Genomic DNA, 134366 nt, shown 5'->3' on the forward strand with positions numbered 1-134366 from the left:
GAGAGAAAAGACAAAAGAAGGGAGAAAACAAGTGGCTGAATGATGGGAGAGCTCTGTTTTAACCAGACTGGGTTACCAGACAGGTCATCTGAAAGCTGAATAGTATATTGAACTATGAGCATTATTATGAAACAACTTGATGTCTTATCTATTTGAAGAAATGTTGACATCTTATATAAGATAAGATAAGATCACTTTATTGGCCGTATACAATTTCTTGCATTAGGAATTTGTCTTAAAATTGCTCTCCATGAGACACACAGGCAGGGAGAGAGAAGCTTGGGGTCAGAGTGCAGGGTCAGTCATTTATATGGCACCCCTGGAGCCATTGGAGTTAAGAGCCTTACTCAGGGGCCCAACAGAGTAGAATTCCTCTGCCAGCCGCAGGCTTTGAACCAGCAACCTTCCAGCCACAGGCACAGATCCTTAGCCACAGTGCCACTGCTCCACTAAATTATGGAATCCTCTGGCTAAAAATGTTCTCTCCTATTTTAATGATACATTGTTAGAAAGGGGAAATTGGTTTTGGTCTGCCATCCAATAAATGACCATGTGCTGCTAAATGTTTGCTTATTTCCTGTTTGGTATTTTGGTTATAATACACTGATTTGAATTCGTGAGTTTTTCAAGATATTTGAAAAAATGCACATATTACACCAAACATGAATATGAAATTAATATGAAATTTTAAATGTACATTTTATACAAATTTATTTTAAAAATGCTCAAATTCTAAAAATATCCCAAATATTAAAATTACCAATGACAAAAATTGTATTAGATCCAATTCTTCATTCAGTAAAATTGCTTTGTGAACCTTTTCACAAAGCAATTTACTTTATGAAGTCCAGAAAGTACTTGACGGGATGTTTTTCTGAATCCAAATCAAGAATTTTGGAAGCAGCAATGAGCCTGTGGAAGGCCTCGTCTTTGTTGGGACTGAAGCTGGTAATGTTGAAGGAGGAAAAGTCAAAGTCAATTTTATTTTTCATGTCTCCAACCTTGATAGAATTGATAATCCCATTTTCCTCCAAAGCCTTTAATATTACAGGAAAAGAAGGGTTTTCCAGGGCCTGAACATGCTGAAAAACAGGGCTAGATATACCTACAACATAGCCTCTGGGTTCAGGGGTCCAGATGTGTGGATGGACATCACAGGCTATCAGAAAGGTGCACAGAATAATGTCAGTGCCATAGACCGTCTTGATCCAGCTAGGCAGATAACCTCCACCCGGTCGGGGGTTGATCTCGATGAGCTTGGGGCCTGTTTCAGTCAATTTCATATCGAGATTGTAGACCCCATTCTTCAGGCCACAGTGGAGGCAACACTGGTATGCAGCAATGGCTAACTGGGTCTCTTTTTCAGGGCAGAGGCAGGTGGGCATGATGTGTGATGTGTTGAAAAAGTAAGAGAGTCCGGGAGGCCCACAATCAGAGACAAATGCTGCCAAGAGCTTCCCCTGAAAGATTACCAGGTCTACGACATACCTTGGGCCGCTAATGAACTCCATCAGAAATGGTTCATTTTTGAATCCCTTGTTTATCATGTGATAAGTTGTTCCTTTTAAGTCCCACTTTAGGCTCTTGAAGTGCTGCTGGCACTGCAGGGAGTTCTCCACTATTTTGACACCCATTCCACCACTGCCTTTCTCCAGCTTTACTGCTGCAGGGAAGCCCACCTGTGCCATGGCCTCTTCGAGCTCCTGTTCACTGTCCACGGGTAGGCAGGGCACTACGTAGAGTGAGGGATTGGGGAGATGCTGCAGGCCGTGGTGAATTCCCCCCAAGTGCCGATGAGAATGACTCTTCTTTTTGGCAGTAACGAGCGCTTCAAAGCCATCACTGGGAAGACCTAGTTCTTTGCACACGAGGGACGTCAGTATAACTGTATCGCAATTAAAAGTTGTGCAGCCATCGACAATCACGTTCAAATCCCGGACCATCTTGGATATGATATGGGCATGAGACTCATCTTGCGTGTGATCGCTGAAATCGTGATGAAGGGTTTTCCACGCCAGCGCAAAACCAGGATGGGATGAATTGCAATCTACCAAGATTATCTAAAAAAAACAGAAATTAACACACTGGAATCTTACCATTCTTGTTTGGCCATGGGTTTCAAACTGAGAAGAACAGCATGTGTTGATGTCTATTTACATTCAGATGCTGTAGGATATTGTTCTGTATTTGAATAATCCTGTCATACTCTGAAATCATAGTTTCGGGGTGGCAGTGGATGGATTTGGGAGCAGAAACTCGTCAACTAGGACATAACTGAAACCTTTTAAGATCCTTAAAGGGGAAAAATAATGCCAAAATGTGACAGGAGTCACTTGGGAAACTAGCTCTTGATATAAGTCACGAGACAACGGCATATACCCAAATTAAATCTAGGTCTTTATTGGCCACCGTTTCCTTTTTTTCTTTCTAGTTTCCTAGTTTTACTTACAAAAGTTCAGGATTTGATTTCTTTTAAAAAGGAGGCTTGGGAGATGAGCAATGGTTAAAATGTTTTTCCAGGCATGCTAAAGATAAAAATGCTTCGTAATGATGAAAATCCATTTCAAGATGTATATTATGCTACAGATATACAGTAAGCTTCAGATGTAAACCATTATTAAATGTTCAAATAAATACCAGCAGGGATTGACTGGTAAACGGATGAAGAAGGATACTAAACCATTTGAATTCAGTTTTGTCAATATTGATGGGGTAAAGTGAGAATGTAGAACATATCACATATTACGAATTGTTATTTTCTATTTTTTAAAAACATGGAAGTTAACATAACTGATTTATCTCCTATTGTAGAACAGCCCAGGCTGTTCACTAGCATTTTGAAATTATGTGTTCTTCTTCAGGTAGAAAAATTAACATGCTCTGCTTATTATTTGCACCTCTGATCTCATCGAATGAAACTAGAAACTGAGACTTTTACTCAAAACAGTGCACATGTGTTTTTCTTAAAAATAGGAAACACCAGCCTAAATATCACTTATGTATGCCCTGGATACAGCAATAAGTATCTTTAATGATTTCAACTTTTTGTGCATCAGAATTTGGATTTTTTAGCTGAGGCGAGAAACCTTACCTTGATGTGATATTTCTTGGCTGACTGAAACACTATCAGCTTATTTACATTTCCTGCTCCTATGTACAGGATGGTCTTGTCAGCAATGAAAGAGCAGTGGGCTCTGTGGCACATGGCCTGTACGAGAGGCCCGACAGTGCTGCCCTGTTGGTGGGGCTGCAGGAGCTGAGTGGCAGTGCTCTGAATTCCACTGTGGTGAGAAGTCAGGCTCAGGAGGAAAGGGTGCAGTCTGTCCTTGTGCTGTGTCAGAACAAACTCCACACCTGAAGAGAGGCATATTTACACAGAAAAGTTCAAATATCTTCACACAAAAACTTATAATGAACTATAGACCATGAAAAAGGATATGTTTTGCGATGGTCATTTTCTCATTTGCTAGTATTGATTCTAACTGAATTCTTAATGAATTTATTTAACTAATTATTTGCTTTGTTTGATTAATTTGTAATGCTTCCTAGTTCTTAAATATAATAATAATAATAATAATAATAATAATAATAATAATATTTGCTTAGACTTATATAGCGCTTTTCTGGACACTCCACTCAAAGCACTTAACAGGTAATGGGAAACTCCCCTCCACCACCACCAATGTGCAGCATCCACCTGGATGATGTGACAGCAGCCATAGTGCGCCAGAATGCTCACTACACATCACCTATCAGTGGGGAGGAAAACAGGGTGATGAAGCCAATTCATAGATGGGGATTATTAGGAGGCCATGATTGGTAAGAGCCAATGGGAAATTTGGCCAGGTCGCCGGTGTTACACTCCTAACTGTATACATATTGAATATTTATTGAATTTTTAAACCATGTTTTAAAGTTAGCTGAATGTGTATTTTCTAAATTTACTACCGGAATATTCATACAATATCTCATTTAAACTAAATAAAATATTTTCTGATATCGAGGTTTGGGTGAAATCTGTGAAAAGCAATTGCTTAATTGGCCAAAAAATACAAAAATAGATTTTTGTATTCAATATGTAATCGAGTTAATGACAGATATATTTTAGGCCTTTTAAAGTACTTAACTAAGATTTTATGACAATTAAAGAAAATAAGTGTAATCTTCCAGTACTTAACAAAAGATAGAAAAAACAAAGTTTTCAGTACTTTGCTAGACACAATAGCCTATGTTTTTATTTATTTATATGCATCATAATAAAATATTTCTTAATGTACCCAAATATTGTTGGTTCGATTTTGAACCAGTACCACTAAAGGCATTAATCTTTTAATTTGTCCAGTTGGTCAGCATGAATCTGATACTGGAAAATCATAAATGATGGTACTGGGACTACTTCAGTTAGCATGTGTTAACCACCACCAAGCTGCCCAGCTAAGAGAAGACTCCTGAGTTAAAACTGAGAATTTTTCAGAAAGATAGGTAGCTAGATAATCACAGATGAACTGGTGATTCTGGACTACAGTATATACTGTATCAATAATATCCTACAAACTACAGAACTGAAGTTAATCTACTGGACAATAAAACAATTCTAAGGTCTTAACAGTACTGTAGGTACATTGAGATGTTTTGTGAATTTTTAGGCTAAAAAATAATGTAAAACTGCTTTGCACATGTAAGGTAAAAGTTAAAAAAGAAAGAGTTGAACTGCCAAGTGGCATAAAAAAATTCACCCCATTTAATATTGTATTTGTAAAAAAGAGTAAGAAATTCAACCAACTCTAAAATACTAGAGAGGTAACAAGATACACCAGCCAAAGGTAGAAAATATTGGTAGCATACAGTGAGATGTATACCATAAATGTTAATCAGTAAAATTGAAGTATTCCACCACACATCTGGTACAAAAGGTTTCAAAGAGAGAGCAAAGAGCAGAGGACTAAGAGAGCAGTCTTGTCTGGTTCCTCAAATCAAATGAATTTGAGTAGGTATCACTGACCCCATTAACAAGCAGAAGCATTAGGCTGGATGCACTTTACAGAGTACAGATCAAATTGATAAATTATCTTTCTTTCATCAACCCTCTCTGAGGGTGAATGAAGGAGAGAATACATGCATCAAGCAAATGGACTAGATAAGTTACATACAATTTTATCTGTGTTTAGAAGAGATAACGGGCGATAGCTAGAGTATTTTATTTACTCTTTACTTTACTTTTTTTTCAGAAGGAGAGAAATCAAAGCAGATTTCTGATCTCAGTGAAAAACATGGAATAATTAGCTGGGGAAGTTATGCTTAAGATTTACAATGCGCTAGTAAGACCTCACTTAAAACTCATGTTCTGTTTTCCTCACTATATCACATTATAAAAAGTATGTTTTATATCTTTGTCTCAGGAGATTATCAGACAGTTTAGGATAAAGGGGGGTTAATGTTTCAGTTAGGGAAAGAACTAAATCAGGAGCTGAAGATATCTGCAAACCTCAGGCTTTCCAGCCAAATACTTGAGGCCCAGGATCTGAGCTCTTTTAAGAAATGGCTGGAAACGTTTTAGTCTCATTAGGTACTAAATTACTAAATCAGAAAATCTGGCATGCATCATTTCTTATGTTCCTGTGTTCTGCCTATCCCTAGCGTATAAGGTCACTAAAGAGCAGTACCTATGAAATCAATCTGAGCAGTAGCCCCTCCCCTCTCTTCACTGGAGAGCTGGGACTGGTAGTCCATGATGCCTTGCATGGCTGCCTCGGCCCACTGCTTCAGGAGCTGCTGAAGTTCTGTGAGGTAGTCCTGCTTTGTGAAGCCCCAGTCCTGAAGTGTCACTTCCAGAGACTGCAACACTGTGGGGCAGCTTCTAATCAGAGCTTCTGTCCTGTTCACCCAGCACACTACCTGAAATGCAGACAAGCAACATTAGCACTGATGTCCAGAGCAGTGGTACTTCCCCAGAGATCCTGCAGGATTTAAATTTTAAGATAAATATCTTCAAAAGATAATGGCGTGGAAACATTATTACTTCTCTTCAGATAAGGTAGGAAACTGGATGCTGGTGTTTTTTTCCAGATGTACTTTGATACAGATCATCTGAACAGTTTTTCATGGGGAGAAATTATACAGTTATCTTTACACACATATGGGGAACTTATTTGTTAAAATAACAGACCCCATAATTTGATAATTATCTAATATTATTCTACTTGGGTTCAACATCTACTGACAACCACATGACTACAATATATTTTATTTGCACTGTACCTGCATCAACTGAGGCTGATCATCAGCAGAACGGCAAACTGTGGCTCTGATGTGGAGATCAAGCTTTCTTCTTGAAACCTCTGGCTCTGAATAAATGTACAGTATACAGGCAGTTATAATAAATGTTTAAAACATATTCATTCATATCCATGTAGTTTCACTACCCTATGCTTTACTTTTCATCATAACTTAATCAGAGAATGTCTGATTTCATTATCAACACTAGAAAACCAGCCCGAGGTGTAAGAAGAATGTCAACCTTCATTTTTTAAAGTGAAAATTTTGACTGAATAGGAAATAATTATCATTATTTCCCTTAACCGTGTGACCCTTAACCATGTGGGTCATCAAACAAAATGTGAGTTTACATGTTTCAGTTCTAAATAGTGGAAACAATATCTTGATTTTCAGTGAAATTGTGTATATACCTATGTTTCATGTTAGTCCCCGTACATTAACTTTAAATAGTAGCAGGAAATGGTAAGTCTTAAATACATTCAGTCATTTATTTATTTATTGCATTATTAATGTGCTAATAGGCATTCCATTGTCTGTCCTTCCTCATTGTATCGTTTTCATACAATGGCACAAAACATTCTTGTGAACACAATACCCTGTGTCTTCCCTTATGCACTGTGGTACTAGAATTCTCTTGACGCGCATTTTATGTGTAAACTTGTGTCACTAACATTGTGCAGTAAAAGACAAAGGAATGTTTCACTAGGAATGACAATGCCCAAGATCGAAGTGTAATGAACTATTATGGAGCTGATATTTGGCTTAACCTGCTTGGCTGAGGGCTGACCTCCTGGCCATAGGACGAGGAGGCCAGAACTCCCAAAAAGAACCAAGCGGGACCCCAAGCCACCAATGCAGAATTTGGAGGTGTGGTCTGTGATGCACGGATTGTTGCAGCAGTAGGGTGGTCGGAGTGCCTGTCTGCGTTCTGTATAGGTTTACTGTCGAGAAGTCGGCTTCTGTTCGCATAGGCGAGTTGCTTATTATAGGTACGTGTTGAGGTGTTGACGGAAGGGAATTCAAATGAACACGGGGTGTAAATGATGAGAAACCATGTAGGCTCTTTGTAGACGGGAAAGGAAATTGCTGCTATTATTAGATTGGGTTAGTGGTGGTGATGTTATCTGGATGGATATGGGCCCATGTTTGCAATTGTGTCCCCCAAAAGCAGCAATGGAAATTGGAGACTCCTGCGCTTGATTCACACAGTGATCAGGAGGAGAGATGGAGGTAGACAGTAGCAGCTTGGCCTTTTATAGCTGTTATAAGTTTGATGAGGGTTTCCTAGACGGACGGAGTAGCCGGCTCGAAGGAAATGCGGAGGCTTGTAGACCTTATGGCAAGTAACACCTTTGCTATCTGACGATAAATTAAGTGTAAGGAACTAACTGCTGCAGCTCTTGTGGACTCTGGAACTGGATAGCGAGCACTGATGGCCTAATGACAGATCCATGTGGGCACTGTGGAGAGGAAAACAAAAACTCCCGTTGGGAGAAAATCAACCTCTGGGGGTCCCGGCCCAATGGATGCCCCCCTTCCGGGCAGCTAGGCATTTTTTGGATAGCTCCAGACTCCGGCTGTATATCCAGCTGTAAAATTCCACTGTAGCTCATGGAATTTACATGTGTGGATATTACGTGAAGTGAGAGCAGTATTGGATCCAAGGAGTAGCGGTGCGGAGTGGGAGAAATGATCCTGGTGCAGATTTGGATGTCGGGGATAGGGACTTGTGTCAAGGGGTGATTATTGAGTAGGCAGAGGTAGGAGGCTGGGCGGACCCAGAAACGAGAGGCAGCGACAGCAGCCACGGAGGATGAGAGGGAGAGAAATGGGCCCGGGGCCAGATCGGATGCTGGGGATAAAAACATGCATAGGACAGGGGAATGAGGTGAGGGACTTACTGTACCTGTTCGGAAGTCGAGGGGGGTGGCTTTGGTAGCTACAGAGGACGGAAGTGATGAGACTGAGGCTGAATTGGGGAAGGGGGATAAAGAGGCGACGAGAAGGGGACGCGAAACATAGAGCGGTTGGTAAGAGAAATGAACTGGATACTGGGGATGGGGAAGTGAACAAAGCAGGAGCAGAGTGGACATGGGGGAGAGATAAAGGACAGGGATGTAATGGGGACATGGGACGAAGGACACCTTAATGAGGTGGACTTAAAGGACTTACCTTAATCAGGTGGTACCAGTGGCAGAAAGGGCGAGAGAAAAAACACAAAGTCGGGACAGAGATACAAGACATGGGACTTACCTGTATGGACATTAAAGAGGTGAAGCCAATAGTAGCAGGGCTGAATAGATGAGACACGTGAGAGCTACAGACTGGGCCGGAAGTAGGACGCCGGACAGACCCGGGGCTGGGGAGATGGCCGCAGTAGCAGCAGAGACAAAACGAATAGATCCAGGGCCAAATTGAACTCCTGGGATAGGGAAAATGAGACATGAATTTTGAAAATGCACGCTTCCAAGACGAAGACCCGACTCCGTGAGCAGTGGTGTCTGAGCCTGGGAGATATGCAGTCACGCGGCAGCCTGGAATGTGTTTTTTTTTATAAAACGGAACAGCAGGGGATCAAGACCCAACGAGACAAGGACGCGAGACATAAGGGCTGGGTTGGACGGAAACACGAATAAGACAGGGACACAAGACGCGAGACAACTGCTGACTGGGCCAGAAGTAGGACACTGGACAGGCCCAGTGCCAAGGGGGTGGCCCCCGTAGCACCAGAGATGGGAACCCGGGGCTAAATTGAACACTGGTCCAGGGACACGAGACGGGACAATTGCTGGCTGGGCCGGAAGTAGGACACTGGACAGACCTGGGGCCCAGGAGATGGCCGCAGTAGCAGCGGATGCAAAAGTGGCACGCGAGGGAGAGGGATATCACGTTGGTATTTATAGCGTTTTGTGGAGGAAGGATGAAGGGAGTGATTGCTGATTACTGACGGCTGGGAACAATTGAACGTGGTTGTTGTCATCCCTCCCGAACTTTTGTTATATAAACTCATATAGCAGTTTATAAAATACTGTATATAATATATAAGCTATGCAGCTGAAGGGATTTGTATTATAAAATGCTTTTGCAATGTAGTGTGGCAGGTTGCCCCTTGAAACCACAGACCTGCCACTAGAAAGGTCATCACAAAGGACCACTTGCAAGGTAGCCTCATATGAGATAAGATCACTTCATTGGTCATATACAATTTCTTGTATTAGTAATTTGTCTTTTTGCAGATCCCAGCTTGCTCTCCATGAGTCACACAGACAGGGAGAGAAACTTGGAGTCAGAGAGCAGGGTCAGCCATATGGCGCCCCTGGAGCAGTTGGGGTTAAGGGCCTTACCCAGGGGCCCAATGGAGTAGGATTCCTCTGCCGGCAACCTTCCAGCCACAGGCGCAGATCCTTAGCCTCCATGGGTGTGTATTAGTCACTATTTACAGTATATTATTCAGTAATGGGTTGGAATGAACATTCTCATCTGTCTGTAATTAGGGGGTTGACTTTAGTATAGAAGGGTGTCCAACTGCAACAGCTACTGTTTGGAAGAAATCAGGGTGTGAACTAGGAAACGATGGTGGTACAGCAGATGTTTAATTTTGTGGTTAGACTGTTATTTCTGAATGACGAGTTTTTATTTCTTTTAGAGTTTTTTATTTGTGAGTTTTGTGCAAAGCCTTTAAATAGAGCCTACTGGACCTTAAACCACCTGTAACCTTGGAGTGCAGAACCCAGGACCCACACTACCAAAAGTAGTTGTTAAAATTATTTTATTGGCCATATGGTTGTACTCTTCCTTGAAATTTATGTTAACAGTTTTTCACCCGTATATTGGTCTTTCCTCTTTATGTTTGCACTGCTCCAACTAGTGTGTATCGTTCTCTTAATAAAGTTGGAGAGCCGAGCTTTTACCTTTGAAGATGACACTTTGCTGCAGCTTCCAGGGCTTCAGCGGTTGGACTGAGTCGTAAGACGCCGTGATGAGAATAGACTCTCCCTGCTGGATCCTGGGCAGGAGACCTAGTGCTGCTTGAAGGATTTCTTCTCCTGCGCTCTTTTGGTGAACTGTCACGTTGTCACGGAAACACCATTTTGCCCCAGAAGGTTGGACCATCACCTGTGGAGTCAAGAAACAGAATTGGGGTTTCTCGTAATTCTGGGCTTCCTTTACTCTTCAATCCTACAGTGTACCCCCTCTTTCCAATTTTTCAGCATCATAAAGCTCTACAGCTTATTAGAGACATTGTTTTACAGAAATAGGAATCTGAAGTGTAAAAATGCAAATCCTAAAATTAAATGTCAGATTTTTCTTTTCTGAAACAGAAGAGGAAGTGTTTGTCATGTAAAGGGTAAAACTCAGGAAAAAGTCAATCTGTTTAGAAAGAAATGCAATCACGTTGCAGTAAACTGGTCATTTTTGTAACATACATCATAAACTACCTTTTCTATATTTGTTCTTTTTTGGAAAACACATAGTTGTCTGTCAGCTTCATATTAAAAACTGATTAGAAATACAAACTTGTATTTAATCGGACTGAAGAAAATCTGCCAGTTTATCTCTGAATCTTATACCAAGACTAAGTTTTATTGCGAACCCTGTTTACTCAGAAAATACACTTGCTTTGTGGCAGCTCTCAAGGTCAGGACGGTGCAGAAACTCTTCAACAGCCCCCAGCATGGCCTTCTGCAGCTCTTCTTTCTCCTGAGCAGAAACCACGGTCACCTGGGTGTTCGGGGGCAAGGATTTAAGGTTGGGGCGAAAGGCAAAGGCCAGGGTTGGTGGTACTTTAATGCCTCTCTGAGCCACCAGCTGTCTAGTCAGAAGTACATCCTCAACCACTCTGGTGAGCTCGGGAGAACCGCAGGTTGGACAGTCCAGATCCTCTTCCGTTATGGTGCCCAGAACTTGCCCATTTTCAGCCTCGTGTGGCATGCTGTGGTCACCCAGGGAGCTCAGGAAATAGCTGGCGCGTCGGGGAGGCTGGAAGGTGTCCAGGTTAGTGCAGCCCCCTGACCCAAAGGTGACGGCTTTGTGGATGAGGAGAGAGAAAAGCCCTAGGTGCTTTTGGGAAGGAGCCTTGAAGAGCCAAGAGGAGGACAAGCAGAGCATCACATGACCTGGGGTGACAGCAGAGCAGCAACACAGAAATGATCAGCATTGATTCTTTCAGCAATATTACTCCTAGGATCAACCCGTGAAACATTAATGAGAACACTATAGGGTTTAACCAAGTCTAAGTCTAATGTTTAACATCTAAGTTTTACGAAGTCTATTTGAAATGAGGTTCGCTTTCAATCAGATAATTCCCTTAACCAAGAATTCATCCTTTCAGATGAAAAAGAGACTGATGTGAAGCATTTTTCAAACTGGCCCCAAATGTGTGACACTAATTTGTTTTTGCAGAAGGTAAAATAGTCTCTTCAATAGTCTCTTCAATAATGTCTATTAATATTACATTTGCATACACTTGGTTCTTCTCTTAACTTGACAATTTTATTAGAGCATTGGATATCCCCTGTACTGCTGCTACTCTCCACTTGTGTCCCACAAGGCTCTGTGCTACTCCCAGGACCACTCACAATTTTCATGCCACTTCTATGCAGATAACACTCAGATCGTATTCTCGTTTCCTCGTTACTCTTGTCTCCTCCCGGATTAAAAACCTGCCTCTCACCCTAAGCATTAATTTCTGTGCACTATAAATGTACAACCCAAGTTAGTAATAACTCATGCATATATTAAAATGTTACCTTTGTTAAAAAAGGTTGTGATGAAAAGCTAAATTTAGCTTTAACAGATGTCTTGGTGAAACTGATGGCTGGATTGTGGCTGAATCAGTGACAAGCTTTTTTTCTAGACACAAGAGTAAGGAATGGGCATTGATGCTGAAGGAATTCAAAGACATCAATAAAACATACCGGGACATCGCCTGCCTCCCTCCAGCAGAATAGGAAGATATTTGTCAGGTGAGGCCAGGACACAGATAGTCATGTTAGGATCAGTCAAATCTGCAGAAAGAAACAGTTCTATTAGTAATGTACCAAGCAGCATAAATGATTTAATATCCTTATTTAGAGATGAAACAGGAGTGGAAAAACATCAAATTAACTTTTGTCCCCACTGAAATGTCTTTGCTTCCATAAAGCTTAAAAAAAGGGAAATAAGTTTTTTCACTGGAGGAAAAAGTTTAAGTTTTGATACTTGTCCTGTTTCTGTGTGTTTTCCAGAGTGTGCTTCGACCCACTCTAATGGCATTGCTAATAGGTTTCCATAAATCTTATCTTTGCTGTTGTTGAGAGAGAAATAAACAAAAGGTCCACTTTTTTTAATGCTTTTTGAATGCTTCTTCTGTAACAATGCATAGCAATACCGCATTAAATTTAAGTAATAGCACTGCTTGCTCTTTGCCGTACTTCACTCAGATTGCTCCAGCAAAATAACCGGTATACAAATTAAGGTGGCTTGGATGGAAGCATCAGCCAAATAAATTATTATTAATAAATTAAAAGCAGAATCACAGGGTAGTGAGTCCCAGGATGAGCACTGATATCACAAGGAGTACCTATTAGAAAACATGCAGAGAACAGTTTGATTAATAAATTAAAAGCAGAATCACAGGGTAGTGAGTCCCAGGATTAGCACTGATATCACAAGGAGTACCTATTAGAAATAGAAAAGTTTGACTTTGCCAAGTAGTAGAGTAGTGGTTCGGACCCACCTGCTCTTGGTGTAGCTGTGCGGTCTCTGGTTTCAGGAAGCCCCAGTTCCAGTAGTATCTGCTGTAGAGAGCTGTAATACTCTGACAGCCCCTCCTCCTGTAGGGCTGGGTCACTCTCCTCCCAGTGAACATGCGGACCGTCTCCTTCATTATAGCTCTGGCAGCCCACCTCATTCTCACATACTGCTTCAGGTGCCTTCAGCGTGTCCTTATTCCTCTGCATCTCTGATGGACCTTGTCAAGTGACGCCTGCAGCACAAGTTGTACAAAACACAATTTTAGCATCACCAGTGCTGTGAGCTGCAGATTACTCACTTTATTTTTTAAGAAGCAACGCTGTTCTTAAATGGCTCAAGATGTATATATATTTAAGGCACTTAAATTCCTGCATTGCCTGATTTTCTAATGGTTTCACTATCTATTCTCTTCGATTCCCCACAGTGGGTAATGGAAGAAGTTTGATGATACATATCCAAAATTCGCCACCAGTTCACTACGTTTGGCTGTGTTTTACCAATGTACTTTTAATACAATATATCACAGGGAACATTTGTAAAGTCAGGTCTGTGCAGCGACAGAAGTCAGCATATGTACGGGCAGGACAACTAGCTCACAATTAGAGTTTAGATTTCCAAGAAGTCAGTCTTATTTCCTTGAGAAACAGCTTATTTCTGATGAGAACTACCCATTAAGTCTTAAAAGAAAGAACAAAAGAAACCATTTTCATCACAGTCTGTTTTAATCAACTTAAATGTATTTGTCTTAATTCATCCCCATATCTCTGAGTCCTTAATCTCTTACAGGAGTGTCATTCATTATCAGAAATACAAAGGTCAATTTATTTAACACTTCATGCTGAAAAGTAGAAAGAAGAAATACAATCTGACGCATCAGAAGAAAGCTCAACAGCTGAAACTTTATGGTTGTTCTTTCTACATGAATGAACCTTTAAGTGTTCCTTTGCAGTCAATGCATGCTGACACAGCTGTCCATTTATTATCAGAAATGTGCTTGTTCCTGGTAAGGGACACAGTATCATGATTGTAATCCCTCCCCCTTTAGGGCGCTCCGGCTCTTTCACATTTTAGTTGATTTTGTGCACCTGCGCTCTGTTCCAGCCCTTCCCTACAAAAGCTAGATGCTCCCACCATTTCTGGCTCTGCATTGAAAGATGGACGCCCGGAGGCCCGCCTACCACCAAGTTGCCCTATGCCTGTGTCTTGAGGGCATTGGCCTCCTATCAGCATCCTGAACCAGCCGACTCCGGGGCTTGGAGTGTCTGGCCCCGTTACCCCTTTTTTATCTCCCCGACTATACAGTAGAAACTGGCACACAACCGCTCAGGGACAATTTAGAGACACCTGTTAGACACCTGGCAACCTGTTTTTGGAAGGTGGGTAGAAAACTGAGCATTTGGTGAAAACCTGGTGATGATCTTGGAGAGAATGAGTAAACTTTACACAGAAAGCATCTGTCTGGAAGTCAGGAAATGAGCCCTGTGAAGCAGAAGTCTTAAAAAAAAAGATGTAAAAAATGTATCGTGTTACTTCTTAAGAGGTTTCTGGCTGAGCAAGTAGAAATCTGTTTCCATCACTCTCTGTACCTCATAACATAATATTCTGCCACAAAACACTGTGGGTTCAGTTCCAGGAAGCATTGGGCAGCGCAATTGATTATTTGTTGATTGAAATTGGAGGTTTGTGTTTTCACTGTTGTCTGTAAATAATGATGCATTTGTTTACAGTCATGACACTTGTTGATGAGGCAATGGTCAAGACCTGCTGAGTAAAAGCAGAGCAGAGTTGTTTTTTTATTTATTTCCTGAAGTGTTTTAACTACAAACACTGGAACCACCCTGGATTCTTAGGATTTCACCTGTGCGAGGAATGTGCAAAGGTCTCCAACTGGCCAGCGTGACCTGCAGATCTTCACACAAGGCTTAGTTCCTGACTGAGCAAATAGCAAATCGGTCACACTCCTAACATTTCTACAGGACAAACTGATTTTTTAATTTTCCGTTGGATACCAACTTTTTAAAAAGGCATTTGACACCTTTCATTCAATATCTTTATTCGTCAGCTCAATTTTTTGTTAGATTTTCCTGTAGTGTAAATGCTTTACTTTTTGTACCCTTTTTGTCAACCTCATCAACCCTTGACAGAACCCGGCTTTTTAATGACCAGCAGTTTATGGATGCTGTTTTCTATAAGACATTCATGCTATTAGTATTTTTGTTGTCGTATTACAGCTGAATTTAAAACATTAATTTAATATTATTCTAGAAGTTAAAATTCACTCTCCCACCCCAAGCACAGAGACCTTATACAGATACAGCTACCCTTCACACAATTACACATATAACTATTCCCATTTATACAGCACAGTGAGATTTGTATTAAATATAAACACTGGGCTTTCACATCGTCAGACTACTCGTTTAAGAAAGAAGTCACCAAAATTACACCAATAATACATCTGAAATGTAAGCTGTAAGTTGGGCAATGTTTTGCATGAAAAACCCCCAAACATAAATAATAAGCTCATCACAGCAATATATAACAAAATTCACAAGAATGCATAGATATCTAATGATTAAATGATCTTTCATTTAACTAATCTATTTCTTGACAACTTGATTTTTTGCACTAGCAAAATAAAAAGCTAAGGTAACTTCTCTGGTCTACTAAATAACAAAATTATATAAAAATAACATTATGCAACATTGTGCATAATGTTTTTAAGCAGTGAATAATATTTTATTGCAGGTATCATGTAAAGAATGATAATTAGGTGGTCTTCACAGTCTAGGACTATACCAGGAGTTACTGTACAAAGCATTTTGCTGTCAAGTGTCAAAATCATACTCACTGTTGAGTGTTGGTGACGTCTTGTTTTCACTACTGGGACTGCTTCCTTTATCACACGGCTTTAAATGAATCAATGAAAACACAAATTATGCATAACCAAATGAGTTAAGGAGGGCTGCGTCCAGTAGCTTCAGTTGTTTAAATTACATAGGCAAGGCATTCCAAACTTACAGTAATTCCAGCTTGTACATGAAGATTCTAACAGAGTGTTGTGGAATTTTATCAAAGAAGATCCAGGAGAGGTATTCTCATTCACTCAGTAAGGTCTTTATTCATATTGCAACATGGGAGCCCTGCTGTCACTCTGCAGAGTGCGTCAGAGACTCAATTTGTTACAAGCAGTACAGGGTTTTTATAAGATGTTGCGCTGTAAGAGAAAGCTCAGCACTTTGTCCCTTCTAACACTTCCCCTTTCCCTAAGACAAAACAGATTACATCATAAAAACGAAAGAAGAAGCACCACTAGATTTGTTTTTCAAAGCTTATCAGTTACTTTCGGCTAATCTAATGACCCAGACAGCATATATTGTTTTGGTACATTGTCTTCTAAAGTAACCTAAACAGTACGTACTTTGTTGACGTACTGTTTTCTAAAAATCTGCCCGTAGCACAGCAGTTACATATTTTCTAAAAGTACCAATATATTTTTTGCAAAGCTCTCTACATTTTAAGAATCAATTTACTTATTAGATTTCCATTTCAAGAGCTAGTGCACATAATGTATGTTTTGATAAACAGACTTTTCAATCCACTTGGACAGGTGTCCAAGACACTTTTTCCTGAAACTTAGTTGCATTTCAAGATCATGCAATCCCAGCTTTCATTTTCAGGTACTTTTTTTATTTAATGAACCTGGGCCATACATTTAAATGCACTGTAGCAACTATTAATTCACTTAGAATTAAGTGTTATTAAAGATTTCTAATAACCTTGGCATGCCTTGATCAAGCAGTCATTTGCTGTCTGTGGATGGCACAGGATTGTGGCTAAAGAGGCCCCTCTGATAAAAGACATCATAAAGCTGTATTAAACTGAACAATGTAATGACATATAGAACAGACGGACTCCAGCCAGTCTCCAGGCTGGTTTCTTTGTGAAATCACAGGTCAAAGGTTGCTATTCAACACCAAAAGGAAGATGCACCAATAAGTGATCAACAGGGCTGATATCAGAACCAAACCAGATGGCATTTCAGCCAGTCATCAACTTGTGATGTCATCCATAAACTAGACCCCATATCATTCTGGCAAGAGCTTCTTTTCAATGCTAAAACCAGTGAGGGGCAATCTTTGCAGACGATAGAACTCAATGGTCAGTCTGTAAAGGTTGTGGAGAGTTTAAAATATCTGGGAACACATATTGATCAGAGGCTGAGTTACACTGATAATACAGAAAACATTTTTAAGAAAGCAAATCGGAGGCTGTTTTTAATTCAGACTCAAGAACTTTAATGTTAGTCAAAATGTCCTATAGAAGGCATATAAAAGCCTTGCTGAGAGCATCCTGGCATTTAACATGACAGTTTGGTATGGAAACATGGGGTTGAAAAACAAAACCAAACTGTCCAGTATTGTGGCAGAAAAAATAATTGGGAAATAGCAGCCCCAACTACTCAACTACTCAACTTGATCAACTACTCAATGAATGTATGAACTATACATGTAGTCCCACCACTACCTATTTATTTATCTATTTATTTAGGTATCACATATTGTTATTGTGATTTAATGTGATTTTATGTGACACTTAACTGTTTTGCTTGTGTGTTTTGTATTTCTAAGGGAGAAGCCAAAGACAAATTTCCACAGCAGTGGACAATAATCTTTAAATCTAACTCTCAATCTAACTGGCAATCTGACTTTTCCAACTGCAAGCTGTCTGACTTAAACTTTTCTTCAAGAAGCCATGCCAGGAGGGTGAGTCAGTAAAGTGCAGAATTCTGTCCAAGATATTGTTCTTGAAACAGATGAATCTTGTGCTTATGAACCCACTGTAATTGGTGCCTGATCACCGAAATTAGACAGTTGGACTCCTTTTTGTCGACATCCAGAATATCCTAGAATATTCTGAGCAAAGCTACTGTATATCCAAGGTGAGCCGAGTTCCCATTTTGACTAACTTGTATCTCAAGAAGACAAACTGCAAGATTCTACTTTGGCAGAGGTACAGTAGCAGCCTAACCAATGCAAGCTGCTAGGCAATGCCAGGCAAAACTTTCTCTCTCTTCTCTGTCTGCATCATGACCCTCCCAGCACAGAGAACCTGATACGGAAACCCAGCCAGCTTTATTTACCAGATCAAAGTTTAAACTCATCAAGGACGTTTGGCCAACAGATTGATGAGTATTACTTCATTATTAACATCCTAATTCTCAAGATCTGAACTGTTATCCCAAACGCATTTGATGTTTAGTTCACAATAGTAAATGCATATTTACTAGTGTCTAAGAATATAAAAGTGATTTAACTATATGAGACTGATAGAACGTAGAATGTGACACAATATAGTCAAAGCGTTTTTTAACTTTTAAGCATTTGTATTCACAGCAGATCATTTCAGATATATTCTATTACATTGTTGCTGTTTATCAATGTATTGATTATATCAATAAACTACATAATGTATATTTAGAATCCATGCATGAGACTGTAAATTATGATGTTAGATTGGTTGTTAAAAGTCAAGTACTCTCACAATTTACTGAAACTATTTCTGATTGTAATTCCTGATTTATGATCTGTTACAGCAAATTAAAACCCCCAATCTCCTACAGTACTGTACATGTTTCTCTTGCCAATAATTGTGCTTTCTGTGTAAGTGCACTAGTCAAAAAACTGTACTACCCCTTGTTCATATCAATGTCTTCAGAAAAAATCTGAATCTGTTTTTTTCAGAAAGTACTTTTTGCCACAGAGTGTAGACGGTTTGACCGTGCCCCAGCATGTGAAGGTAATGTAACATATTAAGGTACCAAGAATTTGTTTCTTGCAGTAGCTCTTAAAACATGTGGTTTAATGCCTTGGCTCTTATACAGTCCACAATTTTTATCAGAAGATCGATCACCTTTTCATTTGATGCCCCGCCACCCATGTGTAAAAGGATATCCCAAACTAAATGAAACATTCACAAATTCATTGTGTACACCAGTAATTGTGGGTACTCCTTCTGTAGTGGATTTCATTATACACATCTTCATATTCTATCAAGGTATTACTGCGCATAGCTCCACCAAATAGCATGGTAAAATATTGGCATAATAACCCACTCTGATCAAGTATAGCAATCATCCTTTCACATGACCACAGTACCTTTGATTAACAATTACTCAACACTGGCACAGGTGGGAAACATTTGCCTTCCTACAAAAAGACAAAAACACCTGGGATTGTCAAAGAACCTTCAAATTAAGGCAAATTCAGTTTTAAATTTTCATGCAAAACGTTTTGAGCTAATACTGTAGGTGATGAAACATTAGCATTTGAACACCAGCTTCTTTGTCCTTTTTAACTTTTAAGTTATTAACTCTGATCTTTGTAATCCCTGAGTGAATGATCAGCATTCGTATTCACAGCAGATCATTTCAGATATATTCTATTACATTGTTGCTGTTTATCAATATATTGATTATATCAATAAACTGCATAATGTATATTTAGAATCCATGCATGAGACTGTAAATTATGATGTTAAATTGGTTGTTAAAAGTCAAGTACTCTCACAATTTACTGAAACAATTTCTGATTGTAATTCCCGATTTATGATCTGTTACAGCAAATTAAAACCCCCAATCTCCTACAGTACTGTACATGTTTCTCTTGCCAATAACTGTGCTTTCTGTGTGAGTGCACTAGTCAAAAAACTGTACTACCCCTTGTTCATATCAATGTCTTCAGAAAAAATCTGAATCTGTTTTCTTCAGAAAGTACTTTTTGCCACAGAGTGTAGACGGTTTGACCGTGCTCCAGCATGTGAAGGTAATGTAACATATTAAGGTACCAAGAATTTGTTTCTTGCAGTAGCTCTTAAAAATGTGGTTTAATGCCTTGGTTCTTATACAGTCCACAATGTTTATCACAAGATCCATCACCTTTTCATTTGATGCCCTGCCAACCACGCGTAAAAGGATATCCCAAACTAAATGAAACATTCACAAATTCATTGTGTACACCAGTAATTGTGGGTACTCCTTCTGTAGTGGATTTCATTATACACATCTTCTTATTCTATCAAGGTATAACTGTGCATAGCTCCACCAAATAGCATGGCAAAATATTGGCATGATAACCCACTCTGATCAAGTATAGCAATCATCCTTTCACATGACCACAGTACCTTTGATTAGCAATTAACCAACACTGGCACAGGTGGGAAACATTTGCCTTCCTAGAAAAAGGCAAAAACACCTGGGATTGTCAAAGAACCTTTAAATTAAGGCAAATTCAGTTTTAAATTTTCATGCAAAATGTTTTGAGCTAATACTGTATGTAATGAAACATTAGCATTTGAATACCAGCTTCTTTGTCCTTTCCAGGGTTTTACTGTATATAAGTAAGCCCCTGCTGTTAGCAGGTGTTCAGCATGCGCATGAGAACAGAACAGAACTTTAGGTTAGGTTAAGTACTCTCACCATTGCTACCTTAGAGATGTGCACCATGAATATCACTGGGTTAAGTGTACTGGAAATATTTGACAAAATAATTGGACTCACATCTAGTCACTAAGGTAACTTAAATACAGGCCCTGGTCTGTTCTAGAATGAAATATGAGCCTTAATAGGTTGCAGTGATCCTTGAACTTCTGAGTAAGATAAAAAAAAAAGCATGAAGTCAGTATCCTGTCTTCTTACAAGAAATGGCTGGATGAGATCCTAAGATTAATTAGGCATTAAAATTAGCTATTAAATTAACTATTATCTACTAAACAGGCTAGATGTGCCACTTTTCATTAGTAACATTTCTTATATTCTTAATATACACACAAGCACCAATAAAGAAGTTGCAGTAACAGTTAGGATTTGTCTTAAGCGAATGAGAGAATTACTGAATGTTGACGAATGCTCATAACTGATTTATTGTAGTGGATTAAAATACGATGCCTTACAAACTCAGATAAGTTATCTTTTAAGAAGATATTTTAACATCAGTAAAATACTTGAAATGTATGTATATATTTTTCAAGAGTTGATAATCTGTAAATTTAAAACAATATTTTGGTGTAGTCATCATTCTACTTTCAAAGGCCCTGTCTTTGTTTGAATTTAATAATCTAGTTACAACCACAGCCATTAAAAACAATTCTCAGCATACTGAATCACCAGCCGTAAATATACTGTCTAGCTCTCTGGTTCAATTGATTGAAATAACAAATGATTTAGCACTCTCCTCAGTGACAGAGTTCATTACAAGACTAAAATAAAATATTAATTTTGGACAATTTTAAATTTACTGTTGGTTGCATTTCTAAAAGCAGAAATTTAAATTGAATAAAACAAATTTTACTCATACAGTATATACTGTGCTGTATACAGTATACATTCTAAATTTGCTATTATTCATGTTATTAACTTCTATTATTAATGCATTATATATTCAAAATATTTAATAAATTAAACCAATTATTTGCTTACTGCAAACCATTTTTAAAAATCCTTTTTAAATATGGATGAAATAATTTACATACAGTATTTTACTATATGCAATATATGAAGTTATAACATTATATACTGTATAATAACATTACAAAAATAACTCTAATGCATACATTTAGTGTTCCTTAATGGGAGATATTTCAGACAAGCTCCTGGAAGTCATTTTGATCAAAAACGTGGATCTCGCATGTGGAAAGGGTACAATTTTGCAACACCTACATCCATGGGAAAGCCAGTTACAGTAGGCAATGGTGTTTCACACACAAATTTTATCTTCAGATATGGATTAATTTAGCACTGTAACTAGTCGACAAAATAAGACCGATTTAATAACACCTTCAGGCTTGTTGGCTGCTGGATATGAGAAAATTTTATTTCTTAAGCAGGAAAGCTTTCATACAAATTGATGCAAACGTGCAAATCGATAAACAGAAGGCCACACACATTGAACTGGCAAGTCTGAAAGCACCACACCCTTTTATTAAAAACAACCACAGATTGTCTGTTGATCAGCAGATTTGCAAAGGCTCTCCAAGTTATCAGCAAATACAAAAAATATTACCGAACTGCCCTTATACCTCGTCATAGCTTTTACTTGTTACAACTCTTAAAAGACATGTCAAGTTCATTTTAAGTAGGAAATATGACTAATGAATGCTCCTTTAGGTTGACTTCAGAAGCTGGGAGGTCTCAATCTGCCAGTTTTAGGAATTATGTTATAATTATGAATTATTATTATGACAAAGACATATTTAATATTCTGAAGCTGGGGCACTTTCATAAGTGGTATGAAATTAAAGGAGGCCTGATAAAAAGGTAAAAGATGATTATTGCTCAGCCAACAAACTTAGTGCAGCTAGAAAACAGTGAAAAGAGGCTGCCAAACAGAAGAAACGCAGACTGTTAAAATATCTGTATTTCTAAAACATCATTTGTCAAATTCAAATTATGTTGTACAGTATATGAAACATTTTAAAGTTTTTTTCAACAGCAAGGGAGAAATGTCTGCTTGAAAGTCACAATTTCCTGTTGAGTATGAAGAAGGCACCATGGCATGGGGACTGAGAGACATCTGTAATTTGACAACTACTTATGCTGAATAAACATCACTGGTTTCTTCAGAGCACAATTCACAGATTCTAAAACCAAAATCACCCAAATTAAACCCAAGAAGGCATGTGGCAAGAATTAAATGCAAAGTTTAAAGCACACAAACTAGGAATGACCAAAGATAAATTGACTACAGGAACAAAACTAATTACATTGTCGACTCGGCAAAAATTGTGACTGAGCACAGAAGAGGCTTTAGTGGAGTCGTGCTTTCCTTAAATATCAAATGCAACACACAAATGATTGCCAAGTCAACAATCTAAAGTAATGCACTGGTAGTTCCATTTCCAATACTGTCCTATTAATCTTTTCATACACGCAACAATTTTGGAGTCACTATGTACCAAATGATATAGACTTAACTGTTAAATAGGGCATAATGTTTTCACTCCCATACAGAGATGACAACAATAAGAAGTGGTCAAGAATACACATGAATTGGAAGACCATTAGAGGGTCAAGCTATAAACCGTAATATTTGACTGCACAGAGCCAGTGTGCCTTCCCTGCTGCAAACAACTGCAGTAAAGAAGGAAGTCTTGCATTTTGATCATCTGGCCAAAAAAAAAACACAAAATGAAGGGTAGGAACCTGTCAGTTCGGTATTTGTTTGGCAGAGCATGTCTATGTATGTACGCATTCCTTTTTTTATGCTAATCACTTCTTTTAATCCTGAACATCGAAGTAGTCAATCACGGGCTTCTCCTGCATGGGCTTGTGCCAACTGCTGCCGTTGCCAGTCCTGAAAAAAAATCAGAGAACATACCTCATTAAACTAGAAATGTTTCTTTTCCCAATAAAAGGAATTTAAAAAATCAAAAGCCATAATGTGCAAAGAACATTATGGAAAAAAAGAACATAGCTACTGTACAGTGGTACGAAAAAGTAAATACACCCCATGAAAAGGTTTGTCTTTTTTTACAGTTTGGGACAAAAGGATATTTGATCATCACTTCAACAATATTGATACAGTAGATAAAGGTTATTTTTTTAAAATTAGGTCACATTGAAAAATCACTCATTTGTACTATTTAAATCAACAGAAATGCAATTTCCTTGTGCGGAAAAAGTTAGTACACCCCTACCTTTATCATTGCATCAAATGTCTAAAATTAGAATCAGGTGCACCAAAACAGTTGCAAATGATTAGAACATTGTTAGAGAGTATCTTGGAGGGCGCTGTCTTAAATAAACATCAGAAATCTGTGGTCTGGTTTGGTCTTAGCATTTGAGGTGTGTGGCTACATCTTGCCAAGATCAAAAGAGCTCTCTGTGGCCCTCAGAGGAAAGATTGTTGATGCCTATGAGTCTGGGAAGTCATTTCCAAGCAATTTTTGGTCAATCCCTCCACTGTCCGAAAGATCAACTACAAATGGAGATGATCTATCCAGGCCAGGTTGTCTTGCCAAATTCAGCCCAAGAGCTGACCAAAAGATGCTGCAGGAAGTCTAACCCTAGAATAACCCCTTTCCAAGACAGGCTCCAGCTCCCCTCGACCCTGAATTCGATGAGGCGGTTAGAAAGTGGATAAATTGATGGTAAATATTCTATATTCAGCTTAAGGTCTACATATAATAAAATAGACCAGGATTGTATTTCCAGACAATATCTTTAGCCTATGGTAGAGCACACCTTTCTTTGGCATTTAAACATTTTATTGACATGCCCCCAAAATGCAAGATTTCTCTTTAAATGTCAAATTTGATCGATTTGATGAAAAACTGGAGTTTTCAGTTCTGTCACGCTCTATACAGGCGTCCCCCAGCTTTATGCGGCTTCAGTCTATGCGAATTTCGCTTTTATGTGATTGAACCCTTTCTTCCAAGTATCCTCTTTGTGTGAAAAAAATCGTTTTTATGCGATCTGTGGCGGTAGAGCGAATTCCAGCAAAACACCCAGAAGCCCGCTAAAACGCACCGCACAAACTATATATAATAGATGCAGACCCCAGTAACGAGAGAAGCCAGTATTTTAAACGTGGTCTTGATAACATCCTGACGCCTTAAAAGGAATTGTGTGCAAAGAAACAGAGACTGGCTCGGCAGGCTAGTATTATGCAGTTCCTCAGGCCACGGACTTCATCTCCTGCTCCAGGAACTTCCTCTACTACGTAATCTTCAACCATCAGCACCCCCATCTCGTTCCCTTGAGCCTTACTGTCTGCCCATTTTGATGAGTGTTGATTTATTTTTGTTAAAATAATGTCCCAAATAATATGTCAAGTTTAGTTTTAGTTCTTAATGTATGTTAGCATGAATTTACGGGATTAGAAATGCAATTGGAACACCGTTCCACGCAACCCTTTTTTCCCGCAGGTTTAAGGGACCGCTTTAAGCGATTTCCCTTTTTGCAAGGTTTTTGCAGAACATAACCCTCGCATAAAACGAGGGATGCCTGATCTGGGATTTTGATCATGCAAAATAATCCATTCACTCATCTTCTAACCGCTTCTTCCAATTCAGGGTGGTGGGGGAGCTGGAGTCTATCCTGGCAAGCAATGGGTGCAAGGAAGAGTACTTCCTGGATGGGACGCCAGTCCATTGCAAATGCAAAATGTTAATTCTCAAAATTCACAGCAACTGCTTGCTCTTAAAAAGACACCTTTAGCCTTAAAGATGTTCCTTATCAGATTAACAGAGAGATCAAATGAGTCTTTCAGAACATATTTTACACACTTTGCTTGAAGATCAAAGGTACAGCATACTGGAATTTCAAAAAAAGACCAAAGGTGCCTGAAGACAAACTGACAGTCATAAGGATGTCTGTGCTCATGAGATTTAATGAGCTGATATCAAGGTTTATGTGCCCAAAGGGTTAACAGATCACAGCTAAATGGAAATTAAATGTTTCAGTCAAACCTCTTAGGTAGCAGACCTGAATATTACATTTAAAGGCCAAAAAGCTGTATAAAGACTAAAGAATGCAGGACCTATGACATTTTTACACTGTTGTATTTACATTAAAATATATATTAGGCCAACTGAGAAAAGATCAATAAAATGAACTAGGCCAGAGTGCATTGTACATTCGTTTTCTTTTATCTTTCTATATATTTAAGAGCTGTAGGTTACCAAATGGTGTAGATAACCTTCAGAGACAAATGTTACAATTCCATGAGGAGGATTAACTCTGAAGAACTAAAAACATTACGATCTGTTAAGATGTACACTATCATTGTACATCACTATCAGAAGACATGACCAGATTATCCAAAACACTTTGTTTTAATATGATCCTATTTAAGCTTTTCCAGTATTACTAGTGATGAACAAAATAATGAAAATTGCTGTGTCTTGCAAAAGTATATAAGCCCTTATACAGTTTTTACATTTTGCCTAAAAACTTGTCATGACATTTTGATGGATCACATTGGCATTTACAGACATTATTTCTACCTCAAAGAAAAATGGAAAAGTCACCGAATAGGTGCACAGAATTACCTTAACAAGCCACAGAATTATCTGAGTGTCTGTGTGCATTATTTCAGAATAACACCTATCTCGGTCAGGTTCCTTGGTCAGGTAGAGCATGTCAAGCCACAGATTCAACCATGAAGACAAAAAGGAGCTTTCAAAGCAAGTTTGGGATAATAAAGTCATTGAAAAGCAAAGATCAAGAGAAGGAAACAAAAATATCATCAGTCTCTGAGTATACCCATGAGCACAGTCTACTCAATCTTTAATAGACTGGAAAGTTTGTTAGGACTGAAGGAAAAACTGGTGAAGCAAAGTCCAGGCAAACACTCAGGGAAAAACAGTTTCAGTCTGCTACAGTTAAAAATGGAATGAAAATTCACCATTCAGCAAGACAACAACCCAAAGCACAAGGCCAAATCTAAATGAGACTTATAATAGAAAATAACAGTAATTGTCCTTGAATGGCCCAGTCAATATCTTGATTTGAATATTTCTGAGAATCTGCAGAGACTTGAAAACTTTATACTAATACAATAGACATATTTCAGTTTTAGTCTTTATAGACATTTAGTAACTGATCCTTCCCATAAAAATCCACAGCTTGAACATTCAGGTTTTTAGTAAAATATTATGTTTAAAACAATTTGAATGGACTATTTTGTAATTTCACAAAATAAAGGGATTCACAGGTATGGTCTGAAAAGCACTGCACACTTAGTGAGCACTACTCAACACAGCACTTGCCAAACTCATTTACGTCTCCAATATCAATAGTCACTATAAATTAGAACGTTAGCCATATAACTTTTGGGTGCAAATATGTTTACATTGCACGACTAAAATGAAAATGTATTTCTTCTACCAAAGATTTTGTAAAAAACAAAACCAAAATAGCAATAACTGGCCATTTTCTGTTATTTTAGATACAGACAAATACAATGACTTACTTATTACTCTGCTGTTTAATGTGAGGGATTGGGGGTGGAGGTCTCACTGCAGCTTCTCTCTCTATCAGTACCGTTAGCGTAGTGTTAGGACAGGCAGACTTTCCCCTGGAAAGACACACAATCGCATCAGATGGTTAAATGTCATGTCTAGCTTGAAGAACGACACCTTCAGATAGGAGGTTTTCCGGTACTGAAAAGGAAACGTTTGAGGAAAACTCTCCTACAACTGGCATTTTACATCTACAAATCAAGCTGAATTATTATTTGAGAACAAAAAATCTAGATTAAATGATATCATTGCAATACAACAGAGATCAAAACGAGGAAAAGAGGGAACTCACAACAGAACTAAAATGAAGCCTACTGAAGGGGTGTATTTAAATAAAACTTGCAAATTAATAACAGTCTATACAAGATTAGTTTGTGGAGCTGAACCATGTAATTTAGCTGTAGTTCTCTGTATAAGTCCTACAAATCAATCCAACCATGCGAGGATTTCAAGGGATTTCAGTCTGTTCCTAGTCCAGATATACGTTTCGATTGTAATGAGGCACACAAGTGGAAAAACATGGTCTGTATGAGGAAACAAATGACTGTCACGAGCACCACAATGTTTCAATACCAGTATATCACTGGGAACAAGGCTGCTATGCTCTCTAATAGACAGCCAGGTGAAAGTGGACATCCCTGTTGAATGCCCAATCAGTGTTGAATACAAACTGAAAGGATATTACTGTACCTTCCTAGTCTGAACACATGCTACAGAGGTATTCTAGATTACAGACAAAATTACCAAATCAGTCACCAAACCCAAATTGTTCAAGGACAACTGAAACAGTTTCATTCTAAATGATCAAATGCCACTTCTGTATCTAAGCAACATAAAAAGCTAACTGGTGAGAGGTTTGCTCTTCAATATAGAAAAGTAGCATTATGTTATCAGAAGCCAATGCGCCCTTTCATAAATCCTGTCTAATCGTAATATACTGTATTAGATTAGTTCAGGTGGGTAGCTGCGTCAGCATGCGTAGGCTGCAAAGGAACAAGTATTAGGTTTATTCCATGCTGAAAAAACAACAGAGCTCGCTGTATCACCTGCAAGTACACATCCAACACCACACTCATTCAAGGCCCCTAAGGACAATTCCAGATCACCCAGATGGCATCTTGTACCTACAGCAACCTTATTTACTGTATCTCTTGCAGTAAATGCCCAGCCATCTACATTGGAGAAACAGGAAGGAGACTCGGAGACCGCTTCAGAGAACACGTCAGGGCTGTGAAGATTAAAGATCTCTCCAAGCCCATTGTTTCTCATTTCACCTCTGACGGCCATGACCACTCTAATCTCTCCGTCTGTGTTCTCAAAGACGGTTTTCCAAATTCATACTGTACATCAGAAAGACTACCAAAACCCAAATTATTCTGCAGCTAGGATCACACATTCTCCCTTCTCTTAACGACAGACTACTGTTCTTTTAAATTTTCTCCATTCATTGGAAGTTTCATTTCACACCTCTCTACACCCATTCTGACTTCACACCTCTTGATTGGCCTCTCTTTCTGTCCCCTGCTCCCGCCTCTCACTCCTCCTCCCTCCCAGCCTTTGTTCTCCCCCTACATTACTTTTGCCTACTGCCTTGTCTCTCTCACACCTGAAGAAGGCTCCACGGCCGAAACGTTGTGTTCTCTTCTTTTTTTCAGCATGGAATAAACCTAATACTGTATTAGATGACTTATATAAGCTTTTAGTTTATTCAAATTATGATAAAAGCAAAAAAAACAGCCCCGAATGAAGCATTTATTGACCTTCCAAAAGGAATCAGTGTTTACTTTTTGCCTGTGAAATGTTTTCAAAACCACAGTGATCTATATAGAACATTTAAAAAGTCTGACTTATTGCCATGTCGTGTCATTTGCCAAACCCCTTTACCATTGGTGTTGCGGGAAGCCTATCCGGCAAGCAATGAGCGTAAGGCAGGGTACACCCTGGACGGGGTGCCAGTCCATTGCAGGGCAAGTGTAAGCCAATCATACATGGGGACAATTTGGAGGCCACGGTAAAGGCCGAGGGGGGGAAATTTGGCCCGGACACCAGGATAACTCCCAACTCCTATTGAGAAATGTCCGGGGATCTTTAATGACCACTGAGAGTCAGGACATTATTGTCTCATCAGAATGACGGCTCCCACTACAGTATAGTGTCCCCGCCACTATACAGGGGCATTAGGACCCACACAGACCGCAGGGTGGGCGCCCCCCACTGGTCCCAACACCACTTCCAGCAGCAACCATAGCTTCCCAGCAGGTACTGGTATGGAGCAGGCTCAACCCTGCTTAGCTTCAGTGGGTAGCCAGTTGAGAGCTGCAGGGTGACATGGCTGCTGGCAGTCTGACTTATTATTGCAACACATTCATGTCAGAAAAATGACAATCTATTTTCTAGCAAGTTCACTACAATTCTTTTGGGATTCTGCCCTATTTCTCTCATAAGACTGGACACATATATGCCTTTTCACTGGTCTCTGAGCCCTAGAGGCTGTATATGGTCCCAACAATTCCCACAAATATTCAGTGGGACTCCTTATCTGGTGATAAGGGCATCCATGGCATAACTCTCTCTTCCCATTTTGCAATTAATCAACTGTTAAGCAAGCAGCATGAAGACTCAACAAGAGTATTATTGTGCTTGAAGGTTGTCATTTCAGGTAAGCCCATGGGAAGGCAGCCAAAATCTTCATCAATCATGAATCACTGCAGACTTCTGAATTAACTAACACCTGTATCTTCTAGTAGGGTCAGTATACAACAATCAACAATTTCTATCCTGCAATAGATATGATGGTCCAATGACTCTTGATGTTGACCGAGAAGAAAATAGTTGCAATCTTTTCCCCCAGTTTTTTGTGCAAGAAAAATAAAAAGGAAAAAGCTAATTGAATAAAAAAACAATTTTCTTTCAAACTAGTTAAGGTATTACAGTTTACAGAGTTACTGGAGGATGCCAAAAAGGATGGCTCATCCTGACAGAGCGCTGGATAAGCGATTACATCAAGGCATTCTTTGGGACAAACTGTGCTTAACCATTTTATTCCTACATACTGTATTGTAGTTCAGATAAAGGATGATACACAGATGTTATGAAAAACACTGCTCTGCTACTATAAATTTGGGTTTCTTTTGAAGATACAGTAGGCATACTCAACAGATAAGATCATTTTATTAGGAATTTGTCTTTTTCGCATACCCCAACTTGCTCTCCATGAGACACACAGACAGAGGGTCAGAGCGCAGGGTCAGCCATTGTACAGCGTCTCTGGAGCAGCTGGGACTAAGGACCTTGCTCAGGAGCCCAACGGAATAGGATTCCTCTGCCGGCCACGGGATTTGTACCGGCAACCTTACTGCCACAGGCGTAGATCCTTAATCACAGAGCCACCTCTCCGCTCAGAGAATGAGAATGGCGAAGGAATATTGGACTCCCTAGAGCAGGGAAAGATCACTATTCTCTTGAAAATGTTAAACGGATTGATGCACTGAAGTCTCACCTCACTGCTGTAATAACCACATTGCGCTTTGGTTCACTGTCATAGCTCACACTCTCAATCCCATAGACTTCCGCCAACTCATGGATGATCTTGCGATGCTCTCTGTTCATTGGAGGGAAGCAATGGCTCCTTTTTGTTTGCTTTCCCTAAAACATATGAATTACATTAATATTAAACATGTAACATTAATATTAAAACCTTACAATTTTCATTTAATTATAGCCTTTGAAGTCAAGTAAAGATTGCTGAATGGTCAAGCAATGTGCAAACGTCTTAGAGATCTCAAGTACAAAAAGGAGTTATTAAAATCTGAGAGATTAAATCTTATGAGCAGACAGAAAAATTAATTTGAAAAGAGTATTACAAAACAATCAGGATGACCAGTAAGAAGTGTTAAAATGATTATTACTTGATCAGAAGCATGTCTCTAATTTAAATATCTAAAAAATGAAGATGCCTTCTGACATTTCTGGCTTTATCTGTCACCTGAAGATTTTAAGCCACAATTTAACATTGCTGGTTAAGGAACTACAATTATCCTTTGTAATGAGGAATTCCAACACTTGCATATTTTATATTTCTACTGCAAAGTGGGAGTCACATGAAAAAGTACATTTTCTTTTGACTGAGAAAAGCTAATAGAAAACTGTGACTGATTCCTACACAAGTGTATGTTACTTTTTAAACATTTACCCAGATTTAATACATTCTTGATTTTTTTACTGACAGCACATTTAAGTTGTGGATGGGAACAATAAAAATTCTACTGTAGAAAAGAAAGCTTTATAAATATATTAGACCACTTAGGCAAAGGTATCAAAAGTTTTTTTGTTACTTACTTTACTTGCCAGTTCTACTAAGTTTGTCATTTCCTCCTCCACATCAACTACAAACTTTAAGTCTTTCCTGTATTGACAAAGCCAGAAAATATCACAATATGGAGGAGAATAAACTGTGGAAATCATAAAAAAATGTATATTAGTCTTACGTAAGCATCTGCCAAGATTGACCGTGATTAACAGTTAAACATAATATATAAGGTCAGCAGTCCACAATAATATCATTAATTATAATTAATATATTATTTCATATATTAATTTGTTCAGCACAAAGTTATCAAAATGAATAGATCTGTTTGTAGATTTATCACATACTGTAGATGGTTTAGAAAAGGTCTCAAGCATTACCTTGACCATTCTCTATGATGTTAAAGAAAACTAAACTTGCTGAAGTTAGAACCATCCTACTTAAATTTTGATGCTGCTTCCAGGCCTGTTAATACATGATATTAAAAACTGCTTTATCATAGCTGCTGGTATAACAAGGAGAGCAATGAATTGAAGAACAGAAGTAAGAATATTAGGGTGTTACTGTATTGTTCAACCAAAATCTATAGTTTTGAAATGGGCATCAAGCAAGCAAGTCACACTCTGTATCTGTAAACTGGCAGGAGTCTGGGATTTGAAATTGGGAAATATTGGAAGGAGGAGAAGGGCAATTATGTTTGGATTGAACAGCCTGGAAATCTGAGACGGTTAGATCACGCACAATCCTAGAAATCTGCAGGCCACCATTGATGCAATAATATATAGACCCAGCATACATTAGAGGACATGTTCCGTGAGACCAAAACAATCCAGCAGAACGAGAAAAACTACTACAAAATTGGAGTGCGGAAATGTTGAAATTCCTTAAAAGCAGAAGACTAGACGACGACTATTTTGAACACTTTTGCAAGTCTAAAGATTATATTAAAAAACAGTGGTTTGGTATACTGCGTACTGATCAAAGCAAAAAGCAGACCAGCCAGGGATTCCAATTCTCAAAGTAAGGTGTAGGCAGAAGTCACAGATGAAAACAAGATTTGTAAAAACTGCTAACCCGTCTCTACCATCTGAAGAGCAGGATTTTTCTACAAAGCAAATATCTGGGTATTTTTATTTATTAATATCAATTTATATTTGGCACTAGCCTACATAAGAAACTTAACATCAGGGTTGAACTCATTTAACAGCAAAGCCTTGTGTGTTAAAGAACAGGTTAAGGGTTAAGGTTCTGTGCGCAGACAAGACGGAATAATATCAATATCTGTATTAGCATGGGGAGAGAGATAAAGAAATGGCAGGTAGTCGCAACACCAGGATCACAATTCAAAGCAGCTCTTCACCAGAACCGTTATACATTTCACTGGCGAACAATGCATTTTAACGTCATCTGCTGTCTGACGTTCTGGCTTTTCTGCACTTTCCTCATTGGCTTCAAGGACAAGTACGACAGCTCATAAATATGAGTAAGAAGGAAATGTTCCTAAACAAAATTTTAATTTGTTAACTGGCAAGAAGTGTGGATTTTTTTCCATTAGCACTGGTATGTTAAAAAATATGGAGTTTATTTTTTATTGTTTTACAAAAATGGTACAGTATTTACAGTCACTTCTCACCTTGCATCATCCTTCAGGCTGTCACTATACTTGGTGGAAGAGTTGCGGATGTTGAAAGGATCTGCACTCTGGTCTATCTGCAGAGCCTCAGCAAAGCGCCTTGCAGGCGGAGGGAGAAAGTCAGGAAGTCACACCACAGTTGAACATAAAACTTTACATTTAAAGCACAGCTTGCCATGTGCTAGGATAGGGTCATTTCTAGCTCTGCCCCATGGTGATAGCAGGGTATTACTGTTCCTGTACTAGGAAGACTTAAAATCTAGAAATCTAGCCCAGACATGTGACCATGACAGAACTGCACAGCCAGGTATCTCCATTAACAACCTATTCAACCAGCTAGAAAGTGTGAAGATCCAGTTGGTCAAAGAGGCAATCAGAGGTTGGTAGTCAGTAATGCAGTAGGAACACAATAGAAATATGTATATAAGGCAGCACGGTCACTGATCAAAACAACAAATCAAGAAACAGACCAGTGTAGGTTGCTGCAGCACCAACACTTCTTTGCATCTGACTGGAATTGAGGGGGGTTTATTGTCTTTCACTTCATATTTGTGCCACGCATTCACGATCTATGCTGATCGCCAATGTGCAGCATTTTAGAATTCCTGTACGTCTTTCTTCCACATTCAATGGAAAATGCCATGATTCAGTTTCCAAGAAAGTGGTCCCAACCATGTTGTAAGTGTCCTTGATTATTGCAATTGTATTCAGAGACATAAAAAATGTAAAAAAAAATGATACTTGGCCAATACTCAATCGTTTCATCTTTAAAGCTGTGTAGTACAGTATATCAATGTACTGTAGCTTGTCACTTGCACAAAACACTACATCCTTTAACTTTAACCAATGCAGGAGAAATGAAAGCCAAACATACATCAAACCATTTGCTTCTTTTTCCACTGCAATCCCTAAATTCAAAAATCAGTGGTTTTGATGTCTCAAAAAGGATAGACATAGCCACTGAGATGAGATGACACACAAACACAAAGATCCTCAACAACACCAATACATGGTCAGGTATTTAACAACATCCAAATCTTGGATAATTTGCCTTGGACAGTGGTATTTCCCTTCTTCCAGTACAGCTGATGAGTAACATTATCTGGATCTGAACGGGGGACATCAATCTTTCAGGCCTCAGCCAAAACAACATGTGGTGGCTTTTGACTGCATGACCTACCTGACTCGTTCGAGAGATGCACACTCCTCATCACATTCCAACCTACAACATAGAACAGGAGACACATTTACAGGTTTCAGATGCATGTGCTCTTATGTGACCTTTAAAAAAGGTCAGTAACAAAACAAATGAAAGATGAATTACATGCAAAATTAGGAAGATGCTGTAATATTTTAATTATAATAGATTTTGCATGATACCATACATATAACATATACCAAGAGGCATTAATAAAACAACACTGGATCACGCTATTCATGACAAATGCCCAGTATTCATTTGATGCATACTTTCTATTTCTTATGCACTAAATGCCTCTCAGTAAATTGGTTGAACTTCAGGCCCACATCAAAATACATTTAATGGGCTTGGATGGAAATCTGAACCTGAAAAGCACAGAGACCCTGCCTTGAGGATATTGTTCTATTCTGTAAATGTTGATGATAACTCAGAACACATTATGGAGCAGTATGGACAATCCTAAATTCTCAGGGCCAGCAACTAGCTACTAACTTAAAGGACAGTAAGAATCAGCATCATTTTTATTTTGTGTTCGCAATTCAATTATTTCAGATTACAAGTCTCCCAAGAAACATTCACTGGCAGAAATATAATGCAATACCTGGCTTTTTTCATTTCCTTCTTTGTAACCAGCTGTCCAATTTCTACAGAGTCTCCAGGCTGCAGGTCAGAAAGGCAGCTGGCCATGGCTATAGCAGTTATTCTACAATACGAAAAAAGAAAAAAAGTAAGCAGTTCAAAGTAATAAATTGTCTTACAGTTTCTGTGCAGTTCCCATCTACAACAAGCCGGCATGCATGGAAAAGTCCAGATTTCAATTGAACAGTTAGCATAAGCTACATTTAGAGAAGGTTTGGAAAGTGTAATCTGAAAACACATTAATAATATTCACAGTTTTTCTGTTGCGGAAACGTGTGTAATACCAAGTACTAACATAATCTACAATAAGACATCAGCATGTAATTAATTCCTTCCAGGATTTTTCTGGTGTTCATGTGATGGACACAGGGTTTACAGACCATATGATATTTGCTGGTTAAAGGACAAAGCACAGTAACAGCTAACACAAACAACTTTTAACTTAAATGTAGTTTGAATGGGGTGATTTAAGCTTTCTAATTCTTACCGCAACAGCTCTTTATTGTATTTGAAGATGGGTTAAAGAGCGTGATTGTGACAATTGTAATGATTCACCACATAAAGAGCAGCTGACTGTCAGTGCACTCTGTCATATTACCTTAAACACACCATGCTGTGCCAGAGGGCTCCAGGGACAATAAAGAAAGTCTCTCCAGTGACTCTCTCTCCAGCCACATTAAATATGTCTCCTAATTATAGAGGAGGTTAATAAAATGCTCACAAAAGATGACAATCAGTGAGGAAGTCATTTTTAATCCTCACCTCTGGTATGAGCTTGAGGCCTCAGAGCAAATCATGGTCTCCTTTCTGCGCCCACAATCGCACTGAAGCGCCACCTGAGGATGATGCCAAAGAAGAATTAAGAGCAAAGGTTTGTAGTCAGGAATTTACACAAAATAGACATATACAGTATTCATGGCTTTACCGTAAGAAAACAGTAAGACTTCTTTAACTCTACTAACTGATAGTTCTGTCATCTGATTTCACGAGCTTCCAGTCTTTCCCGGTACATTAATATAGTGGGTTAGGTTACATGACATCCTCTGTCCAAATGCTTTCTAAAAAATTGAAGAAAATCAAGCAAAGCAATACAGTACAGGAATTTGACTAAATAGCCTAAAGGACTTAGTCTAAATTGTTAAAGAGTTTTATAACAGCACCTAATGAGAGACGAGAAAATCAGCAGAAGGAACACAAGGAAAATAGGAAACTAAAACTCACAAATGTGAGCAAAAAACTATTCCATAAAACAGCACACTCAGAAAAATGTACTACCCTCTAATAAAAAGGATGTTAAACAAAGATACTCCCTAACCCAGCAATAAGCAATGTATTTAATCTCTGCTCACTAGACCAGTGTGTTTGAAAATATTTTTCCCAAAATATACACCCCTTTCCGGGCTCCACTGCAGAAATACCTTGGCAGGGCAGGGTGTCCGTGGACAGGGAGAGTCTGGGTGGCACGGTGCAGCACATGGGTGACCACACTCCTGCCTCGTGGTAGAACAGGGCTGTTTACAGAGCTCCTCCGTCAAGCACTCCCCTCTGTGGCAGATCCTTCGACACTTGTGCATCCCACATGGCAAAGCTTTGTTACAGGTCAGGCCGCAGGAAATGTCGGTTAGGTGACAGGGAATATTGCTCCTTTGCTGTAAAAATGCAGATGAAGATCCAGTCAATGATTTGCACAAGTAAGTTAACTGCAAGTGCACAACTAGGATTTTGTAGTGTTATAGCACCACCACATGCATCTTAAAAGGAACAGTAGCAATAATAGCAGTGTGGTGGCTCTGTGGCTAAGGATCTACGCCTGTGGCTGGAAGGTTGCCGGTTCAAATCCTGTGGGTGGCAGAGGAATCCTACTCCGTTGGGCTCCTGAGCAAAGGCCTTTAACCCCAACTGCTCCAAGGGCAGTATAAATGCCTGACCCTGTGCTCTCACCCCAAGCTTCTCTCCCTGTCTGTGCGTCTCATGGAGAGCAAGTTGGGGTATGCGAAAAGACAAATTCCTAATACAAGAAAATGTATATGGCCAATAAAGTGATCCTATCTTATCTTAACAGTGCTACTGTAGCTCTCTCAGGACACAGCACTGATATTCCTGCATCAATCATCTTTGATGGTATTGCTGCATCAAAGCACTATTCAAGGGATTATGTTTCATTTTTGGTATGTTTTAGTTTATTGTATATTAGTCTATTAATAAATCCTATTTTTAAGGATAAAGTCTATTTTATAAGGATTACTGGCTATAAATATATGCACAATTCAATAATATTCATCAGTGCATTTTTCTATAGGTGAGAGGGGGGTTATATTCATAAGAGTCTGCTAAAAGGAAGTCAGCTTTGTGTCATTACAGTTTGTGTTGTATTACCCAAGATGTGTTGAGATAAAACAGGTTTCTAAAAAACAAAGCACTACTGTACACTGCACTCATCTACTCACTTCATGGTTTCCCATACACCATTTCTGGGTGAGGTAGGTACAAGGAGGGCATGTCTCCTCGCTGTGACAGTTATGAAACACTAATGGAAGAACAAAAAAGAACAGTCATATCTTTTTAAAGTACATCTGAAACAATCTTAGACCCAACTGATGAAGGACAGTTACATGGACACAGTTAAGGTTCTATTATGTAGCAGCACAATACAGTTCAAATTTAAAATACCTACAGGCTCTTATACAAAGTAAGAGGTGCTGGATATTACAAGTCTTCACATAAGAAAATGAATAAACTCCAGAATCATCAACCACCAGAAATACTCATCTGGTGATCTGACTGGGCCCTGCTGGCCTGAAGTCACTCTTCTGAACATGGACTATCGCTATACCATGAGCTATCAAGGAACAGGATGCCTGAAGTATGGTGTTTGTTTCAATCTTCCTAATTAAGTTAAATTAACCTTTAATTCGTTTTGTTTTGTTTCAAACAGAAAGGCTAGAAATTCAACAGCATGCTCCAGCAGAACAGATTTCTATATATATATATTAATTATATGGACAAGTAATAGGTTTATTCCATGCTGAAAAAAAGAAGAAAGAGAACACAACGTTTCGGCCGTGGAGCCTTCTTCAGGTGTGGAGCCTGAAGAAGGCTCCACGGCCGAAACGTTGTGTTCTCTTTCTTCTTTTTTTCAGCATGGAATAAACCTATTACTTGTTCCTTTGCAGCCTACGCATGCTGACGCAGCTACCCACCTATATTAATTATATGCCTAATATTTAAAAGTTGGCACCTTTCTGTTTAGGGAAATTTTAAAATCCCAACTTAAGTGTTCTAGGGAACATTGAACTGTATGGTTACCTATTTAAACATAAACCGGAGAAGACGGCACAAGTACTTATTCACTGGTCGCATAATCACATAACTTCCTCTGTGTTGCATCAAGTCATTAGCTTAACTCCTAATATAGTGCCATGATACCACCATAATACAATCTCAATAGTACAAAGCATAAAGCATGTTTTAGTTAAGTAAAAAACAATGCAAAAGCATCAGTATATCTTTGAATTTGCTAGATCATTAAAATACCTCAGTACTTTTAATATTCTTGCTTTGCAAATATTCAATACACTCAACTCCACCTAAGGTCGGAAAAAAAGATACGCTTAAATCAATTTTAAAATAATTACAACAATTATAACCATTAGGGAAGCTATAAAATTGGTTCAGATGGTATTGCGCTACTCAAAAGGCTAAACGGAGAGGGATGTGTTGTAAGTAAATTTCCGATAATATGCTTGTACTATAAACATTTGTAAATGTTTTCTTAATTGTATCTGCTTTGGAACAACTGTAATTCACTGGTCATGCCAATACATCTTTTTGAATTTGAGTCTTGGAATGATAAATGTTGTTTGAGTTATTTACCTAGCTGTGTAAAAAATATGATCAAAAAGGATCTTCTTGTAATATACTCTGGTTAATTAACTTCTTGGCAAACCACCTGACCCTTCAAGAGCTATAGAATGTAGCATAAAAGACAGGGAAGAGACAGCAAGGAGGAAACAGAAAGAAGACAGGGAAACTGAGGGCATAGGGAGAAAGAGGAACACTATCACTCTCCTCTTCCTCTAAGCTTGTGGCATGCATTCTTTCTTTCTAGGTAATCTCAACCGTATTATTCAGACCTTACTGCCCCCCCTTTTTTTTTTTAATCGAATCTGCCATATTGTAGGATCCTCAGACAGATTCCCATTCACTTTAAGGCATCTACTGCATGTTGTAGAAAGGGTGTTTTAGGGTTATATTTTTCATTTAGGGCACAGGGTTCTTCTCTTGTTGGCCTGTTAAGGTGCCTGTTGCAGTGTTTCAGGTAACAGGGGGAGGATTCCAGGAGAATAGGCCTCTGAAGCACAGTTTTGCATGTTGTATAATGTTTTCTGTTGTCTGGTTGTGTTATCTTATTGTTACTATACATTTGTTTGGCCTCAGTTTTGACTTGATTTATTACTCTTCCAGCAGAGCTATAGTAGAGAGTATAAAGACCTCACATGCCTCGAATTGTTTTTTTACCCCTCAACTTTATTTCCTTTTCCTCCGTTTCCTACATAGTAACAATAGAATATAGAAATAATGAATAAGATTGATTGGTTTTACCTGGATGATCACATTCATGCTTTCTGGTGCAAAGGTTTTTGCATTCAGGTGGTTTTGTACCACAGGAGATTGGTGGGTAGATTACCGTTTCTCCACAATAGCATGTCAGTTCATCAAAGCCTGAGAGTGAAATAACATTTTTCTTAGAGATGGCATTTGTTGCAACAGAAGCAGGGGTTGATATTGAGCACACCACAGACCCCCAACACATTTGAGAGGCACTGAACTGAATGAGTAGGATAGCATGTCATTCAAGAAGCTCAAGGACTTGCCAGATCTGATGGCTTAATTTACATTCTGCACATAAAAACAAGAAGTTTTAGCAAAATCAAGTTCCTTGGATTGCATCTGTCACAAGTCACTTAATTTCAAAGCATTATTTAAGCTAATAAGAGTTGTCTTTTGGCTAACCTCAATATGGTGTGCACAGAAATTGGTGCATTGAAGGCATCTTTGGGAAACAGTTGCCATATTTCAATGCAACCTAAAACTGTAATTTTCTTCATTGAAGTCATCACTTTCCTGAAATTTTACTTTGCTAAACAAAACGTGGTAACCTGTCATTATGGTTAAACATAATGCAGAGAAAACACACAATAAATCACAAAAAAAAAACTTGTGAGCACAACACAAGAGTAGTGTATGCATGGACTGGGATGCACTTAGCATCAAAATGCCCCCAGGATCAGTGTTGAGGGAAAATAGATATCAGAAATACTACTAGATTTTGTTAAGATATTTCAGGGATCGTCCATGTTGTAGTGAAATGTCAGTGCTTCAGGAATTTTTCAGCACATTGTTTTTATGTTTTATTCAAAACTTCGCTGGGGGAAACTGCATTGGTGGAGGAAGCTTACTGTATTCTCACTATTTACCATTACAATTTCGAATTGTGAAAATACAGTAAGCTTCCTCCACCAATCACATCACTACACCTGTCTCTTGATTCATCTCGGGGCACAGCAGCAGAGAAATGCCGATACCTGTATCAGGAAATACGTGTCTTTGCGGGTCCTGGTTTTGCACTGTGCCACTGTTTAAGCTTGGCAACTGGTTGCTTTTAAGTGACGGCAGAGAAGAGGGCCGAGTACTTACTGGTTTGCCAGCAGGGCTGGCAGTTTCCCCGGTGGCAGGGCTCCTGGCACCGGTGCAGACCGCAGTTCAGTTTATACCCACAAATCAGAGAGCACTTGTGCTCCCTGTCCTGTCAGGGGAAAACAATGGTGTTAGAGGTGTTTAGCAAAACTTAACCACTGATCCCCCAATCTTGTCAATGTCAGGAAGAAAAAAAAAAACAACAACCTTAATTCCATTCCCATAAAAAACGTCACAGAAAAAACGGTCTCTTAATTATTCCAATTGTATTTTCAAGTGCTAATATCAAATAACGAAGCTACAGTAAATGTAAACACAATGTAGTTTATGTCATCACAGCTTCACAAGCTTCATAGGGTAAGAAGTAGAGGAGATCTGTCTCAACAAAACCAAAAAGCTTATTACCACTAGGACCTTATGTCTATGTCTTTTATGACTAAAAAGGAACTATTACTGTCTAGAAAACCGAAGATGTACAGATGCACAATGAGCAGTGATAGTTGGCTGCATTGTTCAGAGTTTGGCTATACAAGATTTTCCATGAAAGGCAGATGTGACGATGGTGTCTTAGATGGTGATGATTAAGTATCTTTGAAAAGAAGAGGGGGAAGCCTGCGGATTTTAGCACTCCCTTTTCCCAGTGCTTCCAAGTTTCTACAACACAACCATTTTAATCAAACACTGGCAATAACAGGTTTCTCATTTATCACAAACTCTCAGATCTCTATCTGAGCTAAAAACAGAAGAGGTTACACATTGTACCTTGGCACACAATGTAATCAGTAAATCTGCAGGGCAGTTAATTGAAAGCATTCCTATAAGAGTACAGCGAGTACATTGAGGAGATTATCTCTGTGTTTTATGTTCATTGCAGTTCAAGATCTGGAATTTAAAACATGACATCGCAATGATACAATCATGCTTTCACACTCACCACACAGCAAAGTTCATTACACTTGTTGGCCACAAGAACGCTTTTTGTTGCACCGCTTCTCACAAGTAAACACAAGCTCACCTGCAATGAGAGATGAGGGGTGTCTGGGTAATCACTTACAGTAATGTAAAGCAATCAGAAGACCTTCAAAATACACAAAAACGATTCATCCACCTTCCTATTCTAATAAAGCTGCTTATTTCTAAGGGTTGCAGCAATACAAATACACTCTTATAAGCACAAGGCACACTTAGATAGGAAGCCAGCCCATCACAAGACACATACACAGAGGTACAATCTATAGGCACCAGTTAAAGGGGACTGTGATCCACTTTCTGAGACTGGTTATTAAATCTCCTTAAAAACAATACATTTATTGCTGTTATAGAACAATTTAACAAAATTCAAATTAAGTACAAAAGTGTGAGCTTTGTGAAAGTCACGAACACACATAGGAGTTCCTACAAATTGAGATGTGATGCAACCCTTCCTGCTCACTAGTCACCGAAATGACTAATGTGATGTATGAGCAAATAAGTACAGTAGCAGATATTTCACTGCAGTAATCTTCCAACATGATTCACATGCAGAGTTAACAAGAAAGTAGTATTTGTTCACAAAACCATCACAAAGTTGAGATCAATATTTCTATTGGATTAAAAGATTTACTCACAAGACTGCTTCTTTACAATGTAAGAAGGCCACATCATGTCACCGGACTTTTGTTGCCTTGTTCTGAATCACAGAACATGGTGCTGTAAATACCTGGAAAGTTAGTCTATTTTGTGATGTAATTTGTCTGTTTTATAAGTTACTGTGTACATCTTACTTTTAATGTGGTTTGAAATGCGCTCATCAATGCTCTTTCCAACCCCAAAATATAAAAAAAATAGCATTGCAGTTCCCCTTTAATCTTGTCTATGCCTTTGGAAGGTGGGAAACTGAAGAAGCAAGTGAGGACTTATACAAACACATGGAGACGTCCAGGCTCCACACACAGAGACCCAGGCTAGAATCAAATCCAGTTACCAAGAACTGAGAAGCAGCGGAGATAAATACCACACCACTGTGTCACTTAGAAAACATGATATCTATATTATAGTATTTAATAGTTAAACACGTTAAAGGCTCCACAGAGTGAAGAGATAAAGCACCTCTTTTGTGTTTGATTTCATTATAACCAAAGTTCTCATCCTGCTCGTATGAGAAACGGATACTAATTTTGACAAAAAAATCAAATGGATGATTAAGTCTACTCTATGATAGTTGCAGAAGACAGAGCTAAGCAACATGACTAAGAGAGAGATGCAGGTACTACTGTGACTGCACAGGCCAGTCGATAAGTGATGTTCATTTAAGAATGACTCAGAGGTATCACTGACTGGTAAGGATTTAAGTTAAAACAGATAATATATTAGGTGATTAGTTTTCTTCTTCAATTCTTCATTTCTTAAATTTTTAAAGTGTTATTATACTTAAATACATCTTATACTTATGCTGCTTGTTTTGAGGGTGATAGTTAATTTTAATGGATGAATATCTGTATATTTTATGCTCCGAAATAAATTAGATATATAAAGTAACAATCAATGCAAGAGCCCTAGCTTACTAAATATTTTACAAAGCAGTGAATTATCATTTCATAATCATTCATTTCATAACATGCAAAGAACTACCATTTTGAAAAATTTATCGCGCGGCTCATTATTTGAACACAAAAGCTGCCAACCTAATTACGTAGACCTCCAGGGCTAAAAAAAATTAGCAGAGAGAATTGCTGAGATCTAAGCCAGAATTCTATGTACAGTATGTTTCCAAGGCTGTCATAAGGTCGTTCACATTTTCAGGTGAAACGAGTTTCCATCTTTTAGTGCGTAAATGAGATTGACACCACCTCCACTTTGAGCATTTCTTCAGCCACAACCTGAAGAAATGATTCTCACAAACGTGTACACATTGACACATGTATTTAATAATATTAAAACTGCCCCTTTGTCCCCCATACTCAAAAAAGCAGAAAAAATACATCAATTGTCAGTTATACATCATAAAGACTTGTAAATCAAAACACCTATTATTGTCTTTATCCACTGGACAAAAGCTTACCTTCACTTTGGATGGTGGAGCACGGAACTTCCTGGAGATTAAAGGAAACCATGTTACTGAATATCTGTACTTTACAGCTGGTGAAGCAAGCTCCGAGTTCTTCATGGACATACATCCTAGTAACATTCTTCAGCCATTTAATCCCACATAATTACACATAAAAACTATTTTTACTTTTTGGAGCTTCCAAAATATATTAAAAGAAACTTACCACTTATAACTACAATAGGTTCTGTCACGTAGCAGTTCCTTCCGGGCCCTATGCGGACGACGCAATCCAGAATAGTGAAGATACACGAGGGAGAAAGTCATGCAGGAAAGGTTCAGGATACAGGGGGGCGTGTCCAAGGTGAGCTGGTGTCCTGGGAAAGTGAGTCCGGGCGAACAAACAAAGCCAAAGTCCAAACGGGGAATCCAAACAGAAGAGAAGAGTCCAAAGCCAGGAGATCCATCCAGGGGTTACAACCATGAGCCGGGTCGGGACCGGCGGGGCAGGGGATCAGGAACAGAAGGTTAAAACCATAACGGAGCCATACGCAGCAGGACCCCGGGCTCTCACGATGCGGAAATCAATGAGGAAGCAGGAGTGAGGTCCGCGTTTGGCTTTTAAGTGGGAGCGGGAATAGGGAACAGGTGCAGACAATGGGAGGGAATGAGGAAGGGCTGGAGCGCCCTTAAGAGGAGGGGTTAGCGATCGTGACAGGTTCATTACGTTATTATCAGCAAAAATAATGTTACAGCTTTAGGTGACTGAGAAGTGTCTCTCAGATTTCAGATAAAGTTTGTGACACTTAAAGATAAAGTTTTTCAACACTTCAAACTTCAAAGCAGAAAGGATGTTTGCTGAGGTCTAGGGGGTCCCTTGAGCAGAAACAATTTTAAAGTGTACCTTAGTATACCTAAGTAAGTTGTGGTGTAATGACTGTCAATGAGGAGTACAGAAACACAATATAAGATCATATTAAGGAACAAGAAGAGGAGGGAAGGACAGAAAGCAGGGAAGAAGGAGAGGACAGACAAGAGTTCAGAGTTGTTGGCACCAGGCGAGAGCCCCCACTTCATGATCATCCAAACAAAACCTGACTAGAACTACAGTAAGTATTTGAACCTTGTTAGAGAAAGCTTGCTATTCTGTGTTTTTAGAGAACTTGGGCTTCCTGGGTAAAAGGTACTGGAGTTAGAAATGTCTTTGCTGCGTAGGGTACATTTTTATGGATAGGGATATAGGCTCCCATTTATTTTGTGGCAATCCGGGGTGGAGAGACATTTAACTGCAGGTTGCTTTGTATTTAGTTAGAAGGCAGCTTATTTCTTATTATTTCATGTGTAGCCATTAAGGGTTTCATGCTTAGTACTAGTAGCAGTCTGGGGTTTTCTGGATGACCAGAATGTTAGGCCTCTGAAATGCCTGGTTTGTAAATATAGTACATAGAGTAACTTGTGTGTTGTATGTTTTGGTGTGTGTAGTGTAGTTTGTCTCCTCACTGTAATAAATATTTGTTTAACCAAGTGTGCCTGGATTATTACTCTTCTCGACAAAGCTGTGGCAGAGAAATAATTTACGTGCCTCCTACTATACCAACCGCTCGGGTATATTCTGGTGAAATCACTTACAAGTTGGGGTTTATGAAGAATTTTTTCACTTATTGACTAAACCGCTCAGACAATCTCTTTTCACCATTTCAGTAACCCCCCTCCCCCATTTGTAACAATAACATATAATAAGAATAATCTTTTATAGCCAATGCACTGACATTTTACTAGACAGAGATCACATTAACATAATGCTTTTAACTTTTGTCATCAACAGTGTTCATTAACAGAGGCTCTACTGATCTACAAAGGTTAATAATACATGTGGGCACCTTTAGAAGTAACACAAGCACTGTGGTGCAGATGCTGTCTTGTGGGATTCTGTCCCATTGCGTTTGGAACCCCTAGACGACCATGTGACTTATACAAACAGGATGAGGACGCTGTCATGTTGGGAAGACTCTGGAAGTGAAACAAGCCAGGGCACAGGACTATATCAATGTACAGGAGCCCTGTGAAGTGAGGCTGCCGTCAATAATTACAAGTTGTGTTCTGTAGATATTCGACAGTCCTGTCCAGACCACCACACTTTGACCTGCCCATCAATTGGTCTGTTGTATACAACAATTTATGTATTGTTCTGCTGACGTGCATGAGCGTTGTCTACACAAAAACTTAATATAATGCTGAAGAGGACTTGGTTCCACTGCTTGTAAGCACACGTGAGATGTTGCTCCAGTATATGAATGGCATAAAGGTGCTGTTCTCTTGACAAACAAGGCACATTGCTTTCACCAGATTTGACATTCAAAACGTCCAATAACTGTCACAGTTGTCCAATCAACTCTCATTGAAGATGCAAATGAGTGCTTATATAACAGTCAAAGTCACTCAAGTATGAAGGTTAGTCATGAATGTACAATTAATCATGACACACAAAATGAAATCAATATGTAAAATACAAATAAATTATTCTTCTAAAGGTATTCAAGCATAAACGGAGTAATAGGTTTCTTCTGATGTTCAGTGTACAAAAAAATGCTAAACTTACTATCTTTAGCCCTGAAGCTAACAGAAACTAACTTGAGGAAACTGTTTCAGATAAAGAAGATAGAAACAAATCCTAAGTTTCATAACATTTTAGTATTTTTATTCTACAATTGTTGAGGGGATTAATTTTTTTTTTAATATGGGGCATTATTTTCAGGGAGAGCCTTGTAATTTATACTTGTCTTGGATGTGTTCACTTACTTTGGTTTTAAAGCCACATCTGCATTTGATGATGATAGTCAGAGAACAAGGACCACAGCTATCTTCATGGCAAAGTTTTTCACAGAAATGAATGGAATCTACAATCCAGATGAAGAGAAAAGGACTGTGGTTTAAAGCTGAAGCAAGGATTAAGTATTAAATAGGCCATTACTTGCATACTCAGATAAAACGTAAGGAAAATAGGTGGACTGCATTCTCCACATAAAAATGATCAGATATTTTCTTATCAAGAGAAAAACTGTATTCCAAATATTTTATTGCACGAACTACCAATTTATGCATCCGAGACAAAACTTCAGTTTGATTGTACTGCATCAGGAAGTGAAAACTTAAATTATTTAAACTGTTTCTTCAAGGTCAAACTAAAGGCAATCAAGGCTTTCGGTTTCTTTTTGCTCAGCATCATGGCCCATTCAGTTCTCTTCCACCACACGAGAGCGAATCGGGAAGACTAACCCGATATCAAGACCGGACCGGCGGGGAGAGAGCTGATCCGGACGAGCCGCGAGAGCGCTCACCTGCAGAGCCGCAGGGCAGTGGCCTGCCACAGGTCTTCCCGCAAGAAGGGATTGCGTCTGTGCAGCTCCTGCGCTCGGAGTAGCCCAGCTCCATCAGCTTAGACAGCGGAGTCTGCCCGCAAGGACAGGTCCGTACAGCCTGGGGGAGACGGGGGCAGGACTCGCAGGGCTGCGGGTGGCAGAGCTGGCTGCACCAGTGGATCTCACAGTCCAGCTTTCTAGGAGAAAAATAAAAGATAAAATACAGCATATAAATGCTTTATATACAATAAAGGGAAAAATACCAATGGCTCTGTGAAATATACAGTACAAGGAAACTGTATTGTTATAGATGGTTGTTTTTAGTTTCTTATAGACTCCCATAAGGTTGAATTTGTTTTCTTGTTTTTAAAGGGGGACGGGGTTAGCAATAGTCCACAGAGGCACAGATGTGCAAAGCGCAACTCCAGCTAGCAAATCCAGCAGTACGCTTACAGAAAAGAAAAAGAAAACCAAACATCCGTTCTCTTCCAGCACCTTTTTTTGATTAACATCTAATTCCGTTGAAAGGTCACATACAAACGGGCCAGAGACATAAAAGTAAAGCACTATTCTTTCTCTAGCCATGGTCTATTAACATTTTGTGTTTTTCAGGCTTCAAACACACATTTAGTGCCTTTTGAATAAAACTTTCCATCTGATTGTGCAATTCTTGCTTTCTTTCTACTTCATGCAGTATACTACAGAAGTGTTTGGCAGCCTACTGTCTTGTAAGGCAAAAGCCCAAAACAGAACAGTGAAACTTCTGTATTGTGTGATAAGCTATTGTAGCTATTGGACTGCTGGAACATTTAGGATTTCAGAGCACTATACAGCTTTGTGTAACTGGTATCTTGCTGTAAATTTACCTTTAATTTTTGTTTTCAGTAGCTGACATATACCGCAAAATGAATACACCTAAACAGCAATTTCACAGCTTATGGAAGGAAAGTGAAATGCCACAACAAAAAAAAGTCTACGTTCAAGAAGAAATGGTCAAGAAGCATGAGCTAGATACATACATACATGAGCACTTTGGAACAAGACTGTCAAAAGCAAAATGAGGTATGTTTTATTGTGATGTATCTTTTAGGGCTTCATGGACTAAAACTGTTAAAACACCAATATTACTGACTGAAATATGGAAGCTACAACACACAATAGTTTATTTCTGTCCTATTCACAGATCTGATGTTATTCTGAATTCAAGCGGCTGAAATATCCTATCCTAGTTGCATGTGTGTTGTGGAAAAAGGTGGCAGCCAAACAAAAGATAGTCACTTGTTCTCTCAATTGATTGTTTAATTCTTGATATCTGTTTTTGTATGGAAATCTGTCAGAGGCAGTATAGTAGCATTTCTTTAAAACCTGGTAGTTTGCAACTGTGCTGTTAACTTGTCTACCAGTACAAACTTGCTGTGGAGATAATGGATACTGGAGCTAACAGTGTAAAAAAATTGCTGTCGGTTTGACAGTAATTCTATACTGAAGCAAAGGACCTGTATTTTTAAGCAGTCAATTATTCAATTTTTTAGTTCTTTCCTGAGGTCAACACCAAGAAATGGACATTTGCTGAGAAGATATCCAGCTTGAAAGAGGAAATAATCTCTCTCTCTTCTCTACAGCAGAAGCATGAGCTGTCTGCTGGGGAGAAACAGATGCTGTCTGTCTTTTCCTGCCTAGAGGAATCTAACATGCAGTTACAGGTGTCTGTTCTGTTACTCTGTGTGACATATTTCTGTAATTCATTCTTCCATTTCTCTTGACATCACAAAATCTACTCTACTCTTTCCCAGACCCAGGATAACTCCTAGCTTATAACAAGAACAATTCAGCCTTGCTATACCAAATTAGGTCACAAATTTAAATTATTTTTCACATAAAATAATTAAATGAACATTATTTAATATTTATTTAGTATTTATGTAAGTGGTTAAAATTGTGACTTAAATTTTACAGTCTACCATTGTAATTTGAGCAGATGCATTTTTTATCAGGGATATTTTTATAGATTTCAACTGCTGATTGACCAGATCAAAAACTGCACAGATAACATGGTTTCTCTGCTCAGTGAGGTCGAAGACTCACAGAACCAAAATATGGGCCAGCTTCTATCCTCTCTGCCTCAGGATCAGAGCAGATCCCTGCTAGAACTCATTTCAGACATTACTTATAAGGATACAGAACTAATTCATTTACTAAGGCAACAGGGGGTAAGTAGATTTTTTTTAAACATGCATATGCAGATACTCACATTTTGAAGCATACAGTAGATCCTGATTTGTCCAGACACCTGGGCCATATTTAAGGTTTGTGCTTTAAATATTATGATTCAATTGCATATGAACACATATTTGAAGTTTCTTCATTATTTTAAAAGCATAAGAATAAAAGTTGGTTGCAAAAGGTAGAATATTGCCATATTAGTATGAAACTAAGATTAAAAATTTGTTCCAGACACCCACAGAAATTATTTTCACACCAGAATGCACTTCATTATATTTTTCATCCATCTGTATCTTTGTTTCTTACTGAGCATGCAGAAATTCACTGGGTTCATTTTATTTCTTAAAAATTCTCATATTTCTCTCTGCTTAAGACTGTAGAAAATTACGATTTCTTTCCAGGTGTGTGTGTAAATATACAGGTTTTTTAGTAAAGGATACTATATACTAAACTAGCTGAAAGCTGTGCTCTAACATGTGCACACATTTTGTCATTGTCAGCTTGCATACACTAGTATTGCCAAAATGCATAAAGAACACTTTGAAATAGCTCAAGAGAATGACATCATCTGTCTTGAAGAGAGGGAGCTTCATGACCTGCTAGTCCAGAGGATATTGCAAGCTTCAAGCACAGGCTTTTTAAAGACTAACCTGCAGGAGAAGAGACTGATTGAGCTGCTGAAAAAGAGGGGCATACAGCAACAGGTAGACTGTCATTGCACATCAATATTTTATGTAAAGAGCATATAAAATATGTGTGGGAATCAGTGTGCACTCTGTCCTTGCTCTGAAAATCCAACAGGCAATTTAATAATGCACTCTCTGCAGGCATTTTAATAATCACATCACACAGAGTTGAGAGTTGATAGAGCTGTTTTTGTCCTCCAAGATTCCTGACTTCAATGAACGAATTTAGCTTTTTAATTCAATTAATTCACCGTCAGTCATTTTCCAGGACATATGGCAGGACACCAAAATTCCTATCGTGAGTGTATATAAAAATAAAGATCAAAATTTAAAGTAGTGGAGATCTCTTAAAATATGTGTTTTATCCTGTCCTCTTTTAGGACAGGATCTCTAAAACAATCTCCAAAATACATTTCTTTAAAAATATTCTGTCTAAAGTTTTTCTCTGCGTAAATTTGACACCTCTTCATGTACTATTATTGAGCTTGGATTAGATTAAATTTGTAAGGAGCACATTAGGTCAAGTCATATTGTACATGAGGCTGGGGTGGATTCATTTTAACAACCAACAAAACCAACAGTAGAGGTATTATTGTGGAGTTTAGCATATGACGTTTATTTTGCAGTTTTGAAAGATACGTTCAATATTAGAAACCAGATGCAGAGCCAGGATGAACGTCAGCGCCTGGCTTTTAAGGTGGGCTGGGAAAAGGGGTCAGGTGCAAAGAATTAAGTCTGAAGTGAAAGAGCTGGAGCACCCTTAAGGAGGAGGGACTATACTCGTGACATTGAGGACAATAGTTTATTGGGTATATTACAGTATATTAATCACATCTTTATAGTGGCAGTAGTGCAGAATGTTCCAAATCAACGCAGGGGGATCCTATATAAATATGTTCCTCGTGTGAACTTAACAACTTTTTTGTAAGATACTCTGCTTTCGAGTAGATGGTCACAGTGATTGTTATGTTTAGTTTGGCACTACTTACCAGTTAAGATGGAAACAGACCATTCAAATTTCAACAAAGTTTGCCAGTTACCTCCTACGTTTCAGCAGCTTTTGATGTGATTTCCTTCAGATTCCAGCAGCTGAGATCAGTGCTCAAAGGAATGGATTCAACATTGTTAAACAGGGTGCTTACTGAGGAAGGATTTTTTTGGCATCTTAAGAAGTTACAGTTATTTCTCACAGGCACTTCAATCATTTCACTTACCTATCAAAAATGTAATTTGATTTAAGATTCTGTTTACCTGTGTATATTTTCACATTCCAAAGTGGTTTAGGATTATTAATGTGAAAGTCTGTGTCTCCTCGAGAATACCACTGTGTTCATTGATTCTGATCTCTAAGCTCCCTCCTCCTTACACGATCGATAATTTGACTTTTGAGAGGGGGATTTCTGGGACTGTTGTCTCAGAATTACAGTACATTCCATGATTCATTAAGAGAGTTGAACAAAAGTAAAAAAAAATAGTGAGCTGCACACTAAGTGTTAAATTCATATTTGGTATTACCAACTTTTCTTCTGAAAGAAATGTAATTCAAAATATTTTTTTACTTAGTACATAGATTTGTTATGTTTATTATTAAGTAATAATTTACTTAACTTAATTTACTTGTAATGCATATATTTTCACAATGCATTAGTGACAGAGAATCATTGTAACAAAGTAGCTTCAAGAACGAACTTTTCCATTTGTCAGGGGAATCCGATTTCCTGCTGTAGAGTGTAAAACACCAAAGGGAATTAACCGGACATTGAACCTTTCCTTTACTCCGCAAAATCGTCTTTTAAACATCTGGGAGCTCTGCTCTGCTCTCCCATATGCAAGATAATTACTGTACATACGGCGTTGTTACTTTGCATTGCATTTCTGTTTTATATTCAAGAGGAGCAAAGAAAGTTGATTTTTGCAACTTAAAAGTTGGTTTTTATTTTAAATGCTTTGTTTTACGTGGACAAGAGTTGTTGCTGATTCTTCAGTGCGCGATCCGCACTGCTTTTTGTGAAACTCTGAGCTGCGAACATTATCTCAGCCGTAAGTATTTTGTCGCTGTTCTGTTTATGACACGCAGTCGTTCTGAAAATTTGTGAAGGATTTTAAGATTGAAATATTAAAAACTCGTAGAAAATGCTGTACAATAAAGTCTTCGCAAAATTAGGGGTATTATAGGGGTATACAGTATATTACAGTAGGTATTCTTACTTTAGTGAAATTTATTTAGATAAAATAGTGCTGTACCCCTTTGGTTAATGTGATGGATGATGGATACGAACAGCTTTATTTGTGCCACAGAATTTTGTTATTTGTGAACTTGCTACATTCTGTATGTTTGTTTGAAACACATTTTCCTGAAAAGTTGCATGCTACAGAAGATAAATGCTAGAAATGTATTAGCAGTCATGCAGATTTTTGTTTTCCACCCTATAAATAACTGATTTACTAGTCTGGTTTTGCAAATCCTTGAATCATTAAAAGTTCACTTCAAGTCATGTTCCTATGTGCTTAACTAGAAACTACGCACAGCACTGTATCTTCAGATTTTGAATAAAAGCTACACTGAATGCAAACCATGGAGTAAAATCAAAGGGTCACGTAAGATCTGAACAAACAGTATCTGTATCTGGTGGGTGCAACAACTACTTTGTTGCATTACATACACTTCTAAAGCAATTTGTTAACGAATAAGGAAGGAATTGACTTGGTCAGTATTTCTCCAATGAGCAAACGTTCCAGTGCAATTGACCATTATTTTTGCTGTCATTACAAGCCCGGGCTCAGAGTTTTTCCAGTGTATTGTCACATAAATACATTTTTTTTCTTTATAATTGAACAATAAAAATGGTTTGCATTTTTCCAGTGTGTCAAAAAGCGCCTGTGTATTAAAACATATTAACAATTGGAGAAACGGATTTAATGGTTTTAGTTTGATTGGTGAGGTGGTTGGTTTGTTATTGTTAAAGAGGGCTTATTTTTCATTCAGAGTGTAGTTAAAAGTTCTTTGATTGTTTGAATCTTCGCTGTCGGTTTTATTTTTGCAGGACGCGTGGCTGGTGTGTTTCACTATGATCGCAATATTCGCTACAGCCTGACGTTCCAGCAAGCTCAACAAGCCTGCGAGAAGGACTTTGCTGCCTCACTAGCCGACAGAATGCAACTGCTCACCGCGTATCAACAGGGGCTGGAAGAGTGCAGGGCTGGGTGGATTTCATCGGCTGAGGTGGCCTACCCTCGAGTTCACAAGAACTGGAATTGTGGCCAGAATCACACAGACATCATCACATACGGAATTAGGGAAAACCTGCTAGAGAGATGGGATGTATTTTGCTACAAAAAGGACAACAACTGCTCTGTTTACCCGACGTTTTTCCCAACAGCACAGAGCTCAGAAGCAAGCGAAAACGCTGAAATTCAAAATGTTAGCGGTGGCTACGTTACAATTACAAGTACAGTGAGGAGGAGAAAAACGGGAACCAGAACTGCAGACACTGGAAACTCCTGGACCAGAGGGATGCAAAAGGCTTTAATAACAACAGCCCTGTTACAACAGCTTTGAATGGCATGATATCTGGTTCATCTGAATTATAATGGATTAACCAGAGCAAGAGATGGACCATTTAACATTCCGGATGATGGAATTCAGGAAATGGGATCAAGCATCAAGGAGAGGCAAACAATGGAACCTTTGCTTCAGGGCGCAATGATAGGGGCTGCAGAAGTAGAGCAGGCAACTGAGGGATTTGAAATCCTGAGCAGTAAAATGCCCGGGTCCCCTCTGTTTTTTGTACAGTTAAAAACCACCTCCCATAATGCAGTGCCTGAATCCAAAATAACAGATGTCAAACTGGTGGGTCCCTTCAGAAATGTGTGTCCCTTGTTTCTGATACTCTAACGGCACATGCTCTTCCACTGCCTACACAAGGACTGTACCTGCAAGATAATGCGGAACAAACACAGGATGACAATATAGATTTTATACATCCCTCATTGAGGAAAGATATCCATCAAAGCACTTACACAACAACCACGATGTTCTCAATGTCATCATATCAGCCTAATACCTCACCCGAATTGCGCGTGGTAACTGCTCCAAAAACATCTGCTGCTGTATCTAATGAAAGGCAGACAACAGAAACATACTGTATACTAACCGGCAAGAAGCATTTTCTGAAAGAAGTTTATTTGAGTTTGTGAAACCAACAAAGACTCCAGTGTTTAACTTGACTACCACTGCACGTCTCAAGGACAGAATGGCTGGTAGCCGTATCATTTCACAAAACCTGGAATCAGAGCACACACAAAAAACAGGAAATGCTCATGGAAATGAAGGTATTGTCAATGGAACAAATGTTAATAAAGAAAAGCACAAATCAAATGTCTCACATGGAGAAAAGTCAAAGTTGTTTAATTTCAACACTCTCACTAGAAAGCAATACGGGCTTCACCACAGAAAAGAACGTCAATCAGAACAAACCAATTGTAAATGGCATTCTCATAATCACTAAGGATTTAGAGAAACCAATTACTAACTTAACATCTATGGGAACTGCTGCTGAAAATACAGTGAGTTCCAGAGCCACATTAGCTCTAAGCCCAGATGAACCACAAGTAAATCTTACTTTCGGTTCCCCATAAGAGGAGCAAAAATATCACCATGAGAATATAACTACAGTGGGTGAAGCTAATGTTCATCACAAAGAGGGAGTTAATGGAACAAGTGTAAAAGAGGGAGTTAATAAAATGACTGCTCTTGTACATCAGGAATATTCATCACATGCTGCTAGAGAGTATGACGAAGTGTGGACTGAAGATCCAATAATAACAGTTAAATCCATTCCAATTAATAAAGGAAACCCTGAGTTCAGCCAAAAGAGGTCTGACCATGTTGACAGACTGTTTTTGAACAGCAGCATGCATGATGTTAGGGCTGCTACAGAACAGATCGATCGCAAAAGAGAAAATGCTTTTTCCACTGGAACTGGCCGCGACAATGGCTTAGGCTCAGCAGCAGAGCAGTTTTTGCATAAATCTCTTGTTGTTGCAGACAAGGTTGGGTACATACCCTCAGTGTCCACAGCACAGACATTTAAAGAACATGAACACCCAGTGAACCCTGTGTATTCTTCATCTCAGCATAGTACATGGATGGCAACCACCAGTGCTACACCCTCATCTACAGGGACAACCATGTCTTTGGACACATCCACAACCATACACAAGGCTCAACAAGGTGGTGAAATTCAAACTACTTCTTTTTCCCCTGTGGCTCAGACTGAAGGATCTTACATTTCATCGCCTGCACTGATGAAGGCAACTGCAGTAAGCCTGATACTGACTGACCCCTCTAAAGCCAATGCTAATTTAACGTCCACAGCATCCGGGGAAGAACTCCAGATGAAAGAGCTTCATGTCACAGCCACCTCTCCTTCTTATCCAAGAAGCCACGATCCTGTCCAAGATTTAAATTCTGCCACTGATCAACCTGACCATCCAGAGAAAACACCTGTCACAGTTCTCATTGATACTGGTAGGCAGCGTGAAGCCACCACAGTTATAGGCAGCTCTGAGGTGCCACCAGGTAGGTTTAGACCAGTTTAGAGAGTGGTCTGGAGTCCTAAAACAGCACATTCAATTGTACATAATGAGTCTAATTGTCCACTTAGAGAATTTGCTGGGCTGTATTCTATGGAGTTGACACTTTGCCAACTGGGAAAAGAATAAGGCAAGGATTGCTACAGGTTTATTGGAGTGAGAGAGTTCTCATTAAAGCATGTGTCAGATGTTTTGGCTGTGTAGAGCCCATTTTCTGAGAAAAGCAATCTTTTTATTTCACTTTATGTTATATTTGGACCTTGTCTTGGAAATCGGGAAACAACCCCATTAGCAAAGGATTTACAGCTTTTCTGATGTGCCATTATATTAATCTCTTTAAACTTCTGTTTTTTATTCTTCCATGGATATTTTATTTGAAAGTGAGTTTACTTTAGTGCTGAACTGATGCCATTTTTCTCATAAAGTTGGGCATGGTTCCTATGAGGACTATAATCTAACCTGTTTGAGGAAAAAAACTCTTTTTATTCATTTTGACTTCCTGTGCAGCGGGAGTAAAGACCAAATCACATCACTGCACTGCTATGTTATTCCACAGAATTCTGAAGTGCAAATAGTTCATCTTGTATTAATTGTCTGCTTTATGCATGTTAGTGTCCTGTGGAGGTGTGCTGCAGGGAGATAAGGGGGAGTTCCAGAGCCCTGGTTTTCCCCAGTCATACCCGAGTAATATGGACTGCACCTGGGAGGTCACAGCTCCTCCTGGGCACCTCATTCTCTTGGCATTTCATTCAGTGGTGCTGGAGGAGCACAAGGGCTGCCAGTATGACTTCGTCACCGTCTTTGATGGCAAACGAGAGGAGGGGGTGGAGCTAGGCAGGTAACAGTGATGACAACTGAGCTTCTAAAGTCAGCCAGAGCATAAAAAAATCTAATGATGAATTTTACTGACATACAGTATACTGGGATACTGGGATACATCCTGGGATACTGGGATGTATACTCCTTTAATTTGTTAAATTCCATTTTCAAGTGGGCTTCAAGGACATGTTCATATACCAGTTGCTTTCCCCTGTTGTTTCCTTACTTGGGCATCAAGTTTATTCAGTGTGATTCTCTGTTTTTCTTTCCATGTATTTTTCGCTACCTTTCATTTTAACAGCCAATTCAAGGAAAAGATGTAGAAAAGATGTTTTAAAGATAACTGTCAGGATTGTGCAAAAGGCAGTTCAATCTGCAGTGCACTATGCCTGGGAACCTGTGGCTAAAGCACTGTGCAATTAGACCAGTGCAATGCTGACACACTACCCAGTATCATGTCCTCTCTTTTGCCTTTAAGTAGCACTTTCAGAAAACTTCTTTGCTGGAAAAAATAAAAGAAGATGAAAATCAGCCATCTCAGCTAAACCACAAAAAAGAGGAGAGAAACATGGATTATACCTACAGTGGTATTTAAAATGAGTAAAAATATAACATACAGAAAAATACTCAAATTACAAAACGTAGAAATACTGACATAAAACATTATGAACCCCACAAACAAATCACTTACTTTTGACCAATTTTTCCTTATTCTCTTCCTCCTGACTTGATTGTCTTCATAAGAGCGTATACAGTGTATGCAGTTTCAACAAAAGACTTCTTAAGGCCAAGCTGTCATTTTCAGCTCCGGCAAAACTTGAAGGAATGAAATGGACATTTGGGATGGTTTATGACTGTTGCTGTGAGGTGATTGATTGAGTGACATCTTTTCAGCACAGGAGTCTGTGATAAAGTTTGATCTGCTACACAGTGAAAACCCCTATAGTTCCTAATCATTGATAGGAACTTGTAAAGAGGGTGTTAGGTTTTCACTTTTACAAGAACAGGCAAAACCAATGGTAGGTAACCCCAGAACAGCATATCAGTTTCACTTTGTGTGATGAACTTCTTCCCCCATCTAAATTTTGCATTAAAATAGGTTGTTTTAACAAGATGAGAAACAGTTCTCAGACCTAAATAAAGAGAAAAAATACTGGAAACCAGCCATTACTTAATGAACTGATTACAATGAACTGTCAGATCACTGCTCCACCAGGCAGTGATCTGACAGTTCATTGTAATCAGTTCTGTTGATGTCATTTTTTTTGCTGTTTTGTCTGTCAGGTTTTGTGGGTCGGAGTTGCCACCTCCACTCAGATCGTCATCCAACACCATGACGGTGCAGTTGAGATCGGACGCCTCTGTGGAGCTTGATGGGTTTTCAGTCCGCTTTCATTCAGTGAAGCCTCCATCAAGTAAATCCGCTCATTAACTTTGGGGAAAAAAAAGTTCAAATGTCGACTCAAGATGGTGAAGTGAACACTACAGTTAATGCACTCTAACGTACTTAGAGCATATTAGTGTAATTTTTCCTTTCAGTGAAAAGATAAAAGGGTAGGAAATATATTGTGTTATACAAAGGGAAGAAAATGGCCCAAAAGCTTAAGCTTATTTCAGGTGCGAAGCAATGGTGAAAAAGTGAATAATCCATCAGTTTAATAGGAAAAAGAACATTTTTTTCTCATTTGTAACATGGGATAGGCTTTCATGACACTGTAATGAAAACACACATGTATTACTCAGGCTTTGGGTACTGCTTTGTAAATTCATAATGTTGCTTTACATAATCTTTACTAAAATAATTTCTTCTTTAGATATTATTTAATTGCATGATGTTCTTTGCAGGATCTATAGTTATAATTATTCAAAAGATTAAAAGGGTGATGGTGTAGTCAACTTTACAAAATACAAAATAGCAATTCTATTGTAATGTCCGATTGTGTATAAAATGCTTACAATTACGCTTGTCATGAACAATTCGATATACCTATTATGTTATTAGATAAACCGAAGGCTTAAATCAATGCCAGTGTTGTAAATAGATCTGTAAAAAAATCTGTAAAAAGAAAATGCATGATATTCCCATTTCTCATACTGAACCTGGTTATTATGGACTTTGGTTTAATGTACTGTACACACATGTTTTTGGAGCCAATTTACAAACTTGTATTCTCCTTTTTGCTACAGTGAGTTTATGTGTACCTGCCCAGTTCTTTCTTCCAATCAGTATTTCAGTCAAAGTCTAATAGAGTTAGAGAAGAGGCATGATTTGAATAGCGAGTTTTATTGAGGTAACTTTTATTGAGGAGGAAAATAACAACCTCTCTGCAAGAATAGGGCTACTGCTCCCCTCTCTTCCCCCCATCCCCTGCTTTAAGGAGGGTGAGGGGGAGGCGTGCACGAGCAAGGAGGCAAGAAGAGTGCTATAGTAGATGTAGGTAGGGAGAAGTGGAGGAGGTTAGGGTTTGACCTCCTTCTGAACTTCTGTTTAAAACTCTGTTTCATGGATTTAAAATAGGATGAGCACAATATTTTGTCTAGCTCTTTCCGAGGTTCTGAATGCGTGGTCTTTTTTTAATTTTGAGGTCCTACAGGCCGTGTTAGATTGCAAGGGGGCAGGAATCGGTTTGAAGGGCTCGTGGAAGTGGCTTTCGGTGGAGCGCTAGGGAGGGTGTGTGCCAAGCAATGGGAAAAAAGGAAAGCGACAGTGGTGTGCTGACAGCTGGGATTCCCTGGAACTGCCATCGTGTACAGGTATTTGAATATAATGGTGACTGTTTGACGGCTGTATTGTTCAGAAGAAATACATTTCAATGTGTGACCCACAATCTCCAAAGTCAAAATTGTGAAGCATCAGTGTTGTCTGTTTACACAGGAAATGACAAAAAACAGACAAAAAATACTTTTAGTTGCAGGCAAAATTAATTACAAATCTTTTTATAGCCATACATTTTACAAAAACATGACAGGAACTATGTGGAAAAAAGAAGGACTTGTTCTAATTTTTAAACCAGAATTGTTCTTCTTAAAATGGACTGCTTATCTGTGACTAAGAAAATACACCGTCTTTTGTTCTCTGGGTTTTGATTCTGTTTATTTTTAAGTGCTACACTCCAGCTGAAAAAAATTGACTAAATAAAAAGTCAGTACTGACCAACATGATGCTATTAAGCAAAAAAAGCAAAAGAGTCAATTAAAAACTATGTAGATATACCACAGGAAACCTCCCCAGCTTGCCATCTTCAATCAAATGATGTACAGGGATGTATCACTCTGTCTGTGATAACAATGAGTCTACACTACTATAGAATACATTAAATACATTAGAATCAGCACAATAGCATATATTTTCTGTGATTTCTGAATGAAATCACAGGATACAGGTATCAAACAATTATAGATTTGGATACACACAACAGTTGCAACACTTTTATAATGTGCAGAAATACATTTATCTTGCCTCCTAATGCTGTGTTTTTCCCCTGTTGTTTATAAAGGCTTCAATTAGCAGGGCCCAAACAATACCTCGCTGGTTGAGCAAAGGAGTGAGATTTGGTGTGTTTTAGGCTACAAAGGGGCTCACATTCTCCTCTGTTGCAACGGAAGCTATTTTTAAAGAATCTATTATATCGCAATGTCCTCCAACAGAAGTGAGCTCATTCCAACCTGAGCCTTTGGTGGTGTTGAGCACGCATGGACAGAAAGCCTTGGTGTTTCGACATGAGATCTTTCTCCAATTTGTAGGGTTCAGTCACAAGCACGTGACCCTCCTGTGACTGTGTCCTATGTGGAATGCTCAGGGGATGAAAGCTCCCTGGATGAGTGTGAAGTTAAGTGGGGCCGGGAATGTAGTACAACAGAAAGAGCTGCCATCCACTGTCAAGGTAGGAACTGAACGACGTGAGACTCAGGATTGTTCTGTGGAAGTTTATTCTTAGTTCATTTTGCATGGCATGGCATATTGATGTGTCCATATCCACCACTAATGTTATTATACGTTTAAGTACAGAGACTCGTATGTTTATCTAACACTTGTGCAACAATATTCAATTGTGCGAGTGTGTTGCTGAGAAATAAAGTTCATTTTCCAGACCCCTACTTCATTGCGACATATTACAAAAGGAGGTTGCTGCTCCAAAAAAGTTGGACTTACCAACCAGGTAAATCCAAGAATTAAAAGGCATTTAACTTATTACATGTGAAGGCTGAACAAATCCATCTTTTGTCACAATGTAGAAACAGGAAAGCTTTAATTTAATTTGACTGCAGTTTCAAATTTGTGTTGAGAATTAAGATCAAGATGGTTGTGTCCAGGGTCAACACACAGACCTGGGCCAATGAAAATAGCAGTGGATAGCCTTCAGGGTTAACGTTATAGACAATTTATAGGTAGGACAGGGTGGTTGCTTTGTTGTAGGGTTCTTGCAGAGAAATGGTCAAAAAGATAAAAAAATTGACATCAAGATGGATCAAACTCTTTTTCTTATATTTGTTTTAAATGTTTTTATGGGCCTCTGGTCTTGAGTAGTTTTACCCATAAGAAGTTGGAATTTAAAACATTATTGGATATCCCTACTAGTTATTTAAAAATATAATCCTAGAAATACTGTATTAATTGCAAAAATTGAGTCTGAAGGCATTGTTTTCAGTACAGTTTATTTTACACCAGTTTTGTCATTTACCATTTTGTCATTATGATTATATGCATTATTTTGGTTTCTATATCAGTTCTTTACAGTGGCACCTATATGTGTTTGAACATTTATGACCTCAGGCTGTCCAATTAGCTTGTTTCAGAAAGAAGCTGCATCAGACTACAGGTGCTCTCCTGGACATGAGAGCTCTGAGGGCATGTTTGTTTGTTATAGTTACGGAGACCTGCTCAATCCTGAGGAGTGCTGGTGTCCTGGAATCTGGAACCTATGTCATTGACCCAGATGGGGAGGACCAGGGAGTCGAGCCCTTCCCTGTCTTCTGTGACATGAACTCTCTGCGAGCTGATGGTGCGCTCCCCTCTTAACTCCCAGAACACTCCTGAGTTCGCACCTGTGGTAGTGCAAGAATCTGTAGTGACTGACTTAACAGGGTTAATTTTGTTTGGATAAGAGAGGATTAGCAAGTGTGTCTGTTTAGCTTCTGTAGGCTTACAGCATACATAAGAATTATTTTAGTGCTTTACACTGTCTTAATGAGAATGAACTACGAACTATGCATAAATCACGGTATAATCTGTAGTCTTACCATTTGAAATTGTGCAGTCTTACCACTTGAAATACTGCAGTTTCTCTGGAGTTGTGAAATAAATTTTGAAGACAGAGCGTCATCCCTGCTCCTCTCCTCTCCTATCACCATCCTTGTAGTAGGCCCTTGTTGGCCAGGGAGTCAAGGCCAGAACTCACCTCCAGATGTTCACCAGCCCTATTACTAAACACCAAGATGTTAGTAATTTGGTTCAGGTTCCTGAAGTGTTTCATTAATTATTGTGGCAAATACATCTAAAAACAGGGGTATTCAAATACCAGACGCTGCTTTACATTATAACAAGGCTTGGATACAGTTGTTGTGGCACAGTGGTTTGAACTGCTGCCTTGCAGCACTGGGGCCCTGGGATCCTTGGGTGCTATCTGTGTGGAGTTTGTATGTTCTCCCCATGCTCACGTAGGGTTGCTCCATAGATGAACTGGCTTCTCGGAAAGATATACCCTCTTGAGTCCATTGCTTGCTGGGATAGGCTCTAGCTGCTTTGCGATCCTGAATTGGAAGAAGTGGTTAAAAAAAGTGACTGAAATAAAGTTGTTGTTTTTTTGTGGGAATGTATCGGCTGACTGGAAATCAAAGCAAGACCTCCATCCGCTTGAATTCAAAGAGAGAGATAATGTGAGGGACAAAGAAAAGACAGGAAACAAACGATCTCTTCACCAATGCTTGCTTCTCAGGTGTGACCGTTGTGGGCCATGACTCAGAGAGCCGTACGCGAGTCTCTCCCTGTGAGGAGGCTGGCTGCTACTCCAGGCAGATAACGTACAGACAGGCATCGCTGCTGCAGCTGAGGTCTCTGATTCAGGCCTCTGAATCCTGCACTCAACTCGTCAAAGTAAGTTCAGCCTTCCTCATGCTGCACTGAGCAACATGCTATAACTACGCCTGTCAGTTCCCTAGATCACAATGTACAAAAGGTGCAAACTTTTCAGGAGGCGTATCTAGACATCCTTGTTGTTTCTTTATAGCTTGCATGTGGACTTTGTAAGAGATTTTTGCAAACAGTGGAGTCAGCACAGGAAGGCCCATACTGTATGTTTTCAGTTCTCCCCTGCTAGTATGATGATTGAGCTGTAGCAGTGAGTCAAGCTGATTGGCAGCCAAGGAAAGCCATTAGAACCCATTACCAAAAGCATATCCAGGACTGTCTCAAACCTTCCGAGTGCTAGAAGTGCCTTTGCCTGTTTGGAGTTTGCACATACTGTATTACCTGTGTTGGTGTGGGTTTTCTCCTGGTACTCTGATCTCCTCCAGCCCCCCCAATACATGCTAACAGAGTGAAGGGACTACACCCCCTCCAAGCAGTTGTCCCTTCAATAGTCCATACAATCCTTTATTATTGTGACTCGCAATTTAGAGCAACCAGTCCAACCTGCCAATATTTGCTTTAGAAATTCAGCCAAAGCCAGCATCAAACCCTAAATCCTTCATTTGTGAGGCTGTCACGCCTGACATCCCTCCCTAGAGGGCGCTCCACTACTCCTGTTATTGTTATTGTTTGGGTGATTAAGCTCCCCAGGTGTACCTTCTTAGGTGTATTATTTAAAGACTAGCTCCTCCAGTCCTTGGGGCTCATCATTAGGGTAAGGATGTCAGGAGACCCGCCTGGCACCAGGAAACCCTACGTCCATCTCCTGAGGGCATAGGCCTCATCCCCGACACCTCCCGCTTCCCGAGCCCGGGGTCTGGAGGATCTCGCCCCGTCACCCTTGGACCTCCATGTTTTGTATGTCCGTGTGTTCCCCCCTCCCGGGGACTTTAACCTTGTCGCGTCCCTCGGACTGTGCCCTGACCTGCCTTTGGACCCGTTTGGATTTGGATGCCGTTCTTTGTCTCCCCCGTTCACTGTCTCACGGACTGTCACTATTATTTTATGCCCTATTAAACCCCTGTGTGTTTCCTTTTACCACGCCTCCTGTTTTCTCCAGCTCTTACTGCATTGTATAGGGTCTACTACAAGACCTGACACGGATCTCAGTCAAATTAGTGTAGCAGATTTATTTAATTAAAGGCCCCAGTATTGCAAGGCAGCAATACTCACCACTGTACCGCTGTGCCACTCTTTAGCACCCAGCTGAATAAAAGATAAAAGCCTTCCTTCTGCTCTCTTAACTATCTGTGTTGACATCGTGCAGAGACCTTGGATCCAGTGCTGGAGTCTTGTGCAGCTCTGAAGGAGGCTGGCTTTGTGGAGTCAAGGCGATACATCATTGACCCAGATGGGCCAGGACAGGGGCTCTCCCAGTTCGAGGTGTACTGTGATATGGCTTCTGACCCACTGACAGGCAAACTGAAGGCTAATAGAGGCAACACATCGCACCTAGCATTCTTGGATGACTTTTCACCTGTTCTTTTCATATCTAGCTACTCCAGTCCCAGGTAAGAGTTCCCAGTTTTAAACCATTCCCTGCTTAATTTCCTTAAAGGATATTTTTAATTCTAACCATTGTTCTTACATCTGCCTGCTAACCTGCTTTGTTAAAAAGCAAGTAAAGGCCAGTGATAGTGAATGAAAGTGCAGGGTTATATAAATACATACTGTATAAAGTATATACATTTTTTACTGTAGATATAATATTATTGCAGAATATTATTTTATTCACATAAATTGGGGGCTGATAAATATGGATGATACAACTTAAATCTGTATATTTATTTTTTAGTATGGTTCAGAAAAACAAAACTACTTTTTCAATAAATCAGCAATTGATTTATAGATCAATATAGCCAAATTAATTAAATGAGCAATTAAATTAGATCTATAAATCTGTTTTCTGCAGAGAAATTTTAATAGTTTGGAACTTGTTTGAAGCATGTTGTGAAATTGTACTTTTTTGACACTTTGGTATGACATAAAATATGCTTCAATGCCAGAATAAATAATCATGGAACAAATGCTCACAGTGGACAAGTTGTGATTATAGGAATGTTATATATCAGGTGGGTAGCTGCGTCAGTATGCGTAGTCTACAAAGGAACAAGTAAAGGTTTATTCCATGCTTAAAGAGAGGAAAGGAAACACAACGTTTCAGCTGTGGAGCTTTCTTCAGGTGTAAGAAAGATAGGCTGATGCAGCTACCCACCTGATATATGACATTTCTATAATCACAACAAATCAGCAGAAGGTGCGCTATTTTGTTGACTATAAATCCTCACATGCCATGGTTAGAGGGTCATATTTTAAAAACGGTACAGTAAATTTTCTTATACTTCAGTATATTGAGAGTCTGTTACATTGTGTGTCACACCACAGTGTCAGAATTGTGAGACGTTTTTATAATCGGAGGGGAGGGCCGTAGCAATACAGCAGAAAGTGCAATCACCTTTTCCCAGTGCAAGTTTGTGTTATTGTGAGTTTTTAAAATGGGTTTGGGATTTTCTGAAATATATTCCATACAAAAATACAATTTGGACAGTCGCTATTTATTTGGATATCCCCTTTCACTGAGGATGTCTACAGTATACCATCTGGATTAGTACTGACCGAAGAGAGCTATCTACAGGCGAAAGGCGGCATAACATCACTGCAGCAGCATTTAAGGTGGAACGAAAAACGCGCATAAGAAGCTGGCAACTTCAGTCTCGTAAGATATTTTGAGAGAGAGCTTTTTTAATTTGAATCAGAAGCATTTTCTTAGCAATATTAGGAACTGCACTCCATTTAGTATTGTCCGGATTCTACCTTGTGTTGGTGTTGGGAGGACCTAAACCTCCTAACCCACATTTTATTTCAATTTCTGAAGTACATTTTTGTACTTTGTGAGCACTTATCCTCTGGATCTGGATTTTACTGTGTTTAGCAAATTTTTGCTGATTCTTTGAGCACTCTTAGTGCTTAAATATAAATAAAACTGGATTTTGCCATCTCACTTTCACGATACAATTTCCTGATTCTTTATTTTGTTGATGGGTATCGTAGTACTATGATTCTTTTACCATTTGTGTATATTGTCTCTACCACAATGTGACTCCTCTGAGTTTGCGCTACCTTGTGCTGTCCCTGTGCTTGCTGCTAGAACACTAATGCAGGTGTATCTGTGATCTTGCTGACTCAGGTATCAGAGTGGTGAGTCACAACAGTGGGCACCGCATGCGTGTGGCTCCTTGCGAAGAGAAAGGCTGTTACAGGAAAGAGCTCCAATACGAAGCAGATCTCTCTCAGCTCCACGCCTTAACACAAGTGTCCAGGTCCTGCCAGCAGTATGTCAAGGTGAGCTGGGAGCAGGGAGTGGGACAGAAGACTATCTGATTCACATTGCTCCTCCATCAAATGCATTCCACAGCTGCACAGCTGTTAAACTCCACCTTGCAAACGTCTGCTGTAGAATGTTTTCAAAATAACATTGAGAAGTCAAAATAGCTCTTTCCTGAAGTCTGCATCAGAAGTTATGATGAGGTTGGTATTTTTCTTTAATTGACAGGTTATGGAGAGTTTAGTATTTCATTGACCTCATTTGCACAAACTCTACCCAGTTACAGTAAGGCCAAGACTTATCTAGACTGAACAGTAGCAAGAAACACAATTGTTAAACTTTCTTCATTTGCCTGTATAAAATATCCACAAATCTTCAGACACCCCTGTCATTAGATTTCACCGGCATGTGTGATAAATATTCGTGTTCAGAATCGTTTGTGTTAGCCGTTGTACTGTGGACAGGATTAAACTGGATTAAACTGCTTTGAACTAGTGGCCCCTGGGGAAACGCAGAGCCTGAACCTTGTTCTTCGTCCTGCAGCTGGACTGTCGGCACACCCGCTTCGTTCAGTCTGGCTGGGGCTGGTGGGTCTCATGGGACGGGCAGAAGATGCTGGACTGGGGAGGAGCTGAGAGGAACAGTGGGAGCTGTGCGTGTGGCATGACAGGTGACTGAGCCCGCCATCTTGTGCTTCTGTCCACAGTCAGCCTGACGGACAGCTCTCACTCATTGCAGAGTCTGCATGTTTGGTGTGGTTAATTCATATGGATTCATTTTTCCATGGATCTGTTTGTGGCAAACGGGTGTTTGCTTTAATTTATATAATGCTCATTAGAACATAAGAACATAACATAAGGCCCATCTAGCCTGTTGCTGGTGGCGAACTTATCTAAAAACCTCATCCAGCCACCATTAATAAATCAATTAATGAAAACACCAAATAAGATATTTTGCTGTGTAAAATTATTTTTTCATTTAAGGGGGGGTAATCCAATGTGAAACAAAAATCACATTTTCTGAGAATCTGGAGTTCAGAATGTAATAGATCATTATATGATAGTTATATGATCCAAAAATGTTCATAGTTCCACACTACTAATCCCAGAATGTAGTAATAGGCGAAGTATAATAATACCCAAAGTATAGGCGGGAGCCCTGAGTCAAGAATATAATGTCTACTCCTCAAAGCTGGCCTAAATTGCAGAGTGGAAAACCCATCTAAAATCCTGCATGGAGTTTCACAAAGCATTTAAGTGATACTGCAGATGTGTCAACAGATTATGTGGTGAGGTGGAATGAAACTGAACCTTTTTGGTCTAAATGCAAAGAGTTATAACTATAACAAACTCAGCACAGTGCATTACCTAGTCATGAGTGCCATAAGAAACAAGAGCAAACAAGCTTATGTAGCCCATGTGGTAATTAGTAGTTAATTGATCCAACGATCTCATCGAGCTGTTTCTTGAAAGAGCCAGTACTTGGATGGGGAGTCAAATACAGTTTCAAAAGAAAACCTGCCTCAGTTTGCTAAAGACCATAAAAAGGGCAAAACATCACTTTTCAGCAGGACAATGGCCCAAATTACAAAGCCAAAGCTACACTGGAGTGACTTAAGAAGAAAAAACGCATTGTGCTTGGGTGGCCCAGTCAGAGAATCTTTGGAAGGACTTGAAAACTGCTGCCCATAAGCGATACTCAATACAATGGGACATTGAAAAGCAAATCTACAAAGAAGAGTGAGTAAAAACTGCAAAAACTGGTGCGCAAACTTACCTAAGACTTGTGTAATTGCTACCAAATGTATGTACACCAAATACGGAGCTCACAGGTCTGAATGCTTCTGCAATCAACATTTTTTCAGCTCTCTGTTTTTTTCTGACATTTACTATGTTATCTTACCCTTAAAAGTTTTCCGTTTGAACTCCCAGGTTTTGAGTAACGTATTAATTTTACCATGCGTATGCACCAGGAGGGCACAGTGGTGCAGTGGTCAGCATTGCTCCCCCACGGCGCTCAGTGCAGAGTTTCAGTGTTATCTGCGTGTTCGCATGGGTTTTCTCGTTGCTCCGATTCCCTCCCACATTCCAAAGACTTACTGGTAGGTTATTTGGATTCTGGGAACTTTGGCCCTGGTGTGAGCGTGTGTATGTTTAAGTCTGTGTGTGCCCTGTGATGGACCGGCATCCTGTCCAGGCCTTGTATCTGTTGCATGCTGGGACTAGGCTCTGGCTCCCCTGCACCCCTGTATTAGATAAAGTGGTTAGAAAATAGCTGGATTGATGTATGCATCAGTGTTATTTCACAAAGTGATACACCATAGGAAGGGTCTGAATACTTTTGCAAAGCACATTATACCTGCATAAGGTTAAGCAGGCATTAGAGATCAGATTCTTTTAAAAGGAAATACCTTTATTCGTAATTTCAATATTCAAACGTAGCTTAACAGAAATATGGCTTCTGGCCCTCTACAAAAGTAGAGTGCCTTAGGATACCATTCTTTTAATGCTGTAGCATTTTTTTCAGGTTCAGTGTTATAATAATAATGCTTTTATTATTAGCTACTGAAAATTGTTTGACATCCAAATTTGTCTTACCGTATTTGTATTGCAGAACCTAAGAATTAGACTAATGTAAATGTGTAGATTTTGCAACAAGATAGCATACTCCAGTTTCACGTCATGGTACTGTAGATCTTTTGTTTTTCATTTTTTATAATGCCCTAATTAGAATTGCAATCTAACTGCCCTGGTATCGCCCACAGGTACATGCTTTGGAATGGGGCGCCTGTGTAATTGTGACAGCAATGATCACGTCTGGAGGATGGATGAGGGTTTTCTCAGAGACAAAAACTTGCTGCCTGTGAAGGCCGTGTACTTTGGGGACACTAAGGATGCCCCTCTAGAAATGGCCTTCCACACTGTAGGAAAACTGACCTGCAAAGGGAAAAGTAAGGTTTGTTTTCCTATTTTTTCATATTTTTTCTAGTATTTTGATTATGTCATGCTAGTGGCACGGTGGTGTAGTGGATAGCATCGTAACTTCACAGCACTGGGGGCTTGGGTTCAATTCCTGAGGCGCTATGTGCGAGGAGCTTTTATGTTTCCATTGGTTTCCTTTGGGTCCAGTGTCCTCTCACAGTCCAAAGACATACTGATAGGTTAATTGGCTTTTGGGAAAATTGGCCCTGGTGTGAGTGTGTGCATGTCTGTGTCTGTCTGCGCTGCGATGGACTGGTATCGTGTCCAGGGTGTACCCTGTTTTGCGCCTGTTGCTTGCTGGGATAGGCTGCAGCTCCCTGGTGACCCTGTATTGGATAAAGCGGAAAGAAAAGGGATTGATGTTCATGTCATATTAAATATAATTTTTTGGGAACATCAGCAGCTTTAAATACTGAATTATTTCAGCAATATCCATCTCAGCGATGTCAGAGCCAGGGCATCTCTTTACTGAGTTCTGCTTTTTCATATGAACTAGAGGTGTGGATTAGTAGAATTCTACTCTTGGGCACCATGGTAGCACACTGGTCAGTACTGGGGGAGTTCCATTTTGGACCTGGGGTGCCTCTGGGTGAACTGGTTTCCTCCCACAGTCCAAAGAGGTACTGGTAGGTTAATTGGCTTTTGGTTAAACTAGCTTTGGTGTGAGTATGTGCGTGTCTGTGTTTGCACTGCAGTGGACTGGCATCCCATCTGGGGTGTATTTCAGTGCTTGCTGGGATAGGCTCTGGCTTCTCCATGATCCTAAATCGGATTAGCCCGTTAAAAAATGAATGGATAACACATCTCTCTACCACTTTGGGCTGGATGAGCTTGAGTTCCATACAATGTGGCATCCTTCATCATGGTGCTTAATCTCTGCTTGTATACAGTATGTGTATTCGAAACATCTGAAAATATCTGGAAAATGTGATAATTTGCACATTTAAGGATCATGCATAATAATACATCAATATAAGGAAATGACAAGTTAATTAGTTTTAATGTTGATGCAGGAACGTTTAATATTGATAATGTGAACAAAATAAGTTGCACAGTGATCCTATTTGACCTACCTTTTTTCTACTGAGGATCAGAAAAGGCAGACACTACCTTTCTATTAGCCAAAACCTAAGATTAAGACTGAATCATGTTGCTTTGATGACTTTCTTTTCTGATTTCGTTTCAGTCTCAAGCACATCACCGAGCATCTAAACCCAGGCATAAAAGGACAACAGATACAGTTATTGGAGAGAGGGCATACCAAAGATTATTGGAAATTCTATGCCGACTTGCCTGAGAAACCAGTTGATTGTGGTTTGTTATAGAGCTTTTAGGCAAGACCTGCTGACATGCAAAGGATTACTCTTGAGACACGAAATTCAAAGATGACCCATTTGAATTTTTAGATGAGAGGAAAGATTCACATAAGGATACTGCTGCACTGACTACAGGCGTAGAAGGAGCTGCTCTGGTATTTAGACCTGGCAAGCTGCATCTCTGCACCAGTTAACAGGCATCACTAAGAACTATTCAGCTTCCACCTTCAGGAGCTCTGGGTAGAAAAGACAGAAGGATTTTTAAAATGTGATGAGTCACAGACAATGATTATCAGTGAGTTGTGTATGCAAGGAATGTTTAAGAATAGCATTGGGGAACTACTGAACCAGTACTGCAGCACAATACACATTGGAGAGTATATGTGCAAAATTCCTAAAGTTTAAAAACCAATGCACTTTTGGTTTGTCAAACGTTAGGGCACATATATAATATTTTGTGTTCTTATGCATACATTATTTTATAAAAAGGTTAATCAATTTGGTAAAAATAAAAAAAATGTATTGAAAATATTTCTGATTTTTCACTCATTTCTATGTAAGGTGGCAAATGATATCCTCATATGAAATATTGATGCATATAGTTATCAGTATAGTAACACTGAGTTATACCAAAACACAAAGTAGTTATGGTCATTTTCAACACTTGGTAGTCCTGTGTCCTTTACACAATGTGAAATGTCAGATAAAAGTCACAAGTAGCTGAGGTGACATTTATACAAGCTCATTTCAGTAGTGTTTCATTCCTACCCAGAGAAGGTAGTAATGCGTAATCTTATGAGAAGCTGTTAGTGCCACTTACGGTGAACTTGCCACAGAAGTAAGATGGGTTAGAAGAGGTATTGTCCAGAATAAAATTATGAATGTTATGTATTTCTTAAGGAAAAATTAAGAATAAAAAACTGAAGAATGCTTGTGTGATGTTATTTCTGGCACAGTGGAAATAATATGTATGAAATAATACCCGAACAAGGATTGTACTGTTTGATGTATTTAATGCAGAGCTATTTCACCCACTTTCCTTTATATTTTTAAAACAGTTCACATCATTATAACTTTTACTCTGTTATACAATACACAAATAAACACAAGTCAGTACACATCATCTCTCCATGACTTCCATCGGCTTGTAACAATCCCAACATAGTTCATTTATCTCCTAACAAAACCCAGCACCAACTACATATGTTTGACCATTATACAGTATATGGCCTTTCCTTTATGAGCTACTTTTCATTGTAAAAAGTTTGATATTTCTGATGTTCCCAGGGTTTTCATATTTTGTTATCCTAGGAGGCCAATGAAAAATAAATAGGTAATGTTCAGAATCTAATCCAACAACCTTCACTGTTACTAGAAATTCCCTGAAGGCTTCTTATGTGATGAGAAAGGACTTTTAGCATGTAGTAACTTTGGCATTATGGTTGTCTTCAGGTTTTTTGGTCACGCAAGTTATCATTGAGGTATATTTCTTTTTCTTTATAATGTCCAGCTATTTTTCTTCAGTTAGGAACAGCAGAATGTAAGAAATTAGACAGTGGACTCATACAGTTGCCACTGAGAGAGTTAACACTGCAGTCTTACAGGAACACAACCAAACCAAGGGTCACTGTTACAAGACCTGATCTTTGACCCTCCCCCATCTCTACAGTACTTCCTTTTACAGCATTAGAGACTAACTTGAGTTATTGTGCAGCACAGAAAGCTATTAAAATACGTTTCTAAAAAGAAAACAATTTAAAAAACTAAGAACAGTTCTTTCCATTACAACATTAGTTTATTCAGTTCAACTAGCCATTTATCAACATCACCCTATACTGTAGCAAACTACTGATTACATGACCCAAATAATTCAAATATTAGCATCACACAAAATGTAAATTTACCCAAATTCAGCTTCTAAACGTAAAACAATGACTATGATACTGTGAGGTGAAATCTGACACTTAGCAATGTTAGCAGTGTTTGCAATTCCCCTTACCTTCCTCAGTAGGTCTGGAATGATGTACAAGTATGTAGAAATGTCGGTATTTACCTAGCAGTCCTTAAACAAGGGGGAGAGTAAACATGGAAGAAGACACTGATAAACTCAGTGTGAGGAATTTACTCAGGTTAATTAACTCCACTGTATATCATTAGGACCACCATATTAAAGAATAAACATTGAACAGTGCCAGGGCCATTCCTAAGGAGGTCATTAAGACGATCTCCATTGGAATGGATCACAACATACTGTACAGTACATACAGGAACAGAGAGGGAGTAAGAGAGAAAAGACAAAAGAAGGGAGAAAACAAGTGGCTGAATGATGGGAGAGTTCTGTTTTAACCAGACTGGGTTACCAGACAGGTCATCTGAAAGCTGAATAGTATATTGAACTATGAGAGTTATTATGAAACAACTTGATGTCTTATCTATTTGAAGAAATTTTGATGTCCTATATAAGATAAGATCACTTTGTTTGGCCATATACAATTTCTTGCATTAGGAATTTGTCTTAAAATTGCTCTCCATGAGACACACAGGCAGGGAGAGAGAAGCTTGGGGTCAGAGTGCAGTGTCAGTCATTTATATGGCACCCCTGGAGCCATTGGAGTTAAGAGCCTTACTCAGGGGCCCAACAGAGTAGGATTCCTCTGCCAGCCGCAGGCTTTGAACCAGCAACCTTCCAGCCACAGGCACAGATCCTTAGCCACAGTGCCACTGCTCCACTAAATTATGGAATCCTCTGGCTAAAAATGTTCTCTCCTATTTTAATGATACATTGTTAGAAAGGGGAAATTGGTTTTGGTCTGCCATCCAATAAATGACCATGTGCTGCTAAATGTTTGCTTATTTCCTGCTTGGTATTTTGGTTATAATACACTGATTTGAATTCGTGAGTTTTTCAAGATATTTGAAAAAATGCACATATTACACCAAACATGAATATGAAATTAATATGAAATTTTAAATGCACATTTTATACAAATTTATTTTAAAAATGCTCAAATTCTAAAAATATCCCAAATATTAAAATTACCAATGACAAAAAGTGTGTTAGATCCAATTCTTCATTCAGTAAAATTGCTTTGTGAAACCTCTTCAATTGCTTGTATTATTTTATGAAGTCCAGAAAGTACTTGACGGGATGTTTTTCTGAATCCAAATCAAGAATTTTGGAAGCAGCAATGAGCCTGTGAAAGGCCTCGTCTTTGTTGGGACTGAAGCTGGTAATGTTGAAGGAGGAAAAGTCAAAGTCAATTTTATTTTTCATGTCTCCAACCTTGATAGAATTGATAATCCCATTTTCCTCCAAAGCCTTTAATATTACAGGAAAAGAAGGGTTTTCCAGGGCCTGAACATGCTGAAAAACAGGGCTAGATATACCTACAACATAGCCTCTGGGTTCAGGGGTCCAGATGTGTGGATGGACATCACAGGCTATCAGAAAGGTGCACAGAATAATGTCAGTGCCATAGACCGTCTTGATCCAGCTAGGCAGATAACTTCCACCCGGTCGTGGGTTGATCTCGATGAGCTTGGGGCCTGTTTCAGTCAATTTCATATCGAGATTGTAGACCCCATTCTTCAGGCCACAGTGGAGGCAACACTGGTATGCAGCAATGGCTAACTGGGTCTCTTTTTCAGGGCAGAGGCAGGTGGGCATGATGTGTGATGTGTTGAAAAAGTAAGAGAGTCCAGGAGGCCCACGATCAGAGACAAATGCTGCCAAAAGCTTCCCCTGAAAGATTATCAGGTCTACGACATACCTTGGGCCGCTAATGAACTCCATCAGAAATGGTTCATTTTTGAATCCCTTGTTTATCATGTGATAAGTTGTTCCTTTTAAGTCCCACTTTAGGCTCTTGAAGTGCTGCTGGCACTGCAGGGAGTTCTCCACTATTTTGACACCCATTCCACCACTGCCTTGCTCCAGCTTTACTGCTGCAGGGAAGCCCACCTGTGCCATGGCCGCTTCGAGCTCCTGTTCACTGTCCACGGGTAGGCAGGGCACTATGTAGAGTGAGGGATTGGGGAGATGCTGCAGGCCGTGGCGAATTCCCCCCAAGTGCCGATGAGAATTACTCTTCTTTTTGGCAGTAACGAGCGCTTCAAAGCCATCACTGGGAAGACCTAGTTCTTTGCATACGAGGGACGTCAGTATAACTGTATCGCAATTAAAAGTAATGCAGCCATCGACAATCACGTTCAAATCCCGGACCATCTTGGATATGATATGGGCATGAGACTCATCTTGCGTGTGATCACTGAAGTCGTGATGAAGAGTTTTCCACACCAGAGCAAAAGCAGGATGGGATGAATTGCAATCCACCAAGATTATCTAAAGAAACAGAAATTAACACAGTGGAATCTTACCATTCTTTTTTGGCCATGGGTTTCAAACTGGGAAGAACAGCATGTGTTGATGTCTATTTACATTCAGATGCTGTAGGATATTGTTCTGTATTTGAATAATCCTGTCATACTCTGAAATCATAGTTTTGGGGTGGCAGTGGATGGATTTGGGAGCAGAAACCCGTCAACTAGGACATATCTGAAACTTTTTAAGATCCTTAAAGGGGAAAAATAATGCCAAAATGTGACAGGAGTCACTTGGGAAACTAGCTCTTGATATAAGTCACGAGACAACGGCATATACCCGTTTTATTGAAGTTATTTTTGTCATGAAAACCTTTTAAATTTATTTTTGGTCGTTTCAGATAAAACTCTGGTAGAGACCAAATGAAATCTAGGTCTTTATTGGCCACCGTTTCCTTTTTTTCTTTCTAGTTTCCTAGTTTTACTTACAAAAGTTCAGGATTTAATTTCTTTTATAAAAGGAGGCTTGGGAGATGAGCAATGGTTAAAATGTTTTTCCAGGCATGCTAAAGATAAAAATGCTTCGTAATGATGAAAATCCATTTCAAGATGTATATTATGCTACAGATATACAGTAAGCTTAAGATGTAAACTATTATTAAATGTTCAAATAAATACCAGCAGGGATTGACTGGTAAACGGATGAAGAAGGATACTAAACCATTTGAATTTAGTTTTGTCAATATTGATGGGGTAAAGTGAGATTGTAGAACATTTCACATATTAAGAATTGTTATTTTCTATTTTTTTAAAACATGGAAGTTAACATAACTGTTTTATCTCCTATCGTAGAACAGCTCAGGCTATTCACTAGCATTTTGAAATTATGTGTCTTCAGGTAGGAAAATTAACATGCTCTGCTTATTATTTGCACCTCTGATCTCATCGAATGAAACTAGAAACTGAGACTTTTAATCAAAACAGTGCACATGTGATTTTCTTAAAAATAAGAAACACCAGCCTAAATATCACTTATGTATGCCCTGGATACAGCAATAAGTATCAGCAATAATGCTATCAGTATCAGCAATAATGATACAGCAATAATGACGTCAACATTTTATGCATCAGAATTCGGATTTTTTAACTGAGGCGAGAAACCTTACCTTGATGTGATATTTCTTGGCTGACTGAAACACTCTCAGCTTATTTACATTTCCTGCTCCGATGTACAGGATGGTCTTGTCAGCAATGAAAGAGCAGTGGGCTCTGTGGCACATGGCCTGTACGAGAGGCCCGACAGTGCTGCCCTGTTGGTGGGGCTGCAGGAGCTGAGTGGCAGTGCTCTGAATTCCTCTGTGGTGAGAAGTCAGGCTCAGGAGGAAAGGGTGCAGTCTGTCCTTGTGCTGTGTCAGAGCAAACTCCACACCTGAAGAGAGGCATATTTACACAGAAAAGTTCAAATATCTTCACACAAAAACTTATAATGAACTATAGACCATGAAAAAGGATTTGTTTTGTGATGGTCATTTACTCACTTGCTAGTATTGATTCTAACTGAATTCTTAATGAATTTATTCAACTAATTATTAATTACTTTGTTTGATTAGTTTTTAATGCTTTCTGGTTCTTAAATATAATAATAAATAATAATAATATTTGCTTACACTTATATAGCACTTTTCTGGACACTCCACTCAAAGCACTTTACAGGTAATGGGGACTCCCCTCCACCACCACCAATGTGCAGCATCCACCTGGATGATGCGACGACAGCCATAGTGAGCCAGAACGCTCACCCCACATCAGCTATCAGTGGGGAGGAGAATAGGGTGATGAAGTCAATTTATAGAGGGGGATTATTAAGAGTCCATGATTGGTAAGGGCCAATGAGAAATTTGGCCAGGACGCCGGGGTTACACCCCTACTCTTTTCGAGAAACACCCTGGGATTTTTAATGACCACAGAGAGTCAGGACCTCGGTTTTACATCTCATCCAAAGGAAGGCGGCTGTTTACAGTATAGTGCCCCCGTCACTATACTGGGGCATTAGGACCCACACAGACCCCACTAACACCTCTTCCAGCAGCAACCTTGGTTTTTCCCAGGAGGCCTCCCATCCAGATACTGACCAGGCTCACACCTGCTTAGCTTCAGTGGGTTGCCAGTTGTGAGTTGCAGGGTGACGTGGCTTCTGGCCATATATTGTATGAATCTGAATTAAATATACAACAGAACTGTGGAACCTGCTGGAATGTTATCTATGGACTAAATTTTTAAACCATGTTTTAAAGTTAGCAGAATGTGTATTTTCTAAATTTACTACTGGAATATTCCTACAATATCTCATTTAAACTAAAGAAAATATTTTCTGATATCGAGGTCTGGGTAAAAGGGGAAATCTGTGAAAAGCAATTACTTAATTGGCCAAAAAATAGAAAAATAGATTTTTGTATTCAATATGTAATCAAGTTAATGACAGATATATTTTAGGCCTTTTAAAGTACTTAACTAAGATTTTATGACAATTAAAAAAAATAAGGGTAATCTTCCAGTACTTACCAAAAGATAGAAAAAACAAAGTTTTCAGTACTTTGCTAGACACAATAGCCTATGTTTTTATTTATTTATATGCATCATAATAAAATATTTCTTAATGTACCCAAATACTGTTGGTTCGATTTTGAACCAGTACCACTAAAGGCATTCATCTTTCAATTTGTCCAGTTGGTCAGCATGAATCTGATACTGGAAAATCATAAATGATGGTACTGGGACTACTTCAGTTAGCCTATGTTAACCACCACCAAGCTGCCCAGCTAAGAGAAGACTCCTGAGTTAAAATTGAGAATTTTTCAGAAAGATAGGTAGCTAGATAATCACAGATGAACTGGTGATTCTGGACTACAGTATATATCAATAAAATCCTACAAACTACAGAACTGAAGTTAATCTACTGGACTATAAAACAAATCTAAGGTCTTAACAGTACTGTAGGTACATTGAGATGTTTTGTGAATTTTTAGGCTAAAAAATAATGTAAAACTGCTTTGCACATGTAAGGTAAAAGTTAAAAAAGAAAGAGTTGAACTGTCAAGTGGCATAAAAAATTCACCCTATTTAATATTGTATTTGTAAAAAAGAGTAAGAAATTCAACCAACTCTAAAATACTAGAGAGGTAACAAGATACACCAGCCAAAGGTAGAAAATATTGGCAGCATACAGTGAGATGTGATGCTTTGTACCATAAATGTTAATCAGTAAAATTGAAGTATTCCACCACACAGCTGGTACAAAAGGTTTCAAAGAGAGAGCAAAGAGCAGAGGACTAAGAGAGCAGTCTTGTCTGGTTCCTCAAGTCAAATGAATTTGAGTAGGTATCACTGACCCCATTAACAAGCAGAAGCATTAGGCTGGATGCACTTTACAGAGTACAGATCAAATTGATAAATTATCTTTCTTTCATCAACCCTCTCTGAGGGTGAATGAAGGAGAGAATACATGCATCAAGCAAATGGACTAGATACGTTACATACAATTTTACATACAAATTGTGTTTAGAAGAGATAACGGGCGATAGCTAGAGTATTTTATTGGGTCCTTTACTTTTTTTTTCAGAAGGAGAGAAATCAAAGCAGATTTCTGATCTCAGTGAAAAACATGGAATAATTAGCTGGGGAAGTTATGCTTAAGATTTACAATGCGCTAGTAAGACCTCGCTTAAAACTCATGTTCTGTTTTCCTCACTATATCACATTATAAAAAGTATGTTTTATATCTTTGCCTCAGGAGATTATCAGACAGTTTAGGATAAAGGGGGGTTAATGTTTCAGTTAGGGAAAGAACTAAATCAGGAGCTGAAGATATCTGCAAACCTCAGGCTTTCCAGCCAAATACTTGAGGCCCAGGATCTGAACTCTTTTAAGAAATGTCTGGAAACGTTTTAGTCTCATTAGGTACTAAATTACTAAATCAGAAAATCTGGCATGCATCATTTCTTATGTTCCTGTGTTCTGCCTACATGTATCCCTAGCGTATAAGGTCACTAAAGAGCAGTACCTATGAAATCAATCTGAGGAGTAGCCCCTCCCCTCTCTTCACTGGAGAGCTGGGACTGGTAGTCCATGATGCCTTGCATGGCTGCCTCGGCCCACTGCTTCAGGAGCTGCTGAAGTTCTGTGAGGTAGTCCTGCTTTGTGAAGCCCCAGTCCTGAAGTGTCACTTCCAGAGACTGCAACACTGTGGGGCTGCTTCTAATCGGAGCTTCTGTCCTATTCACCCAGCACACTACCTGAAACGCAGACAAGCAACATTAGCACTGATGTCCAGAGCAGTGGTACTTCCCCAGAGATCCTGCAGGATTTAAATTTTTAACTAAATATCTTCAAAGGATAATGGCATGGAAACATTATTACTTCTCTTCAGATAAGGTAGGAAACTGGATGCTGGTGTTTTTTTCCAGATGTACTTTGATACAGATCATCTGAACAGTTTTTCATGGGGAGAAATTATACAGTTATCTTTACACACATATGTGGAACTTATTTGTTAAAATAACAGACCCCATAATTTGATAATTATCTAATATTATTCTACTTGGGTTCAACATCTACTGACAACCACCTGACTACAATATATTTTATTTGCACTGTACCTGCATCAACTGAGGCTGATCATCAGCAGAACGGCAAACTGTGGCTCTGATGTGGAGATCAAGCTTTCTTCTTGAAACCTCTGGCTCTGAATAAATATACAGTATACAGGCAGTTATAATAAATGTTTAAAACATATTCATTAATATCCATGTAGTTTCACTACCCTATGCTTTACTGTTCATCATAACTTAATCAGAGAATGTCTGATTTCATTATCAACACTAGAAAACCAAGCCCGAGGTGTAAGAAGAATGTCAACCTTCATTTTTTAAAGTGAAAATTTTGACTGAATAGGAAATAATTATCATTATTTCCCTTAACCGTGTGACCCTTAACCATGTGGGTCATCAAACAAAATGTGAGTTTACATGTTTCAGTTCTAAATAGTGGAAACAATATCTTGATTTTCAGTGAAATTGTGTATATACCTATGTTTCATGTTAGTCCCCGTACATTAACTTTAAATAGTAGCAGGAAATGGTAAGTCTTAAATACATTCAGTCATTTATTTATTTATTGCATTATTAATGTGCTAATAAGCATTCCATTGTCTGTCCTTCCTCATTGTATCGTTTTCATACAATGGCACAAAACATTCTTGTGAACACAATACCCTGTGTCTTCCCTTATGCACTGTGGTACTAGAATTCTCTTGACGCGCATTTTATGTGTAAACTGGTGTCACTAACATTGTGCAGTAAAAGACAAAGGAATGTTTCACTAGGAATGACAATGCCCAAGATCGAAGTGTAATGAACTATTATGGAGCTGATATTTGGCTTAACCTGCTTGGCTGAGGGCTGACCTCCTGGCCATAGGACGAGGAGGCCAGAACTCCCAAAAAGAACCAAGCGGGACCCCAAGCCACCAATGCAGAATTTGGAGGAGCCTCTAGAAGGTGTGGTCTGTGATGCACGGATTGTTGCAGCAGTAGGGTGGTCGGAGTGCCTGTCTGCGTTCTGTATAGGTTTACTGTAGAGAAGTCGGCTTCTGTTGGCATAGGCGAGTTGCTTATTATAGGTACACGTTGAGGTGTTGACGGAAGGGAATTCAAATGAACACGGGGTGTAAATGATGAGAAACCATGTAGGCTCTTTGTAGATGGGAAAGGAAATTGCTGCTATTATTAGATTGGGTTAGTGGTGGTGATGTTATCTGGATGGATACGGGCCCATGTTTGCAATTGTGTCCCCCAAAAGCAGCAATGGAAATTGGAGACTCCTGCGCTTGATTCACACAGTGATCAGGAGGAGAGATGGAGGTAGACACTAGCAGCTTGGCCTTTTATAGCTGTTATAAGTTTGATGAGGGTTTCCTAGACGGACGGAGTAGCCGGCTCGAAGGAAATGGGGAGGCTTGTAGACCTTATGGCAAGTAACACCTTTGCTATCTGACGATAAATTAAGTGTAAGGAACTAACTGCTGCAGCTCTTGTGGACTCTGGAACTGGATAGCGAGCACTGATGGCCTAATGACAGATCCATGTGGGCACTGTGGAGAGGAAAACAAAAACTCCCGTTGGGAGAAAATCAACCTATGGGGGTCCCGGCCCAATGGATGCCCCCCTTCCGGGCAGCTAGGCATTTTTTGGATAGCTCCAGACTCCGGCTGTAGTACTGTAGCTCATGGAATTTACATGTGTGGATATTACGTGAAGTGAGAGCAGTATTGGATCCAAGGAGTAGCGGTGCGGAGTGGGAGAAATGATCCCGGTGCAGATTTGGATGTCGAGGATAGGGACTTGTGTCAAGGGGTGATTGTTGAGTAGGCAGAGGTAGGAGGCTGGGCGGACCCAGAAACGAGAGGCAGCGACGGCAGCCGCGAAGGATGAGAGGGAGAGAAATGGGCCCGGGGCCAGATCGGATGCCGGGGATAAAAACATGCATAGGACAGGGGAATGAGGTGAGGGACTGTACCTGTTCGGATGTCGAGGGGGGTGGCTTTGGTAGCTACAGAGGACGGAAGGGATGAGACTGAGGCTGAATTGGGGAAGGGGGATAAAGAGGCGACGAGAAGGGGACGCGAAACATAGAGCGGTTGGTAAGAGAAATGAACTGGATACCGGGGATGGGGAAGCGAACAAAGCAGGAGCAGAGTGGACATGGGGGAGAGATAAAGGACAGGGATGTAATGGGGACATGGGACGAAGGACTTACCTTAATGAGGTGGACTTAAAGGACTTACCTTAATGAGGTGGTACCAGTGGCAGAAAGGGCGAGAGAAAAAACACAAAGTCGGGACAGAGATGCAAGACATGGGACTTACCTGTATGGACATTAAAGAGGTGAAGCCAATAGTAGCAGGGCTGAATAGACGAGACACGTGAGAGCTACAGACTGGGCCGGAAGTAGGACGCCGGAAAGACCGGGGGCTGGGGAGATGGCCGCAGTAGCAGCAGAGACAAAACGAATAGATCCAGGGCCAAATTGAACTCCGGGGATGGGGAAAATGAGACATGAATTTTGAAAATGCACGCTTCCAAGACGAAGACCCGACTCCGTGAGCAGTGGTGTCTGAGCCTGGGAGATATGCAGTCACGCGGCAGCCTGGAATGTGTTTTTTTTTTATAAAACGGAACACCAGGGGATCAAGACACAACGAGACAAGGACACGAGACATAAGGGCTGGGTTGGACGGAAACACGAATAAGACAGGGACACAAGACGCAAGACAACTGCTAACTGGGCCAGAAGTAGGACACTGAACAGGCCCAGCGCCAAGGAGGTGGCCGCCGTAGCACCAGAGACGGGAACCCGGGGCTAAATTGAACACTGGTCCAGGGACACGAGACGGGACAATTGCTGGCTGGGCCGGAAGTAGGACACTGGACAGACCTGGGGCCCAGGAGATGGCCGCAATAGCAGCGGATGCAAAAGTCGCATGCGAGGGAGAGGGATATCACGTTGGTATTTTTAGCGTTTTGTGGAGGAAGGATGAAGGGAGTGATTGCTGATTACTGACAGCTGGGAACGATTGAACGTGGTTGTTGTCATCCCTCCCGAACTTTTGTTATATAAACTCCATATATCATATAGCAGTTTATAAAATACTGTATATAATATATAAGCTATGCAGCTGAAGGGATTTGTATTATAAAATGCTTTTGCAATGTAGTGTGGCAGGTTGCCCTTTGAAACCACAGACCTGCCACTAGAAAGGTCATCACAAAGGACCACTTGCAAGGTAGCCTCATATGAGATAAGATCACTTCATTGGTCATATACAATTTCTTGTATTAGGAATTTGTCTTTTCGCATATCCCAGCTTGCTCTCCATGAGTCACACAGACAGGGAGAGAAACTTGGAGTCAGAGAGCAGGGTCAGCCATATGGCGCCCCTGGAGCAGTTGGGATTAAGGGCCTTACCCAGGGGCCCAATGGAGTAGGATTCCTCTGCCGGCAACCTTCCAGCCACAGGCGCAGATCCTTAGCCTCCATGGGTGTGTATTAGTCACTATTTACAGTATATTATTCAGTAATGGGTTGGAATGAACATTCTCATCTGTCTGTACTTAGGGGGTTGACTTTAGTATAGAAGGGTGTCCAACTGCAACAGCTGCTGTTTGGAAGAAATCAGGGTGTGAGCTAGGAAACCATGGTGGTACAGCAGATGTTTAATTTTTTGGTTAGACTGTTATTTCTGAATGACGAGTTTTTATTTCTTTTAGAGTTTTTTATTTGTGAGTTTTGTGCAAAGCCTTTAAATAGAGCCTACTGGACCTTAAACCACCTGTAACCTTGGAGTGCAGAACCCAGGACCCACACTACCAAAAGAAGTTGTTAAAATTATTTTATTGGTCATATGGTTGTACTCTTCCTTGAAATTTATGTTAACAGTTTTTCACCTGTATATTGGTCTTTCCTCTTTATGTTTGCACTGCTCCTACAGTACTAGTGTGTATCGTTCTCTTAGTAAAGTTGGAGAGCCGAGCTTTTACCTTTGAAGATGACACTTTGCTGCAGCTTCCAGGGCTTCAGCGGTTGGACTGAGTCGTAAGACGCCGTGATGAGAATAGACTCTCCCTGCTGGATCTTGGGCAGGAGACCTAGTGCTGCTTGAAGGATTTCTTCTCCTGCGCTCTTTTGGTGAACTGTCATGTTGTCACGGAAACACCATTTTGCCCCAGAAGGTTGGACCATCACCTGTGGAGTCAAGAAACAGAATTGGGGTTTCTCGAAATTCTGGGCTTCCTTTACTCTTCAATCCTACAGTGTACCCCCTCTTTCCAATTTTTCAGCATCATAAAGCTCTACAGCTTATTAGAGACATTGTTTTACAGAAATAGGAATCTGAAGTGTAAAAATGCAAATCCTAAAATTGAATGTCGGATTTTTCTTTTCTGAAACAGAAGAGGAAGTGTTTGTCATGTAAAGGGTAAAACTCAGGAAAAAGTCAATCTGTTTAGAAAGAAATGCAATCACGTTGCAGTAAACTGGTCATTTTTGTAACATACATCATAAACTACCTTTTCCTTTGTTCTTTTTTGGAAAACACATAGTTGTCTGTCAGCTTCATATTAAAAACTGATTAGAAATACAAACTTGTATTTAATCGGACTGAAGAAAATCTGCCAGTTTATCTCTGAATCTTATACCAAGACTAAGTTTTATTGCGAACCCTGTTTACTCAGAAAATACACTTGCTTTGTGGCAGCTCTCAAGGTCAGGACGGTGCAGAAACTCTTCAACAGCCCCCAGCATGGCCTTCTGCAGCTCTTCTTTCTCCTGAGCAGAAACCACGGTCACCTGGGTGTTCGGGGGCAAGGATTTAAGGTTGGGGCGAAAGGCAAAGGCCAGGGTTGGTGGTACTTTAATGCCTCTCTGAGCCACCAGCTGTCTAGTCAGAAGTACATCCTCAACCACTCTGGTGAGCTCGGGAGAACCGCAGGTTGGACAGTCCAGATCCTCTTCCGTTATGGTGCCCAGAACTTGCCCATTTTCAGCCTCATGTGGCATGCTGTGGTCACCCAGGGAGCTCAGGAAATAGCTGGCGCGTCGGGGAGGCTGGAAGGTGTCCAGGTTAGTGCAGCCCCCTGACCCAAAGGTGACGGCTTTGTGGATGAGGAGAGAGAAAAGCCCTGGGTTCTTTTGGGAAGGAGCCTTGGAGAGCCAAGAGGAGGACAAGCAGAGCATCACATGACCTGGGGTGACAGCAGAGCAGCAACACGGAAATTATCAACATTGATTCTTGTCAGCAACGTTACTCCTAGGACCAACCCGTGAAACATTACTCATCATAATGAGAACACTATAGGGCTTAACCAAGTCTAAGTCTAATGTTTAACGTGTAAGTTTTACTACTGTAAGTCTATTTGAAATGAGGTTCGCTTTCAGTCAGAGAATTCCCATTAACCAAGAATTCATCCTTTCAGATGAAAAAGAGACTGATGTGAAGCATTTTTCAAACTGGCCCCAAATGTGTGACACTAATTTGCTTTTGCAGAAGGTAAAATAGTCTCTTCAATAATGTCCATTAATATTAAATTTGCATACACTTGGTTCTTCTCTTAACTTGACAATTTTATTAGAGCATTGGATATCCCCTGTACTGCTGCTACTCTCCACTTGTGTCCTACAAGGCTCTGTGCTACTCCCAGGACCACTCACAATTTTCATACCACTTCTATGCAGATAACACTCAGATCGTATTCTCATTTCCTTGTTACTCTTGTCTCTTCCCATATGAAAAACCTGGCTCTCAGCCTAAGCGTTAATTTCTGTGCACTATAAATGTACAACCCAAGTTAGTAATAACTCATGCATATATTAAAATGTTACCTTTGTTAAAAAAGGTTGTGATGAAAAGCTAAATTTAGCTTTAACAGATGTCTTGGTGAAACTGATGGCTGGATTGTGGCTGAATCAGTGACGAGCTTTTTTCTAGACACCAGAGTGAGCAATGGGCATTGATGCTGAAGGAATTCAAAGATATTCTTTGCTGAAGGAATTCAATAAAACATACCGGGACATCGCCTGCCTCCCTCCAGCAGAATAGGAAGATATTTGTCAGGTGAGGCCAGGACACAGATAGTCATGTTAGAATCAGTCAAATCTGCAGAAAGAAACAGTTCTATTAGTAATGTACCAAGCAGCATAAATGATTTAATAACCTTATTTAGAGATGAAACAGGGGTGGAAAAACATCAAATTAACCTTTGGCCCCACTGAAATGTCTTTGCTTCCATAAAGCTTAAAAAAAGGGAAATAAGTTTTTTCACTGGAGGAAAAAGTTTAAGTTTTGAAACGTTTCTGTGTGTTTTCCAGAGTGTGCTTCGACCCACTCTACTGGCATTGCTAATAGGTTTCCATAAATCTTATCTTTGCTGTTGTTGAGAGAGAAATAAACAAAAGGTCCACTTTTTTAATGCTTTTTGAATGCTTCTTCTGTAACAATGCATAGCAATACCGCATTAAATTTAAGTAATAGCACTGCTTGCTCTTTGCCGTACTTCACTCAGATTGCTCCAGCAAAATAACCGGTATACAAATTAAGGTGACTTGGATGGAAGCATCAGCCAAATAAATTATTATTAATAAATTAAAAGCAGAATCACAGGGTAGTGAGTCCCAGGATGAGCACTGATATCACAAGGAGTACCTATTAGAAAACATGCAGAGAACAGTTTGATTAATAAATTAAAAGCAGAATCACAGGGTAGTGAGTCCCAGGATGAGCACTGATATCACAAGGAGTACCTATTAGAAATAGAAAAGTTTGACTTTGCCAAAGAGTAGTGGTTCGGACCCACCTGCTCTTGGTGTAGCTGTGCGGTCTCTAGTTTCAGGAAGCCCCAGTTCCAGTAGTATCTGCTGTAGAGAGCTGTAATACTCTGACAGCCCCTCCTCCTGCAGGGCTGGGTCACTCTCCTCCCAGTGAACGTGCGGACCGTCTCCTTCATTATAGCTCTGGCAGCCCACCTCATTCTCACATACTGCTTCAGGTGCCTTCAGCGTGTCCTTATTCCTCTGCATCTCTGATGGACCTTGTCAAGTGAGGCCTGCAGCACAAGTTGTACAAAACACAATTTTAGCATCATCAGTGCTGTGAGCTGCAGATTACTCACTTTATTTTTTAAGAAGCAACGCTGTTCTTAAATGGCTCAAGATATATATATATTTAAGGCACTTAAATTCCTGCATTGCCTGATTTTCTAATCTATTCTCTTAGATTCCCCACAGTGGGTAATGGAAGAAGTTTGATGATACATATCCAAAATTCGCCACCAGTTCACTATGTTTGGCTGTGTTTTACCAATGTACTTTTAATACAATATATCACAGGGAACATTTGTAAAGTCAGGTCTGTGCAGCGACAGAAGTCAGCATATGTACGGGCAGGACAACTAGCTCACAATTAGAGTTTAGATTTCCAAGAAGTCAGTCTTATTTCCTTGAGAAACAGCTTATTTCTGATGAGAACTACCCATTAAGTCTTAAAAGAAAGAACAAAAGAAACCATTTTCATCACAGTCTGTTTTAATCAACTTAAATGTATTTGTCTTAATTCATCCCCATATCTCTGAGTCCTTAATCTCTTACAGGAGTGTCATTCATTATCAGAAATACAAAGGTCAATTTATTTAACACTTCATGCTGAAAAGTAGAAAGAAGAAATACAATCTGACGCATCAGAAGAAAGCTCAACAGCTGAAACTTTATGGTTGTTCTTTCTACATGAATGAACCTTTAAGTGTTCCTTTGCAGTCAATGCATGCTGACACAGCTGTCCATTTATTATCAGAAATGTGCTTGTTCCTGGTAAGGGACACAGTATCATGATTGTAATCCCTCCCCCTTTAGGGCGCTCCGGCTCTTTCACATTTTAATTGATTTTGTGCACCTGCCCCCTGTTCCAGCCCTTCCCTACAAAAGCTAGATGCTCCCACCATTTCTGGCTCTGCATTGAAAGATGGACGCCCGGAGGCCCGCCTACCACCAAGTTGCCCTACGCCCGTGTCTTGAGGGCATTGGACTCCTATCAGCATCCTGAACCAGCCAACTCCGGGGCTTGGAATGTCTGGCCCCGTTACCCCTTTTTTATCTCCCCGACCCTTCACCGGATTCTGCTCCGGTTTTTAACTTTTGTCCTCTTCGTCTTGTACTGGATTACCTGGCTCCGGACTTTTGCTTACTCTGGATCTCCCTACATACTCCCTCTGGATTGTCGCATGGACCACCCCCCCCCCCCGAGCACCAGCGCACCGGTCAACACCCCCCCCGATCTTCTACCAGCCCCAACCCTAGGCTACTTCCCCCCATGTTTGTTTCACTCCCTTCCGGATTCTGCTGTCTGCATAGGGTCCTGAATGACGCATCGTGACACACAGCAGCCCAGAGCCTATTCTGGATCCACAGTGTGCAAGGTGGGACTATACAGTAGAACAGTCCACTGTTAGGCAAAAACTGGCACACAACCGCTCAGGGACAATTTAGAGACACCTGTTAGACACCTGGCAGCCTGTTTTTGGAAGGTGGGTAGAAAACTGAGCATTTGGTGAAAACCTGGTGATGATCTTGGAGAGAATGAGTAAACGTTACACAGAAAGCATCTGTCTGGAAGTCAGGAAATGAGCCCTGTGAAGCAGAAGTCTTAACAAAAAGAGATGTAAAAAATGTATTGTGTTATTTGTTAAGAGGTTTCTGGCTGAGCAAGCAGAAATCTCTTTCCATCACTCTCTGTACCTCATAACATAATATTCTACCACAAAACATTGTGGGATCAGTTCCAGGAAGCATTGGGCAGCGAAATTGTTTATTTGTTGATTGAAATTGGAGGTTTGTGTTTTCACTGTTGTCTGTAAATAATGATGCATTTGTTTACAGTCATGACACTTGTTGATGAGGCAATGGTCAAGACCTGCTGAGTAAAAGCAGAGCAGAGTTGTTTTTTTATTTATTTCCTGAAGTGTTTTAACTACAAACCCTGGAACCACTCTGGATTCTTAGGATTTCACCTGTGCGAGGAATGTGCAAAGGTCTCCAACTGGCCAGCGTGACCTGCAGATCTTCACACAAGGCTTAGTTCCTGACTGAGCAAATAGCAAATCGGTCACACTCTTAACATTTCTAAACTACAAACTGATTTTTGAATTTTCCGTTGTACCCCAACGTTTTAAAAAGGCATTTGACACCTTTCATTCAATATCTTTATTCGTCAGCTCTATTTTTTGTTAGATTTTCCTGTAGTGTAAATGCTTTACTTTTTGTACCCTTTCTGTCAACCTCATCAACCCTTGACAGAACCCGGCTTTTTTAATGCAGCAGTTTATGGATGCTGTTTTCTATAAGACATTTATGCTATTAGTATTTTTGTATTTGTATTACAGCTGAATTTAAAACATTAAATTAACATTATTCTAGAAGTTAAAATTCACTCTCCCACCCCCAGCACAGAGACCTTATACAGATACAGCTACCCTTCACACAATTACACATATAACTATTCCCATTTATACAGCAAAGTGAGATTTGTATTAAATATAAACACTGGGCTTTCACATCGTCAGACTACTCGTTTAAGAAAGAAGTCACCAAAATTACACCAATAATACATCTGAAATGTAAACTGTAAATAGGGCAATGTTTTGCACCAAAAACCCCCAAACATAAATAATAAGCCCATCAAAGCAATATATAACAAAATTCACAAGAATGCATAGATATCTAATGATTACATTATTTTCACATTTAACTAATCTATTTCTTGACAACTTGATTTTTTGCACTAGCAAAATAAAAAGCTAAGGTAACTTCTCTGGTCTACTAAATAACAAAATTATATAAAAATAACATGTGCATAATGTTCTTTAAGCACTGAAGAATATTTTATTGCAGGTATCATGTAAAGAATGATAATTAGGTGGTCTTCACAGTCTGGGACTAGACCAGGAGTTACAAAGCATTTTGCTGTCAAGTGTCAAAATCATACTCACTGTTGAGTGCTGGTGACGTCTCGTTTTCACTACTGGGACTGCTTCCTTTATCACACGGTTTTAAATGAATCGATGGAAACACAAATTATGCATAACCAAATGAGTTAAGGAGGGCTGCATCTAGTAGCTTCAATTGTTTAAATGACATAGGCAAGGCATTCCAAAATTACAGTAATTCCAGCTTGTACATGAAGATTCTAGCAGAGCTAGTGCACATAATGTATGTTTTGATAAACAGACTTTCCAAGCCACTTGGACAGGTGTCCAAGACACTTTTTCCTGAAACTTAGTTGCATTTCAAGATCATGTAATCCCAGCTTTCATTTTCATGTACTTTTTTTAATTTAATGAACCTGGGCCATAAATTTAAATGCACTGTAGCAACTATTAATTCACTTAGAATATAGTCTTATTAAAGATTTCTAATAATCTTGGCATGCCTTGATCAAGCAGTCATTGTGGCTAAAGAGGCCCCTCTGATAAAAGACATCATAAAGCTGTATTAAACTGAACAATGTAATGACATATAGAACAGACGGACTCCAGCCAGTCTCCAGGCTGGTTTCTTTGTGAAATCACAGGTCAAAGGTTGCTATTCAACACCAAAAGGAAGATGCACCAATAAGTGATCAACAGGGCTGATATCAGAACCAAACCAGATGGCATTTCACCCAGTCATCAACTTGTGATGTCATCCATAAACTAGAACCCATATCATTCTGGCAAGAGCTTCTTTTCAATGCTAAAACCGGTGAGGGGCAATCTTTGCAGACGATAGAACTCAATGGTCAGTCTGTAAAGGTTGTGGAGAGTTTAAAATATCTGGGAACACATATTGATCAGAGGCTGAGTTACACTGATAATACAGAAAACATTTTTAAGAAAGCAAATCGGAGGCTGTTTTTAATTCAGACTCAAGAACTTTAATGTTAGTCAAAATGTCCTATAGAAGGCATATAAAAGCCTTGCTGAGAGCATCCTGGCATTTAACATGACAGTTTGGTATGGAAACATGGGGTTGAAAAACAAAACCAAACTGTCCAGCATTGTGGCAGAAAAAATAATTGGGAAATAGCAGCCCCAGCTCTATGATTTATATCAAAATATAGTTCAAGTCAATATAAGTCGTTTGTCCCCTCTATAATAAAACTACTCAATGAATGTATGAACTGTACATGTAGTCCCACCACTACCTATTTATTTATCTATTTATTTAGGTATCACATACTGTTGTTGTGATTTTATGTGACACTTATGTTTTGCTTGTGTGTTTTGTATTTCTATGGGAGAAGCCAAAGACAAATTTCCACAGCAGTGGACAATAATCTCTAAATCTAACTCTCAATCTAACTGGCAATCTGACTTTTCCAACTGCAAGCTGTCTGACTTAAACTTTTCTTCAAGAAGCCATGCCAGGAGAGTGAGTCAGTAAAGTGCAGAATTCTGTCCAAGATATTCTTCTTGAAACAGATTAATCTTGTGCTTATGAACCCACTGTTATTTGTGCCTGATCACTGAAATTAGAAAGTTGGACTCCTTTTTGTCGACATCCAGAATATCCTAGAATATTCTGAGCAAAGCTATATCCAAGGTGAGCCGAGTTCCCATTTTGACTAACTTGTATCTCAAGAAGACGAACTGCAAGATGCTACTTTGGCAGAGGTAGCAGCCTAACCAACGCAAGCTGCTAGGCAATGCCAGGCAAAACTTTCTCTCTCTTCTATGTCTGCATCAGGACCCTCCCAGCACAGAGAACCTGATATGGAAACGCAGCTAGCTTTATTTACCAGATCAAAGTTTAAACTCATCAAGGACGTTTGGCCAATAGATTGTTGAGTATTACTTCATTATTAACATCCTAATTCTCAAGATCTGAACTGTTATCCCAAACGCATTTGATGTTTAGTTTACAATAGTAAATGCATATTTATAGTGTCTAAGAATATAAAAGTGATTTAACTATATGAGACTGATAGAACGTAGAATGTGACACAATATAGTCAAAGTGTTTTTTAACTTTTAAGTTATTAACTCTGATCTTTGTAATCCCTGAGTGAATGATCAGCATTTGTATTCACAGCAGATCATTTCAGATATATCTGTTCATATCAATGTCTTCAGAAAAAATCTGAATCTGTTTTCTTCAGAAAGTACTTTTTGCCACAGAGTGTAGACGGTTTGACCGTGCCCCAGCATGTGAATGTAATGTAACATATTAAGGTACCAAGAATTTGTTTCTTGCAGTAGCTCTTAAAACATGTGGTTTAATGCCTTGGCTCTTATACAGTCCACAATTTTTATCACAAGATCCATCACCTTTTCATTTGATGCCCCACCACCCATGTGTAAAAGGATATCCCAAACTAAATGAAACATTCACAAATTAATTGTGTACACCAGTAATGTTGGGTACTCCTTCTGTAGTGGATTTCATTATACACATCTTCATATTTTATCAAGATATTACTGCGCATAGCTCCACCAAATAGCATGGTAAAATTTTGGCAAGATAACCCACTCTGATCAAGTATAGCAATCATCCTTTCACATGACCACAGTACCTTTGATTAACAATTACTCAACACTGGCACAGGTGGGAAACATTTGCCTTCCTACAAAAAGGCAAAAACACCTGGGATTGTCAAAGAACCTTCACATTAAGGCAAATTCAGTTTTAAATTTTCATGCAAAACGTTTTGAGCTAATAGTGTAGGTGATGAAACATTAGCATTTGAACACCAGCTTCTTTGTCCTTTTTAACTTTTAAGTTATTAACTCTGATCTTTGTAATCCCTGAGTGAATGATCAGCATTCGTATTCACAGCAGATCATTTCAGATATATTCTATTACATTGTTGCTGTTTATCAATGTATTGATTATATCAATAAACTGCATAATGTATATTTAGAATCCATGCATGAGAGCTGTAAATTATGATGTTAGATTGGTTGTTAAAAGTCAAGTACTCTCACAATTTACTGAAACAATTTCTGATTGTAATTCCCGATTTATGATCTGTTACAGCAAATTAAAACCCCCAATCTCCTACAGTACTGTACATGTTTCTCTTGCCAATAACTGTGCTTTCTGTGTGAGTGCACTAGTCAAAAAACTGTACTACCCCTTGTTCATATCAATGTCTTCAGAAAAAATCTGAATCTGTTTTCTTCAGAAAGTACTTTTTGCCACAGAGTGTAGACGGTTTGACCGTGCTCCAGCATGTGAAGGTAATGTAACATATTAAGGTACCAAGAATTTGTTTCTTGCAGTAGCTCTTAAAAATGTGGTTTAATGCCTTGGTTCTTATACAGTCCACAATGTTTATCACAAGATCCATCACCTTTTCATTTGATGCCCTGCCAACCACGCGTAAAAGGATATCCCAAACTAAATGAAACATTCACAAATTCATTGTGTACACCAGTAATTGTGGGTACTCCTTCTGTAGTGGATTTCATTATACACATCTTCTTATTCTATCAAGGTATAACTGTGCATAGCTCCACCAAATAGCATGGCAAAATATTGGCATGATAACCCACTCTGATCAAGTATAGCAATCATCCTTTCACATGACCACAGTACCTTTGATTAGCAATTAACCAACACTGGCACAGGTGGGAAACATTTGCCTTCCTAGAAAAAGGCAAAAACACCTGGGATTGTCAAAGAACCTTTAAATTAAGGCAAATTCAGTTTTAAATTTTCATGCAAAATGTTTTGAGCTAATACTGTATGTAATGAAACATTAGCATTTGAATACCAGCTTCTTTGTCCTTTCCAGGGTTTTACTGTATATAAGTAAGCCCCTGCTGTTAGCAGGTGTTCAGCATGCGCATGAGAACAGAACAGAACTTTAGGTTAGGTTAAGTACTCTCACCATTGCTACCTTAGAGATGTGCACCATGAATATCACTGGGTTAAGTGTACTGGAAATATTTGACAAAATAATTGGACTCACATCTAGTCACTAAGGTAACTTAAATACAGGCCCTGGTCTGTTCTAGAATGAAATATGAGCCTTAATAGGTTGCAGTGATCCTTGAACTTCTGAGTAAGATAAAAAAAAAAGCATGAAGTCAGTATCCTGTCTTCTTACAAGAAATGGGTGGATGAGATCCTAAGATTAATTAGGTATTAAAATTAGCTATTAAATTAACTATTATCTACTAAACAGGCTAGATGTGCCACTTTTCATTAGTAACATTTCTTATATTCTTAATATACACACAAGCACCAATAAAGAAGTTGCAGTAACAGTTAGGATTTGTCTTAAGCGAATGAGAGAATTACTGAATGTTGACGAATGCTCATAACTGATTTATTGTAGTGGATTAAAATACGATGCCTTACAAACTCAGATAAGTTATCTTTTAAGAAGATATTTTAACATCAGTAAAATACTTGAAATGTATGTATATATTTTTCAAGAGTTGATAATCTGTAAATTTAAAACAATATTTTGGTGTAGTCATCATTCTACTTTCAAAGGCCCTGTCTTTGTTTGAATTTAATAATCTAGTTACAACCACAGCCATTAAAAACAATTCTCAGCATACTGAATCACCAGCCGTAAATATACTGTCTAGCTCTCTGGTTCAATTGATTGAAATAACAAATGATTTAGCACTCTCCTCAGTGACAGAGTTCATTACAAGACTAAAATAAAATATTAATTTTGGACAATTTTAAATTTACTGTTGGTTGCATTTCTAAAAGCAGAAATTTAAATTGAATAAAACAAATTTTACTCATACAGTATATACTGTGCTGTATACAGTATACATTCTAAATTTGCTATTATTCATGTTATTAACTTCTATTATTAATGCATTATATATTCAAAATATTTAATAAATTAAACCAATTATTTGCTTACTGCAAACCATTTTTAAAAATCCTTTTTAAATATGGATGAAATAATTTACATACAGTATTTTACTATATGCAATATATGAAGTTATAACATTATATACTGTATAATAACATTACAAAAATAACTCTAATGCATACATTTAGTGTTCCTTAATGGGAGATATTTCAGACAAGCTCCTGGAAGTCATTTTGATCAAAAACGTGGATCTCGCATGTGGAAAGGGTACAATTTTGCAACACCTACATCCATGGGAAAGCCAGTTACAGTAGGCAATGGTGTTTCACACACAAATTTTATCTTCAGATATGGATTAATTTAGCACTGTAACTAGTCGACAAAATAAGACCGATTTAATAACACACCTTCAGGCTTGTTGGCTGCTGGATATGAGAAAATTTTATTTCTTAAGCAAGAAAGCTTTCATACAAACTGATGCAAACGTGCAAATCGATAAACAGAAGGCCACACACATTGAACTGGCAAGTCTGAAAGCACCACACCCTTTTATTAAAAACAACCACAGATTGTCTGTTGATCAGCAGATTTGCAAAGGCTCTCCAAGTTATCAGCAAATACAAAAAATATTCAGGCTTTTACCATTCATGTGACAATAGCATAATAGGTGTTTACCAACTCAAAAACCGAACTGCCCTTATACCTCGTCATAGCTTTTACTTGTTACAACTCTTAAAAGACATGTCAAGTTCATTTTAAGTAGGAAATATGACTAATGAATGCTCCTTTAGGTTGACTTCAGAAGCTGGGAGGTCTCAATCTGCCAGTTTTAGGAATTATGTTATAATTATGAATTATTATTATGACAAAGACATATTTAATATTCTGAAGCTGGGGCACTTTCATAAGTGGTATGAAATTAAAGGAGGCCTGATAAAAAGGTAAAAGATGATTATTGCTCAGCCAACAAACTTAGTGCAGCTAGAAAACAGTGAAAAGAGGCTGCCAAACAGAAGAAACGCAGACTGTTAAAATATCTGTATTTCTAAAACATCATTTGTCAAATTCAAATTATGTTGTACAGTATATGAAACACTGCTTGAAAGTCACAATTTCCTGTTGAGTATGAAGAAGGCACCATGGCATGGGGACTGAGAGACATCTGTAATTTGACAACTACTTATGCTGAATAAACATCACTGGTTTCTTCAGAGCACAATTCACAGATTCTAAAACCAAAATCACCCAAATTAAACCCAAGAAGGCATGTGGCAAGAATTAAATGCAAAGTTTAAAGCACACAAACTAGGAATGACCAAAGATAAATTGACTACAGGAACAAAACTAATTACATTGTCGACTCGGCAAAAATTGTGACTGAGCACAGAAGAGGCTTTAGTGGAGTCGTGCTTTCCTTAAATATCAAATGCAACACACAAATGATTGCCAAGTCAACAATCTAAAGTAATGCACTGGTAGTTCCATTTCCAATACTGTCCTATTAATCTTTTCATACACGCAACAATTTTGGAGTCACTATGTACCAAATGATATAGACTTAACTGTTAAATAGGGCATAATGTTTTCACTCCCATACAGAGATGACAACAATAAGAAGTGGTCAAGAATACACATGAATTGGAAGACCATTAGAGGGTCAAGCTATAAACCGTAATATTTGACTGCACAGAGCCAGTGTGCCTTCCCTGCTGCAAACAACTGCAGTAAAGAAGGAAGTCTTGCATTTTGATCATCTGGCCAAAAAAAAAACACAAAATGAAGGGTAGGAACCTGTCAGTTCGGTATTTGTTTGGCAGAGCATGTCTATGTATGTACGCATTCCTTTTTTTATGCTAATCACTTCTTTTAATCCTGAACATCGAAGTAGTCAATCACGGGCTTCTCCTGCATGGGCTTGTGCCAACTGCTGCCGTTGCCAGTCCTGAAAAAAAATCAGAGAACATACCTCATTAAACTAGAAATGTTTCTTTTCCCAATAAAAGGAATTTAAAAAATCAAAAGCCATAATGTGCAAAGAACATTATGGAAAAAAAGAACATAGCTACTGTACAGTGGTACGAAAAAGTAAATACACCCCATGAAAAGGTTTGTCTTTTTTTACAGTTTGGGACAAAAGGATATTTGATCATCACTTCAACAATATTGATACAGTAGATAAAGGTTATTTTTTTTAAATTAGGTCACATTGAAAAATCACTCATTTGTACTATTTAAATCAACAGAAATGCAATTTCCTTGTGCGGAAAAAGTTAGTACACCCCTACCTTTATCATTGCATCAAATGTCTAAAATTAGAATCAGGTGCACCAAAACAGTTGCAAATGATTAGAACATTGTTAGAGAGTATCTTGGAGGGCGCTGTCTTAAATAAACATCAGAAATCTGTGGTCTGGTTTGGTCTTAGCATTTGAGGTGTGTGGCTACATCTTGCCAAGATCAAAAGAGCTCTCTGTGGCCCTCAGAGGAAAGATTGTTGATGCCTATGAGTCTGGGAAGTCATTTCCAAGCAATTTTTAGTCAATCCCTCCATTGTCCGAAAGATCAACTACAAATGGAGAAAATCTATCCAGGCCAGGTTGTCTTGCCAAATTCAGCCCAAGAGCTGACCAAAAGATGCTGCAGGAAGTCTAACCCTAGAATAACCCCTTTCCAAGACAGGCTCCAGCTCCCCTCGACCCTGAATTCGATGAGGCGGTTAGAAAGTGGATAAATGGATGGTAAATATTCTATATTCAGCTTAAGGTCTACATATAATAAAATAGACCAGGATTGTATTTCCAGACAATATCTTTAGCCTATGGTAGAGCACACCTTTCTTTGGCATTTAAACATTTTATTGACATGCCCCCAAAATGCAAGATTTCTCTTTAAATGTCAAATTTGATCGATTTGATGAAAAACTGGAGTTTTCAGTTCTGTCACGCTCTATACAGGCGTCCCCCAGCTTTATGCGGCTTCAGTCTATGCGAATTTCGCTTTTATGTGATTGAACCCTTTCTTCCAAGTATCCTCTTTGTGTGAAAAAAATCGTTTTTATGCGATCTGTGGCGGTAGAGCGAATTCCAGCGAAACACCCAGAAGCCCGCTAAAACGCACCGCACAAACTATATATAATAGATGCAGACCCCAGTAACGAGAGAAGCCAGTATTTTAAACGTGGTCTTGATAACATCCTGACGCCTTAAAAGGAACTGTGTGCAAAGAAACAGAGACTGGCTCGGCAGGCTAGTATTATGCAGTTCCTCAGGCCACGGACTTCATCTCCTGCTCCAGGAACTTCCTCTACTACGTAATCTTCAACCATCAGCACCCCCATCTCGTTCCCTTGAGCCTTACTGTCTGCCCATTTTGATGAGTGTTGATTTATTTTTGTTAAAATAATGTCCCAAATAATATGTCAAGTTTAGTTTTAGTTCTTAATGTATGTTAGCATGAATTTACGGGATTAGAAATGCAATTGGAACACCGTTCCACGCAACCCCTTTTTCCCGCAGGTTTAAGGGACCGCTTTAAGCGATTTCCCTTTTTGCAAGGTTTTTGCAGAACATAACCCTCGCATAAAACGAGGGATGCCTGATCTGGGATTTTGATCATGCAAAATAATCCATTCACTCATCTTCTAACCGCTTCTTCCAATTCAGGGTGGTGGGGGAGCTGGAGTCTATCCTGGCAAGCAATGGGTGCAAGGAAGAGTACTTCCTGGATGGGACGCCAGTCCATTGCAAATGCAAAATGTTAATTCTCAAAATTCACAGCAACTGCTTGCTCTTAAAAAGACACCTTTAGCCTTAAAGATGTTCCTTATCAGATTAACAGAGAGATCAAATGAGTCTTTCAGAACATATTTTACACACTTTGCTTGAAGATCAAAGGTACAGCATACTGGAATTTCAAAAAAAGACCAAAGGTGCCTGAAGACAAACTGACAGTCATAAGGATGTCTGTGCTCATGAGATTTAATGAGCTGATATCAAGGTTTATGTGCCCAAAGGGTTAACAGATCACAGCTAAATGGAAATTAAATGTTTCAGTCAAACCTCTTAGGTAGCAGACCTGAATATTACATTTAAAGGCCAAAAAGCTGTATAAAGACTAAAGAATGCAGGACCTATGACATTTTTACACTGTTGTATTTACATTAAAATATATATTAGGCCAACAGAGAAAAGATCAATAAAATGAACTAGGCCAGAGTGCATTGTATATTCGTTTTCTTTTATCTTTCTATATATTTAAGAGCTGTAGGTTACCAAATGGTGTAGATAACCTTCAGAGACAAATGTTACAATTCCATGAGGAGGATTAACTCTGAAGAACTAAAAACATTACGATCTGTTAAGATGTACACTATCATTGTACATCACTATCAGAAGACATGACCAGATTATCCAAAACACTTTGTTTTAATATGATCCTATTTAAGCTTTTCCAGTATTACTAGTGATGAACAAAATAATGAAAATTGCTGTGTCTTGCAAAGGGATATAGACCCTTATACAGTTTTTACATTTTGCCTAAAAACTTGTCATGACATTTTGATGGATCACATTGGCATTTACAGATATTATTTCTACCTCAAAGAAAAATGGAAAAGTCACCGAATAGGTGCACAGAATTACCTTAACAAGCCACAGAATTATCTGAGTGTCTGTGTGCATTATTTCAGAATAACACCTATCTCGGTCAGGTTCCTTGGTCAGGTAGAGCATGTCAAGCCACAGATTCAACCATGAAGACAAAAAGGAGCTTTCAAAGCAAGTTTGGGATAATAAAGTCATTGAAAAGCAAAGATCAAGAGAAGGAAACAAAAATATCATCAGTCTCTGAGTATACCCATGAGCACAGTCTACTCAATCTTTAATAGACTGGAAAGTTTGTTAGGACTGAAGGAAAAACTGGTGAAGCAAAGTCCAGGCAAACACTCAGGGAAAAACAGTTTCAGTCTGCTACAGTTAAAAATGGAATGAAAATTCACCATTCAGCAAGACAACAACCCAAAGCACAAGGCCAAATCTAAATGAGACTTATAATAGAAAATAACAGTAATTGTCCTTGAATGGCCCAGTCAATATCTTGATTTGAATATTTCTGAGAATCTGCAGAGACTTGAAAACTTTATACTAATACAATAGACATATTTCAGTTTTAGTCTTTATAGACATTTAGTAACTGATCCTTCCCATAAAAATCCACAGCTTGAACATTCAGGTTTTTAGTAAAATATTATGTTTAAAACAATTTGAATGGACTATTTTGTAATTTCACAAAATAAAGGGATTCACAGGTATGGTCTGAAAAGCACTGCACACTTAGTGAGCACTACTCAACACAGCACTTGCCAAACTCATTTACGTCTCCAATATCAATAGTCACTATAAATTAGAACGTTAGCCATATAACTTTTGGGTGCAAATATGTTTACATTGCACGACTAAAATGAAAATGTATTTCTTCTACCAAAGATTTTGTAAAAAACAAAACCAAAATAGCAATAACTGGCCATTTTCTGTTATTTTAGATACAGACAAATACAATGACTTACTTATTACTCTGCTGTTTAATGTGAGGGATTGGGGGTGGAGGTCTCACTGCAGCTTCTCGCTCTATCAGTACCGTTAGCGTAGTGTTAGGACAGGCAGACTTTCCCCTGGAAAGACACACAATCGCATCAGATGGTTAAATGTCATGTCTAGCTTGAAGAACGACACCTTCAGATAGGAGGTTTTCCGGTACTGAAAAGTAAACGTTTGAGGAAAACTCTCCTACAACTGGCATTTTACAGCTACAAATCAAGCTGAATTATTATTTGAGAACAAAAAATCTAGATTAAATGATATCATTGCAATACAACAGAGATCAAAACGAGGAAAAGAGGGAACTCACAACAGAACTAAAATGAAGCCTACTGAAGGGGTGTATTTAAATAAAACTTGCAAATTAATAACAGTCTATACAAGATTAGTTTGTGGAGCTGAACCATGTAATTTAGCTGTAGTTCTCTGTATAAGTCCTACAAATCAATCCAACCATGCGAGGATTTCAAGGGATTTCAGTCTGTTCCTAGTCCAGATATACGTTTCGATTGTAATGAGGCACACAAGTGGAAAAACATGGTCTGTATGAGGAAACAAATGACTGTCACGAGCACCACAATGTTTCAATACCGGTATATCACTGGGAACAAGGCTGCTATGCTCTCTAAGAGACAGCCAGGTGAAAGTGGACATCCCTGTTGAATGCCCAATCAGTGTTGAATACAAACTGAAAGGATATTACTGTACCTTCCTAGTCTGAACACATGCTACAGAGGTATTCTAGATTACAGACAAAATTACCAAATCAGTCACCAAACCCAAATTGTTCAAGGACAACTGAAACAGTTTCATTCTAAATGATCAAATGACACTTCTGTATCTAAGCAACATAAAAAGCTAACTGGTGAGAGGTTTGCTCTTCAATATAGAAAAGTAGCATTATGTTATCAGAAGCCAATGCGCCCTTTCATAAATCCTGTCTAATCGTAATATACTGTATTAGATTAGTTCAGGTGGGTAGCTGCGTCAGCATGCGTAGGCTGCAAAGGAACAAGTATTAGGTTTATTCCATGCTGAGAAAAACAACAGAGCTCGCTGTATCACCTGCAAGTACACATCCAACACCACACTCATTCAAGGCCCCTCAGGACAATTCCAGATCACCCAGATGGCATCTTGTACCTACAGCAACCTTATTTACTGTATCTCTTGCAGTAAATGCCCAGCCATCTACATTGGAGAAACAGGAAGGAGACTCGGAGACCGCTTCAGAGAACACGTCAGGGCTGTGAAGATTAAAGATCTCTCCAAGCCCATTGTTTCTCATTTCACCTCTGACGGCCATGACCACTCTAATCTCTCCGTCTGTGTTCTCAAAGACGGTTTTCCAAATTCATACTGTACATCAGAAAGACTACCAAAACCCAAATTATTCTGCAGCTAGGATCACACATTCTCCCTTCTCTTAACGACAGACTACTGTTCTTTTAAATTTTCTCCATTCATTGGAAGTTTCATTTCACACCTCTCTACACCCATTCTGACTTCACACCTCTTGATTGGCCTCTCTTTCTGTCCCCTGCTCCCGCCTCTCACTCCTCCTCCCTCCCAGCCTTTGTTCTCCCCCTACATTACTTTTGCCTACTGCCTTGTCTCTCTCACACCTGAAGAAGGCTCCACGGCCGAAACGTTGTGTTCTCTTCTTTTTTTCAGCATGGAATAAACCTAATACTGTATTAGATGACTTATATAAGCTTTTAGTTTATTCAAATTATGATAAAAGCAAAAAAAACAGCCCCGAATGAAGCATTTATTGACCTTCCAAAAGGAATCAGTGTTTACTTTTTGCCTGTGAAATGTTTTCAAAACCACAGTGATCTATATAGAACATTTAAAAAGTCTGACTTATTGCCATGTCGTGTCATTTGCCAAACCCCTTTACCATTGGTGTTGCGGGAAGCCTACCCGGCAAGCAATGAGCGAAAGGCAGGGTACACCCTGGACGGGGTGCCAGTCCATTGCAGGGCAAGTGTAAGCCAATCATACATGGGGACAATTTGGAGGCCACGGTAAAGGCCGAGGGGGGGAAATTTGGCCCGGACACCAGGATAACTCCCAACTCCTATTGAGAAATGTCCGGGGATCTTTAATGACCACTGAGAGTCAGGACATAGGTTTATTGTCTCATCAGAATGACGGCTCCCACTACAGTATAGTGTCCCCGCCACTATACAGGGGCATTAGGACCCACACAGACCGCAGGGTGGGCGCCCCCCACTGGTCCCAACTAACACCACTTCCAGCAGCAACCATAGCTTCCCAGCAGGTACTGGTATGGAGCAGGCTCAACCCTGCTTAGCTTCAGTGGGTAGCCAGTTGAGAGCTGCAGGGTGACATGGCTGCTGGCAGTCTGACTTATTATTGCAACACATTCATGTCAGAAAAATGACAATCTATTTTCTAGCAAGTTCACTACAATTCTTTTGGGATTCTGCCCTATTTCTCTCATAAGACTGGACACATATATGCCTTTTCACTGGTCTCTGAGCCCTAGAGGCTGTATATGGTCCCAACAATTCCCACAAATATTCAGTGGGACTCCTTATCTGGTGATAAGGGCATCCATGGCATAACTCTCTCTTCCCATTTTGCAATTAATCAACTGTTAAGCAAGCAGCATGAAGACTCAACAAGAGTATTATTGTGCTTGAAGGTTGTCATTTCAGGTAAGCCCATGGGAAGGCAGCCAAAATCTTCATCAATCATGAATCACTGCAGACTTCTGAATTAACTAACACCTGTATCTTCTAGTAGGGTCAGTATACAACAATCAACAATTTCTATCCTGCAATAGATATGATGGTCCAATGACTCTTGATGTTGACCGAGAAGAAAATAGTTGCAATCTTTTCTCCCAGTTTTTTGTGCAAGAAAAATAAAAAGGAAAAAGCTAATTGAATAAAAAAACAATTTTCTTTCAAACTAGTTAAGGTATTACAGTTTACAGAGTTACTGGAGGATGCCAAAAAGGATGGCTCATCCTGACAGAGCGCTGGATAAGCGATTACATCAAGGCATTCTTTGGGACAAACTGTGCTTAACCATTTTATTCCTACATACTGTATTGTAGTTCAGATAAAGGATGATACACAGATGTTATGAAAAACACTGCTCTGCTACTATAAATTTGGGTTTCTTTTGAAGATACAGTAGGCATACTCAACAGATAAGATCATTTTATTAGGAATTTGTCTTTTTCGCATACCCCAACTTGCTCTCCATGAGACACACAGACAGAGGGTCAGAGCGCAGGGTCAGCCATTGTACAGCGTCTCTGGAGCAGCTGGGACTAAGGACCTTGCTCAGGAGCCCAACGGAATAGGATTCCTCTGCCGGCCACGGGATTTGTACCGGCAACCTTACTGCTACAGGCGTAGATCCTTAATCACAGAGCCACCTCTCCGCTCAGAGAATGAGAATGGCGAAGGAATATTGGACTCCCTAGAGCAGGGAAAGATCACTATTCTCTTGAAAATGTTAAACGGATTGATGCACTGAAGTCTCACCTCACTGCTGTAATAACCACATTGCGCTTTGGTTCACTGTCATAGCTCACACTCTCAATCCCATAGACTTCCGCCAACTCATGGATGATCTTGCGATGCTCTCTGTTCATTGGAGGGAAGCAATGGCTCCTTTTTGTTTGCTTTCCCTAAAACATATGAATTACATTAATATTAAACATGTAACATTAATATTAAAACCTTACAATTTTCATTTAATTATAGCCTTTGAAGTCAAATAAAGATTGCTGAATGGTCAAGCAATGTGCAAACGTCTTAGAGATCTCAAGTACAAAAAGGAGTTATTAAAATCTGAGAGATTAAATCTTATGAGCAGACAGAAAAATTAATTTGAAAAGAGTATTACAAAACAATCAGGATGACCAGTAAGAAGTGTTAAAATGATTATTACTTGATCAGAAGCATGTCTCTAATTTAAATATCTAAAAAATGAAGATGCCTTTTGACATTTCTGGCTTTATCTGTCACCTGAAGATTTTAAGCCACAATTTAACATTGCTGGTTAAGGAACTACAATTATCCTTTGTAATGAGGAATTCCAACACTTGCATATTTTATATTTCTACTGCAAAGTGGGAGTCACATGAAAAAGTACATTTTCTTTTGACTGAGAAAAGCTAATAGAAAACTGTGACTGATTCCTACACAAGTGTATGTTACTTTTTAAACATTTACCCAGATTTAATACATTCTTGATTTTTTTACTGACAGCACATTTAAGTTGTGGATGGGAACAATAAAAATTCTACTGTAGAAAAGAAAGCTTTATAAATATATTAGACCACTTAGGCAAAGGTATCAAAAGTTTTTTTGTTACTTACTTTACTTGCCAGTTCTACTAAGTTTTTCATTTCCTCCTCCACATCACCTACAAACTTTAAGTCTTTCCTGTATTGACAAAGCCAGAAAATATCACAATATGGAGGAGAATAAACTGTGGAAATCATAAAAAAATGTATATTAGTCTTACGTAAGCATCTGCCAAGATTGACCGTGATTAACAGTTAAACATAATATATAAGGTCAGCAGTCCACAATAATATCATTAATTATAATTAATATATTATTTCATATATTAATTTGTTCAGCACAAAGTTATCAAAATGAATAGATCTGTTTGTAGATTTATCACATACTGTAGATGGTTTAGAAAAGGTCTCAAGCATTACCTTGACCATTCTCTATGATGTTAAAGAAAACTAAACTTGCTGAAGTTAGAACCATCCTACTTAAATTTTGATGCTGCTTCCAGGCCTGTTAATACATGATATTAAAAACTGCTTTATCATAGCTGCTGGTATAACAAGGAGAGCAATGAATTGAAGAACAGAAGTAAGAATATTAGGGTGTTACTGTATTGTTCAACCAAAATCTATAGTTTTGAAATGGGCATCAAGCAAGCAAGTCACACTCTGTATCTGTAAACTGGCAGGAGTCTGGGATTTGAAATTGGGAAATATTGGAAGGAGGAGAAGGGCAATTATGTTTGGATTGAACAGCCTGGAAATCTGAGACGGTTAGATCACGCACAATCCTAGAAATCTGCAGGCCACCATTGATGCAATAATATATAGACCCAGCATACATTAGAGGACATGTTCCGTGAGACCAAAACAATCCAGCAGAACGAGAAAAAGTACTACAAAATTGGAGTGCGGAAATGTTGAAATTCCTTAAAAGCAAAAGACTAGACGACGACTATTTTGAACACTTTTGCAAGTCTAAAGATTATATTAAAAAACAGTGGTTTGGTATACTGCGTACTGATCAAAGCAAAAAGCAGACCAGCCAGGGATTCCAATTCTCAAAGTAAGATGTAGGCAGAAGTCACAGATGAAAACAAGATTTGTAAAAACTGCTAACCCGTCTCTACCATCTGAAGAGCAGGATTTTTCTACAAAGCAAATATCTGGGTATTTTTATTTATTAATATCAATTTATATTTGGCACTAGCCTACATAAGAAACTTAACATCAGGGTTGAACTCATTTAACAGCAAAGCCTTGTGTGTTAAAGAACAGGTTAAGGGTTAAGGTTCTGTGCGCAGACAAGACGGAATAATATCAATATCTGTATTAGCATGGGGAGAGAGATAAAGAAATGGCAGGTAGTCGCAACACCAGGATCACAATTCAAAGCAGCTCTTCACCAGAACCGTTATACATTTCACTGGCGAACAATGCATTTTAACGTCATCTGCTGTCTGACGTTCTGGCTTTTCTGCACTTTTTAGACTCTTTCCTCATTGGCTTCAAGGACAAGTACGACAGCTCATAAATATGAGTAAGAAGGAAATGTTCCTAAACAAAATTACAATTTGTTAACTGGCAAGAAGTGTGGATTTTTTTTCCATTAGCACTGGTATGTTAAAAAATATGGAGTTTATTTTTTATTGTTTTACAAAAATGGTACAGTATTTACAGTCACTTCTCACCTTGCATCATCCTTCAGGCTGTCACTATACTTGGTGGAAGAGTTGCGGATGTTGAAAGGATCTGCACTCTGGTCTATCTGCAGAGCCTCAGCAAAGCGCCTTGCAGGCGGAGGGAGAAAGTCAGGAAGTCACACCACAGTTGAACATAAAACTTTACATTTAAAGCACAGCTTGCCATGTGCTAGGATAGGGTCATTTCTAGCTCTGCCCCATGGTGATAGCAGGGTATTACTGTTCCTGTACTAGGAAGACTTAAAATCTAGAAATCTAGCCCAGACATGTGACCATGACAGAACTGCACAGCCAGGTATCTCCATTAACAACCTATTCAACCAGCTAGAAAGTGTGAAGATCCAGTTGGTCAAAGAGGCAATCAGAGGTTGGTAGTCAGTAATGCAGTAGGAACACAATAGAAATATGTATATAAGGCAGCACGGTCACTGATCAAAACAACAAATCAAGAAACAGACCAGTGTAGGTTGCTGCAGCACCAACACTTCTTTGCATCTGACTGGAATTGAGGGGGGTTTATTGTCTTTCACTTCATATTTGTGCCACGCATTCACGATCTATGCTGATCGCCAATGTGCAGCATTTTAGAATTCCTGTACGTCTTTCTTCCACATTCAATGGAAAATGCCATGATTCAGTTTCCAAGAAAGTGGTCCCAACCATGTTGTAAGTGTCCTTGATTATTGCAATTGTATTCAGAGACATAAAAAATGTAAAAAAAAATGATACTTGGCCAATACTCAATCGTTTCATCTTTAAAGCTGTGTAGTACAGTATATCAATGTACTGTAGCTTGTCACTTGCACAAAACACTACATCCTTTAACTTTAACCAATGCAGGAGAAATGAAAGCCAAACATACATCAAACCATTTGCTTCTTTTTCCACTGCAATCCCTAAATTCAAAAATCAGTGGTTTTGATGTCTCAAAAAGGATAGACATAGCCACTGAGATGAGATGACACACAAACACAAAGATCCTCAACAACACCAATACATGGTCAGGTATTTAACAACATCCAAATCTTGGATAATTTGCCTTGGACAGTGGTATTTCCCTTCTTCCAGTACAGCTGATGAGTAACATTATCTGGATCTGAACGGGGGACATCAATCTTTCAGGCCTCAGCCAAAACAACATGTGGTGGCTTTTGACTGCATGACCTACCTGACTCGTTCGAGAGATGCACACTCCTCATCACATTCCAACCTACAACATAGAACAGGAGACACATTTACAGGTTTCAGATGCATGTGCTCTTATGTGACCTTTAAAAAAGGTCAGTAACAAAACAAATGAAAGATGAATTACATGCAAAATTAGGAAGATGCTGTAATATTTTAATTATAATAGATTTTGCATGATACCATACATATAACATATACCAAGAGGCATTAATAAAACAACACTGGATCACGCTATTCATGACAAATGCCCAGTATTCATTTGATGCATACTTTCTATTTCTTATGCACTAAATGCCTCTCAGTAAATTGGTTGAACTTCAGGCCCACATCAAAATACATTTAATGGGCTTGGATGGAAATCTGAACCTGAAAAGCACAGAGACCCTGCCTTGAGGATATTGTTCTATTCTGTAAATGTTGATGATAACTCAGAACACATTATGGAGCAGTATGGACAATCCTAAATTCTCAGGGCCAGCAACTGGCTACTAACTTAAAGGACAGTAAGGATCAGCATCATTTTTATTTTGTGTTGGCAATTCAATTATTTCAGATTACAAGTCTCCCAAGAAACATTCACTGGCAGAAATATAATGCAATACCTGGCTTTTTTCATTTCCTTCTTTGTAACCAGCTGTCCAATTTCTACAGAGTCTCCAGGCTGCAGGTCAGAAAGGCGGCTGGCCATGGCTATAGCAGTTATTCTACAATACGAAAAAAGAAAAAAAGTAAGCAGTTCAAAGTAATAAATTGTCTTACAGTTTCTGTGCAGTTCCCATCTACAACAAGCCGGCATGCATGGAAAAGTACAGATTTCAATTGAACAGTTAGCATAAGCTACATTTAGAGAAGGTTTGGAAAGGGTAATCTGAAAACACATTAATAATATTCACAGTTTTTCTGTTGCGGAAACGTGTGTAATACCAAGTACTAACATAATCTACAATAAGTGGTAGTAGTTCAGGTGGGTAGCTGCGTCAGCATGCTTATTGTCTTATTGTAATCTACAATAAGACATCAGCATGTAATTAATTCCTTCCAGGATTTTTCTTGTGTTCATGTGATGGACACAGGGTTTACAGACCATATGATATTTGCTGGTTAAAGGACAAAGCACAGTAACAGCTAACACAAACAACTTTTAACTTAAATGTAGTTTGAATGGGGTGATTTAAGCTTTCTAATTCTTACCGCAACAGCTCTTTATTGTATTTGAAGATGGGTTAAAGAGCGTGATTGTGACAATTGTAATGATTCACCACATAAAGAGCAGCTGACTGTCAGTGCACTCTGTCATATTACCTTAAACACACCATGCTGTGCCAGAGGGCTCCAGGGACAATAAAGAAAGTCTCTCCAGTGACTCTCTCTCCAGCCACATTAAATATGTCTCCTAATTATAGAGGAGGTTAATAAAATGCTCACAAAAGATGACAATCAGTGAGGAAGTCATTTTTAATCCTCACCTCTGGTATGAGCTTGAGGCCTCAGAGCAAATCATGGTCTCCTTTCTGCGCCCACAATCGCACTGAAGCGCCACCTGAGGATGATGCCAAAGAAGAATTAAGAGCAAAGGTTTGTAGTCAGGAATTTACACAAAATAGACATATACAGTATTCATGGCTTTACAGTAAGAAAACAGTAAGACTTCTTTAACTCTACTAACTGATAGTTCTGTCATCTGATTTCACGAGCTTCCAGTCTTTCCCGGTACATTAATATAGTGGGTTAGGTTACATGACATCCTCTGTCCAAATGCTTTCTAAAAAATTGAAGAAAATCAAGCAAAGCAATACAGTACAGGAATTTGACTAAATAGCCTAAAGGACTTAGTCTAAATTGTTAAAGAGTTTTATAACAGCACCTAATGAGAGACGAGAAAATCAGCAGAAGGAACACAAGGAAAATAGGAAACTAAAACTCACAAATGTGAGCAAAAAACTATTCCATAAAACAGCACACTCAGAAAAATGTACTACCCTCTAATAAAAAGGATGTTAAACAAAGATACTCCCTAACCCAGCAATAAGCAATGTATTTAATCTCTGCTCACTAGACCAGTGTGTTTGAAAATATTTTTCCCAAAATATACACCCCTTTCCGGGCTCCACTGCAGAAATACCTTGGCAGGGCAGGGTGTCCGTGGACAGGGAGAGTCTGGGTGGCACGGTGCAGCACATGGGTGACCACACTCCTGCCTCGTGGTAGAACAGGGCTGTTTACAGAGCTCCTCCGTCAAGCACTCCCCTCTGTGGCAGATCCTTCGACACTTGTGCATCCCACATGGCAAAGCTTTGTTACAGGTCAGGCCGCAGGAAATGTCGGTTAGGTGACAGGGAATATTGCTCCTTTGCTGTAAAAATGCAGATGAAGATCCAGTCAATGATTTGCACAAGTAAGTTAACTGCAAGTGCACAACTAGGATTTTGTAGTGTTATAGCACCACCACATGCATCTTAAAAGGAACAGTAGCAATAATAGCAGTGTGGTGGCTCTGTGGCTAAGGATCTGCGCCTGTGGCTGGAAGGTTGCCGGTTCAAATCCTGTGGGTGGCAGAGGAATCCTACTCCGTTGGGCTCCTGAGCAAAGGCCTTTAACCCCAACTGCTCCAAGGGCAGTATAAATGCCTGACCCTGTGCTCTCACCCCAAGCTTCTCTCCCTGTCTGTGCGTCTCATGGAGAGCAAGTTGGGGTATGCGAAAAGACAAATTCCTAATACAAGAAAATGTATATGGCCAATAAAGTGATCCTATCTTATCTTAACAGTGCTACTGTAGCTCTCTCAGGACACAGCACTGATATTCCTGCATCAATCATCTTTGATGGTATTGCTGCATCAAAGCACTATTCAAGGGATTATGTCTCATTTTTGGTATGTTTTAGTTTATTGTATATTAGTCTATTAATAAATCCTATTTTTAAGGATAAAGTCTATTTTATAAGGATCACTGGCTATAAATATATGCACAATTCAATAATATTCATCAGTGCATTTTTCTATAGGTGAGAGGGGGTTATATTCTGCTAAAAGGTCTGCTATAGTCTGCTAAAAGGAAGTTAGCTTTGTGTCAATACAGTTTGTGTTGTATTACCCAAGATGTGTTGAGATAAAACAGGTTTCTAAAAAACAAAGCACTACTGTACACTGCACTCATCTACTCACTTCATGGTTTCCCATACACCATTTCTGGGTGAGGTAGGTACAAGGAGGGCATGTCTCCTCGCTGTGACAGTTATGAAACACTAATGGAAGAACAAAAAAGAACAGTCATATCTTTTTAAAGTACATCTGAAACAATCTTAGACCCAACTGATGAAGGACAGTTACATGGACACAGTTAAGGTTCTATTATGTAACAGCACAATACAGTTCAAATTTAAAATACCTACAGGCTCTTATACAAAGTAAGAGGTGCTGGATATTACAAGTCTTCACATAAGAATCATCAACCACCAGAAATACTCATCTGGTGATCTGACTGGGCCCTGCTGGCCTGAAGTCACTCTTCTGAACATGGACTATCTCTATGCCATGAGCTGTCAAGGAACAGGATGCCTGAAGTATGGTGTTTGTTTCAATCTTCCTAATTAAGTTAAATTAACCTTTAATTCATTTTGTTTTGTTTCAAACAGAAAGGCTAGAAATTCAACAGCATGCTCCAGCAGAACAGATTTCTATATATATATTAATTATATGCCTAATATTTAAAAGTTAGCACCTTTCTGTTTAGGGAAATTTTAAAATCCCAACTTAAGTGTTCTAGGGAACATTGAACTGTATGGTTACCTATTTAAACATAAACCGGAGAAGACGGCACAAGTACTTATTCACTGGTCGCATAATCACATAACTTCCTCTGGGTTGCAACAAGTCATTAGCTTAACTCCTAATATAGTACCATGATACCACCATAATACAATCTCAATAGTACAAAGCATAAAGCATGTTTTAGTTAAGTAAAAAACAATGCAAAAGCATCAGTATATCTTTGAATTTGCTAGATCATTAAAATACCTCAGTACTCTTAATATTCTTGCTTTGCAAACATTCAATACACTCAACTCTACCTAAGGACGGAAAAAAAAGATACGCTTAAATCAATTTTAAAATAATTACAACAATTATAACCATTAGGGAAGCTATAAAATTGGTTAAGATGGTATTGCGCTACTCAAAAGGCTAAACGGAGAGGGATGTGTTGTAAGTAAATTTCCGATAATATGCTTGTACTATAAACATTTGTAAATGTTTTCTTAATTGTATCTGCTTTGGAACAACTGTAATTCACTGGTCATGCCAATAAATCTTTTTGAATTTGAGTCTTGGAATGATAAATGTTGTTTGAGTTATTTACCTAGCTGTGTAAAAACTATGATCAAAAAGGATCTTCTAGTAATATACTCTGGTTAATTAACTTCTTGGCAAACCACCTGACCTTTCAAGAGCTATAGAATGTAGCATAAAAGACAGGGAAGAGACAGCAAGGAGGAAACAGAAAGAAGACAGGGAAACTGAGGGCACAGGGAGAAAGAGGAACACTATCACTCTCCTCTTCCTCTAAGCTTGTGGCATGCATTCTTTCTTTCTAGGTAATCTCAACCGTATTATTCAGACCTTACTGCCCCCCTTTTTTTTTTAATCGAATCTGCCATATTGCAGGATCCTCAGACAGATTTCCATTCACTTTAAGGCATCTACTGCATGTTGTAGAAAGGGTGTTTTAGGGTTATATTTTTCATTTAGGGCACAGGGTTCTTCTCTTGTTGGCCTGTTAAGGTGCCTGTTGCAGTGTTTCAGGTAACAGGGGGAGGATTCCAGGAGAATAGGCCTCTGAAGCACAGTTTTGCATGTTGTATAATGTTTTCTGTTGTCTGGTTGTGTTATCTTATTGTTACTATACATTTGTTTGGCCTCAGTTTTGACTTGATTTATTACTCTTCCAGCAGAGCTATAGTAGAGAGTATAAAGACCTCACATGCCTCGAATTGTTTTCTTACCCCTCAACTTTATTTCCTTTTCCTCCGTTTCCTACATAGTAACAATAGAATATAGAAATAATGAATAAGATTGATTGGTTTTACCTGGATGATCACATTCATGCTTTCTGGTGCAAAGGTTTTTGCATTCAGGTGGTTTTGTACCACAGGAGATTGGTGGGTAGATTACCGTTTCTCCACAATAGCATGTCAGTTCATCAAAGCCTGAGAGTGAAATAACATTTTTCTTAGAGATGGCATTTGTTGCAACAGAAGCAGGGGTTGATTTTGAGCACACCACAGACCCCCAACACATTAGAGAGGCACTGAACTGAATGAGTAGGATAGCATGTCATTCAAGAAGCTCAAGGACTTGCCAGATCTGATGGCTTAATTTACATTCTGCACATAAAAACAAGAAGTTTTAGCAAGATCAAGTTCCTTGGATTGCATCTGTCACAAGTCACTTAATTTCAAAGCATTATTTAAGCTAATAAGAGTTGTCTTTTGGCTAACCTCAAAATGGTGTGCACAGAAATTGGTACATTGAAGGTATCTTTGGGAAACAGTTGCCATATTTCAATGCAACCTAAAACTGTAATTTTCTTCATTGAAGTCATCACTTTCCTGAAATTTTACTTTGCTAAACAAAACGTGGTAACCTGTCATTATGGTTAAACATAATGCAGAGAAAACACACAATAAATCACAAAAAAAAAACTTGTGAGCACAACACAAGAGTAGTGCATGCATGGACTGGGATGCACTTAGCATCAAAATGCCCCCAGGATCAGTGTTGAGGGAAAAGATATCAGAAATACTACTAGATTTTGTTAAGATATTTCAGGGATCGTCCATGTTGTAGTCAAATGTCAGTGCTTCAGGAATTTTTCAGCACATTGTTTTTATGTTTTATTCAAAACTTCGCTGGGGGAAACTGCATTGGTGGAGGAAGCTTACTGTATTCTCACTATTTACCGTTACAATTTCAAATTGTGAAAATACAGTAAGCTTCCTCCACCAATCACATCACTACACCTGTCTCTTGATTCATCTCGGGGCACAGCAGCAGAGAAATGCAGATACCTGTATCAGGAAATACGTGTCTTTGTGGGTCCTGGTTTTGCACTGTGCCACTGTTTAAGCTTGGCAACTGGTTGCTTTTAAGTGACAGCAGAGAAGAGGGCCGAGTACTTACTGGTTTGCCAGCAGGGCTGGCAGTTTCCCCGGTGGCAGGGCTCCTGGCACCGGTGCAGACCGCAGTTCAGTTTATACCCACAGATCAGAGAGCACTTGTGCTCCCTGTCCTGTCAGGGGAAAACAATGGTGTTAGAGGTGTTTAGCAAAACTTAACCACTGATCCCCGAATCTTGTCAATGTCAGGAAGAAAAAAAAAACAACAACCTTAATTCCATTCCCATAAAAGACGTCACAGAAAAAACGGTCTCTTAATTATTCCAATTGTATTTTCAAGTGCTAATATCAAATAATGAAGCTACAGTAAATGTAAACACAATGTAGTTTATGTCATCACAGCTTCACAAGCTTCATAGGGTAAGAAGTAGAGGAGATCTGTCTCAACAAAACCAAAAAGCTTATTACCACTAGGACCTTATGTCTATGTCTTTTATGACTAAAAAGGAACTATTACTGTCTAGAAAACCGAAGATGTACAGATGGACAATGAGCAGTGATAGTTGGCTGCATTGTTCAGAGTTTGGCTATAAAAGATTTTCCATGAAAGGCAGATGTGACGATGGTGTCTCAGATGGTGATGATTAAGTATCTTTGAAAAGAAGAGGGGGAAGCCTGCGGAGTTTAGCACTCCTTTTTCCCAGTGCTTCCAAGTTTCTACAACACAACCATTTTAATCAAACACTGGCAAAAACACAGGTTTCTCATTTATCACAAACTCTCAGATCTCTATCTGAGCTAAAAACAGAAGAGGTTACACATTGTACCTTGGCACACAATGTAATCAGTAAATCTGCAGGGCAGTTAATTGAAAGCATTCCTATAAGAGTACAGTGAGTACATTGAGGAGATTATCTCTGTGTTTTATGTTCATTGCAGTTCAAGATCTGGGATTTAAAACATGACATCGCAATGATACAATCATGCTTTCACACTCACCACACAGCAAAGTTCATTACACTTGTGTCGGCCACAAGAACGCTTTTTGTTGCACCGCTTCTCACAAGTAAACACAAGCTCACCTGCAATGAGAGATGAGGGGTGTCTGGGTAATCACTTACAGTAATGTAAATCAGAAGACCTTCAAAATACACAAAAACGATTCATCCACCTTCCTATTCTAATAAAGCTGCTTATTTCTAAGGGCTGCAGCAATACAAATACACTCTTATAAGCACAAGGCACACTTGGATAGGAAGCCAGCCCATCACAAGACACATACACAGAGGTACAATCTATAGGCACAAGTTAAAGGGAACTGTGATCTCACTTTCTCAGACTGGTTATTAAATCTCCTTAAAAACAATACATTTATTGATGTTATAGAACAATTTAACAAAATTCGAATTAAGTACGAAAGTGTGAGCTTTGTGAAACTCACGAACACACATAGGCGTTCCTACAAATTGCGACGTGATGCAACCCTTCCTGCTCACTAGTCACCGAAATGACTAATGTGATGTACGAGCAAATAAGTACAGTAGCAGATATTTCACTGCAGTAATCTTCCAACATGATCCACATGCAGAGTTAACAAGAAATATTGGATAATTTCTATTGGATTAAAAGAGATTTACTCACAAGACTGCTTCTTTACAATGTAATAAGGCCACATCATGTCACCGGACTTTTGTTGCCTTGTTCTGAATCACAGAACATGGTGCTATAAATACTTGGAAATTTCGTCTATTTTGTGATGTAATTTGTAGGTTTTATAAGTTACTGTGTACATCTTACTTTTAATGTGGTTTGAAATGTGCTCATCAATGCTCTTTCTAACCCCAAAAGATAAACAAAATAGCATTGCAGTTCCCCTTTAATCTAGTCTATGCCTTTGGAAGGTGGGAAACTGAAGAAGCAAGTGAGGACTTATACAAACACATGGAGATGTGCAGGCTCCACACACAGAGACCCAGGCTAGAATCAAATCCAGTAACCAAGAACTGAGAAGCAGCGGAGATAAATACCACACCACTGTGTCACTTAGAAAACATGATATCTATATTATAGTATTTAATAGTTACACACGTTAAAGGCTCCACAGAGTGAAGAGATAAAGCACCTCTTTTGTGTTTGATTTCATTATAACCAAAGTTCTCATCCTGCCCATATGAGAAACAGATACTAATTTTGACAAAACAATCAAATGGATGATTAAGTCTACTCTATGATAGTTGCAGAAGACAGAGAGCTAAGCAACATGACTTAGAGAGAGTTGCAGGTACTACTGTGACTGCACAGGCCAATCGATGATAAGTGATGTTCATTTAAGAATGACTCAGAGGTATCACTGACTGGTAAGGATTTATAAAGTTAAAACAGATAATATATTAGGTGATTAGTTTTCTTCTCCAATTCTTCATCATTTCTTAAATTTTTAAAGTGTTATTATACTTAAATACATCTTATACTGATGCTGCTTGTTTTGAGGGTGATGGATAATTTTAATGGATGAATATCTGCTTATTTTAAGCTCCAAAATAAATAAGATATATAAAGTAACAAAATCAATGCAAGAGCCCTAGCTTACTAAATATTTTACAAAGCAGTGAATTATCATTTCATAATCATTCATTTCATAACATGCACAGAACTACCATTTTGAAAAATGTATCACGTGGCTCATTATTTGAACACAAAAGCTGCCAACCTAATTATGTAGATCTCCAGGGCTAAAAAAAATTAGCAGAGAGAATTGCTGAGATCTAAGCCAGAATTCTATGTACAGTATGTTTCCAAGGCCTTCATAACAAGGTCGTTCACATTTTCAGGTGAAACGAGTTTCCATCTTTTAGTGCGTAAATGAGATTGACACCACCTCCACTTCTTTGAGCATTTCTTCAGCCACAACCTGAAGAAATGATTCTCACAAACATGTGTACACATTGACACATGTATTTAATAATATTAAAACTGCCCCTTTGTCCCCCATACTCAAAAAAGCAGAAAAAAATACATCAATTGTCAGTTATACATCATAAAGACTTGTAAATCAAAACACCTATTCTTTTCTTTATCCACTGGACAAAAGCTTACCTTCACTTTGGATGGTGGAGCACGGAACTTCCTGGAGATAAAAGGAAACCATGTTACTGAATATCTGTACTTTACAGCTGGTGAAGCAAGCTCCGAGTTCTTCATGGACATACATCCTAGTAACATTCTTCAGCCATTTAATCCCACATAATTATACATAAAAACTATTTTTACTTTTTGGAGCTTCCAAATTATATTAAAAGAAACTTGCAACTTATAACTACAATAGGTTCATTATGTTATTATCAGCAAAAGTAATGTTACAGCTTTAGGTGACTGAGAAGTGTCTCAGATTTCAGATAAAGTTTGTGACACTTAAAGATAAAGTTTTTCAACACTGCAAACTTCAAAGCAGAAAGGATGTTTGCTGAGGTCTAGGGGGTCCCTTGAGCAGAAACAATTTTAAAGTGTACCTTAGTATACCTAAGTAAGTTGTGGTGTAATGACTGTCAATGAGGAGTACAGAAACACAATATAAGATCATATTAAGGAACAAGAAGAGGAGGGAAGGACAGAAAGCAGAGAAGAAGGAGAGGAGAGACAAGAGTCCAGAGTTTTTGGCACCAGGCGAGAGCCCCCACTTCATGTTCATCCAAACAAAACCTGACTAGAACTACAGTAAGTATGTGAACCTTGTTAGAGAAAGCTTGCTATTCTGTGTTTTTAGAGAACTTGGGCTTCCTGGGTAAAAGGTACCGGAGGGTACATTTTTATGGAGAGAGATATAGGCTCCCATTTATTTTGTGGCAATCCGGGGTGGAAAAAGAGACATTTAACTGCAGGTTGCTTTGTATTTAGTTAGAAGGCAGCTTATTTCTTATTATTTCATGTGTAGGCATTACAAGTTTCATGCTTAGTACTAGTAGCAGTCTGGGGTTTTCTGGATGACCAGAATGTTAGGCCTCTGAAATACCTTGTTTGTAAATATTGTACATAGACTACATAGTGTGTTGTATGTTTTGGTGTGTGTAGTGTAGTTTGTCTCCTCAATGTAATAAATATTTGTTTAACCAAGTGTGCCTGGATTATTACTCTTCTCGACAAAGCTGTGGCAGAGAAATAATTCACGTGCCTCCTACTATACCAACCGCTCGGGTATATTCTGGTGAAATCACTTACAAGTTGGGGTTTATGAAGAATTTTTTCACTTATTGACTGAACCACTCGGACAATCTCTTTTCACCATTTTAATAATCCCCCCCCCCCCCCCAATGCACTGACATTTTACTAGACAGAGATTATATCAACATAATGCCTTTTACTTTTTTTTCCATCAACAGTGTTCATTAACAGAGGCTCTACTGATCTACAAAGGTTAATAGTACATGTGGGCATTCTGTCCCATTGTGTTTGGAACCCCTAGACGACCATGTGACTTATACAAACAGGATGAGGACGCTGTCATGTTGGGAAGACTCTGGAAGTGAAACAAGCCAGGGCACAGGACTATATCAATGTACAGGAGCCCTGTGAAGTGAGGCTGCCATCAATAATTACAAGTTGTGTTCTGTAGATATTCGACAGTCCTGTCCAGACCACCACACTTTGACCTGCCCATCAATTGGTCTGTTGTATACAACAATTTATGTATTGTTCTGCTGACGTGCATGAGCGTGGTCTACACAAAAACTTAATATAATGCTGAAGAGGACTTGGTTCCACTGCTTGTAAGCACACGTGAGATGTTGCTCCAGTATATGAATGGCATAAAGGTGCTGTTCTCTTGACAAACAAGGCACATTGCTTTGCTTTGTTTTTCTTTCACCAGATTTGACATTCAAAAAGTCAAATAACTGTCACTGTTGACCAATCAACTCTCATTGAAGATGCAAATGAGTGCTTATATAACAGTCAAAGTCAGTCAAGTATGAAGGTTAGTCATGAATGTACAATTAATCATGACACACAAAATGAAATCAATATGTAAAATACAAATAAATTACTATTCTTAAGGTATTCAAGCATAAACGGAATCATAGGTATCTTCTGGTGTTCAGCGTACAAAAAAAATGCTAAACTTACTATCTTTAGCCCTGAAGCTAACAGAAACTAACTTGAGGAAACTGTTTCAGATAAAGAAGATGGAAACAAATCCTAAGTTTCCTAATATTTTAGTGTTATTATTCTACAATTGTTGAGGGGATCAGAAGGAATATTCTTACATTTTGCAAAAAGAAATGGAAGTTACCTCATTTATCTGTAAGAAATCTTTTTTCCTAAGAAAAATATGGGGCATTATTTTCAGGGAGAGCCTTGTAGTTTCTACTTGTCTTGGATGTGTTCACTTACTTTGGTTTTAAAGCCACATCTGCATTTGATGATGGAAGTCAGAGAACAAGGACCACAGCTATCTTCATGGCAAAGTTTTTCACAGAAATGAATGGAATCTACAATCCAGATGAAGAGAAAAGGACTGTGGTTTAAAGCTGAAGCAAGGATTAAGTATTAAATAGGCCATTACTTGCATACTCAGATAAAACGTAAGGAAAATAGGTGGACTGCATTCTCCACATACAAAATGATCATATATTTTCTTACAAAGAGAAATACTGTATTCTGAATATTTTATTGCACGAACTACCAATTTATGCATCCGAGACAAAACTTCAGTTTGAATTGTACAGCATCAGGAAGTGAAAACTTAAATTATTTAAACTGTTTCTTCAAGGTCAAACTAAAGGCAATCAAGGCTTTCGGTTTCTTTTTGCTCAGCATCATGGCCCATTCAGTTCTCTTCCACCACACGAGAGCGAATCGGGAAGACTAACCCGATATCAAGACCGGACCGGCGGGGAGAGAGCTGATCTGGACGAGCCGCGAGAGCGCTCACCTGCAGAGCCGCAGGGCAGTGGCCTGCCACAGGTCTTCCCGCAAGAAGGGATTGCGTCTGTGCAGCTCCTGCGCTCGGAGTAGCCCAGCTCCATCAACTTAGACAGCGGAGTCTGCCCGCAAGGACAGGTCCGTACAGCCTGGGGGAGACGGGGGCAGGACTCGCAGGGCTGCGGGTGGCAGAGCTGGCTGCACCAGTGGATCTCACAGTCCAGCTTTCTAGGAGAAAAATAAAAGATCTGCTGTTAAAATACAGCATATAAATGCTTTATATACAATAAAGGGAAAAATACCAATGGCTCTGTGAAATATACAAGGAAACTGTATTGTTATAGATGGTTGTTTTTATTTTCTTATAGACTCCCATAACGTTGAATTTGTTTTCTTGTTTTTAAAGGGAGACGGGGTTAGCAATAGTCCACAGAGGCACAGATGTGCAAAACGCAACTCCAGCTAGCAAATCCAGCAGTACACTTACAGAAAAGAAAAAGAAAACCAAACATCCGTTCTCTTCCAGCACCTTTTTTTGATTAACATCTAATTCTATTGAAAGGTCACATACAAACGGGCCAGAGACATAAAAGTAAAGCACTATCCTTTCTCTAGCCATGGTTTATTAACATTTTGTGTTTTTCAGGCTTCAAACACACATTTAAGGCCTTTTGAATAAAACTTTCCATCTGATTGTGCAATTCTTGCTTTCTTTCTACTTCTGCTCATTCAGATGTTGTGTTTGTCTGTATGATATTTCTTCAGTACGCGGCACAGTGGTGGAGTGTATAACTTTGCTGCCTCACAGCGCTGGGGCCCTTGGTTAAGTTCTGGACCTGAGGTGCTATCTGTGAGGAGTTTGTATGTTCTCCTCGTGTTCACACACTCAGACAACATACTGGTAGGTTAACTGGCTTCTGGGAAAACTGACCCTGGTGAGAGCATGTTTGTGTTTGTGTGTACCCTGTGATGAACCGGCGTCTCATTCAGGATATATCCCACCTTGCGCCTGTTATCGACCTTGAACTGGATAAAACAGTTAGAAAATTGATGGATGGCTACCGCTTCATTGCCATTTGAACATTTTAGAAGTAGATACACTGCATGAGTAAGGCTATTTCCCAGTGTTGAACTGTTTGATGCACACAATAAGATATCAGCATAATGCTTACTTTCCACATAATTTCTGACAAGAAAAGTGTCCAGATCCATCAAAGTTATCCTTATCTATTCCACACAGCACCTCCCGAGAAACAGCTCCACAAAAGCAGACTGAAAAAACAAAAACAGAAAATCATTAACACAGCTCATCTGAATAAGAATGTCAGCAGCAAGGCGATAACCATTTCTGCATAAGAGGTTGCAGCAAATTCATCCTGAATAACCAGATTGAAGGAAAGCTTACATTTTACTGCTCATTTACTGTATATAGTTCATGCGAACTGAAACAAAACGGACAATACATATCAAACCTAAAATCTTTTGCGATCTGCCAATTAGCTTCCCGTTCTGTGAAAACCACAAGCAGCTCCCAGGAACGCTGCCCGCTTACCTTGTGTGACCTGAAGCTGGCATGGAGGGCAGTTCCCAGCATGGCACACTTGGGTGCAGGTGTGCTTCCCACAGTTCAGCAGTTCTTCACACACCTCAGAACAGAGCACTGCAGAGGACTGGCCACAGCGCACAGGTTGACTGGGGAAGAAAGAGGGGTTAGACTCATTCCAAAACGTTTCCTTGGATACAAGTAATGCTTGTAGCCAAGGGTTTGTGAGATAATGTATCTTTTGTTCATTGTTTACTTGGGTGAAAATTACAACTACAAAAGAGTGTTAGGAAATCAACATTATAGTACAAAATGTTTCCTTACAAGTTTTGTGTGTTCATACGCAAGCCTGAAAACTGACTCAAAGAACTCCTTTGTGCGTGTTGCTAACTGGAAATACACAGTCAATGAAAGAATGCCTTTTACCTTGTTCTTCCACAGACACAAGCTTTGGTTATAAAAGCAGGACATAACGGGCATGGTCCTGGGTGGCACAAACTGTAGGAAAAAGACAACATTTGAAAACATTATTAAACAGCAGGAATTACTGCTGTGAGAAATGACATCAAGGCACAATTCACAATTCTAAATTGGAGGGGTATACAGAAAAAAATAACTCACAATTGTAAATTCATAGAAACAATATATTTTGTTACTCACATGTTGCAGGGGTGGGGGCAGTCCAAAGCAGATCGCTTTTTACCACACAGCTCTCCACAACTGTGTGGAATCTCATTTCTGTGCCATTCAGGGTTATTAACCTTGCCTTAAAAATGAAATTGAAAACATATACATTATTTTTTTGCTAATGAAACACAAATCATTATAAGGAGCAATACCATACTCTACACATATCCTGATCGACTTTACAATAAAATATCCCCCAAAATGCAGGAGTGGTTCTACAACCTAAAGCTCTTTAAGTAGTTTAGGTAGCTGCGTCAGCATGCATAAGCTGCAAAGGAACAAGTAAAGGTTTATTCCATGCTAAAAAGAGAAGAAAAACAATTTTTCAGTTGTGGAGCCTTCTCTGGGTGCGGCTCATTAATGTTCAATCCAGTAAGCAAGTTTCAGACTGTGGCCCTAATTCCCCAGAACAAAATGGAAAAATAAATATTTGTGACATGTGTCTAGATTTTGACCACCAGGTGATCCGCAGCTTTCTGGCAGTGACCCTTGTTGCTGAATGCTTCTATCGCTGTCCTCTATTTGACACTTCAGCTTTTATTTTAAAGGTGGAATTTCACTGTAATAACAATCAAACAACAGTATAATGCATGCAATGGCCAATTTGGGTATAAAAATGGGAAAGAAAAGTCACAAAATCAAGAAGATTGTGCATCCACTACCATGAAAAATAATCCTGAAGAAACAGCAATTATGCACAATGTAGAATGAGAATTTATGAAGTTCTCTGAGTTATTTTAGAAGATAACACAAACTTTCACTTACCACAAAAGCAGGCATAAGAGTTTGGTACACGAGATGCTACATTTTGGCAGGCAGGACACCTCCACCCTTCATTCCCATCTGGAAATAGAGCCACACAAGGTTTACGCAATCACAGCAATCATCATTAAATACACTGAGAATTATGTTAGCAAAATATGGCACATGCAATAGAGTGAAGGCAAGCACATAATGCACATTGATTATTTAGTGTGGGTTTAAAAAAGGAAAACAAAAAGTTGCAACCACTTGATAAATTTCACATCTTGATTTTTAAAGAAAGAAGTTATGAAGTCCAATCATGTTACTTATCGTAAACAGAACCAAAACTGGTGAGAAATAAAGTATGATCATCGTACGGCTATACTCTCTTCTTTTTATCTGTCAACCTCAATCAACTGACGCCCACAGAAGAAAGACTACAGGTAGGGCCGTTTCTACATGACCTTGCTAAATACTGTACATGCTCTCAGATGGAGAGACTGGGAGCCTGGCAGATGAATTAATCCTAGCTAACCATTCCCCGCCCACTGTCACTGCTCTTGAAACTGCCAATCTAGAACCCTCCACAGACAGTGAAAATCAGGTTAAGAAATCAATGGGGAAAAAATACAATTTACAAAGGCTGTCATTTCTGCTTTTCTGTTTTTTTACATGATTGAAACACAGAACTCTGTTTTAATAATCTGCTATTCTAACTTCTAATTAAATTGATTAGATCTTAATTTAATGTTTCAATAAACATGACTCCACAGAAATCAATACAATACATTCAGGAGGGTGTATTGTGTGATCATGTTTTACTAAAATGTTTAGTAATGGGATTTGATGTCCTTCCTTAAAGCCACCTGAATAATATTTGTATGAAATCTGCACAACACTTCCCAAGGCAGTGTCATTTAAATGTAGCAGGCAGGGTATGATTTTACACTGGAAGATACAAAAAATTAGTCCCCTAGCCCCAGGACCAAACTTACCCTCTGCCTGAGAGGCTGGGGACCTGGCCCACTTTTTAATACAGTTGAGATGGAAGACGTGGTAGCAGCTCTGGCAGCTCCACACTGGAGCCATCACCCGGATCACCTCACAGCAGACCATACATTCGTACTTCTCCTCCGTGAGCTGTTCGATCAGGCACCCTGCCCCAAGAGAGAGAGGGAAAGCACAATGATCCACAGAACTCAAATACCATCTTAAAAACTTGCATCACGCCACCTGTCAAACTCAGTTCCTTTGCTCTAATGCTGAGAAGTCATCTGATCAGGGTCAGACAAGGCCACAGCTGATGAATACGGTTTATTAAAGGGATCACTCTCAAATACATATGCAGCAGCTTTCCAGACATCACCTGCCTGGCACCCAAACTGACTTTTGAACACATTCATTTGCATCGCTTTATTCTCCAAAATCCTAAGGGTTGTAGAGAAAGTGGTCAGGAGGACTCTATTCCATCCACTCTTTCGATTTGTAAGCAAACAGATACATTTTAAAGGAATAAAAAAAAGCATTTCTTCTCATTTTAGAACTGTTGTCTGCATTTGACAATATGGATACATAGATTCAAGTATCCCACCAAACACTGGCAGGGCAGTTAAACACATGTAGTGAAATATTTAATGATAAATTTAATGATATTCTTCATGTTATCAGTTCATGAAGAGAAGATACGGAAAATGAAATAAACACAAATGACCGTAGTGGCACACCTGTCTGCGTTTCCTTGCTCTTGGGCATGTCCACCTGCGTTTTATAAACAGGCCTCCTGTCCGCCTTTTGAGGTTTCTTCGGACCACGGTCTTGGAGTGGAAAACGCTTGCCATGTCCCCTCTCGCTTCTCCAGCTAGGCTCCTCTGGACACTGGGAAGCGCTCAACCCCTCTGACGTGCTGAAGGAAGCTGTGTGGGGTTTGCCTGCCAGGCTCCTGTAGGAGGCTGGTCTTCTAAAGGTCTCCTCCTCATGCTCTTGTTTGTGCCTCGGGGAGTTCTTCTTCATGCTGTGGTCCCGATACCTTTCCCCCATCCTCTGACCCTTCCCATCAACTTCTTTACCAGCATCTGTGGACACCGTGCTGGACCAGTCCTCCGCAGTCCGGGTCTCCCCGACAAAAGCCCGTCTTCCCCTCTCGCTTGCCCCCCTCCTGGGCTCAGCAGCAAACTTTTTGGTCTTTTTGGGCCTTACATCTCTCATCTCCTCTTGGGAAAGAGGGCCATTGTAGAAATAATTGTCCCTCTGGTTCTCCGCCTTCCAGTTTGACGCACCAATTCCAGACACTTCAGTGGAAGACTCTGTCCTGTTGCCCCCAGAGGGGTCAGGGTTATCTGCTGGAAGATTCCTTGCACTTCCGGGCCTTTGCCATCTCTGTGCCTGAAAGCTGTGGCTTCTAGCTCCTCTATTGCCTTCTCCCCCCTCCCCATGGTCCTGAGAAGGACTGTGGCTCTTCCGGGAGTCATGTTCATGCCAAGGCCTGTTACTGTGATACGGTCTGTTATAATGCTGCGATCGAGGACCTGCGTAGTGACCACTCCTGTTTCTGTTGTGCTCTGACTTTGGGTTCTCCCTCCTTGACTTCTGCTTGTTTCTTTCTTCAGGCACAAAATCAGCTGCATCTGGATTCAAATCCAGTTCCCCTGGGGGAAAAAAAAAGAAACTTAAGCACAAAAGCACATCACAATCTTATACAGGGACAGCTGAGAGAAACATTTTCTGTACTTTACATGTGAATAATCTGCAGTAGGGTTATGTCTGCAAGAAGTGCTGACGTTAGTTTAAAAATTGGGAATATACTGCATTGTGTGTAGAGCACAAACGTGGATTTCCAAGGTTTATTTATAAGGTAACTTATCTCTCAGCGTTGATATAAAACGAATGTTGCATATTCATTTTTTCCTTCAATACAAAGTTAGTAGTTTTGACTTTTCAGTGTAACTATGAACCAAATATGTTTCTGGACTCTGACCCAGCTATGATCATGTTTAGACACTAGGAAATGTATCGACAAACGAAGCAGGCTTTTCAGAATCTTGCAGTAAATATAAATCACACAAAAAAAAACCTGAATTAATTTTAATAGATAATTTATTCTGGGGGAAAAAAATCTAGTGAAGGTTTTGTCACCGTGTTTTACGAGGTCACACAGGCAACCATGTGGTGAGCTGACCAACAGCATGATCTGTCACATCGCTGACTTGGTCCCACGACAACAAGTCGACATGTACACATCCCGTTTGGTTCTACATGTCAAATCGGACATTATTACTATACGTAGTAGCAATAATAGCACAAAAGCATTACTGATAGCTCTGAAGCCACTATAGTAAAGCCTAAATTTGATTATAAAAAATAACCTAGCATAGAGTAACATGGTAGCTAATAAAAAGTTTAAATGTAATACCTTTTAGGGATTCAGCCATTTAAAGCCCAATGGAGCGTAAAGTATGTTTTTTCTGCTCCTATGTTAGCAATGTCTTCTTTTCTTGAGGTTTTACATAATAGATGAACCCGGCCTACAAACTTCCTATCCCCGCAACATAACAAACCTCTGCGCATGCTCACTGTGATTGCATCAACCTAAACTTTATTGATAGGACTTGGGCCTCTGACAGCTTTTAAATACCGCAGGCTTCTTGGACTCTTTCCGAGGAGTGTTAACGTAATTCTGTTTAAGACAGACGTGGATATGGATAGCGGCAGCATGAAGTGATGCAGTTACACAACCTGCAGTTATATCGACCATACAGGAAACGGATTGCTACCGTGAAGGAATGAAGTCTGTGCTTTGACAATAAAGAAAGGATGCGACGTGCATACCTGACATTAGAGAGAGTTATGGAGTGTAAAAACGAGAAAGCCTTTGCTCGACGGTTTATTAAACATGCAAAAACAGACATAAAAGAAAATAAATTATTGTGATTCTTCAGGAAAATACACAACTGTGGTTGATGTTTTGGGGTTTAAATTAAGATTAGAAATGGTGTAGGTAAATTTAAGAATATTCCTGAATTACGAATTAAGAAAATTAAGAATAAGAGAAAATTAACTAAAAGGTTTAGATATTGATAAAACAAATTTAGAAAAAGCTGACTCATTAACAAAATAATAAGGTCAACAGTAGTAGTTAATACTGAATTATATCTTAGATCTATAAATTATTATTTTACATTTAATGAACTCTAAGGAGTAATCCACAATACTAAAAACACATCTAGTAAGGATCAAGATCATACAAAATGTTTTCACATGGAGGACGAGGATGGTGTATTATATACTTTTCTTCACTGTTTGATATAGTATGGAAATCTGTGTGTTATAGTCATATCAATTTGGGAAGCCAGGAAAGAGTTTGTCTTGTTCTGCCCCATGTTGTCCTATTGCTTTGGCAACAAATGCATGCAAGTTAATAGGAAAAATGGTGATTAGGAGGTCTTATTTTTTTTGTAAAGTCAACATTTTTTCACCTTATTTAATTGGGTTTAGGAAAAGGAGAACATTTTAGATTAAAGGGCTGAATAAAAAAAACATTTCAAAACCTTTTCTTAGGTGGCAGTTTTTTTTTATCAATAAAGACTTATGACACTTTAATGAGAAGAGGAACTTCTAATGAAACTGCACAATTTAGGAATAAAAGCATATACTTTATAATCAACTGGATCAAGGAATTTCTTGTTGAGTGGACTGTTCATGTAAGAGCAGGAATGGAATATTCAAAGAAAATAGATCTCTTCTGGGGAGTGTGATAAGACCAGTTCATTCCAATGTCATCTGGGTTCTCTGAGTTTGAAGCATTTGGAAGACTGGAACTGGGTTACGGTTAAAAGTGATGTAGAGCTTCAGATGAAGTCATAGAATTATGTAATGGGTGTGCCTGGATTGTTACAGAGTGATATTATACAGTACTGCTCCCCCTCATATTTGTTCACAGCAAGCACTGAACTCACTTTCTGACTAGTGTAACAGGGACAAGGTTGGATTAGAAGAATGATCCACTGATGGTTACACCTGTATACTGAAGTCCAAGACCACCATTATTCAAATGTACTCGATACACATGTAATTGTTTAATTGAATCATAAAGCTTTGAAAAAAAACCCACTGCTTTTCTATGTGTAGACCTACATTAGGGAGAGATTTAAAGTTAGCTGATCTAGGGATAGATGAAGTCTCTAAAGCCCAGATAAACTGACATAGGGATACATTTGGATTGCCATAAGGTAATATTTTGCTTCTTAAAATAACATTTTGGACAAAAGATAAATTAAGTTTTGAATGATAAGGGTTATGATTAATCTAGGGATTACAGTTAGTTAGAATAATCATTACAATTTTAAAAGTGTTTAAACAAGCCACAAATTAAAAACTAAACAGAATTCCAGTTGTATTTTTAAGGTGAAGATGGCTGAAAAAATGGCAAGATGTATTATTCTCCAAGAAACACAGCAATGCTGCTTGGAGATTTCATTGACAAAAATCTAGGTCATGTATGGAGGTTGGAATGTCACTTTGTGTTCTTAGTCCTCCTGCTTAAAAAAACTCTAGACATATAGGGAATCCACACACAAGCCTAAACCTAACTTTAGACACAACCATAGTCCTTTCCCCCAACCATATTTTTTAACCAGACACTGATCGCACTCTTAACACTCAGCTGGTGGGTACAAACAACACAGGAGCTAAGTGTGTTCAGACATCAGCTGGAAGAAGAGTTTGGCTATTCCAAAACATGACACAAATGGAGCTGAACACCTATGGGTGTATTAACAAAATAAGATGAGAAACCGGCCATGTCAGTCACAATTAAGCCACAATGTCTGTAACAGATAAGCAAAGGGAACCCTAAGATTTGCATTTCTACATTTGATAGGGGCTCTGTATTTATATGATATATGTATATGATATGATATTCTTTGCAGATTAACTAAGAATGTCAAAACTCCTGAGTGGGTGATGTAAAATTTGGCTGTATGTATTGGGCCTGTGCACCAGAGGGCACCATTATCTAGTAAAAATATAAAAGATGCTAGTTACATTTTCAAGATGGTGATAAGGCTTCCAAAAATTCAAACCAGGTTGCAGGACCAAAATATCAGATTAACAAACACACTGTGTAAAACTTATGAAATGTAGGTCACACAAAAAAATTGAGGATGAGATGAGGCCTACAGATAAAGGGATGCTGCTGGGCATCTAACTCCTATGTTCCTGTTTGGACCACTGTCAATACTTTCTGCTGAATACTATTTGCAGGTTTCAAAACCCAGCGGTGAGAAATGGACTTGGTACTGTAGCGCTCTCAGGTTTATGCGGGTATTCACCCTTGCCCCTGCCGCCTCAGGCCAGCCCCCCACCACTGGGGACTCAAACCCAGGCCTCCGGTGTCACTCAACAAGGACCCAGCCACTTGAGCTGATGGGAAATCTCCCTTCAGCACAACGGCTGCGGTCCCTGCTATTCACAGGGAAGGGTGGTGACGTCACCACACTGGTAAGCCGGCTCGAACAACCTGCAATGGTGGCCGTATGCGTTACAGTACCAAGCAGTGTGAATACCGTCTGTGACATCTGATACAATCTTGAATCATTTTAAAGTTTCTTCTCCTAGCCATGCAAACCCAACAAAGAAACAGCCATGTGTATCTTTTGAAGAGCTGGCTCCATTATTTCTTTCCCATGGAATATCTAAACACGCCTGTATATGTAAGGACACCCCCTCTGGCATATTACAGTTTTACTATTGAACACTGAGGGCAGTTCCCGCAAACCGTTCGTTATCCCTGCCATTGGTTTTAAATGGTAATAAAGAAATCAATTTTCTTATTCTGCAAACTGTGGTTTAATTCCTTTATTCATGTTGTTTTTTTTATTTCTAGCCCCTTTACACCCACGTTATGCTTTTGAAAAGTGATTTCAAAAATACACTCAACATTCTATCTTCAGTTGCTTTGCAATTAGAGAGGAATGTGTAAAGGCATTTAATGCATTATTCACAAGCTGCCCGTTTATGCATGAATTAGATCTGATTAATTTATATTGTGAGAATCCTCCTGCTTCCTGCTCCACTAAAATTAGAACCTAAATGCGGCTGTGGATACTTAATGGTATGTCTTACAGTTTTTGCCATGCGTAGCTCTTGCATGAACACAGAACTCACTGATGGCTTGTTCCTATCCTAATTGACCTGGTCAATAATGCAGATATAGTGTTAATTTGCTTAGAATAAATTCGAATCCTTTATATCTCTGTCTAGTGAGAGTTTTCAATATGAAATGCTCATACTAATTAAGTTTCTATCACATTAAGGATTTACTTTGGGTAAACTAGTACATTTCACCCATTCACACATAGTACACAAAAGAAACATAGCAATCAAAGTGTCATTTCCCTTCCTTTTATGTCATCTTAAAAAGAGTCCAAGTGGTGGAAAGGCTATGTTCCCTATCAGGTCCTAGACTAAATTGTCAAATCACCTGTTTAAAATCCCCAGAATCTGCTGCTATTACACGTTTTCTATCCATGGTGAACTAGTATCATCAATCTGAATGTTTGCCAGCTGGCCTAAGAGAACAGCTGCTTAGAAGGTATTGCTCTAATTAGGTGGCATGAATTTACCGTATTTATTCCATAAGGCACGGAACTGAGGGTGGTTTTCCTTGAAAGGCATATAAAATAAAGTTGGATTGATAGAAACACGATTTCTTCTTTGTCTACTACACCTGGGTAGCTTCAGTGAAGTACCTAAGTATGTACAAGAAGGGAAATTCCCGCAATAAAAAAAGATGATCACATACTGTACGGTACATGCAGGACTGTGCTATTGCCAGTATCAGCAAATGGGTGGTTGTTAAGTGCACACATGTGCCAACAAAACATTGGGAGAATAAATGGTTAGCTTTTTGATAGCATGTGCTGCCAACAGGCTGTTTCAGTTAACAAAGATGTTGACTGTTACATCATAATCTCTAGGAACAACTCTAAGTCAGTCAGTGAAGGATTTCCCTAAGTACAATTCAGACTAAATAATTGTATCTGCAACACTTACTTGTTGGATGCAACATTTCAGTTATCCTGCTTCTCAAACCACAATTGTATTAAAAACCTTGTTGCATTATGGGAATCTGAATTTAGAAATAAAGCAGAATATTATGACACAGAAATAGGAAGTTAGAAGTCTTTGGAAAGATTTTATCTTTCAGAATGTACTGGGGAGCTTATCAAAGATACAATAATTATATTTGTTTATTCATCCATTTTCTTAAAAATGTTCATAAAGCATTTTCATTAAGTGTAGCATAAAGGAAACCAATTAGCATGACATATTTACCTTGGTTGTTAGCCATATTGATATAGTTATCTCACAATAAAAATTGAAATAATCAGTTTTCCTGAGAAAAATATTATACACACCCATATTTTTTCCTCTACATAGTAACATTACATGTCAGTAGTTTTGGATATCAGCTTAATTCAGCTTCCTGGAATGTTCTTGACTGTGAACTTTAAACTCTCTGGTTCAGAACCTTGCACGTAGGGTCCGATGTGAAAATGATGGGGGAGATGTGAAACATGTAGGAAGTCGTTTAAGTAGTGTATAGCAAATATTGTCTGTGCAGAAAATCCCTAATTTCACCCAAAGATCGAATGCAAAACTCCTTAAAAAGCATGAAGAGAGTCATGCTTCGTATCGAACACATAAAGGAATTCATGTACTGTATGCTCAATAAAAATTCCCCTGCCTCTGACCTCTCCTTAATGACATATAAACTGTTGATCTCTCCTAATTGCCAAATGTAGAACTGAGGATTGTAGTGCAGACTGTTCTGGTTCCTACTGATCACATATACTGTATGTGGGAATTGTTATACAGCGCCTTGCACAAGTATTCAGGCCCTTGTCGTGCTTAATAACTTGCCATCGTGACACTTTTAAACAGCAGCTACTGTCCCATTAAGGACAATCTAGACCTGTCCTAGACATGCCAGTCCACACGTTCAAAGCAAAAAAACAACAAAAAGAAGAAGTAAACAGGTAATCAATTTGTTAAAGAAATTGAAGTTATGGTTGCATAAGTATACATTGCTGAGGCAAATCTAAATTAATTTAGGTGTACAAAATTACTTTAATGAACCACACATTTAGTTGAGGGGCCTCTCTCTGTGTGCAATGATAGAATTTTCTCATCATTTCAGAATCTACCTCTGCAAGGTTCTTTAATCATGTAGTGAATTTCAGGTGAAGACTCCACCATGAATGAAATATTTACTAGTTCAGAAATTAGTCAATATCTGCTTAGAATACATTTTAATTTTATTTTTTAACATTTACCCTAAAAATGTCCCAGCATGTCTTTGGACTGAATTTCTCATGACAAATGGACTTATTACTCCTTAGATAGTGCAATGGTTTATATGGAACACATATAGAAAGCCCCAAATTACTATTGTTTTTGCAATTTTAAATATTTCCATAAAAGTAACTGCGTTTTCTGAAAACTCATGAAAGTGCACAGGGAAGTTTTGTCAGAAATACTGTATGATTGAAGTTGTAGCTTGCACATGCCTTGACAACAATATTGGATTTTATGTGAATTATGAATACCATTTCAGAAATCATAAAAAAAACATAAGAACGTTTACCAATGAGAGATGGACGTTCAGTAGAATGAACAGCTGGGCTGAGATTATCAATGCCTTTGTGGAATTTAAATACTTGCATCAGGTCTCCTGTAGTCTCCTCTGTTCATCCTGTCAGTGTAGGGCATTCCCTTAAACCCTGGAATGTACTGTATCTGGTTGCTTGTCCAGAGAAGAGATTCCAGAGCAGCATAAACTTTCATATAATGTGACCAAAATTGTACACAGCACTCTCAATGAGACATTACTAGTGCATTATACAGTACATGCTTTTCATATCATCCATTGACTTAAATTCTGTGGTTCGTACTCTATATATGAACATTTTGTTTGCTTTTTTACTTGCTTCCCCTTTGTCTACATGATGTAAATGATCTGTGTTACCATAAACACCTACTGCAAGTCTTGTTTACCCTTATTAAAGAAGGGATCTTTCTCTAAAACTATAATGTTGTTTGACGTGATGCTTTGCAGAAATAGCCTTAACAAGGTTGTGCTCTGATCAATTTTGATACAACATATTGTCATACTCAGAAACCTTCACAGACTAGTAAAGGTCATTACAATGTATACCAGCGTGGCCTCTGGACATTGAATCTTTCAGTTGTATTTTTGTTTTGTTTTTGTTTTGAAATGCAAAAAAAAAAAGTTGTTGTTTTTTATTCTACCTGACCTGGTTTCTATGCAAACTGCCTTAAGAAATAAATACAGTACATACTGTACACTCATGAATGGTAAGTCTTTTTATGATTGTGTGTTTACACTTTCCTTTCTAAATTTAGAGCCAAAATTGTACTGTACTGTATGTTAAAAGTAAATGTTGTTCCTCCAGCTGCATGCCATTGTCAGTGTCAATGTTTTATAGTCCTCATCCTCTGAGACTCATGAGTTGAGAAGGCTATTACATTTCATCTTCCTGTTTTCTGTTCTGTTGACGTTATCTACCCACTGTCTTGGACAAAAGGGAAACACCACCAATAGGAATGATTCAGCCTACATTCCTAAGAGGCACAGTTTCAAAGCAAAGGCTTTGCAAAAGACAGATAATTCTTGAGGGTGAGCAAACATTCTAGGCACAAAGTCAGCAGACCCACTGGGTCATTGAAAACATATATATTTTCTTAATCATCAACCAGAGACATTACAGGGCTTTTCTTGGACTTTCTCTGGACTACTGAATGAGTTATGATTTTAACAAAGCAAAATGTTAGGCCAGAGAACAGGAAACTGCAAATGATAAAGCAAAATGCTAGTCTAGAGTATTTGTCTATACCTTTAAAACTTCAAATTTACTTTGTTAAACTTAGGAGAACAACTGTGACATATAAATCTAAGTAATAAAGATTTCATATTGTGTCTCGTCAAGTTCAGGTTTTCATATGGCTCAAACATGAACAGCTATTTGGCCCATTTTATTCACTTTGCTGAAACTGGACTGATGCAAGAATCTCATCCAGACATTCTAGAAAGATCCTAGGCAATCTGCTTCAACAGTATGGCTGAGTAGCATCACCCCGACTCAGAACCTTTTGTAAAAATAAATGGTCTCTGTTTTCTGTCCTAAATGTCAATTTTCCTGTGTCTTTGTGTGTGTATTTTTCTGTGATTTGTTTTTTTGACCTGGCTGTGTATAATATTGCTTTAAGATCAGCTATGGTCATTATTTCAGTGTGTACAGATAAAGAATTAAAAATTAATACAGGGAGGATATCTTAAATGAGATGATAACGATAACGATAACGATGATAACGTGTTACTAAATTGTTAAATCAATTTTGATTTGAATGTTTGTTAAATCAATCTTGCACCATTGTTGAATTTTACATGTGGCAATTGCATCTCAAATAAAACTTAATCAATCCATCTATTTTCTCACCACTTCATCCAATACAAGGTTGCAGGGCAGCCTGAGCATAGCCTGGCATGCAGCAAACACAAGGCAGGATTCATCCCAGATGGCACGCTAGTCCAGTGCATTGCACACACAAACACAAACAAAGAGACGCACACACTCACTCATTTTCCCAGAAGCCAATTAACCTACCAGTATGTTTTAGGACTGTTGGAGAAAACCAGACAACCCTGAGGAAACTCGTGCAAACATGGGGAGAACATCCAAACTCCACACAGATAGCACCCCAGGAATTGAACCTAGCAATGCTGGCACTGTGGTGGCATTACTAACCCCCATGCCACCGTGCCACCCAACAAGATCTTTTGGATCTTTCACTCATACAAATTAATTGACACCTTACCCAGACCAATTTAGCACTTCTCTCTGTTTTTGTCTGGTTTACAGTAGGATGTGCAGATTTACCCCTGGCTTACACAGAAATTTGAGTTCCAGTTCTACCATTTCTATTGTTAATTTGATTTCTTGTGAAAAGTTTAAATCGTTGATTATCAGCCCCTTGATTCCATGTGTCCTGTACTCATTTATGTCCCCTGACTCTGATAATAACATCTGATAAGAGTTCCAAAAAATGTTTAAGTCTTTTCAAGCAGTACATTACAATCTGGGTTATTCCTGAAAATATCAATGTCATCTTTTTGGTAGAACACATACAGTATGTATATTGCATATATATATTATGAATGTGTACATCTGGACAATTCCATGACTAGGAATCCCCACACAAAATCATGCATTTGCCAGGATTGTGTGGTTTTGACCTGGCCTTGACACATGCATGACTGCTTGGGAGCCTGTAATGGTTGCTACTGAAAACTGCAACATTTCTCTCTTGAAGTGTCCAGCTGCCCTGGATGGCTGTGGGTCTACTACAGTAGGTGCCAATGAATTGGTGCCATTTTAAAAGCTTGGTCTTTACCCATCCAGGAATGCTGTGATGCCTGAACTGGTAAAGTTAGGCTATGCCTAACTGGAACAATATAAAATAATAATTGGTGATTGCATACATAAATCTAGAAAATGTTAAGCATTTTTGAAAGCTTCCAAGCAAATCCTTATTGACTAACTTTAAAAGTGTGAGTGAACTGGGAGAAAACCCAGAGGGAAATTAGAATAACACTGTCAGGTTTGGATGCCTGCTGCCTGCTGTGGATGTGAAAAGTGTCCCTACCTACAACATCTGAGGAGTACGTCTGAATCTGGTTTTAGAGTGATAAACCTGAAGCATACTTTAAGAGTGCTTTTTCAACAGCAGTAGTTTGAAGCTTGATAATAATAGTGGTCAGGCAAGCTATCCTGATTCAGGAGCCCCATTTTGACAAATGTCCATCAGATTGCC

The 134366-nt window shown here is 39.0% G+C and overlaps 5 protein-coding genes and 1 long non-coding RNA gene across 8 annotated transcripts; 2 read left to right on the top strand and 4 right to left on the bottom strand.

Annotated features, from left to right (window-relative positions):
- Positions 1 to 833: 833 nt before the first annotated feature.
- LOC148832919 (carnosine synthase 1-like) lies at positions 834 to 15931 on the bottom strand. Its single transcript, XM_088919284.1, has 9 exons — positions 15863 to 15931; positions 12995 to 13243; positions 12195 to 12284; positions 10897 to 11393; positions 10188 to 10392; positions 6259 to 6344; positions 5664 to 5895; positions 3092 to 3354; positions 834 to 2060 (listed from the first exon to the last, which is right to left on the bottom strand). The coding sequence occupies exons 2-9, from the start codon at positions 13215 to 13217 to the stop codon at positions 834 to 836; spliced, it is 2823 nt and encodes a 940-aa protein (XP_088775410.1). The 5' UTR covers positions 13218 to 13243; positions 15863 to 15931.
- A 6143-nt stretch (positions 15932 to 22074) lies between these two features.
- Positions 22075 to 49829, bottom strand: LOC148832920 (transcriptional repressor NF-X1-like). The gene is given in 18 exon segments (XM_088918162.1): positions 22075 to 23360; positions 26982 to 27086; positions 30530 to 30675; positions 31369 to 31435; positions 32970 to 33068; positions 34150 to 34191; positions 34772 to 34873; positions 35572 to 35645; positions 36228 to 36458; positions 37257 to 37336; positions 39412 to 39531; positions 40507 to 40615; positions 41441 to 41468; positions 41470 to 41521; positions 43547 to 43577; positions 46331 to 46428; positions 46870 to 47087; positions 49810 to 49829. Coding segments are annotated over 18 exon segments (1698 nt in total). The 3' UTR covers positions 22075 to 23284.
- A 7739-nt stretch (positions 49830 to 57568) lies between these two features.
- Positions 57569 to 61195, top strand: LOC148832921 (uncharacterized). Its single transcript, XR_016091261.1, has 4 exons — positions 57569 to 57628; positions 58799 to 58967; positions 59958 to 60097; positions 61082 to 61195. It is a non-coding gene; the product is annotated as an uncharacterized LOC148832921 (long non-coding RNA).
- A 1059-nt stretch (positions 61196 to 62254) lies between these two features.
- Positions 62255 to 70343, top strand: LOC148832922 (neurexin-4-like). 3 transcript variants are annotated; one of them, XM_088919451.1, is made up of 6 exons: positions 62255 to 62307; positions 63608 to 63851; positions 65528 to 65682; positions 66209 to 66335; positions 68430 to 68620; positions 69833 to 70343. In XM_088919451.1, exons 2-6 carry the CDS (start codon positions 63806 to 63808, stop codon positions 69941 to 69943), a joined length of 630 nt encoding a protein of 209 aa, XP_088775577.1. In that variant the 5' UTR covers positions 62255 to 62307; positions 63608 to 63805; the 3' UTR covers positions 69944 to 70343. The 3 variants fall into 3 exon arrangements, with proteins under 3 accessions (XP_088775577.1, XP_088775576.1, XP_088775578.1); XM_088919450.1 differs by lacking the exon at positions 62255 to 62307 and having other exon boundaries at positions 63486 to 63851; XM_088919452.1 differs by lacking the exon at positions 62255 to 62307 and having other exon boundaries at positions 63486 to 63851; positions 68430 to 68615.
- Positions 70344 to 73077: 2734 nt separating this feature from the next.
- LOC148832923 (carnosine synthase 1-like) lies at positions 73078 to 85909 on the bottom strand. Its single transcript, XM_088919715.1, has 8 exons — positions 85687 to 85909; positions 84900 to 84989; positions 83582 to 84078; positions 82876 to 83080; positions 78938 to 79023; positions 78343 to 78574; positions 75449 to 75711; positions 73078 to 74304 (listed from the first exon to the last, which is right to left on the bottom strand). The coding sequence occupies exons 1-8, from the start codon at positions 85907 to 85909 to the stop codon at positions 73078 to 73080; spliced, it is 2823 nt and encodes a 940-aa protein (XP_088775841.1).
- Positions 85910 to 94119: 8210 nt separating this feature from the next.
- nfx1 (nuclear transcription factor, X-box binding 1) lies at positions 94120 to 125035 on the bottom strand. The gene is made up of 24 exons (XM_088919162.1): positions 124885 to 125035; positions 123200 to 124120; positions 122471 to 122632; positions 121497 to 121574; positions 120705 to 120810; positions 120471 to 120542; positions 120054 to 120193; positions 119674 to 119773; positions 118512 to 118729; positions 117971 to 118068; positions 115682 to 115712; positions 113585 to 113667; positions 112650 to 112758; positions 111557 to 111676; positions 109638 to 109717; positions 108597 to 108827; positions 107941 to 108014; positions 107077 to 107178; positions 106455 to 106496; positions 105275 to 105373; positions 103662 to 103728; positions 102823 to 102968; positions 99265 to 99369; positions 94120 to 95643 (listed from the first exon to the last, which is right to left on the bottom strand). Exons 1-24 carry the CDS (start codon positions 124901 to 124903, stop codon positions 95568 to 95570), a joined length of 3279 nt encoding a protein of 1092 aa, XP_088775288.1. The 5' UTR covers positions 124904 to 125035; the 3' UTR covers positions 94120 to 95567.
- Positions 125036 to 134366: the final 9331 nt, after the last annotated feature.

The sequence above is a fragment of the Atractosteus spatula genome, chromosome 6 (genome assembly GCF_055471065.1).
Source record: "Atractosteus spatula isolate fAtrSpa1 chromosome 6, fAtrSpa1.hap1, whole genome shotgun sequence".
In the NCBI taxonomy this organism is placed as follows: domain Eukaryota; kingdom Metazoa; phylum Chordata; class Actinopteri; order Semionotiformes; family Lepisosteidae; genus Atractosteus; species Atractosteus spatula.

What these genes read in the sequence shown, in the direction of transcription:
- LOC148832919 (XM_088919284.1), bottom strand. Translation starts at nt 13,217, where the DNA reads ATGCAGAGGAATAAGGACACGCTGAAGGCACCTGAAGCAGTATGTGAG. An exon ending in ACCTTGAGAGCTGCCACAAA is followed by an intron (nt 10,393 to 10,896) that starts GCAAGTGTATTT and finishes TTGACTCCACAG; the next exon opens with GTGATGGTCCAACCTTCTGG. An exon ending in CCAAGAAATATCACATCAAG is followed by an intron (nt 2,061 to 3,091) that starts GTAAGGTTTCTC and finishes TGTTTTTTTTAG; the next exon opens with ATAATCTTGGTAGATTGCAA.
- LOC148832922 (XM_088919451.1), top strand. Translation starts at nt 63,806, where the DNA reads ATGACTTTTCACCTGTTCTTTTCATATCTAGCTACTCCAGTCCCAG. An exon ending in TCTAGCTACTCCAGTCCCAG is followed by an intron (nt 63,852 to 65,527) that starts GTAAGAGTTCCC and finishes TTGCTGACTCAG; the next exon opens with GTATCAGAGTGGTGAGTCAC. An exon ending in CCTGCAAAGGGAAAAGTAAG is followed by an intron (nt 68,621 to 69,832) that starts GTTTGTTTTCCT and finishes ATTTCGTTTCAG; the next exon opens with TCTCAAGCACATCACCGAGC.
- LOC148832923 (XM_088919715.1), bottom strand. Translation starts at nt 85,909, where the DNA reads ATGCAGAGGAATAAGGACACGCTGAAGGCACCTGAAGCAGTATGTGAG. An exon ending in GGGAGGCAGGCGATGTCCCG is followed by an intron (nt 84,079 to 84,899) that starts GTATGTTTTATT and finishes CTGTCACCCCAG; the next exon opens with GTCATGTGATGCTCTGCTTG. An exon ending in ACCTTGAGAGCTGCCACAAA is followed by an intron (nt 83,081 to 83,581) that starts GCAAGTGTATTT and finishes TTGACTCCACAG; the next exon opens with GTGATGGTCCAACCTTCTGG.
- nfx1 (XM_088919162.1), bottom strand. An exon ending in CTCTTATGCCTGCTTTTGTG is followed by an intron (nt 120,811 to 121,496) that starts GTAAGTGAAAGT and finishes TTCATTTTTAAG; the next exon opens with GCAAGGTTAATAACCCTGAA. An exon ending in GTGGTTATTACAGCAGTGAG is followed by an intron (nt 99,370 to 102,822) that starts GTGAGACTTCAG and finishes GTGTCTTTCCAG; the next exon opens with GGGAAAGTCTGCCTGTCCTA.